The sequence below is a fragment of the Sylvia atricapilla genome, chromosome 8 (genome assembly GCF_009819655.1).
Source record: "Sylvia atricapilla isolate bSylAtr1 chromosome 8, bSylAtr1.pri, whole genome shotgun sequence".
In the NCBI taxonomy this organism is placed as follows: domain Eukaryota; kingdom Metazoa; phylum Chordata; class Aves; order Passeriformes; family Sylviidae; genus Sylvia; species Sylvia atricapilla.
The window spans coordinates 4,783,360-4,927,538 of NC_089147.1; the positions used below are offsets into that span (position 1 = coordinate 4,783,360).

The following is a 144,179-nucleotide window of genomic DNA, read 5'->3' on the forward strand; positions in this document are numbered from 1 at the left end:
CCCATCTATCCCAACCAACCCTTCTTCATTGCAAGCTGTTCCCACCTTTGCAGAGGCTGATCTTCTGTCCTGTTCCAGTATGAGGTGTAAACCACCAGCTCTGAGAGAATTCCACGTGCTCTGATGTCTCTATTTATTCTCTTTGATTTTATGATGGAACTGGTGGGGGAAGAAGAAGTACTCACATTGCTGCTTTACTGTTATTTGCTGGAATTTCCCCTGAGGCTCCTCAGCCACACTTCAGGCTCATCCAGGAAGAGATTGTCTTTTCTTGATCAAAACAGGATTTAACCCAGGAGGACTGGAAGGGGAAAATACAGCTCAGACTTAAATGTAAGCTTTGTAGTGGGGTAATAAGTTAGGTATTTCAGTAAGAGCCAAATAATTTGTCATGAGTGATCAAATTTAATCCCAGTATATACATTATTGGGTACACTTACCAAAACACACTGCACAGATATGATAGTTTCCTGTATATTGAAGACATGCTACCTTAGATATTTGTAGAAAAAATTTAGTTTGAGGTCATTTTCCATTATGGCACAAATACTGCCAATTTAAGACAAAATGTTTTATGTTCCTTCCTTTCATGTGATTGATACTACACATAAAGCATTGCAAACCTCTGCTGAGGCACTGAGCATACTATAACACACCAGCTATTCCCATAGGAAAGAGAAGAAAGGGGAGGTGTTCAGAACTTTACTCCTCTCTCTTTACTCTTCTCTTTACTCTTCTGTTGATGTAATAGTGCAAAACCGTTCCCAATTTCTTCATATTCCAACAATGTGACAGTAACGACTGACCCAAGACAGCCTTTCAGCTTTTGCTTTCTCACAAATTCTGGAAGAGCAAATACCATGATCTGTGGGGGGGCAAACCATAACCCATCATGAGAATTAATAAACAAGTAATGATTTTCAAGTGCACAACTTGATGGGAAGGACGTTGCTTAGTAACATCAGCAGCTGGATCTGCTGTAGAACCGTGATGTCGCTTGGCAACGGAAAGCTGAGCTGGATTTTTGTGAGAGCTGTGAAATGGTATTTTCGTGCCCTTCCCCCAAGAAAACCAGAAACTGCCTATGGAGAGCACATCACTGAGCCCACGTAGGACTGAGGTTCAGAGGGCAGCAGAGGATGCAGCCCAGCTTTGGCTGATGTGCCCCACTTGATGAACAAGTGTGAAAGAAAAGAAACCGGGACGCTGAGTTACCTGCCACTAAGACATGAAAGCATGATTTAAAAAACAGGTTATGAAAGTTAAAACTTATTCTCCCATTTCTGGCTAATTTTCAATCAGGATGACAACCTGGCCTGGAAAAATCCAATTGATGACATACTTCTATTGCTTCTAATCAGCCCCATGTGGCACTTTAGGGCACTCCTGAACCCTTCAGATGTTTAAGTTATGTTTTATGGCACAAAAGTACAGAAGAAGGCACATATTTCTTTGGAGATTAATGGATTTGCCCAAGGTTAAAAAGCTCACCAAGTGGCAGAACTAGGATGTCAGCCCTTGGCTTCCTTGGCATGCTCCAGTTACCAGACTTCTGCTGGAATTTGTTATTGGAACCTCCATCAGGAGGTGCCCTTCCTAAGGAAACATGGAGCTGCTAAATAATTTTGGTTTACTGTCTATCTAGTAATATTTTCCCAGCTGAAAAAAGAAAGTCTATCATTTCAGCTCTTAACAGAACTTTCCTAATACTATATAGTCCCAAGTAATAATAAATGAAAGTGGTTATGGGAATCTTAAGTGTGATTCTGATGTATTCTACTTATCCCTTAACTGCCTCTCTGGAAGACTTGGGTCTCAGATAATTTTGTGTTTTATCTGCTAGTCACATGAGGATGTCATGGCCACCTCAGGGTGCCTAAAATGGTGCTCAATGCCTGCATCTGTAGATCTCAATAATCTTTCCCTCGTGCATTGAGCATTAAATGTTTTCAGGTCACGTACATTTCCTTCTGCTGCACTGGTTGCAGATGTCAAAGTACTGCACAGGGCTTAGTCCTTAAAACTGATGCCAAAAGTTTTTCATAAAATATATATGATCCAAAAAAGACTATGCAAGTATTGGAACATTCTTCTTTCCAAACCACACTTATACCAGCAGTTTTTCACCAGATTCCATATGCAGCACTTCAGTCAGAGGCTGATTCAGATGAAATACAGAACTGTGCACTGGCTCTCTCTCCATGTCCACATGCCCATTCCAGTGATGGAGAGCTGGACACAGATTCCTATTTAAGTTCTGAACACCACCACCAGCTAATAGGGCCCAGGAGCTATAGGGGAGCCTGCCCTACATAGCTCACCTGCTCAACCTTAAGTTTGAGCTTTCATGTTTTTCCGATTCTGTGCTGCCCAGGGGTGCAGTTCTTAGCCTCATATTAAGTGTTAATACCCTCTCTTCACAGAGCAGGGAAACAAAACAAATCCTTTTCCTGCTGAAGACCAAGGAAAATGAGTACAGCTTTTGGGCCCAAAATCACAAAAAGTGGGGGTCTGAAGAGAAAAAACAAGATGGGACATCATCATCTGAAGCTGAAATTGGGCAATTAAACCCCAATATGCAAATGGATTAAAATTTATAAAAGTGTGAGATCTTGTCGTGCATTTTGTGACCCTTTTGGGTCCACCTTGGGTGTAGCCCTGGCCAGACTCTTGTCCTGCCCAAGATGTACCCTAAAAGCCTTTCAATAAATATCTACTTCATTCTCTTAGCTCTGTCAAATCTTTGTACAGTTTCAGGTCCCAAGGCATCAGATCTGTGCCTATCATTGTGCAGGACTGAAAAATATTTCCTTATTATTACTACTGGCCTTTTATAAACAGCTAATTATGATTTATGAACAATAAATTGTATTATGAGACATATATGACTGTGTAAATCAGGTCCATAGCCAATTTGACAAAGTTTACATGTGTTTTCACACTCTGAATACAAACAGTCATTCAGGCAAAGTGAGGAATTTCTGTTCCTAAATCTCTCAGCTGAGGCAGGAAGGACACGCCCTCTGACTTGGGGCAAAATTCTGGAAGTAGCAGTGGAAGGTCTGATGTGAGGGGAGGATTTTTTAGAACCTGCTCTTTGCTCCTCGAGCTGGTCTGCCTGCTCTGGTGTCCAGCCTCAGCACTGGGAATGGTGAGACACAACTCAGAGAGACAAAAATCCACATTATGTGAGACAGAGCATGAAGCAAGGTGAGATCAGTTGGCTTAACACATCTAGAGACACGTGTAGGGCCTGGGAAGAATGCAAGATGAATTATTTCTTGCCTCTTTTCAGATCCTTCCTTCTTCAAATTATTTTTCCTGCTTTCCCTTCTGAGTTTACCTGTTTCTTCTGTTCATGCATTCCCTTTTTTTCTCCTCCCTCTCTCCAAGAGAGTCAGTGGAAACACAAGGGAGAGCAGAGTTGCCACAGGGACTGGTTTTCTGAGAGCTGATGGGAAGAGGCAGATCTAAAGCTGCTCAGGGGTGAAAGAGTTCCTTCCTGCTTGTTCTGCTTTAGCTTTGGGGTCTGAAGCAGCTGCCAGCAGCTGTCTCTCCCTAACTCTGGATGGCAGCAGCATTTAATCTCCCACTTTGCTGGCCTGAGGTGTGTGTTGACATGTCAGGGTTGGCAGGTTGCAGCTGCTTTCTGGCCTTTGTGCTCACACACCCTCCATGCCCACACAAACATCCCAGGAGAGGAGGACTGGTTCCTGGGCTCCTGGAAAGCCTCCAGCACTCAGAGACTCTCCTTGGGCTGAGGGGAGGATGTTTATTGGTTTTCTTTCTGCTGACACCACACAGGTACATAGCCAGTACCACCCAGTCACACATATATACACATGCATATATTACATGTATATATAAATGAAGATATCTTATGCAGATTGTATCCTTCATCCTCAGTCAGAGGCCATTTAGCCTGAGGCTGTTTTTAATAATTTCATGATAGCTGTTAGATCACTGAGTGAGAATAAATTAGATAAAGACTCAGCTATTGAATATTTCAGTTGTCAATACTCTTACTCCAGAAATGCTGTGTTCTATCAGTAGGGAGAGCAGGCTGTGAAAATAAATCTCTCAGGAGAGCTGCACATCAAGACAACTTGTTAATAGCCAGACAGGGGTCAGATTTCATATTCTAGTCCAAGCAAGTGTATTAGGTTTTTGCAGGACTAACTCTGGGAACTGAGTCACTGACTTCTGAAACTGTAGTCAAGATAGTGCTCATAAGTTGTTTACAAAGATTCCCAAGTTTGGATGAAAAAATATTTACTTTGAAACTAAATTTGTTGAGTTTCTTCAGTCTTCTGCACCTTGAAAATAGCTAGGTTAAGTAAATACAACACTTAGATGTACTGTAAGCATTTAGTTGGATTACTTGTGCAAGTTCCTCACCGATTCACAAAGCAGGAGAACGCTGCTGACATTTTAGAAAAGCACAAATTGAGGCACAGGGGAGTTGAGTGATCAGGCTATTACCATGTTGTGTAATCCTGGGCTAAGCAGGAAAGTACAGCTGGTGTTCAGCCCTCAGAAGAATGATACAGAAGGAAGATGATTACTGGTTTGATTTGACATTACTGTTCTAAAAGAACAGATTAAATTTTACATTGAATATTCCCTGGATTATGGACTTTTCTAAGTATGATCTAACCCTGCATAAAAAGTCTCCATCACATTTCAAGGCTAATCAAGACCAAAATGCTTCCCCAGAGTTACTTGTAAGATTAGCCAAGAACAGTTTTGTGCAGAGTAATATCATCCTCAAAGGTATCATAAATAAATTTAAAAAACCCTCACAGTAAGGCTAAAATAATTTTATGTGCTTTTTTTCCAAAGGATAGTAATTGCATGCTAATAAGAATGCTTCCTTACAGACATTACCATAGTTTCATACCTGTTACCATGTTAAAACTAATGCAATGAATTAATGTTTAGACAGAATGTAAATGATAAACCTATTTTCCCCCTGATTCCTTTGATTCCACTAAGCAGAATTGCAAAACAAGGTTGAGAGAAGTCAGTGACAGCCAGTCTTCCATGTATTTATGACGACCTGGAGACAACAAATGGTGCCTGAGCTGCATTATCCCCTCTAGACCGTGTTTGATGTTTGCCTTTGTGGCAGTGGCTTTTTTAGAAGATGATCTAATGCTGTGCTGGTGGGAAGTGGTCCTGGTGATCCCTGGTGGTTGGTGGAGATAAAGTTACCTAAGCTGCTCACTGCTGTTACAGATGGCCCAACTCTTCATCCTTCTGACAGACCTAAACCTAATCAGCTTCACCTAATGACAGATTTAAACTCTTATAACTTATTGCCTTCTCCAGCTGGGTCTCCACTATTTATATTCATGTTCTCATTTTCCACTAATATGAACAAGATCCAGTTTCAGAAGTTCACTTTTAATTTACAGGTGTATTTTTTTCATTGGCATTTCATCATCAGTAAGGAATATGCTAGTTGCAGGCTTTACAGTACCTTAACTCAATCTCAGTTTTGGTTTGGGGAGGGTTCCCTGGAGACCAAGCTCACAAAATAGTTGTTATACATCATTATGCACTACACTGGCACTTTAAAGTAGGGACTGTAACATGAAATATATAAAATTTCTGCTTTAAACAGGAAACTGTGACAGTGTGTAGGCAACTAAGTACCAGTCACTAGTACCAAATCATGGATATTAACCATATTTTAAGTCAGTGAAGTGAACACAAAATAAGGCCTAACAATTGTTTGTCCAATTTAAAGTTCATGTGAATAAAGATTTTGGTTTCTTCTCGTACCCAAATGTGAGTCTTTTCCTCTTGTTTGAGTAAATTCATTAAGATTACTTGGTGGAGTCCTGTGCATCTAGAAAGGAGCAATATTCTTTGAAAAGTCTGATAGCCCATAGATTGACTCAAACCTCTTTAAACTTCACATGTAAGAACAGAATTTACCACAAAATGATATTATGAGACTGTACAATGTTTTAGTGCAAAAGGCTCAAGCATAGTTTCTGAAACTCTTGACATCTTTTTACCAGTAGAAACGATTTAATAGTGCCATGACTGAAATATTTGTTTTGGCCTGGTGAGTCTTCATGCAGGAACTAAATATTGCACGTAGGACAATTAAAAAATGTTGAGGCTCGTTTATTAGAATGCATGAATATTTCCATGGTCAGTGCTCCTGACATGTTTCACCCCTTGGTGTGAGCATTGTGTGATTTATGAGCCTACCAAAGAAACAGAAAAAAAACCCCCCACTTTATGTAGACCATGAATTTAAACCTCCTGCCCCTTGTATCATAGAGATTTTCATATGGGTTCAATAAAACAGTGCAATGCTCCAAAAGTGTGGCTAAAATCAGGTCTTTCTCATCAAGAAAGTGGTTAAGTATAATTTTTCAGTTTACAGTTGCAAGTTCCATGGAAACTGTGAGTAACAGGCAATGTAAAAAGCAGGCATGCAACTTCTCACAATAGATACTAATAATTACCCTATATTCAATAGTATCAATATGCTGTAGATATAAAACACAGACACAAAAATATAGGCAACAGATCAGACTGTTGTTAGAACTGACAGCTTTGCATAATGGAGCACACACATCCCTCTGAAGTGCTGGAGAATCCACGCTAAAAACACATATTAAAATCTAGGCAGATAAGGTCAAAACCTGCAGGTTTATGAAGATGTGCTGAAAAACTGGGATTTTGATACTCACTAACAGCTTCTTTGTACTTTTTCCCTCCCTTCCGTTCCTGCAGCAATTGTGTTTCTGGCTTTAACCAGGAGTTTCTCACTATGTCAGTTTGTCAATATCAAAAATTGTTTGTGCTTCAGAAGATCTAGAAGGATCCTCTCTGCCTTTTTTGGAGGGTTTGTGAAAACCTGACAGTGAACCTTCAGTGCACAGAAATGGTGCTGTTTGGCTGACACTTCACAGAATCACAGAAGACAGAGCTGAGGAACAAATCCTGCCCTATTTTAGTATCTCCCCAAAAGAGGTATTTTTTTACAGGTCTGCTGGAGGACCCGTAGAGTGATTCCCATTTTGGGAATGGGATAAAAAATTCTGAAATAATATTTACCAAAGAATTCCCTTGTCTCAGTTGGTCAGTTCCTCAGATCTATTCTGCAGAAACATTAATGATGCTGGTTCACTGATAAAGTTTTCTGGTTTATTTCATTGTTTCTAGGGAGATTATCTCATTATCCTGCTTTCTTGCTCACAATTCTACTGGTCTTGTTCCCTTCTAAAATATTCTAGAAAATATGGCAGCTGTTCATATCAAAACAGAACAAATAGCACTATATTAATCACATTATGTTTTGGTAGCAAGAAAAGAACTGTTTTCACTCAGTCAGGTTGCCATGAACCAGGAAATCTTTTCTGATTACTTATACTCAGAAAAGCAGATTTCATCTATGTAATAAAATAAATCATTCTTACCTTTTATTTATGCACAGACCCATTAAAGTCCTACAAAAGTCCCCGCAGCACACTACTGTTTACACATGAAGCAAACAAATATAAATATCTGAATCCATTTGCAGGGACTCAGAGCTGGCTGAAGCTTGGGTTTGCCCAAGAATAAAGAGAACTGGCTGGATCTTTTGCTTGCTGAGAAACCAGAGAAGTAAATGAGTCTGTCAAGTCCTAACTAGCATTTAATGACAAATTTAATTTGGCAAGAATATATAGTTCAGTATTTTGTCAAGCTTGCTGAGGCTTGTATATTCTGTATATGGATCTTGACCAACTGCTGTATTTTTGTAGGATCCTGCATTAAAGAGCTTCTAATGAAAACATACAAAACTTAAATCAAACTTTGTTTCACCATGTGATTTTTAGAACACGGTACTTAAAAAGGATTATGTCAAGAAAAAATAAAAACTATAATCTCTGATGGCTCAACTCTTATCCTGGCTGTCAGCAGTGCAGCTCTTCAAACCACTAGTTTCTGCAATTAAATGTGGAATCAATTAACTGCACTTAAGCCATTCATTTAGCATTAAGCCTAGATCACAGAAGGAGGGTAAAATATTACTCTTTTCAAACTTGTTGTGGACTTTATTGTTAAAACCCCAACTTTAATGTAACTTAGATCAGCTTAGATTGGTTTTTTCCCCAGACTAGGTTGCTTCCCACAGATTTTTCAACTGCTTGATGGAAACACTAACTGGATAATTCATGCATTTGCAAAGTGCCTACTGATCTCCTTAGGGCAGGATGTCATTGTTACAGGGCTCTGCTTTAGAGATGGAAAAATGACTGGATGTGATGCGGATACAGAGGGAGATGCAGACGTCAGGTTAATTAAAAGTAAGCCAACAAGGATTAGATAATCTACCCCTAGGCCCATCTGACTTTTCTGGTCAACTACCAGCACTTTTTCCTGTCCAAAATCCTCATAAAATAAGATTTATAGAGTACATGTATTAGCATTGAATTAAACTTTGAATCTATAATGAAAACATTTTGACATGAAGGGATGGATTTTTTTTCCAACTCCTATATGTATATTACAGGTTTTTAATCCATCTTTTTGGGCAGTGTAAAGGGAAAAAAGTCTACTTCTAGGTAGTGAGCAACTTGATCCTGAATAGTTGAATCACGAGGACAAAATTCAAGCTAAAAACACTATATTTTTAAGGCAATATTAGATTTTGTGGGAAATATCCGCTTTATAATACAGATAGAAGCATGCCTGTCATTGTTATCCTGTGCCAGTTGATAAGATTGTTAGTTTTGCCTGAAGATAAACCCATTTTTTCAAACTTGGAAAACAGTTTCCAACACACGATGATAATATAAACCCTGTTGAATAATAAAATCCAGAAATAACTGAAGTGACTAAGGACTTACACATTGACAACAGATTTCAATATCATGTCACCAACGTTAAAAAGCAGTAACAATCAAATTTTTGCTCATCTTATTTTGATTTAGTTGGTTCTCCTAGTGGTAAGACTGGAAGTGACTTCAACTACCTGAAGAACTGTAAGTTTTGGGTCACCAGAGACAATATTATACCTACAACTGCTCAGTGTTGTGTTTTATGGCCTGAAACAATGAAACAAACTTTGCTATGCATCAAAGACAAAACATCGTAGACAGTTCCCACTTAAGATCACCAAACATCTGCATAATCTGTCTAGTGAGCAGCCAGCTCACTTCATCCCTGAAATTCTGCATGAGAAACACATGTTCTTGTTGTTACATGGCAACTTCAAAACAACAAGCACTCCTTACTGACACAAACACTTAGAACTGTTTCTGAAAAAAAAAAAAAAAAAAAAAAAAAAAAAGAGCAAGTGGAAGAGAGCCACATTTAACAACTCCAGCATTTGCAAATAGTTATGACAGTCTGTAATGTTGTAACTTGTTTTTAAAACAGCTATTTTAGGACATGCACATTTAATGATCAGTCTCTTGGTCTTAGATACTGACTAAACAAGACATCATCCTGTAGACACACTATATAGGGTATGGGATTGTAAAACAAGTTATACAAGAGATCATGAAACTATAGAACCTCAAAGAAGACACTTTTTTTTCCTGGTACAGAGAAAATAATTCTTTTACTTGTCAGACATTCCCTTTGCCTTTTTGTAACATCTAAAACATAATTAGTAAACTGTTCTGAGTCTAGACATTTTAAAATGTAAAGAACTCATGAAAAATTACTTACCCAATTTTCCTCTAGCCTAAAAATGAAAATGCACCACTCTGTCTCTGATTTTTATAACCTTCTGCACTCCTTCTCTCCTAGCTGGTGTATGGATCCCCTTTCTCCCTGGATCACATGAAAGTGTTCTATTAATGTGAATTGGCTGATGTTTGAGAACACTATGCTGGAGAGCTATGAAGTGTAAGGAATCTGACCCAGGGAACTGTGGGGCTATGACACATCAGTTCTTCACAGGAATTCTCAGTTGCAGGATGGGAATGACACAGGACAGGTCCTGTACCCTGGGTGCAGCACGTTGGCACTGTCCTTGCTGCTGCTGGGATATGGATTGCTTAAGGCAGGACACAAGTTCCACGTTAAACCAATGAAACTGGAATTTTACCCTCTCTGTTTTTTTACTCCAGGACTGTAACTTCCACATATCAAGCTGTCCCTTTCACCTGAGCTGGCAAGCAAAGGTCGGGAAAATGGATCAATTTAGCACGTGACAAATGTAAATAACAACAGCGCTGCTGAAAGTGACAGCTGCCTCAAGAAAACCACTGCAGGTCAGCAGTGTTCTGCAAGTTTCCTAAGGAATGAATGCCAGGATGAACATTCAAAGCCTAGGAATGCTAGCAGATTACCTGGCAGGATGGAGAGAAGGAAAAAGAAATCTCCTGCCTCTGCTGCATTCTCCATCCCTTTGCTTGCGCTCAGTTTTCTCTTGCCCACAAGGGCAGAAAAGAGGGAAAATTGTCTCTTCCCACATGGGATGAGATGGAGCTTTGAGCCAGTGCTTTGAATGGAGTGGTTGGAGTTTAGAGTGTCACATGTGTGAGCCTTCCAGGGAACCAAGCCATGCCACTTCAGCAGAGACTTCTCTCAACCATAAACCCCCAAAGCACGTGTCACTGCAATAGGAAACCCACACCAATCACTGAAATGGCTTTTAAGTAGAGCATGTTTTCACTTACATGGTACTCTTGGAAAATTCTCCCTTGGAATACACAGTTCCAGAAAGGAAAAAAACAAACCACATTGCTTTCCTAATAGGTTGTGAGTTACAGGCCTTTAAACACAGAAATATAAATATATATATATAAATATTAATATTAATATATCCACATCAACACCAGATATGAAGAAATGATTGCTGGGATAGGATTAAACTTATCACAGAAGTGCTTAGGCTTAAGTCAGTTGTTTGCATGGTATTGGCAAAGTCTAAGAGGTGATAATTTCTAGAGGCTGCTATAAGAAATAGTGAATTTATGAATTTTCTGTTAATATAGAAATTATTAGCATATTATATTTTTTATGTAAAAAATTTGCCATGCAGTTATGCAAAATATGTGTACAGATCTGTAGAACACTAAATGGCTCTCTGCTTTTGCAAAAATCTGACATTGTCCCGCATTTGCTTTTAATTTGTTTGTTCCTCCATTCAAGATGTGCTGGATGGACCACCAAGGCTGCAGCTGTCTGGCTATTCTCCCCTCTGAGGCACTATTGATATATTTCCTACGACTTCTAGCAAAGATTTTATTTTATTTTATTTTATTTTATTTTATTTTATTCTTCTACACTGCTGTTTGATTGTAGGGAAAAAGTGGAAAGTTTTCAGCATTTTGGCCTCCAGCAACATGTTGTTGTTGTAGCAACCTGGTGTCAGTCTTTCACTTAATGAAACCTTTCAAATCCTTAAAAAGAAAGGGTTTCTGGTGCTAGTGAGGGTTTGATCCTACCAGGATTTTTTTCCTTGATATCCCAGCAAATTTGACCCTACTCTTTTTTTATGAGTTCTATTAATGATTGTTCTTTCATATTTCTCTGAAAACACCTTCTTAGACTGGCACAATGTGTATGGTGATGTGATGGGCTGTAACCTAATCCACACTGCTGAGGGAGTATCTTGTGCCAGATTTTCACCTCCCACAGGATTATCAGTAAATACAGAAATAAAAGCTGCTGCAAGAACCAGGTACACTAATTTACACTTCTGCATTACTAAAACAATATTTTATATTAGCTACACTCATTGAAAGAGTTTCCCCTCTTCTCTGTTTTCCTGCAGAGCTGGCAGCTGAATGCCAAATATCTCACATGCTTTATTTCTGATGTTTTTAATTAGCCCAGGCTCCATTTCAGATACCAGGATTAACTTTATATCAGGAACAGCCATCACTGGGAAACAGGTCCTGTGTTGCCATGTTTTTAGACAACTAATTTCTTGCTTTATCTCTTCATCCTGAACAGGAGCATTTATTTCTGTGTATTCAAGGTAAATGCAAAAAGGTTTATGCTTTAAAATCGTAAGGAGCACTCCTGGGCAGTGACTAAAAGTTCTCATTTAAAGACAAATCTTTTTCCATTAATGCCTGGGAAGATCTGCTAGCAAATCAGGGATATTCACATCAGGAGCCCGATTTCCAGAACTGGACAAGTGATTAGACTTGATAGTAAGTGAAACAGTGGTAAATCCACATTTTAAGGGCTCTAGATAAGAGCACTGGCATGCTGGGCAATTCCCAAGCTGAGATGGACTGTGAATCCTTCTTTAATTCACTGCTCAGCACCATAAATATACCACATTATTGCTCTGTATTTGGTGACAATGGAAACTGACTTTTGCTTGCTGAAGTACAGTGTGATCACGGTATATACAAATTGTACAACATTAGGAATTAGAGTTCAGCTGGACATCTGCTGCTAGACGCCAGAAACTCTACCTTCATTTCTGCACCCTGAGAGAAGCAAAAGAGGGAACGGTGAAATCTGCACACAGCGATATCTCCTATTAGATCTCAAATGTCCATTTTAGGATTCCTCTATGTGAGTCTTCTCACCTCCACGAGAATAAGGTTTTGTGTATATACATGGATGAGAACTGAATGAACATCAGACAAAAAATAGTCTCGGTGTGTAAAGACAACTGGAAAATCTTGCAGTCAACTGCACATAGGACATTTTTCTTCACTTACCATTTTCACTGTTGACTAGCAATTGACATAGATACTCAATAATCACTAGGAAAGCAGAGATCTGATTATCTAGACAAGCAGAACTCTCAAAACAAAAATGCAGGGCAATGTCTTGTAATGTTGCAGAATGTTGAGTTCCTATTAAGCATAGAGATGACAGTAAAAAATTCTAACTCACATTTGCTAAGCCTATATTTGCATCTTGAATATTTTTTACCATGTGTTTGTGTACAATGGGCCCCAGTTCTTGTTTGGATCCTCTCTTGAGCCTTTCTGTGTCAGCATCCAAAAGCAAATTACTCATATTGAATTTGCAATGCAAATTTGACAGCACTCTGTAAGTCACACAGAGAATAGAAAATTGTTCAAGAATTCAAATATAATTTATTAATGTTCAACTGAAGCGTTACATATTTTAAACATATATTTTGAAAGATAGCTTGCGCATAGTTACAGGCTGTAGTCCAGCTGAGTCACTGGTTTGGGGAAACTGAAGTAGATCCATGTCTATATACTGAGTCAAGCTGATCTATGAAGACATTTAAGGAAATACTCCCAAAAATACTTTAAAACCCCCCACACAATAATTAGAACAACACAATATTAATCAACAACGAAGGACTAAGTGTTCTGATTTATATTTTGCAGGGACCAGCAGGACCAGGAAAGCGACCTGCTCTCGGCGTTGGTGAGGCCACACCTCAAGCGGTACATTCACTGTGGGATCCTTCAGTATAAAAAGGACATTGAGGTGCTGGGGAGGTTCCAGAGAACTCCCCTGAGGAGTGGCTGAAGGAGCTGGGGGTCTTTAGTCCCAAGAGAAGGATGCTCTTTGATCGCTGCTCACAGCGCTGACCCGGAGCGTGCCGTGAGGTGGGAGCGGTCTCTGCTGGGCCTGCAGAGAGCACCAGAGCAAATGGCTTTAAGCTGAGACAGGGGACATTCAGGTTGAATGTCAGAGTATTTTTTTTTTTTCACTGTTTAGGTACTTAGGCATTAGGAATAGGTTCCCAGGGAGGTGGTGGAGTCACCATCCCTGGATGTGTTCAGGCGGAGCGGGGCGAAGGGCTTTAGGGGTGACAGTGAGAGCACTGGGCGGAGAGTTGGACCGGACGATCTTGAAGGTCGCTTCCAACCCTGATGATTCCATGATTCTAACTAGATGGTCTTTAAAAGTCCCTTCCAACCCGCACCGTTCTAGGCCCTATAATTTATTTCACTTGCCAGAGCACAGATCCCTGCTCAGTGACTAAGGCGGGCCTTTTCGCGGACACCTCCACGCACCGGAGGCGCTGGGACAAGCGCAGCGCGCCTTTCTCTCTCACTTCCCCCCGCTCCTCAGAGATGTCGGCTCCCTGCGCTCCCCTCCTCCCGGCCCGCGGGTCTCCGCGCCCGCAGCGCCCTCCCGAGGCGGCGGCGGAGCCTCGCCCGCAGCGGGGCGGCCTCCAGAGCCCCGCCCGCGCCGGGCTCCGCGCACCGCCGCCGCCGCTCACGGCGCTGGGCCCCGGGCAGCGACCCGCGGATCGGCTCTGAACGCCTTACGAGGAAGGAAGTGAGTGTTAAAGGAACGCTGAGAGAGCGGTAACCACCTCTCAAAGAGGCCCGACGCTGCTCGCTGTGGAACGGACCGCGCAGCCTGCAGAACCGCGGCGGAAAACGGCGCCGATAGGGAAGATCGCGATCGGGGAGTGCAGCGGATCAGCGAGCGGCGGCGGTGCCCGCAGACCGCCCCACGATCCCCAGACTAATTGCGCAGGCTCGGCTCGGTGCGTGCATCCCGGGAAGCTCTCCGCACACGGGCGGCGGGCTCCTCCCGGCCGCGGCCAGCGGGCCCGGCTGACGGGCTGACCCGCCATGTCGCACACCGGCGACGGCGGCGAGTCCTCCCCGGCCTCGCGGGGCCGCCGCTCGCGCCCGCCGCACGCCCGGGAGGACACGGCGGAGGCGGCGGGCGAGAGGCTCCGGCAGCTGAACATCGGCCAGGGCGACGACAGGGAGCACAACAGGATGATCCGGAGCCAGTATCGGGAGCTCATCTCCAGCGTGCAGCGTAAGGAGGCGGCGGGGGAAGCGCCGGGGCTGCGGGTGGAGGGTCCGGGCTGGCGGCCGAGGGGCCTCCGGGGATGGCGGCCGGCCCTGGGCGTGCGGGGAACTGTAGGAACGTTCCTGGCAACTCCTGAGTTCCTCGGGCAGCCGATGCTTTCTTTGGGTTTGTCTTTAGATTGCAATTGGACTCCCAGGAAGCATGGAATCGCAAAATCATGGGTTGGTTGGAAGGGATCTTTACGGGTATTCTCGTTCCAGCCGTGGCAGGGACACCTTCCGCTGTCCCGGGTTGCTCCGAGCCCTGTCCGGCCTGACCGTGGACATTCCAAGGATCGGTCAGCCGCAGCTTCTCTGGGCCTCAGCAACCTTACAGGGAAGAATTTCTTCCTGATTCTTAAACGTGGTCTCCTTCAGTGTGAGGCCATTGCCCCTTGTCCCGTGGAAAGTCCCTGTCCTGCATCCCCTGGGATAGCGAGGTTAGGAGGGATTTAGCTGCACTGACACACATGTGGTGCCTGCATTGGTGCAGGGGAACAGTCGGCTTTAGACCTGGAGATGCAGTGAAATCCTTTAATTTTGCTTTCATAGTATCTGAGCTTTAGTTTGAAACTGCAGGTATAGTTATGTTTCTTGGGCCTTCCAAAAAACGCTGTGTAGCTTTTAGCATCTCTCCCAGACAGGTGTGTGAGTCCTTCTCCTGTGTGCATTTGAGTGAGTTGTGCTGTTTTCCTCACAAAAATGTGGCCAGGGTTGTGTCAGTAGCACTGCCAAGTTCCACAGCATGTGGGATTAGTTTTTTTGTGAATACTTGATAAATTTCTGCAGTTGTTTCACAAGAAGCTACAGTGCAGTTTGTGGGTGATCCAGCTTGTTTATGGAAGTGACCAAGCAGACAGTTTTAGGGGCTGGTTTGTTTCCTTCGTGGAAATTTCACTCATTTCCCCAAGTCGAGCGTGTTTTGCCTATGAGGGAAGTGGTGAGTGATGTCTCCCTTGTGTAGACCTGAGAGCTTTTTGTTCTATTTTCTCTCCTTGGCCCAGTTAAGGAGTAATTGAGCTTTAGTAAGCACCTAGCCTCCAGTCAGCATCAAACAAACACAGTGTTTCTCAGTGCTTCTGCGTTTAAATAATTCAGGATTTCCTCTGTGTCCTTTCCCACAGAAAATCGAGAAGCCATGCTGAATTCCAAAAGCAACAGGCTGACAGAAGCTTTGGAAGAAGCCAATGCACTTTTTGATGGAGGTAAAACAAATTCTGTGGTCTTCAATTGATATGTTTGGCCAAGAGTGAGGTGGTGATGCCTTACAAAACAAAAGAGGGCAAGAGTGAAGTTGAGGTTCGAGTACTTAAACAGAATTTTTATATAACTTAAAATAGCTATGTTAAGTTGAAGATTGGTTGAGTAAGTTGATGTGAGAAAAAAAATATCATTGCAGTTTATTTGCTCTTAGAAATAACTCCTTGTTTTTTTTGATTCACTGGAACAATGTATATCAGTAATACACACAAAAATATCAGTGTAGAGGAGTTCATTTTGCTTGGAAAGGTAGAAAGCATGTCAATAAAAAATGCATTTGTTCAAGATCATGTGTTACTTTTCCATGGTTTGGGATTTTTTTCCTTTTTAAAAATGCAAATATCATTATAAGGATTATGTAAGTGTGTTAGGGATCATTGCAATAAAAGGATTTCCAAAACACTAAAGCTAAATAGTCCCTATGCTGACTCTGCTAATAATACTTGTGACAATTTCATATTAATCACCATCAAATCTTTTCTGTGACAGTTTGCCGTGCACGAGAGGCTGCACTGGATGCCCAGTTTCTAGTTTTAGCATCCAATATAGGAAAGGAGAAGGCAAATGAGTTACACTCAGAGATGTCAGCATTTGACTCAACAGCATTTGCAGAAGACTTGGTAAGTTCCAGGCTCTGAATTTGCCGTTTCTGCTGGAGGTTTGCCCTGTTTGTTACAGAACCATAAAGCCTCAGCTTGTCAGGCTGTACATGGCAGTTCTGGTGGAATTTAATGCTCTTCCTATGAATTTCTGTGATAAACTTTCTGGTTACTATTGTTACTTGTCTTAAACTACATATTAGCACTTGCAGTAGGGGAAAATCTGATTTAAAATGCCGACACCTCCCCCATTATTGCACTGCTGCTGCTTCATCACAGTTCAGTCAGTTTGTGCTTTAAGGTCTTGTGCTCTTTTCTCAGTCACTGTTCTGTTGTTTCTCAGCTAAGTAGTTTCTTTATCCTGTCCACTGGTTTCTGTATCTTTGGATAGAGTTCTTGAGGTTCTGTGTCACTGACATGAAATGGGACTTTGGGACACTTGAATGCTTTCAGACTGGACAGTTTGTCTCTTTGTGCTGTGACTGGGGGGAAGAGTCAGATCAGAACAGCTTTTAAGCAGGCTGTTGGCTTTTTTGCTCCTTGAAAATGCTCCCTTTATGTTACAGCAGATCAACAAGGAATCTTGAGTGTTTGCTCAAGTCCATAAAAAACATCAGTTTGAATTTTTTCCTGGGTTAGTGTGGACTGGTGGATGCAGGGATAGGCCAGAGAAGTTCTAGGATATTTCAGGGACTGGGCTTCCTTTGAGTGTGTGGTGTTCAAAAACTATGAGACATCTGAGCTCTAAAGTGCAATATAAGTAATGTTCTGCTACTTCGTACATCACTGAAAATGTGCTGGAATCCAAGCAGTTTTGTTTCCCTCTGGCTTTCATTGGTTGCTGAACACAAGGGTGAATTTGAGTGTTTATCAGGGAAGTCAAAGTTCTTAGGCAAACACCACAATACAGTGTTTCACCATTTATTTACCTCTAAGTGAATTTTTATTGCAGCTTTTTTTTTTTTGTAGCTGACCTTCATGGGTATAAATCGCACTGAAGAAACTGATGACTCTGAGGATGATTCAGGTGGTTTTTTACCTAGAGATGCCTGGAAGAGAATGGGAGAAGAAGCACTCAAGTACTTCAAAAGAGCACCTGTTTTTCACTACATGTAAGTTTCTTCAAGGAAATAATGTGTACTGCAGCTCAAAGTAATTGAGCTCAAGCTCGAGGCCTTAACTGATTCTTGTCTTTGATGCCTTGGCTTGAATTGAGTTTAATCTCAATTGTCAGCAGAGTGTTGACAAGGGATGAGGCTGTCAACATACTGAACAACTTTTGGGGCTGGTTCTTTGCAGACATCTCTAAATGTGGTGAAACTTTATCTTTAGGTATCAGTCATCACTTTGCACTTTCTTGAGGACATCCAGTGCTCAGTATAAATATTCCTAAGCATACAGTGTAATCCACATTTGCATGTATGTGTTCTTTGTGTTTTGGTTAGGCTGGGGTCTTTCAAGTCTGAGCCTCCTGTACCAAAGCAACGGATTGAGAGGCAGAAGAAAGCCAGCAGAGGAAAAGCAGAACAGGCAATGCCTGCTCAGGTTTGTAAAGTGTTATATTTATTAACCATTTGTACTGGCATGGTTACTACAAATGACAATGAATGTGTAGTATTTGTGACATCCCACCTGTAAGGGGAGGGGAGCATCCAAGATCCACAGATGCTTGTGCTGTGCTGTGCTTATCTCCAGGAGCCAGAACAAGGATGTTTTTGACTGCAATATTTCACTGAGTAGGAGGAAATAGGATTTACAGACCAATTTCATGTTCAGAAGTAGGGTTTACAAACTGATTTTTCAAGTGAGGAGCTTACTTGCTCTGTTGCCTGTTGCTTTGAAAGGAAACAAAAAAGAAACTTCTTTACATTAGCGTGGTTTCCATTTTTCTATAAAGTGTTTAACAGGGTGTGGCATTTGCACTGAAATGTGGTTAATGGCAGCCAGCTAATTAGCTCACATAACCACTGTTTTTTTGTGCTGTTTCCTTATTCTTTGTGTCCTTCACTGGCAGAAAAGCAACAGTCTGGGAATACTGATTTACAGCTGAAATTGCAGATACAATCCGTGTTGTTACAGGGAAGCTGAGGCTGTGATAATGTTAGAGTATAGGGGCAAATGGTTGATTGTTGACTTTTAAAAGGCAGCCTACTCAATCCAGATAGTGATAGAAAAGATTTGTTACAGTTTGTACTGGGAAGAAGAGGAGCTGGAGAGTTTGTGGGTTCCAAATGATCATCTTCATTAAACTCATACATTGTGGCACTGTGTAACCCAACTCCTCAGAGCTACTGAAAAGTAAGTGTACACCTGCACACGGGCTCAAAACATACAAACATACAAACCATGGCCTTTCAGATTGATACTGCAAGATGAGAATTAAAACTCTCTACAACTTCCTGAAGGGTTGTTATAGACAGCTGGAGGTCAGTCTCTTTCTCCAGGCAGCAACTGACAGAACAAGTGGACAGAGTCTCAGGCTGCGTCAAGGGAAATATAAGTTGGATATTAGGAATAAGTTTTCATGGAAAGAGTGGTTAAATACTGGAATAGTCTGCCTGGGGAGGTGGTGGAGTCACCATCCATGGACCTGTTTAAAAAAGACTGGATGTGGCACTCAGTGCTATGATCTAGTTGAGGTGTTAGGGCTGGGTTGGACTTGATGATCTTGAAAGTCTCTTCCAACCTCCACATTCTGTGATTCTGTGAAAACCTAAAACTCTTCTCAGTTGCCTCATGTTTGCATTAAGTATGTTTGTTATGTTGCATGCAAGGAGAAGAAAATCGACTTTTACATTAAACATTCAAAAGAGGCCTGTTGGGGTCAAAGAGAGCCTCCGGCTAAGGTCATGGGCAGAAATCCCTGGTCAGGGTGAGAGAAATCTCACCCACAAGGCCTCAAGGCAGCTCCCAGTGTAGATTAGACTGGAAAATTCTCTGTTCCCCTTGTTACCATTGGTTACTTTATGCTGTAATAATTTGCATATTCCTAATCCTCTCTCCCCAGTAGTTTCTGTGCCCTCAGACTCCGCCCTGTTGTGCCATATAGAAGTTACTGTAACCCCCTGCCCTCACCCTTTTTGGTGCACCCCATCCTGAGTTCAGTTAGATGTTGTTTTAATCCTTAATAAAGTGGCTCGTTTTCTGATCACCAGATCATGTCTCTCATTTATATCTCCACCAAAAGGACTTTGGCACCCGAAATCCCGTGGTGACACCCGGCCTTCCTGTCGGGGCCTGGGCTCTCACAGAGGCTCTTTGCATATTCTGGTAATTCAACAACAGTTATTTGAGGTGAATCCCTGTTTCTTTTTCCCTAGTTAAAAAAAATGGAGGAGTCTCATCAAGAAGCTACAGAAAAAGAAGTAGAGAGGATCTTGAGAATACTGCAGACTCATTTTGAGAACGATCGTAAGTATGATTAAATTGAGCATTAACTGGAGAAAATGTATATTCTGTGTCCTGTACAGCTGGGAGTGGTAAAACTACAGAGACAAAATGAGCTGAAGTCAGCAAATAGAAATCTTTGTTGAAGCACATGTAGCAACTACGTATTTTTTATGAACACTAATCAGCTGATGTTTAAAGTAAATGTAAATCCTTTCTCCCAATTAAAGCTTGTCATTTGTAGATGGCAGTCAAGTAGTCAAATATATGGATCTTTGTGGGGGAAAAGGTGGAAGAAAATAATACATTTTATAGAACGTAGGGGGTTTGCAGGCAACTGGGAATTCAGCATTGCAACTAAATTGACAAACATCCCTTTAGCTTTTGAAAGGTGTACTGGCTCTCTTGAGTTTGTGTTTACATCTGTTAGCTCTCCGTATCCCACCTGTTTGTTTATTTTAACAAAGCCATTTTTGCATCCCCAGCTAATACACCCATTTCCTTCTTTGATTTTGTCATTGATCCGAACTCGTTTGCACGCACTGTGGAAAACATGTTTCATGTGTCCTTCCTTATCAGGGTAAGGCGTGACATCTTTTTAAAATATCACTTTAGATACCAGAATTAGAAATATTATCCTGTTTTTTTTGTCTGGCTTTGATACTGAAGAATTAGGATTTAAATGTGAGGAATACTAATTTATTTTCTATAAACAGACTGTGGTATTTTGGTAATTGAATGAAAAAAGAAACAGAGTTGACTGACTTCCTTTTTTTGTACTGCAGTTTACCAACAAAACAGTAATGATATTTTTGCAGTCAATATGTTTATCAGAAAGGATCCTGGCTCACATTTTAGATGTAGAAAAATTCTCATAGAGTATAGAACAGTAACTGAAGCTGTAGAAAACTAGGTTAGTTTACACATAGGAAGGTGTTATATTCTTTTGGAATCCATGGATTTGTACTTCAAAACTATGCTTAGTTTGTCTAATAAATAAAATTAATTCTGGAAAAGACAAAAACTGCCAAGGGTATTTTGACTAATTCAGGTTTTCTGTTGTATAGAAATGTTATTATGAAGGGTTAGCTCAAAGAATATTTAGAGAATAATAACGATTTTAATTGTTAGTTAAGCAAAATTGTATAATCCAACAGTTACATATTGTGCTATATGGGGCTACCTTCTTTATGCATAAGTGCTGTATTAAACTGGTTTTTTCCTAATACGATATGCCAGTGAAGATTCTTTATCAATATATGTACCTGTTCATGATTATGTAATAAGTAAAATATGAAATTTCAGTGCATTATCCTAACTGGAGAACTCCTAACTTATGAACCTTTAAATCTCACCATTTTAGGATGGTCTTGCAAGAATAAAGCTGGATGAAGATGACTTGCCAATAATAGGTAAAATCTAGCTTTAAATACTCTAATTGGTTTTTGTAATAACGTTACATGCTACACATTCACAAAGTTTTTGGTATATTTTTAACCATATTTTTAAGGGATATGCAGTGAATGTAATTGAAGGCAGGACGAGATTTATGAGAAGCTGAAAGGATTGAGTCTTTTGTCAATGTATGGAAAAAGACCATTATGCTGATTTGTATAAATTAATTCTATTACTAGAAATCAAAGGTTATTACCTTTCAGGTTATATTTTTGGTAATAAGTACATGAACATTGTTACACTTGGCTGGAGAAGGGTATTTTTGGGTGTGAGAACTTTCTTGTCTCAGAGTTGGGAACTGCTGCAGCTTCGAAACAGTTGGAAGGGAAACGCCATTCTTCATATGAGGTTGGCTTTCATTCCCACTGGATATCAGTGAGATTAGGACTTTGGTGGGATTTCGTAAGGAATTAAATACTTAGGTCCTTCTATAAAAAGTTAGTTTCTAGATTTTTGAGATGTGAGACTAAGGAAGTATCTCCAGCAGTCCATGGTACAGGCTGCTGATAGAGACTAACTGGGTGTGATTTTTGTGGAGCTTTTGTGTTCCTGGTGGAAACTGACTTTACTTTTACAAGTGTAAATGCTGAAAATGCTGTGTTTTGATCAGAGCCCACAAAACCCAGCGGGGCAGGGGAGGAGGACTGCAGGGCTGGAGCACGGAACCAGGTCATCATAAGGCTGGACCAGAGAGAATGGAAGGTACCGCCGAGAGCACTTCATACTTTGGAGCAGCTCTTTTTTATTGAAGCCTCTGAGAGCTGTGCTCTTACCTGCTCTGTGTACACTGTTCTGTGTACAGCAACACTGCATTTGACCTTATGGATGCCAGAACAGTCACATACCTAAGGGATGTTTGTAGCTGCAAGAAAACGGAGAACTGGGGTAGTGATTCCATCTTTGATTCCTGAAGTGCTTTTAAGCTGTGCACTGACTTGTCCTTACTGTTTTACACAAAGCTTGGGTAAATATGGAATCTGTTTCTTCCCTTCTCTCCAAGACTTGTCTCTGAAGGAGAAGGTCTCCATGCAATTTCCTCACTGTAATAGATCTTAGACAAAAAGCAGTTTTGAGCACACATACAGCTCTTCTCTTTTGTCCCTCACTCAGAATGTGCAGGAGAAATGTAGTAATTTGAAACAGTGCCTTAGTATCAGAAACTTGTTTGCTTGCCTGGTGGTAATTAAAGTGAAATAGTTCAGCTCTGCTGACTGACACGTTGCTGTCATCTCTAACCAGGACATCATAGAAACATTTGAGATCACAGAAGCCATGATTCCCCCTCTTTCCCAGAGCACTGAGGAGGAAACGGAGACAGAGTAAACTATTCAAGTAAGTTCTTGGAACAAATCCAGCTCAGTAAATTTTTTATGCACCTGGAATAACTTCAGGGAAACTATGGGTGACTTCCAAATGCAGAGGAGCTGTAAGCAGGGTGACACTAACATCTGGAATTGCTGTGTTCTTGTCCTCTTCATGAAACAATATGTAATCTAGCCTTGTATGCAATGATTAACTGGGGAAAAAAAACTTTATTTTTGAGTTTGATGGTCAATTAAGTGATGAGTTATTTTTTGCAACGTTCTACTCAGAGTGCAGTGTTGGAAAGAATCACAGCTTAGTTTTTCTGATTTGTTTTTTAACTTCCTGACAGCTGATGTAGTTACTAAAGTAATCTGAAGGACTTAGGGGGAACCAGGCTGTTTCCCTTCTGCTTCCATAAAATTCTTCCAGTAATAGGACTGAAGTCCTCACTTGTCACAGTTGTTTGGTCAGTTCCAGATCTTAATGCATATTGTCTTACTGTCTTCTCTTTTTTTTTTCTTTCCCCTTAGGTGCCTTTAAGAAAATACCTCAAAACAGTTGTTTTATACATCTGTATTATTAAATGCTGTATAAGTTTATATGTATATGTTGTTAAAAAAATTAAATTTATTTTTTCTGGAACATCTCAATGCTTTATGTGATCTGCTTTGTTTACAACCATGGAATGGGTTTGGTCAGAAGGGACCTTAAATATCATCCAGTTCTACCCTCTGCCATGGGCAGGGACACCTTCCACTGTCCCAGGCTGCCCCAAGCCCCAGTGTCCAACCTGGCCTTGGGCACTGCCAGGGATCCAGGGGCAGCCACAGCTGCTCTGGGCACCCTGAAGAAGTTTAGACTTGTAAAAAAGTTGTTTATATATTAGGGCTCAGTTTGCTGTTCATAGAAAGTTTACTAGCACTCATGAACTTAGTAAAAAGCAAGTATTGTGTTCTTTCCTCGTCTCACCTCAGCAGCAGGCAGCGGAGTTCCCATGGTTAAACATCCCTGCTGGGATAATCTTGCTATCCTACATGATTTTGGGTGCTGCAGGAGGATTCTGCTCTTCTTCTTGTACTGGAAATAAAGATTTGAGTTTGGAAATTCTGTCTCAATTACAGATAGCAGTTCCCCCTTCCATTATTCTGAACTCCTCCTGTATTTGTTGAGTAACTTGGGGATTGTCCAGGCCAGCTCTATAGGGCCACAACATTATTTTATTAAGAGTCCATGAAGTCTCGTTCCATTTTCAGAAAAGGCTCTTTGGATGGGCTCAGGATTTCTTCCATCCTTTTATCCTGCTGTAGCAGCTGAGGGAGGTACACAGGGATGCATCCATTCCCCCCGGAAGGCCAGTGTGCGGGCTGAGAAGCTGCTCAGGCCGTGAGGGTGTGCGGGGACACAGTGCGAGGAGCGGCAGCGATGTTCCACCGCCGATCCGCCCGCGGGGGAGGCTGGGCCGGGCACAGCGGCGGGCGGGGGCGCTGCGGGGCCGCCGGCGCCATGCCCGCCGCCGTGGTGGAGTACAAGGGATGGAAGGAGGGCTACGGCTGCGGCTACTGCGGCGCCACGCGGGGCAAGGTGTCGGCGGGTGAGCGGAGCCGGGGGCTGGGATGGGATGGGACGGCCGGGCCGGGCCGCGGGGCTCCTCGGGCGGCGCCGGCGCTGCCGCCCCGCCGCGCTGCCCGTGCGAAACATGGCGGCCCCGCCACTTCCGGTGCGCGCCGCCCGCGCGCCGCCCGCTGCAAAGATGGCGGCGGGCGCCGCTTCCGGGCGGCCCGGGGCGCTGACCTGAGGCGGGCGGGCACCGCGGGGATGGCGGCGGGCGGCGGCTCCCCCAGCATCGTCGAGTTCTTCGGCGGGGAGGATGGCTACCGCTGCGGCTACTGCAGGAGTGACACCGGCAACCTCTCGCACGGTGCGGGCGGGACGGGCCGGGAGCGGAGCCGCGGGCGGGCCGCCCGGGGCTGGCCGAGAAGCGGCGATGCGGGCGCGGGGCCGGGGAGGGCGGCGGGCGGCGAGGACCGGCGGAGGCTCGGCAGCGCAGTGCCCGCCGCCCAGCCGGGAGCTCGGAAGGGCTCCTATGGCCCGGTGCTCGCGAACGAGTGTGACACAGCTAAGCAGCAATTCTGCGCTGTTTTCCTTGTGTGTTTCAGGTGGGAGGTGCAGAGGGGAACTTAGCGCTGGTACGGCCGGGGAAATACGGTTGATTGCATCCCAGGATTTGTGTTGGGTTTCGGGTTGTTACATTTTCTGTGGCTAGTGAAATCAGTTATTACGATATTTAGCAACATGTCAAATCCGTGGAAGACATCTATGCATAGGTGGCCATTGGTTACTCCGATATGCAGTAACCACAGAGTCACAGAATGGTTTGGGTTGGGAGGGACCTTAACTATCATTAACTATCATCCAGTGCCACCTCTCCATGGCAGGGACACCTCCCACTGCCCCCGGCTGCTCCGAGCCAAACTTGGCCTGGGACACTGCCAGGCTCCAGGGGCAGCTACAGCTGCTCTGGGAAACCCATTCTAGTTCCTCACCACCCTCACAGGGAACAATTCCTTCCTAAGATCCCATCCATCCCTGGCCTCAGGCAGTGGGAGCCATTCCCTGTGTCCTGTCCCTCCAGCCCTTGTCCCCAGTCCCTCTCCAGCTCTCCTGGAGCCCTTTAGGCTCTGGAAGGGGCTCTGAGGTGTCCCTGGAGCTTCTCCTCTCCAGGTGAGCATCCCCAGCTCTCCCAGCCTGGCTCAGAGCAGAGGGGCTGCTCCCACCGCTGCAGAACTTGTCACATTTTAAAGGCAAACCGTGGTCAGTCAAGTGTGTTGCTGTGTTATTTCAGGTATGTGGGCACATTCGATGACAGTTCAAGATTACCAGGATCTCATAGACAGAGGATGGCGAAGGTACGTTGGAAAAGAAAACACAAAGCCGTATTGTCAGTTGAGCTAAAAGTTAGGATCCACATTTAAATCTGTAGAAACACTTATATAATATCCATGAGTAATTTTTTTCCAGTGCTCTGTGACCTTTTGTAACGTGATGCTGTTAAACAGAAAAATATTCAGTAATTTTAGAAGGATAATACGGTCAGCAAAGAATTGAAGAACTTGCTCTTTGACTTTTCATCATGAAATGTTTTGATGTGATTTTAATAAAAAAGCTTCTTCATTTCTTTTGGAGTATAAACAACAACAAAAAAATCAATGCATATTTATTACTCTTTTCAGAAGTGGAAAATACGTCTACAAACCTATCATGAATCAAACATGTTGTCCTCAATACACAATAAGGTAAGAAACTCAAAATACACTTTTGTAAGGGATTTGACCACTTCAAATATGTTCCACCATTTGTGTTTACTGCTTGAAATACATCATACTTGAGAAGTTTTATCTACTTTTATTGATATTTTGAACAGCAAATATTTATACTCTAGTGTTTGTGCATAGGGACATCAGCAGCTCTGGGATATTTTCCTGTAAGGAACTTTGTCTGTAACCCACAAACACTGCTTTAGCAGCCTAAACAAGAGGCTTACAGTTGTATTGCAGTAATTCTAGAGATGCACATAAAAAAATGTGCCATAAGGACTGATATAATTTTAATAAGTGGTTCCTTACCCTTTTTTTCTTGAAACAAAATTTCACAAAAGAAATGTTCTTTTTCTTCTCTTTTAGGTGCCAGGCTTTGCATTTTCAGGCTTCCAAGTCTCACAAGAAGGTTCTGAAGAAAATGTTGAAATTTATTTCCAGAGGAGATGTTTCGAAAGTAGCGAATGAAGGTAAGAAACTCTGAGTGTTTGGAAACCAGTACTGATGTGATAAGAGGATTTAAATACCTGCTGGAGTGGTCAAATGGGCTTTGAATTCTGTGTGTAGACCCCTGGCTGGGCTGTATCTTGAGCACTTCGGTAGCCCAGAGACCAAATTGTTCAGATGGCTTGGGTTGTTGAAGAAAAGTTTTCCTTACTTTTTCTGTAGACCAGTTTATTTTCCTGGGCATGTCCTCACTTTCTAGCTAGGTGCTGTAGAGAACTAGATGGTGTTTTTACTTTTCTCATGAGACTGGTAATCTGGAGAGGACTAACTCTAGAGCAGCTGGTGGCAGAGAAAAGGAAGAGCAACTCAAGAGGGTTTTTCCAGGTGATTGAACAGTCACCCTCCATTTATCCAGCACCAAACCCACCAATTCTTCGTGGTGGTGAAACTTGTCTTGCTTCTGAATCATTGTAATTTGCCTCTTTTGTGTGTGTGGTATGCTAGGTTTGTTCATTGTTATTTGTTTGAGGCTATAGCATGAAATAGCTGACTGTCCAATTTTAGTGGAGAAAATAAAATTGTTCTTATAAATGAGTTGATATTCATAATTCGGGGTCATAAAAGAAACTTCGTTTTCAGACTGTTGCAATAGTCACTTTATCTGTGGGAAAACACTTGTAAAATTTGAAACCAGTTAATTTAGTACTGATTTTAATTGTGGAGAGTGTGAGTTGTGGTTGTGCAGAGAGAAATTCACTCATGCAGATTTTTATTACTGACAGAAGAGCCAATGGATTCCCACATTGAGGATGTGGCCACGTGTGATTTTCCATACAAAAGCGAGTCTCAGGTCAGTCAGTCTGAACTGACTCCCTTGGCTGTGGATCACACTGAGAGGGTGGAGAATGAAGATAAGGACTCAGGAGAAACAAAAGAAGAGGGGAATGTGCAGAAGGTGGAATCGGATTCTGGCCAGATCTGTACAGACAAAGACACACCAGTCCCGGCAGAACCGTGTCATTCAGCTAAAGCTGTTCATGCACCACCTAAGCCAGGTAATTTCTGGTAGTAATTGGAACGTGGTGTTATCATTTCACATCTTCTTGAAATCCTTTCTTTTCATCTTGCTTAGTAAATTAATAATTGTTTTATTCCCTGTCTTCCTCCCAATTTATGGAATTACAGTGTAAAAATTGAGAGGCGCTGAGTGTTACTTGTAATGTTGTAATTTATATTTTGTTTTGTTAAAAAGTTATATTTATGTTTTTATCCTCACCTTAAGCTGTGGTTGCCCCATCCCTGAAGTGTCCAAGGCTGGGTTGGATGGGGTTTGGAGCCACCTGGGGCAGTGGAAGGTGTCCTTTTAAAGGTCTTTTCCAGCCCAAACCATTCTGTGATTCAGTGTGACTCTGCCTTCTCTTGGGATGTGGGTGATTTCTGGAAGGAAGTTGGTAAGGGGTGGGTGGATTATTGCCAGGATAATTTGTTTAGGGTAGAATTGCTGGCAGCCACTTTGTAGCCCAGAGGCTACAAGTAAGGCAACCTTGTCTTACAGATAATTTTTCTCCCATTTTCTGTAGCCTGTTCTGGAAAATAAAGGGAATTTCCTTAATTGTGGTTTATTGCTACATGGTAAGGAAAATCCTAGTGGAAACTTGTGGCTTTAGAGTTTCTGCCTATGTTGGGACATCCTACTAATTCCTGATTTCACTCACCGGTTGCATGTTGTGCCAGTATTGAGGAGAAGAAAGTACTTTTTTCTCTTTCTATAGCATGGCTGATGTCAAGTGAAATAATATTTTTTCCTTAATAACCACTTTTCCCTATTGGATGTGATTTTCACCAGTTTAATAAGCAATATTTGCGTCTAGATAAAAGGAAAATTTTCAGGAATTCTCAATCAGAGAATCAGTAGTGTTGCATAGAAATACTAGAGAATTTTTAAAACTGTATTTTATATTTTGATCTTCTACAAACCTTTACAGCCCTTATATAGTTTGTTATTTATGTGATTTTTACTGTGCAAATTCTCTTGTTTTAAATAATAAATTAAAAACTTTGGCCAATGTAAGCTTAGTATTGGAAAGAAATGAAGTGGCTGTTGACAGCAGGTGGCAGACTTGGGTAAAGAATAGGAGTATAAAAACCTGCCAGTGCTTTGGAAAAGGTGAGGTAAGGTCTTCAGTTAGATTATTAATAGCTTTGGGTCAGATTTTTAGCACTGGAAATGCAGATAAGTAACACTGTAATGCATTTCAGAAAAAAAAAAAAAAGATTTAATTTTACAGAGCAGAAATATTCATTAGTGTGCTTCTTTTTGGTGTTTCTAAAGATAGGAGTGAATAAGTGATCAGAAAGCCTATTTAATTTTTTTTTTTTTTTTTTAATGCTAGCTGGTGTCACAGGTCAAGTATAGTTTAAAATTTTCCAGATAGAAAGATGTTTAGTTTTTATCTTGGAAAATGTAGACTTGGTTAGTAATAAGATTGTTTAATTGCAATTTTATTCCTTTATAAACAAAACAGGTCATTGTCCTCTGGGAATAATGGTCTGTTTCTGCACAGTTTCAGATAGAAAAGAAGGTTTGCTTATATCTGTGTAGGCACAGTCACTGCTCGAAGAAGTTTTTCTTGCTAATTTACAGCTCACAGAAGATGCAAGACATGAAACAGATCCTGATACAGATGACGTACTCATTCTTCAAATGTATCCTGAGAGTTTTAAATAAACTCTTCCTGTGATTTGTTTGCCTGAGGACAGGTCACACAGTGTCTGTAATTCCCTCATGCCTTTGCACTTGTTTAGGTTTACAGCTCACAGTTCTTGTGTTAGTAAGAAACAAATGGGTCAACATGGGAAATAGTGCATAGGTTTGACTTCTCTTTTTAGCGAATACCATTTCATAAGTAGAATTCTGTAAATGGCTGATCTGTTAAAGACAGAGGTAAACTGTAAAAAAGTGAATTTATTAATTAAAACAGACAATCTGAACATAATTTTAAGCAGAGATGCAAACTTCTGTGGCCTTTTACTCTTCCATTTCATGACCACAGTAGCACTGGCAGAATTTCTACATCCTGCCTATGGATTCCAAGTGAGGGGAAAAAAAAAAAAAAAAAAAAAAAAAAAAAAGCTTTATTTTGAGGTGTGTGTCTTTACAGGAGTCTGTGGTGTAGCCACATGGGGTTTGAATGCAGAAGAACGATTCTCTGTGATTTTATGGTTGTATTTTTGTCCTTCAGTATTTCAAGTTTTGTAATACACCCTTGGCTTTGGGGTGAAATGGTCAAGGTGGTTCCAGATTAGAGAGCTGCAGTAAATAGCTGTGGAAGAGTCACTGCATTAGTGTGGCATCAGGTGGTGGTGGCTGTAAATGTGAAAGGCCATGTTGAGTTCAGACCACAGTCTGCAGGAAAATGGTGATTTTAGCCATTTCTTTCCAGTGAGGAAGTAAGAGCTGCTCATTTGCTGTCAGATGTGGTGTTTGACTGTTTGCCTGTGCCCTTGTAGGGAAAGGGGCTGATCTGAGCAAGCCCCTGTGTCGGAAAGCAAAGGACATCAGGAAAGAGAGAAAACTACAGAAGCTCCTGCAGAACCAGATGGGCACAGTAGAAGGCTCTCAACTCCAAGGAGATCAAGCTTTCCTCTTGCAAAACTCTAAATCTAAACCAAACCAGCCTAAAAACATTGAAGACTTTATTCTTGTCCCTCTGCCTGATGATGCCCAACACAAATTAGAGGTAATGTCTTGTTCACTGCTCTTGGAGGCAGATGAAGGAAAGGTCTTGTTAAGGAGTTTTTAAAAAGCTTTGGTCTGTATTTATGGCTTTATGGAGTAGTTATGGCTTAAATCTTGAAATATATGTGGTACTGAATGATGTGTATTTATATATTTACATATAGATATGCATCATAGTGGTGCAGATATATATATATTTATACAAATTACACACCTATGGTGCAGCTTCACTCTTTTTAACCACAGGAGGGTACTCTTGCACTGCAATCAGTCCTAGCAGAGCCCAGTTCAATTATTAAAATAACTTGCAAAATTAGTTTCATACAATGTGACTGGAAAATGAAAAACTTTGAATTAACCAAGTGTTAAATAATGAGAGAAATTCAGTGTTTGGGTCTGCAGTATATAAATACTTAAACTGTTTAAGCTAATGGACCTTGACAAGGAAGTAGTAGCTTCATGAAATTAATCAGATAACAAGATACTTGCTCTTTACACACATCATTGGTGTGTGTTGATGTCTTTGAAAGCTGTAAAAATGGCAGTAAAAGATTTGCTTAATACACTGGTTACCACTACGTCTACTAGAGACAGTAATCTGGAAGGCTTTTGGACTTTCTAATATTTGTTAATCATAAAACCATTTTTCTTGTTATTTTTTTTTTCGTGAGATGGAAAACTAACGAAATGTTTTCCTGATCATTTTCAATGATGGTACTGGAAATGAAAGTATTTACTGACTAGAAGGCACGAAATTGATCCATCTCCCCAAATCCTTCACATTTCCTGAGGAGTTGTTTAACTGAATCATGATGGCTTTGTCTGAACATCTTCATTTAGAAGATGCAGGGAGAATTACAAGGATTAAAAAAAATTGCTCCTTGTGAAAATAGAACCATTCTGAAAATTAGATAGTTTTTGAAATTAATATGACCTTAATTATTTTTGAAAAGACATGCACTTCTCCCTGTGTGGTAGCATTCTTTTGCTTAGGGAGCAATCAGTTTTGATAAGAAGAATGTCTAATTTATAGATTATTTTTTAAAATTATTTTTGTGTGTTTGAGGGTGATGCTGTGAAGACTGGTAACTCCCTATTGTGGTTAACTCATAACTGAGTGTGGAAACTCTGCTTCATTTTCTTCTTTCAATTTTAAAAATCCCTGGAAATCCCTTTGGGATTATTGCCATAGAAACATGTTTTTTGGATGGAGAGCAGAGATTTGAGTCTTCCAAGCCTTTCAAGTATTTTTCAGTGTAGTGTGAGGCTATGAGAGATTATTTTAAGTAGCACAGAAAATCTCTTTAAAATGATGATTTTCATTCCCTTTGTTGGTATTATTTCCTGAAAATTGTGTAGTTTTTCTCTAGGCATTTTAGTTAATTTGCAGTTTGAAAACCTGTGTTATTCAGTGTAAATATGAAAGCCTTCAGTTGCATAAATTGAGCTGGAGAATTAGAAGGCTATTATATAATAGTAATTAATTTGTGGTGGCACTTGTGCAGGAGGGTAAAATTGCTGTGTTGTTTGTGTTATGTATAAATGTACAGCTCTTGCATGATATTTTAATAATAAATGTGTTTAACTTCTTCTGAAGGTGAGGGTGGTGAGATCATCTCCACCAAGTTCCCAGTTCAAAGCCACATTTCAGGAGTCTTACCAGGTCTATAAACGTTACCAGATGCTTATTCACAAGGACCCACCTGACAAACCAACCATTAATCAGGTCAGAAGGCCAAATTGAATTTTATGCAAAGCTTCCCCTGCATTTCACACATTCCTGTTTCTAGGAGAAACAAGTGTGGATTTTATATCCATTGGATATTCAGGAGCTTGTAAAGTACTGTATCCAATAAAATCAACATCCTGAAAGTGCAAACTCTTGATACCTCTTTGTGAGTGCCACAGATATTTGGGTTTAGTTGCAGGCAGAAAAGTTATGGTTGTGTTGGGTAAGAAATGGACAGGGTGAGGCTCTTGGAGATAGAGATGGGCCTTAAAAATACAAATGTCATAAAAACTAAATCCAGCTGGACACTCAGCCTCATAACTGGCCTCCTTGGCTTTGGTTTGAATGTTTCCATCAGAAGGACACAATGATCAGGGCCAAGATGTGAGCAAAAGTTTATCACGCACACAAATTACTGGTTTGAGGTTCACCAGAGTGAAATAATTCTTTTCACTTTCAATTTAAGGCTTTAAAAAGTAACCTGTGCACTCCATCGAAATTTACACATTGTTGCTGCTTGAATAGGTGCAGTGTAATGAACACTGCAGTGAAAAGGTGGAGTGTAAGATGTGAGAACTGTCAGATGTGTTACACCTCTGTTCTAGAAGGAAAAAAAAATCATGAGTTGGAAGAAACAGCCTTTGTAGCAAGAACAAGTAATTGTTGAGCCAGGGCAATCAATGAGCAATGTGCCCTTAAAAATAAAACATTTTAAGAAGTCCTTGAGACTGATATTTTATATCAGGAAAAATAGGAAGTTGTCTCATTATTATGTTTAAGGTGGAAAAACTGACTTCAGAGGCTTTGAAGTGGATAGGAGGAGATCTTTCACTAGCCTGACCTTCAGAAGCAGATTATCTGATGCTAATGCACTCAAAACAGAATGCTTGTATTTCCCTTGCTCTGAAGGTGAGGTTAGTACCTGTCTCCTTTGAGGACCCCCAGTTCAAATCATCCTTCAACCAATCTGCCACTTTATTTGCCAAGTATCAGATGTCTGTTCACAAGGACACACCTTCTGACTGTGGGGAGAACGAGGTACAGTTCACTGCATGCACCTTTCTGCAAACAGCTGCTTCAGATGCACAAATAAATGGTGGGAAATGCTGTCTCTTAGAGCTAATCCAAATATTAAATTATTGAAGTTATGGCCATTGCTGAGGTCTTTTGGTGACAAAATCAACTTCTGCCTTCAAGTGCTTTAGTACCTTTTCTATGTTTCTCCCTAATTTTTCGTGTTCTTGCTTAATTTAACAGGTGAAGGTTTTAAAAATCTCATTTTTTATTCCCATTCCATTGCCAAGCACGGTGCTCAACTGGAACTCCCCTTTATAGCAGGAATAGTGCAAAAATATTTCACCAGCTGATTCTCTGAGGCTTGATAAGAATATGTTGCATATGGATAAACTCTGCTCTTAGAAGGGTGTTTACAGAGGATAATCCTAATCTAATGAATTAAAAATAATTAAAAATAATTAAAAATAATTAAAAATACTCATGGGGTTCTGAGCAAGCAGCAGTTCTCCATTTCTCTGGCAGGTGGCACAGCCTCCTCACTGGCAGAATTAATGAAAATGCTACCTCAGATCTCTCATTTCTATCTACTGCAGATGTACAGCTTTATTATTGGTCAACTAGTCAGGATTTTCTGTTGCTGAGAGTGAGCTACCTGCAGCAGTGAAACCTTGAAACCTTGTAAACTGGGGCTGTTTTCCAGGTAGAATTGTAAAACCACATCATAATTTTTGGCTTTAGTTCAAAAGAGTGTAAGGGGAGCTTTTTTTTTTTTAGATGTCTGTAATGCTACTCTGGAAAGCCATAAAATCCATTTCACTTTGTTTAGTAAAATAATAGCTCTCATAACAGTAAGTAGTAGTCTCTGCCCTTTTTATAATTGCTGGCATAAGTGGGTTTAATTATAATAATGTAAAAATTGGAGGCATGCCAAGAGAGACTGAGCTATTTACTAGATTTGTACCAAGCATTACCTGGTCAGATTGGAGACTTGATTTTTTTTCTGCTATGTTGGAAGGATTTCAGCCTAGAAAGATGTGTTAGGGACACTCAGGTTTCCACCACCTGAAGGTGTAAAGGCTGTCCTGGGCATTGCTGTTGAACAGGGAGGAGATGGATTTCTGTTCACTGCTAGTAGTGTAACAGATTTTTATCCTCTTTTTCCTGATTACTTGCCATAGGGGTTTCCCTGCTTTGCCTTTATCTCCTCTCTTTGGCCTCATGTTAGTGCAGGCTTAGATAATTCCAGGGGAAACATAAAACCTTCTCTGAAGCATTTACTGAATGTAAAAATTTGATCTGATGCTGATGGGTTCGAATTTACGTTCTTTTTCAGCCTTGGTAAATCGTATTTTGTGTCCATGAGACTGCCTGGCCAAGAAGGTTTTTTTTTTTTTCACAATTAATAAGAAAAATAATAAATGCTAATACACCTTTGTTGTAGTAATTCATGCACAGATATATAGATAAATATGGATTTGGAGTCTATTTTTTAAACTGAGTAACTTTTAGTAGCCTTTGGTTATATTTCTGGGAGAAAATGTGTAGATTAATATATGGAAGGATGATTTTAGAATAAGAAGAATGAACTTGTCTCTTGTATAATCCCAAGATTTGGCTCTTTGGATGATCCAATTCCACTGGATTTATGGGAGCTGTGTAATGGCTGGTCTGTGTTTTGATAAGGGCATCCTTATCTGCAAATGCTTTAAGTCTTGCTCAGGAGCAGAAATCCCTGTTTCTGGGTGAGAAATGCAGGGAGGACCTTGCAGAACACAAATCACCTGGGAGATGCTCTGGTCCAGCTCCGCCCCAGCTTCAGGATGATTTATAAATCACCTGGAGATAGATATTTCAGAACATTTTGCCACCTGAATCTCTTGTGTTTTAGATGAAGCAATAAGACAGATGAAATTATAGATACAGGTGTGGAACTGTGGAGGTCTGGATCAAAGATTTTACATGACAAAACATTTTTTTTTGCCTTTTCACCCCAAGAAGGAAACTTTTTGATCCCAGTGAAATAATCAGTGGCTAATTTGGATAGAACAGAGGATGTCTTTAGCAGTTCTTAATGAAGGATCTTCTCATCAGAGGCATCACATTTCTGACCCGGTCAGAAAATCCTCAAGTCTTTTTGCAGCAGTCTTTGTCTTTAAGAAACACAGCTGAAGTGTGACTGAACCAAGCTATGTGGCAGCTACACAAGCTAGAAAACATTTCCATAAAAGATCATAAAAATTCTGCAGTAGTTTCCAGAGAGAGCAAGAGTGAACAGTTTATTGATGTTTAGACCTCCTGGAGCAAATTTTTTTAAACTTTTTATTTAACTTTTCACAAGGGTTTCATAATGACAAACTTGTAGAAAAACAGTATCTGTCTGTTCCCTCTGTGAAAGTAGCTGGACTCTCTCTTTGCTTTGTGCTTAGCTAAATATTTGTCTTGGAAGAAAAGAATTTCGGGACACACAAAAGATACACTGTTTGAAAAGGTGCAAAAAATTACTGAAATATGTAGAGTGAGGTTTTTCTTTCACCCTCCCCCTCTTTTTTTTTTTTTTTTTTTAATTGCTTCCCAGGAATCCACTTGAACTAATAGAGAAAAGTGAGTGAGAAGTCTGGGAAATGCCAAGGAGCACATTCTGATCAGTTCCAAGCTGGTATCAGCAGCCAGTTGCAAACTTTTAGGTCTCTCTAACCTAGTTTCCTCTCTCATATTCCAGTGAGAGAGTACTAAAAATCAATAGCCTTTGTGGTTATTTTTAGCCTTTTCTACATTATTATACAGCTCCTGGAAGCCGTGGCAGAACATCTCACGGCAGTGAACTTGGATTTCACATCCTGGTAGCTCTGACTCAAAGACTTAGAATTGAATATTTCTATGTCAGCCTAAAAATGCCTTTTGTGTGGCCTTTGGGACTGCAGTGCTGTGGATTCATGGATTTTATCATGAAATGTCTGTAAGACCCCCAAAAATTAGGCATCCAGACAATTGAGTGAGTTGTCCACAGTCATCATTTTAGCTCAGATTCTTTTCGCATCTCAGTTTATCTCATTCTTCCTGATTCCACCACTGCATTTTCTATGGAAATCCATATAAAATTAAATAATCTTTATCGTAAGACTGATAAACCTCCAGTATACTGACAGAAGGTTTCTTCTGAGCAAGAAAGCCACAGTCACTTTTGTCACTCCATGAAGGAATTGAAATTGTAACTGAAATGTATCAGCAATTATTCCATTAGTCCCATTCTTGCCCTGAAAACTACATTTGAGACATGCATTTAAACTTTAAATCCCTCTTTCCTTTGTGAACTTTAAATCCTTCTCTCTAAGTTTTGAAGGCTCTTTCTTCACCTTGAGGTCTGTGGATCTCTCTGAAACTCTGTTGATTTAGCATGCCTGTGTTTTTGTAAGCAATTGTTGAAAATGCTAAATAGCTACAAATGCTATATGCTGTATTATTTATATGCTCTGTGCTACATTACATATGCTATATTTTATATGCTACAAAACACCTCTGGGACAAGCCTTTGATTCCTCTGCTGAACTCTAGTTTATTGCCCAGTTCAGGGGTGATTTGGCACCATCTTTTCCTGTAAAAATGCTAGATTTTGTCCCATTCTCCTGATTTATACAGAAAGTTAAAGAATTTTGTTCATTTTTTCTCAGGAGGGGTTGTTAGCAGCTTCTCCTCACCTTTCTGAAAGTTTGAATCATTTTGACTTTTTCACTGCACAGCTTTATGGTAAAGACTGATTCTAATCTGTTTTGGGTAAGGAAGATTATTTCAATTCAAATATGGCAGCACAAGATGATGCACTGGATTTGCAGGTTTTATTATTTGTCATCATTATTTTTTATTTTACTATGAGCCTGGCACTTCTGTGAAAAATAAAGCAAAAAAACCCTCACGACCAAATTCCCTGGTTTATTTTAATCCCATTCAGGGACTGGATTTTAAAAAACAAAAAAAAGCAATGGCCAGATCCCCATATCTATTTCTCACCCTTCTGCATCCCAAGAAAAAGGACAAACACTCTGTTTTCCTTGACAGTGAACTGCAAATATGAGCAAACTCTTAATACTGTCAAAGGGAAAATGATAAATCAATGCTTTTTTTTTTTTTTTTTTTTTTTAATATCTCAGATAATTGATAAATCAGGATGGTTCCTGCTGATGATACCTGGAATGTTTCTTCTTGTGACATCAGGAACCTTCTCTTCCAGAACTCCCTGAGCTGCCTGGTGAAACCCACTCCAGTTTAGCACCTGAATCTCTTCCCTCCCTGTGTAAAAGGGAGCAGGTGTTAACACTCTACTTCATAACCTCTTTTTAAAGCTGTGCACGTGCTCTTACTCCAGCAAGAAGCTTTGGGTTGAACCAAACCTGCTTTTTTATTTTTCTGCCTTTTTTTCTCCCTTTGATTTCATGCTCCTGTGATGTGTTTCTTCTCTTAGGTTTATTAATTGTGTTTAAACTTACGCGGTGTTGTTGAGATGATTCTTTCTGGCAGCTGTAATTAGTTTGCACCAAAGAAAAAACGTTGTGGATTTCTTAGGTATTATAAAGCTTTTAAAAGTTTATGTAAATCAGTTGGAAATTAAAATTAGAGAAGCATGGCTTTGTGAAAGGAATTTGAGTTGTGCTTGTGTGACATACTGAGTTATTTTACGTGCAACATCAGCTTCTGGCTGTATTTCTTTCATGGTTTATTGAATATTTTTTAATTGAGTTCCTAATAACCTTGCACTGTTAAATGAGTTTGTTAATTTAGAAATTGAATCTGGTGGTTTCTTCTTTTTACATAAATGTATAGACTAGTTTAAGAAAAATATGTAACCTGTGAACCAGGTACCATCAGGTGAAATCATTTATAACAAGACTTGAAGTATTTTTTTCCCCTTAAGATTGTGATACAAATTCAGGTGCAGCAAAGATTTTTTTTCCTAGCATCTGTAACAGCAGCAGAAGTTATGTTTAAGTACACTTAAAAAGTCCCCCTTCACCCTCAGAGCCAAGAGATTGGGCAGCAGGGCCTGGAGAATTGATTAAACTATTTGAAAAGTGTCCTGGGCTCAGATTTCTCACCATAGTGTTTAGTTTGCACTATACAGCTAAAGTTACAGATTAGGAACTATTGGGGGTCTTCTGACATGAAAATTAATGATACATGGTTTATTTTTTTCTGAAACGTGCACGTTCTAAAACCACTGGCTGTAGGGATGGATGCACTCAAACTGTAGGAATTTGTAACTCTGTGTGTTTATTTCAGCAAAATAACTCAATAATTCTAAATTTTAATTATGTTTTTCTTCTTTAAATGTTATTGATGTTTTTTTTCCTTTTTCACCAAACCAAAAAAAGTTCTACAATTAAATTAAGATACCACAGTCATTTGTGCTTCCAAACTCTTGAGTACTTTAGAGTGATAGTGACTGGATTGGAAATGGTAAATTAGAGGAAACACACAATCCCCTGCCTTCAGCATCACAATATAGAAATTCAGCGTTCTTCCATAAACTCCATGTCCAAAGGTTTCTCATCAATCCATAGATCAGCACGACAAGATGAGGCAGCAGCAAATACTGCTGGCACTTTTTATTGTTGCCTGCCTTCCTCTCCTCCCCTTCCCTGGGAGAAATGGGATGGCTGACAAGCAATCACCCCATTTTTTTTGTATTCACCTTTAATTAATCTCAGAACTCAATGGAAATCTTGACAACAGTCAGGTTTCTGTAGGTGTCTATATGTATTCTTTTTATCTAACTTTTAATTAAAATTTACTATTTGCAGTGTGGGAATTGCTGACTTTTTGAATCACCCAGCCATTACAAGAGGGGGAATTAAACTGTGTATTAAAGCAGTTATTTAACAAGGGAATGTTTAGGGTTAAACATACCAGAGCTCTGCAACGTGTTTAATGTGGACTCCACCAATAAGGAAGTATTTGTATCAAATAAGTAAATGATAGTGAGTAAATAAGTACTGTATTTTATTACTCTAGGAATCCTGGACAAACTCCAGATCATTAAAACATTGCCTTTTTGGGTAATTATTGGCAGCACATCATTTTATATTGAGTCAAAAATCCAGGTTTGAAATGCTTGCACTTTCAGGAGGTTGATTTTCTTTCTTTTCTTTTCTTTTCCCTTCCTCTTCTTTAAACTTAGAATGAGCTTGCTTCTTAATTTTGAATGTAAATTAATTAATTTCTGTTAAGAGGTAGGAGGGCCCCAGCCCCCTTGCTTTGGTGATTTGGGAGGTATCAATGGAACAGTGGGAAAAGACTCCCTGTTGCAAGGAGTCACAGAGGAGGGTAATGTGTAATTTAAAATCAGAGACACAGAAACAGACCTGTATTACAGGGTGATAATTCTCTCACATCACGTTTTTTAAAACCATCTCATGTTTCATAGAAAAGAAAGTCCTTTGCATAGTTAATTATTATAACCATTTGTACTTCTAACCAGAATGTGAGAGTTGAAAGGTTTAAATGAAATTTCCATGAACCAAGTCTGATGATGCTTTTTCAAAGATACGGATTTGAAAGAGTGTATTTGACTATTAATGTATCCTAACACATTGCTGATAGTTTTCTTTCTTTTTCTTTGCATATTTGGGCTGTTTTCTTGGGCCCATGTTACTGCTGAATCCACCTCCATCAGTTCACACGATTCCTCTGTGATTCCCCTCTGGAGGTATGTATTCATTCAGCATGGGAGTTTTGAAATAAAATGTATTTAATTTATTTTGCTTAATGAATGTATGAGTGTTTTCTGTGCTCTCTGTAGACAGCCAGCCATCGTTAGAGGTGGTGAGGATGGCTGGCACAGAATTCCTGTCTCCACCAACTGGTAAAGGAATATTCTGCTGTGTTTCCAAAGGAGCCTGAGGACTCCTTTGCTGGGTAATAAGCTACCACTGAATTTCATAGCACTGCATCAAAAAATAGAAGCACAAAAGGCCGTGTCTTTCATGGGTTTTGATTTATTTCTATGAAAAGATAAAACTGTATTACTAAATAACTTGCTGAACTTGTATTTGACTACAATCTGAGGTAAAAGTTGAGGAGAGATGCTGTTCCTTCATTTCAAGTGAGCAAACTGATTCCTTGCAGTGTCTTTCTTGTTAGTCTTAAAGGGTTTGGGACGGCGTGACTGTAATGAAATTGTCAGGTTATAGTAATTACACTGGTAATTTGATATGTCGCAGTTTGAGTGAATCCATGTGTGGAGAGTTTGTTGCTTTTCTCTGCTGAGTCCACTGGCCTTTGCATTCCTGAAAGCTGAAGAGTAATAGAGCTCATTAGACTTTATAGGAAAAGGGCTTTTATCACCTCGTCAACTCGTGCAGCAGACTGCCATTATATTCTTAATTTTGTATGGCTACGTAGATGCTGATGCACACTACCCTGCCAGGTTTATACCCATATTGTTTCTTACAGACACTTTTTATTGACATTTCGGAGCTTGAATTAAATTTTGTGTGGCACCACTACAGATGTCTTCAATTAGATGAAGTTAAATAAAAGGGGTTATATATCAGAGGCCAAGGGATTCTTGAAATTCTTTATTCTGAAACAGTTGCCACAAGCAAATCTAGCAGTGTGTAGTCTGTTTACTCTTTTGAACAAAAATAATTTAAAATAAAATCTAAACCTTACATGTTTTCAATTTGTCATTGTTGGAGTTTTTAATGTTATCAATAACTGCAAATAGTATGAACACCTAAACTCTTCCTGTCTTTTTTAGTTCCTCATTTTATTATTCAGTTTAGTTTCTGTTTGGCTATGGCAGAAAAAAAATGAATGCTTTAAAGAAAAGATACAGTATGAAGTAGCAAAAAACTAGACAGTTTCCTAGCAGTAAACAGCATAATGTAAAGTGAATTGTTTAAAGTGGTTTTGTATTCATCTTTTCATTTTAGAGGCTGTGTTTAACCGTTTGCCCTTTTACCAGTTCACACAGGCAGATGTGGAAGGGTGGTAATGGTTCAGCACAGCCAGAACACTGTGAGCTGGGGCCCAGCTCTTGCCAGGGTGGGAGGATTCCTGGAAGAAAGTTCCAAGGGAAATCCAGACTGTTCAGGGTGATTCCTTACTTTTGGTGCTCAGTGAGTGAGGGGGATGTGGTGGGCCAGTTGTGTCAGCAGCACTGATGGTCACCTCAGTGTTTGTCCTGCCCAAGTTGCTCCACCTTGTCCTGAAACAGCAGCTGGAAGGAGCCTCAGCACTCAGGTGGGGGCTGTGGTGTTAGGCAGTCAAGGGGTAATTTTGTTTTGTTCTCAAATTATTCTCTAATTGCTGCTTAAACTTTTTTTTTTTTTTCATATTGACTGATGTTAAACATTAAACTGACAATTTTTAAAAACTGTTGTCAAAGTAATTTCTTTGAAAGAGCTGGTGATTTATACCCATTGTTTGGGGTGTGCCTACAGCAATATGTTTTCCAGCATGCATTTATGCTCCATGGGTTTATGAACATTTGGTATCTCCTCTGCCTTTTTGGTCACTCAGTATTATGGGATCTTTCTAGAGCTGTTTACATTCAGTTCGTTTTTGACCATCTTGAATACTTTAAAATTATCTCCTTGGTTTGCTGCAGCATCATTCAGTCTTCACTGATTCACCAGCCAGGCTGGAGAATGTAATAGATCCAGCGGGATGGAAAGTGATCTGTTTTCTGTTATGCAAATGATCATTTGTTCTCCTGTTAACCATGCTGAGATACTTTTAGATTCTAAAGAACAGAGAGATGTTTGTGAATTTCGATCTTTGCTCTTGAAAAAACCCATCAGCCTCCGCTTCTCATTATTTTCTTTATTGATAGGTTTTAATTTTTAGGAGATCTGATAAGTGAGATCATTACAACCCTGTAATTCTCAGGATCACCATCTTAGAAGGTGATATTTGAGTCACATTTGATGCAGTGTAGCTCCAATTCTAGACTTTTCCAATCAGGCACAGAACGTGGCTCTGTAAAGAGTGTCCTACTAATCCCTGATGGAAGTAGGACAGAGTTCTAGAAAGGAAATGTGTTGCTAACCAAGACATAGAAATCTACCATATGGCAGGTTTGTGTGTGTGCCATTGGGAAAGGAACTGCTGGAATTAATCACTTTGCTTATTTGGCAAATAATTTCCACTGCAGTGGAGAAGTCAAGGGTTTCCTGGCTTTTTTTTTTCCTCCTTTGATAGCATGAATTTAATATCTTCCTCTTCCCTCCATGCACAGCAGAGGGTATAAAAAAGTAGAAAATAAGAAATTTCATGAAACCTCCCGGAGAAAAATAATCATGCATTGTACAGGCAGGACACATTCTTGGTAATTATAATAAGCAGAATATCTGTTAGTATTAAAATAAAAGACTGACCAGTGTGCTTTGAAGGAGTTCAAGTGCTCTCACCATTATTCAATTATAAGCAGTTCAATTATAAGCAGTTAGTACCTTGAGGTACTAATCAGGCAATATATAATGCCAGTTCTGTTAAATATTTAAATTTTAATAATGGGTTATTAAATGTGAGCAATCAAATGTGTTCATGGAATCATTAGCTAGCAGGATACGAAGCCAGAGTTAACACGTAATGGAATATGTTGTATTTTTCTCAGCATGTCAGTGTAAACACTGGAGAGAAAATTGTGATTTCCAGTTTGTCCTGGATATTTTCAATATCATCAGATTATAATAATTCATTGTGTTGAAACAGGACTATAAACTGGTAATTTTAAATACTTTGGTCCTTCTGGATTGATTCCAGAGTTCGAGTATAATTTGGGGTAGATAAGATAAGCCCTTTCTGGTGGGGCTTGCTCCCCTGATGCCACTGGTGTATTTTACATCACCCTTGACAGACACGGTCCCAGTGGAGATGTCAGTGGTGTGAAATGGTGGAGCCTGCTTCAGGAAAATGTTTCATATTCTAGACCTGTTTCAGGTCAAATTGCCTGGATAGTGCACAGGAAATCGAGTTAAAGGAGCCAAGTATTCATTGAGAAATGGGAGAAAATGTAATACTGACAAGCATTACAAAGGATTACATTGTATGAGAATTTCTGAAGGTGGAGGGAAATCTCACTCTTTTAAAAATGTTATTTGCTTAATGTAACAGAGATCCCTGACTGATTTGCCTGAAATCAGTGCTGTGCTCATTATGTTTGCTCCAGAACATAGACTCTCTTATGTTCATGACATTTCACAGTAATTGCATTAGTGAAATAACTGCAGATTGTACTTTACCAAAAGTTTTAACTGATGTTAACTTCAGTTTGCAGAGGTCTGGTGACCAAATCCATTATCTGCTCTTTGGAGGTTTGGGGTCAGACACAGACACAAAACTTTAACTTCAGAAGACTTTGCTTTGAGTGAAAATCTTTTCCATAGTGGCTTAGACTGTCTTCTTTAACATTCATTAAATCCTATACGATGAATTTTTGACAAAGAAAGAAAAATCTGGTTTAACTGGAACTTATTTAAGCAAGTCTGTGTTCTATTACCAACCACATTTCCCCATGACTTTGAGATGTTTCACTTTTCTGTCACTGACTGCACTCTGAGAAGAGAACTTAACCTGTGTTGAGAAATACTTAGAGAACATCTTTTACTTGACTTGTGTCCCTGCCTAAAAATGTCACCCCCCTGACCATGGGATTTCGTTTGGATCTGTTGAAAAGCTGATGATACTGAATGAAACCATAACTGTTGGATAAGTGGGCTTTACCTGAACAAGAGAAACCCAGTTTAATATGCTATATCTGAGTTTCATGTTCTCACATACTGCAGATGGAGCTCTCAAATGTTTCATCATTTCACATTTAGAATATTTGTAGCTCCACAGTTAGTTTTATGGTATATAAACTATATAAAAATCCAAATGTATTGTTATGTGGCCTTTATTTTGGGCCTTGCTGGTTGGGTAAGCCATGAAATGATTTTTGTTCTTGTGATTGATTTCTTTTGACGCATGTGGTACCAATTAGAGTAACTTCTCTTGCCTATCATCTCTTCAGTCTGGGCTACTGTATCAAAATACTTGATTAAACCCACCTTCTGCTGTTGTAATGCAAAACAGTTGGTAATAGCAGGCAATATTGTCAGATTTATTGAGTGAGAAGCAGCTTTCTGAAGACCTGGCAATGCAGTGAAAAACATGACTAGATGGATAATTAAGTTGAGCACAGTGGAATTCAGGATTAAAGTAAACTTGACGTGGGAGAAAATGGCATGCCAGAGTTGGTTGTGTAATACAGTTTAAATTAGGGAGATCATTTTCTTCTTAACTTCCAAGCATCAGTTTCTGGCTCGAGGTGCTTTACCCCATCCAGAGTCAAACTGGAGTGCACACCCGAAACCACAGCACACAACAATAGCCAGTTCCTTGGTGTTCTTGCAGGATTTGCTCTGACAAAGAAGAGGTTCTGCAGATTTTGTTGCCGCACAGTTTCACGTCCTTGGATAAAAGGCATTTTGTTTTTTACAGAGAGTAAACATCGCATAAAGAATAAGCTGCTCAGGCTTTTTTATAAATGATCTTCTGAAAGTAAATTTAATGGTCACTTTGAGGAACTCAGTTTCTGTGGCTAAAGTGTGTCCAGTGCTTGGGGACGTGGAGGAGAGGATCTGGAGGGTCCTTGCTGTGACAGGGAATGTTGGAGGTGCCAGGTTTGCATGTAATAATTCATTAATAGCTTGATGGATCCCATTGGTTTGTCAGTACCATAAGTTCTGGATGGCTATTTCAGATTCATGTTTGGGATGTGTGCTATGTGGGTTACACCTTCGTGAGTACAGCGAAGGGCACAAAAGATCCAGTACAAAACATTGTTTTCCCTGCCTTCCAAACACCTTTTTTTCCTTTTTCTAAATACAGATGGCCAGCAACATTTTTTACAGTATTTACTTGCATGTTGAAATTCTCTTTAAAGTTGATTTCATACTTAAAGTATGTCAGGGAGTTAAGCCCTCTCTTGTTCTTGCTTAGGCAGAGCATGCTCCAGATGGACCAGAATGTGGCTATGGCTCCTTCCACCAGCAGTACTGGCTGGATGGGAAGATAATTGCTGTTGGTGTCATTGATATCCTGCCCTACTGTGTGTCCTCAGTCTATCTCTACTACGACCCAGACTTCTCTTTCTTATCTTTGGGAGTCTACTCTGCCTTACGGTAAGAGGACGGTTTTGTTATCTTCTTGGATGGGATAGTAGGAATTGATACTTGTTTCTAAATTTGGGGGTTTGTTTTTAGTCTGAATATACACTAGTAACACTGCCTTTAGCAAAGTATTTGTGAGGTTGGTTGCCTTCCAAGTAAATTTTTAATTGTCATCCTTGACTAGGGATGTGTCTTTCTAGTTAGCTAATTTACAGGTTAAAAAAACACGCAAAAACAAAATGCCTGATTTTTATTGCCCCTGAAAATAATTTAGTATTGCTTGGTTTCAGCAGGAAAAGCTCCTTTTTTTTTTGTCTGAATAGAAATAATTTTTCCTTTGACCTTTTTCTTAGCCCAGTCACCGAATGAAATTAATCACTTTTATAGTTTAATGCACATTGAGATCATAAATAACAGAGTACCTAAAAAGTGTTGTCTTCTGAATTTGTGCTCTCCTGCTGTACTAGCACTAAGTATGTTTTTCAGGTATGTTAATCTCATTATCTTTCTCTTCAGAAAGCCTGATGGAGAGAGTAATCCTATGAATTTTAAAGCCTTAAATTAACTACCCAACATGGCCTTGCAAAACAGTAGGAATTGTGGGTATTGCTTTTCACTGTGAATAAAACTTGTATGTGAAATTACAAGTTACTGCTTTTCTTCCATAGGCAATTTTATGATTCCATTGTTATTATAAGTGAAAAAAAAAAAACCAAACCCTAAATGAGTGGAAATACTTGTGTAACTCTATTTTTTTTCTTACCTTTTTTTTGCTTCTCTGTTTATATGAAATCAGTTGGCCATGGACAAATGTGGTGTTCCCAGGGAGGTGCTCATGAAGCAGCTGGGTTTGAGCCTCATGCCAGACATGTCTATTTACAAGTCTGAGAAGCTGTAGCATGAATCTTTTTCACCTGCTGAGATTTGCACTGCACCTTGTCAGGTGCAAAAGAGGAGCTCTGGAATTGTGAGATCCAGATTTCTCCTTTCTCCAGGGCCTCCTGTTGATAGGCACCTTCTCAGCTCTTCTCAGTGTCACCCTCCAGGGTGGGTAAATGGCATGACTTGAACTGTGTGAGGCACAAACACCACTTTTAGAAACCTCTTACCCCAGTTAGTTCATAAACCTTTGCTGGAACTAATAAACCACGTGCAATTTAATACCTCAATGTGAATTTGATTGGATTTTGATTAGGATATGACAATTTTATAGAATTAATCAGAATTGGCAAATGTGGAAAAACGTTGACACTCCCATGACTTAGAATTGATCTTTTTTTTCCTCTTAATTGTCTAGATTTTTAGCATTGTGCCATTACAAATGTTAGATACTTGTAAACAGACTAATTTTTTTCCTTGCAAGATGAACATATAAAATACTAAGTCCTCCTGAGAATGATTTTTTACTTTTTTGTACAGATCACATTACTTTGTGTAATAATAGACTGACATAATCCATGCTTATGAATTCTTTAAATTATTTTAAATTTCCTACATAATAAATTTCCAGCTTTGTCGCTGCACCATGCGTGCATGGCTCAACTTGTGAAAAAGCAGCTTGTAAATTCTGCAGCATTTAAGGCAATAAAAACAAGTTCCCAACAGTCCTGGAGGGAGCCAATCTCGTTCTTCTTTCAAAAAAGAGGGAAAAAAAAAATTTGAGTTAGGGAGGACTTAGGAAGTTGCAAAGGAATCTGATACCTTCAAAGCTGTTGGCAATTTTACTCCGAGGAGGTTGGACTGCATTGCTGTCACTTCCACTTCATGCCACTCTGAGAATTGTTGCTGCTGAGCTGCAGAAAGGATGGGATTTGAGGTTCATTTGGAATATGTAGGCATGTAAGTAGAGAACGAGGGGAGAAGCTGCTTGGACGTGCCAGTCTTGCCAAAGGAAAGAAAAGAATCAAGAAATACTGAGTAATACTAATTGAATTTTAAGGGATAAATTACCTCCAGTGTTTGTAGATGCTTCCTATATCAATGTACTCTCATCTTTGATCAGAGAACAGATTGTGTTGGAAGAGACCTTTTAAAGATCATCTATTCCAAATCCCCTGCAGTGAGCAGGGGCATCTCCTTGTGCCTTTGACACAGAAAGTGAGAACCAGCATCCATTTTTTATCAAATTTCTTACAGAAGTGATCTGCACAGATAAAAATGCTGCAAAAATTATCATTATAGAGGAAGCACTGGCTGAGTCTTTGTAGTAACAGTGCTTTCCTTGTGCCAGAAAAATAACTTTTTTTGGAATACATTGACATTTTTCTTTCAGAAAAAATGAGAAAATCATACCAACTAACATGGGATGGGTAAAAATACCTTTTGTTGCATAAAGATGGATGTTTTTACATGCAAATAGCTGGAGCATAAATTATAGAACAAACAAGAGCCTTATCCTTGAAGCTTATTTTTTCAAAAACACTCTGTTTTCCTGAGCCGTGTTAACCAATAGAATTCCAGAATACCAGCAGGTTTCTGTAGAATTCCAGTGTACATGAATATTGACAAGAATCATATTAAACAGAGGGTCTTAGTCATTTTATTTAGATTTCAAATCAGGCAGTTGACAGACAGAAACACAAAAATGAAAGTATTTTTAAGCCTGACATGGTGTTGTGCATTTTGGTGGTTTGTTTGTTAGGTTACCAAGTAATAATTTTCAGTTTATTATGTTTGGGATTTTTAAAAACATTAGTTTGGAGTTTATGGTCCTCATTTTTATTTTATGGAAGTCTAGTCCTTGATGCAGATTAAGAGCCAGGTAGCTGTACAATATTTCAATATGAAGAGGTAACATGAATTAATATATTTTAAGAATTGTATTCAAATGTAATTAGTCTTTCTTTCCCCTCACAGGGAAATTGCTTTTACTAGACAGCTTCATGAAAAAGCTCCTGATCTCTGTTTTTATTATATGGGTTTCTACATTCATTCATGCCCCAAAATGAGATACAAGGTAAAGTGTGTTTTCACTTACTCCCTTTGTGTGCTGTTATTCAAAGCTTTTGACAGTGTTCACAGTAACATAATGTTTCGTAATTGTCATTTTGGATTTTCATGTAGACTTTGTATGGTTAAATTTGAATGCTGGTTACTATTTAACTTGGCTTAGGGATTTTTTTTTTTCTATTTAGCTGCATGTGCTATTTATTACATCTTGGCCTAAGAGCAGTTTTCAAGGCTGTCAGATAGTAGTTTGTCATTTGGTTACCTGGCTATCTCGTGTTTACAGTACCTCTTCCAATACACTAAAATTCTCCCTTTTTGAGGCTGACAAATTTGTAACTGTTACTTAGTGACTCCAGACAGTGATAAGTTATCTTTTGGGGCTTGGCTGGGTTTTACTCTTTATTTTTTTGTTGGAGCCTGGGGACTTTCTCTGCCCATGAAACCAGTGAGAAATTTGGTGAGCAGAGATTTTGAGCCAGAGCAGATTTTGAGAGGATCAGGAGAACCCACAGAACATTTCCAGTAACCATTCTGGCTGCTTTGTAACCTCATTGTCTTCAGCTTTGTTCAGACCTCAGTGCCTAAGAGTGCCTCTGTTGAGGTTTTAGGTCTTGTGAACGTGGCACCTTTTCGAATTAAATGTATCTCTGCTTTTGGATATTATTATGATACAATTTCAGAGTACTGAGCATTCATAGCAATTTGTTGAACACTTACACATAATCATTTTTATCTGTTAACAACGTAGAAAGATAAAAAATTCAGAAAATCTAGAGAAAGAGGCGAAGTGTTTTCATTTCCTTTTTCCCCCCTCTCCAAATGTGAGGTGCTTTTCAAGTAGATGGAAATTGTGAGGCTCATTAAAGTGATTGTTGTGAAGGAATTTCATCTTGATCATGGCCTACACTACAGGTGACCATGGTGATTGAGTCTTTTGAAATGAACAAATCCCTCTTGTTTTGTTAGATAATGTGAGTGTGTGTATGTGTCCCCTTTGCCAACTTGAATTTTCATGTCCATCTGCCGACCAAACAAAGATTAAGTTTGATGGAAGAAGATGGGTGAGTTGGAAAGAACTGCCCTCTGTCATCTGAACCATCTTAAAGGCTGTCACATCACCAGCTTGAACAGAAGGTTTTGATTATTTCCTTTACTCTTTGGAGATATTTAAAAGTTTGGGGTGATTTGTTTATGTTGAGACACTTCAGCCTAACATCCCTTGTCTCTTCTACAACCTGCGTGGTTCAAGACTTGTAAAAGGAATGGATATCATTTACCAGGGCACTCAAGAAACAAATCTGGCAATAATGGTAAAAAAAAAATCCCATTTCTGAAAGATATCATGGCTAAGAAACTTTAGGTTCAGCTGCTTGTAGTGCTTTACTAAAAAAATGGGCTTTGTGTGGATTAAATACAAAATAAATACATTAAATACATGGATTAAATAAAGCTCATGCATGAGGTGTTAATTGAGCTACTCTACATTTGTATTATTTATTATAATTTTTGTTGAGCATGTTTTGCAATTTGAAAATGATTGCATCAAGAATACAACGCTGCCACAATGCTTCTAGAGTTCATTCTTAAATAATGGAAATTGATTAAATTGTAGTGGGAGTATTTTACTTTTTGTTTCCTTTACAAAAGCTCTTTTTCTTCCCTTGCTTAGAATTATTGACTATTTGATATGACTGTGATTTGGTAGAATATACATTTTAGTCTTCCAGATACCTACATATGTCAATGTGTAAGGTAATTAAAGCTGGGCTTGGGGAGGATAAGAAGAAAAGCCAGTAGATGTGTGATTAGAACACACATAATGCTCTCTGCTGGGGCAGCAGTAATCTAATAAATTAACTGCAAGGGCCTTTGTTCTATTTTATATTTCTTTTCCTGGATGCATTTGTTTCAGAAGTAAGCAAAAGTAATGGAATTGAAAATCAGGTTGACATTAATTCTGTAGTTCCACTTTTCCCTCCCTGAAATAGAACACCAGAACCAACTCATCAACCTAAGCTCTGAAATGCATCTGGATAATGCTGCTGCTCTTGTGAGGTGATTGGGAGTGGTGAAGTAGGGTGGGGAAGTACTGATTTGGCAGATTAAGTAATTTCAGTAATGCCTGGTTGGCTTAGAGGCATTTCATGTCGAAGACTTTGCTTTATTGCAGTTTAATTGAGATGTTAGAGGCTCCCTTCTCTTAATTGCTGTGGAAGAGTGACAGGCTGTGGGTGATGTCAAACTGGTGTCAGGTGGGGAAATTAAATGTAGGGGAGAAAGAGGAGGAGCTGGAAAGCTACTCACTGGGTTTCTAGCCTTTTTCTTGTAATCTTCTTTGCAAATGATTTGTCCTGGGGTGTTCAGAAATGGAGCTGAGCACAGGAGCACTTCTGAGTATGAGAAGTGTCTTATGAGAACACAGGTACTTGTTTACAGTGAAGGCACAGGAGTTGGGGAGCAGTTACTGGGGGTCTGTGGCCATTTCATCTGAAGGATTCTCTTTCCACAACTGGTACAGTTTGGTGTGTGAGTGGGGTGTAATCCAGAGGAAGATTGGAGGCCTGAAAGTCCTGGAAGCAGATCCCAGAGCTGGGATTCCTCTGAACACAGAATTGGAGAATTCAGGATTCTCAGGCAGGAAGATGAATAGTTAGAGTATCAACTAACCCATGGATCAGACATAATTACAGAGGTTTTAAAATAAAGCTCCTTTTTGACTCACTTTTCCCATTCCTTTGTTCCCCAGCAGCCAACATTGATTGCAATGTGATTTTGGAACAGTAGAGTCCCAGTGAAAAATTACTTTAAGATAGGGGAAAGGACTCCATTGCAATATTAGGATATCTTTTAGCTCCCAGCCTCTCTCAGATTTATTCCCATGTATGAGTTAATATTTACAAACTGGTAAAATAAAATCTACATGAAATTGAGACAAAAGGATTCCTGTAGTCCTATTATGTTAATATGGAAAAATCCAGTGAAAAACCCTAAGCAGTGGCTTTGTTCCATTTTTTTCTGGGTAGGTTAGGGTAATACAAGATTTGAATTGTTCTCTAAAGAAATTCATGACCTTGTGGGAAATCTTCTCGGGCTCTGTTAGATGTGGTAGTTCTCACATTGGAAAATAGTCTCCTGGAAAATTTTCCTGCAGTCATGTGATGCAAAGTCTTTTTCCTAATGCAGTTTGGAGTGTGTGATAAAGTTTTAAGCATTAGAGACTATTTTACTTGAAAATGAGGTTGGTTTCAGGGTTGCTTCTCATGTGTTGAAGTCCTGTCTGTGTATTTGTTAATGTTTTCAGTTAAATGCAGCAATTTACAAACATATTTATGGAATAACAGAAATAAAAAGAAGCACCTCTAGTAAACAGCTGTATCAGAAAAATGTTTGAGAGGACCTTGGATTTTCTTCCTGGGTTGATATTCTGTCTGATATTTTGATTGATATTTATGTCAGATATTTGACTGATATTTTTTCCTGCATCCCTCAAGTGAAAAATTTCACTCCATGGCTCAGTGTTACCAAATTCATATTTTCTTATCCCTGCTGAACTCTTTAACGTCCTTTCTGTTCTTTCCATTGCAGTCTTTTGACACTAATTTTGAATCTTGTGGTGGGTGACATTAAATAGATTTTGAGGTTGTGTTTCTGGTATAAATAATAAGCATATTTGCTGTATTAACCATTTGGCCTCTGCTGACCTTAAATCCTTTTCTCCTGTAAGTTCTTGCGTTGGGAAGGATTTGTTGGTGACGTTTTCTGCGTGAGTTTCCTTAATTCTGGTTTTTGTGAGGCTTTTTCATTGTCAGTATTTGGATGCAAACCCTGCAGTTGAACCATGGGTCAATCCTTGTTTTGGTCAAGGATGTGCCTCCCCTGGAGGCCACCCCACTGATGCTGGTAAATGACTCTGAGAGCCCTTTGAAGTGCACAGCAGATTTAATGTCTTCGTGCTGTGCTATCTCTGTGTGCCATTTTAAGACCATTCTATGATGTGAAGAGGTGTTTTGACTGAAACCTTTATCCAGACTTGTATGCAGGCCAAAGTAAATGGAATTATTTCAAACAGTCTCCTTTGGTATCAAGTCATGGCCAGACTTCAGATAGATGGAATACTAGAAAGGGCTCTGAAATGTCAGAAAAGAAACAAAAGGCTGATTCAACTGTGATTAATCATTCTTAAACTAAATACCTCGGACTGACTGTGGTCACAAGCAGTGCCCCTGGAATTTTATGGCACTTGAGAGCCAATTTCTTTGGCTGCTTTCAGGAATTTCAGCATCACTCCTCATGCAGCAGTGAAATGCATCCAGTGGTAGCCTGCATGTCCACGTCCACAAGATCCACAGGAGTCTGGCTCATCATCCCCTGTCCAGACTCTTTCACCATGTCTCACGATGGAATTTAGTTAATGTTTTCAGTAAGCTTGGATTTGCTGTGTAAAGTGAAATTTGTGAGGGAAGGAGATTTAATGTGATGTGCCTCTGTGATTTGCACATTTGCTAAATGTGTCACCAGTTCCACACAAGAAGAGCTGGTGTTTTTATACCTTCATGTGTCATCTTTTTATTCAGCTTCATTTTCTCATTGGGATTATTGCTATTTACCTTAAAATGGGAAAATACTATTGGCTGGGAGGAGTTTGGAGGACTGGAGTTGCCCTGAAACTAGTGGCTTTTTTAGGATTAATTTTGTAAGTTTATAGGAATAAGTCTGCATTGCAATTAGTACAGAACAACTTTTTATATAAACAGGTCATAAAGAGACGACTAAATATCCTGAAAATTCAGTATTTGTTATAGAGTGCCAAGGTGCTGCTTGCAGCACCATTTGATAATAAAGAAGTGAAGTATCTGCATTGTAAAACCATTATTTACTCTAAGAAAGCAAGAAAAATTTTCACAACACAGTGGTTTTGCTTTTTTTGGCAAGACTGTTAAAAACAAACAGCAAATAATAAAGACAAAAGCATATAGTAGTAAAGTCCTGAGAATGGTAAATTGTACAAGTGGGGAGGTAATCCCTGCTTTTAGGTGTGTTTTATTAACATCATTTTTATGCTCCTCCTGCCTTCTTTCTATTTGCTCCTTGGACTTCCCTGGGATCCTCTTCTACGTGAGCATCAGCAGCTAAAATTGAACATTGATTTCTAAATTCTGAATTCTATGAACTATTCTATTCCACTCTGAATTCTATTGGAGTTCTGGGAATTAAAACCCAAAGGGATTTTGGGAAGTTTTTAGCGTGACCAAGACTTCCAAAAGGATTTTGCATGATTGACTTGATGTACAGGTGTTCAATGCTTCTGAAAATCAAGCTGCTTTAATGTTCCTTCAAGGTGTATCTGGTGCAAAAAGTCCTTATCTCTCTATGTGTATTTTATCATGTTTTATCTGATTTTTGGGTGTGAGAAAGCAGATGCTCTATTCAGGACTGCAAAGTCCCTTACAGCTTTTTTTAAAACCCTTTTTTCCTTTTGTTTCTTCCTTCCATAAAAGCTTTTTCCTTTCACCTTTTCTTATCTGAAAGCCTGCGCCAAATAAATGGAACTTTATATGATGGGATAAACAACTATGAGAATTTGGGATAGAATAATAACACCATGGGTGAAAAATTATTAGTTCTTCAGTTCCTGATGTCATGCTAGTAATAAATATTTAAAAGCTTTTCTGCTTCACTTTTAACAGCCTCTTACAAAGTGTTTGAGGCCACTTTCTAGGTTGGTTTTTTTTCTTTAAGACACTTGTAGAGTGTTTGTGAAAACCACATTATTATGAGCATCAGCACACAGGAATAAAGAGATTGTCCATTCTGGACAGCAACAGCCATAACTGAATGCTGACAAGGGATTTCCACTGAAAATGTAAATATTTAAAGCAGAATATCAGTTTCCATGTATATTTCCATGTTTTCATAGCAGGTAAAGATAATAAATGCAATTACTCAATTGCTTCTTTATTTTTTTCCTAAGCTGTTGGTTTTTTACTGTGTATAATTGGTAAATTATTACTGCTTTTCCTTAGTACAGATGTTGAGGCTGTGCTGAATTTTACACAGCATTTTTCTGCAATCCCATTTTTCTTCTAGAAACAGACACAGACCCCAGCCATGTCTTTTTGTTCAACTTTATTTCTTCTGGTAAAATATTTTCAATGGGGACTTTCTTTTTTTGTCAATTAGAATTCCCTTGGGAGAAAAGTGAACACATCCCTGGCGATTTATTTTTCCAATCTTAGAATTGTTTATGTTCCTAGTGTTAGAAATGCATGTTTCTTTTTATTTGTTTATGGAGTTTAAGATGACTGAAGTTTGTAGCAGAAATGAAGTGAAAATAATATGTATGTTTATGTTTGATTGTATTATTTCTAGGTTTTTATTAGGACAGATGATATTTGTTCTGTAGGTTTCAAATGACCTCTGAAGTCAACAAGTCTCTTTTTCATTATTGCACCTTGAGAAAATAAACTTGGTTTGGATCAAGTTATTTTCATGTCGTCCTTAAAAAACCCAACCATATTCTGTATATTCAGGATTCCCAGTCCAAATGTTGTGAAGAATAAACATAGAAATGTGATTAATGTGGCATTAACTGCCTACATTAGCACATCAACAGGGATGTGTTCTACACCTTTTACTTGTTACAAGAATCTTGTTAATTTGGGATGATTTCACTATATATTTATATTTTTAATAAATGTGATTTTGCTGATTTGTGTAAGATTTAAGTGAGCTAAAATCCTACCTTAAGACCACAAGAGTAAAAAGCACAATTTGTTAAATTGTTGGTCGGTTCTGTGCTAGTGGATGTTTTCAGACTTACTGGAGGTAACTTGCCTGTCTCTGTCAAAAGGAACTGCTAAAAAGATTTATTCAGGATCATGTTAATAAACCTGAGGCAAACCATCTTCTGAATGATGGTAGCTGGTGCAAATTTATCATGTCTAATTCATGACACAGTATAGTCATAAATTCCCTGCTCATTTCTGACTTACACTAAATCTTAGTTGAGGGCTCATTTGGGGACTCCATAGCAACCACTGGCAGTTAAAGTGAGAACTGTAAATTGTGAAATGCAGAGACAAAAGAGCTGTGGATTTTGTTTGGGTACCTTTCATGTGTTTTGGGTTTTCTGGGGATTTTTTTTGTCTTCTTTTTTTTTTTTAAGGGAGAATAATATATTTCACAATTCATGTCTTTAATTCTTTCCTTCATGTGAGAAATGAGGTCAAAATTCCCATTTGAGAATTTTCCAGTTATAGTCCTACAAACCCATTAGTCCTTGTTAGTAAGTGTAAGAATGCATGGAATTAAGAGTATTCTTAAAGTTTTGATCAAGCAAATGAATTGCTTGATCAACTTTACTTGAGTTTTGTTGCTTTAATAATTTTGGATGGTCCTCAAACACTACTTAACACCCTGTACTTCTGAATTTCATCTTTGTAACTGTCTCTGTGGAAATTCCCAAAAGTGAGTTAATTTGAATGTTCAAAAATGGATGCTGTGCAGTGCTGGGATGGAAAAGGTGAAAACATATTTATGAAGATAATTCTCTTCACTTTTCGTGACACTGTTCCCAGCCAGGTCAGTTCAGATGTTGGACAAAATATTAAAGTTCCTGTGCCCTACAGAAAAGTCAAATCTGTCACCAAAGTCTGAGTCACTGAAAATGGTTCATTTTATCTGTGCACCACATTTATTGAAGGTGGCAACGCTTGGAGTGTTGGATTTCTCATTTAACTCCAGATCCAGCTGCTCTTATTTTTGCTGTTTTGCTGATTATATTAGCTCTAATTAGGCAATATTGTCAAGTGGAATTTATTTGGTCTGAAAGCCTGGAACTCCTGCTTTTCCTGGCTCTGCCATATTTCTCTTGTGGCCTTTACAGTAGGAGGTGGCTGACAAGCCAGTTAATCTACACAAGAGATGTTTTCTCTCCAGTTTTCCAGGAAAGGTTTAATGGGAGATACTTTAATGAGGTCTGGTTTAACTAAGACCTCATTAATTTTACAGAGGTATCACAGTACACTCCTGTGAAGTGTTACATGTAATCTAGATGACAATTCATTATTGTGAGTGATTGTTTTCTTTGTCTGAGTTTATTTAGCTGCCGACTGTACCGAGTCTCCAAGTAAAAGTATAATTAATGAACAGAATATATTAATGGGGTTCTATTATTTGTCCTCAGCCCTGATGTTAAACACGGTCTAGTTTGCAGGAATTTCAACATCAGTGCTTGGATGGGAATGAGAGTCCCAGAATCCTGTAGAGGTGATTTGGAGCCACGAGGGAAAAGTGGAATCATGGATTGTGTAGTCCAGCCCTTTACTGCAGTACAGTTTCATTTATAATTTATAATTATAACCTGTAGGATGTGAGCCAAGGGCCTCCCTTGACACACTCATGCACATCTCTGCCTTGGTATATTAGCATATATATTCTTATATATTCTTGTTCTTTAGTGGTCATCCCACTGAAATGCTTCTTAATGTCTCACCTAAGCTTTTCTTCCAAAAGAATAAGATTATTATTTCTTTGTTGTTGTGTTTAATTTTACAGGGTTTTTTGCAACACACTTTTTTTTAAACTTGATGGTTACCAACATGTCTCTTTATGGGCTTCTCTAAAGACCCCAATCAGCCACCCACCAAAACCACCCCTCAATTCCTTGTCCAAGTCTCATATTTTTAAGCTTTTTGTAATTTTTTTTAATGAAGATTTTTATCAACCAATGTATTTTTGTCCTAGAGAATGGTGGCTAAAATTAGGCTCTCAGATGCTGAGGTCAGCTCATAGCATTTGTTTATATAACATAAATTACTGCCTTCATTGTGCTAAAGAAGATAGTAACCTCTGGAGGCCAGGAGAAAGGCTGGAAAGGAGGAGAAGAAATGGGAATTGTGCAACTCCAAAGTTTTCAGAATGGGCTAAATTGAGACGTGGGTTGAGTTATTTTTAGTGTCAAGGTTCGTGACTATGTGACTAAGAAAGAAAATGTGTCTATGCTGTTGAATTTCTCTGCTGTCCATTCTGCTTTAGCTAAGTCTGTGTTAAAACTTGCATTTTTCTTCCTTTCAGGAGAGAATATTGCATGAAATGAGTTGACAGGGCATAAAAGATTTTATGGTTTTTCCTTCCAGCGCTTATGGAGATTTGCTGGAAGAATTTTATCTTCCTTATTGTAGTAAATTATTATTTATAGTATTTATAGTATTAAAAAAAGTATATCAAAGTAAAAAAATGAACATTTAAAATCTAGAGCAAAGCAATGATAGTACTGGGTTGCAGATGATGGTAATTAATTGTGTTTTCCCACCACCAGCACATCCCTTGTAGGGGAGCAGATTATTTCATGTTATCCTGTGGTAGCCTCGCTGTTATTTAGATGCAGCTAATTTAAAAACAGATCTGTATTCTCATTAATTGGTGTTAGGGGCAGTTTGTGGAGCTTTGCAGGCTCTTGGGTGGTGCTGAGTTTTCCCCAAAGATCCTGGAGGGCTCTGAGAGGCTGCACAGAGCAGGGCCTCAAGCAGGAGGGTCAGTGAAGAAGTGAAATATTTTTATATTTCTTCTATATAGCTTCTTTAAAGTTTTTTATTATTATTACTATTTAATTAAATCAGTTCCCAAAGGCTTTCAAAGGTTGCATTATTGTGGAGACCTGGGAGCTTGATGAGTTGTTGTCTTTTTGAGTGCAAATTAAAAAATAAAACCAAAAATCAACAACCCCAAAGCCCCTCTTGGTGTTTTCAGACACTGCCCCTAGGTTTCTGCTTGGCTGTGAGAATTAACCACTGCCAAAAACTTTATTTTGTTTAGTTGGTCTCAGCTGAAGAACTGAACTGTTTGAAAAGGACTGACTGAAACTGTTCTGAGTAGTTATTTGCTGTGTTAGATGTGTTGGATAATTTGGGGATTCTTACTAGAAAGGTTTCAAGGGAGTAGAGTGTCCTTTTTAATAGCATAGGATTTTGCTATGTTTGCTTCCTCCTCTTTTCTCGTTCAGAATAAAAGTATAACAAATAACACTGAGATGGGATGACAAAAAAAGGGTGTGAAAACGACTCCATTGTTAATTAATTGAAGAAGAATGGGTCTGTGGAGCCAAAGTACATGGGAGCCAAAATCTATCTTTGTCCCAACTCAAATGCACTGTTGTTCTGTGAATGGACAGAAGACAAGATGAGCTTTTTGTTCCACTGATCTATTGATTTTATTTATTTATTTCAGCTGTTAGGGCTAGTGTTCTCAAGGGGTGCTTAGTGATCGTGTGGGCAGCATATCCATGATTTCTTTAATGATATTTTTTCTTATGTTCTTTCTATTTTAGTCTTTACCAGTTGATATTATGTGGCTTGTTAATTGTTTTTAACTGTCTTCCATTCAGGGGAAAGGGAGGAAGGTGGAGAGATGCTACAGTAGATTTTTAGAGGCAGAAATGTTTAGGGACATTTTTGGCTGCTATCCTTTAGATGTGCAGTTCTCAGTTAAAATTGATTCAAACTGATCAAAGCTTTAGTCATTTAAACTTATATTATGCCAATAAATATTGACATAATGCATGTTAAACATACAAGTGTTGATAACACTTTGCTGTCTATTTTAGAAGTGTAATAAAAGTGCAGAGAAGTGCATGAACTGCAAGATATGCATGTATGAAGGTACAGGGTGCAGCTTTATTGATTTTAAAATAATGCAGGGTGATTGCCTGGGCAATTTTTAGTTCTTTTTAAATCTGAAAAGTAAAAGTGCTTGACTTCTGTAAGTGCAGTTCTAATTTAATTCTCCCCTAATCCTATATTTGGGTGGTGGTTAATACATCCTTGAATTGCCAGAATGATCAGAACTTACACAACGTATAGTATAATTATACTAATTCCAACCCATTTGCCTCCAAACTTTTTTTTTTTTAATGTGAAGGTGTTTATAAAGCAAACTTTCCAAACATCTGGCATTAAGAGAAAACTGAAGTGTTGATGTTTCAGCTCAAAGACTTTGGGGATGCATAATGTTAAACAGTCTGTTTTCCTAAACATGCAAGTAGACATTTGTGTACCTTAAATGGCAGTAGTTCAGATGGAAGCATTATGGGGAACGTGTTCTGCCCAGCTAAGAAACGTGTTGGGCAGTTTTACAGGGCCACGAGCTTGATGGATGCAAAGCTGCACAAGGAATGGCTGCTACAAAACCTCCCAGTATAATTTCATTTTGTTCAGCTTTGTATGGCAAAAAATGAACTAACTTGACAAGAATTCTAGGATTAGAAGTTTAATATTTTGTTTATAATTATTGAGACAGAGTTTAATAACATAAGGAGGAGTTTGAAAACAAGTCAATGTCAAAAAGAACATGTTGAAAGGATACAATTATTTTTACTGTATTGTGCCCTGAGGCAGTTATTATTTCCTGCAAAACAGCTTAACAAAGACTTCAGTACATTTCTATCTAGCCATATTTTCAGTGCCTTATTCCTACATTTGTTTAGTGTCCCTATTCTTGGATTCTTTCATCAATTTCTTGTATCTAGCATGGTCTCAGAGGGAGTGCATTGAAGCCCTGGGGCTTTCTCAGTTCAGTAGTTTTTCTGACAACTGATGTAGCTACAGCCTGGTTTTCAGTTTGGAGTGTTAAGGAAGAGAAGAGAGAAAGAGAAGAAAAGCAAGTATGTCCTGAGATCTGGGGAGACCTCAGAGCCCTCTCCAGTTCCTAAAGGGGCTCCAGGAGAACTGGAGAGGAGCTTTGGACCAGGGATGGAGGGACAGGACACAGGGAATGACTTCCCACTGCCAGAGGGCAGGGATGGATGGGATATTGGGAAGAAATCCTGTACTGAGATTGTCCAGATGTGGCTGCCCCATCTCTGGGATTCCAGGCGAGGTTGGATGAAGTTTGGAGCAACCTGGGATAGAGGAAGGGCAGGGGATGGAAGGAGCTGAGCTTTGAGGCCCCTTCCAACCCAAACCATTCCGTGGCTCTGTGATTCCAGGATGATGGGAAGCTGGTTGGGGCTGTGGTGGCAGTTCACATTCTGCTTCTTGCAGCACTGGGGCTGTTTCCTCTCACAGATGTTTGGGCTGGAGGTGGTTGTGGTCCCACTTCCCCTCCCACTTTTCCAGTCTGGGACACCACGAGCCATCTCTTCTGGAGTGGCAAAACTGTCACATTATTGACACCCCAGGCTTTTGTCTGTTCTGAGCCTGGTGCAGGGATGGCTTCAGCCCAGCCCTGTGGTTGGAGCTCCAAGTGCTGGGGTGGTCCCAAGGTGGTGGGATGCTCTCCTGCTGAGAAGGGACTCCTGGGAGAACACAGAGGTTTTGTTTACCAATTCCCCTCTCCCAGCAAACAAAGCAGGCTTGGTTAACAAACACTCGACAAACAAAAGGGACCTAAAATTAGAACGCTTGTTTCATGAATGAAAACTTACTATGCAAATAAACATTTTTAGGGACAATAGGAGAAACTTCTGTTAAAGCACACGTGTTTTGGTGGTCCGGAGTTTTTGTACAGATTCTCGTTGATCCTTTGTGCAGATAGCTGTTGCTTTGGTTGCTGTTAAGGTTTAAGTTCTAACACATGCTTGGAACACTGGTAAAGCGAGCCTTTGTATTTATTTATTCAGTTTTTAATCTGCAGATGTAAGGGAGACAAGCGGGTTTAAGTTTTTTGGCAGAGGTGCATTACTCTGTGCTTGTAATACAAATTGTAAACGCTGAAAGACTGAGATTTGTCATTGCCTTTTTTCCTCCAATTTTTATCCAAATGATGTGCTTGTGGAGACACTGCTGTGAATATCACAGTATTATTTAGTCAGGATGCTACAAAAATGAAGGTTTTACTAATAATTTGCTATGCTGTAGTCTCTCTTTGTCCTACAATTTTACTTTTTTTTCCTCTCCTAAAATTACTGTTAATGTCTATTTTCCTGTATGTGCCCCTGTTTTGGAGGTTGTTTCTTCAGTGCTGGGCTGTGTGCATTTCAGTGTTGAGTGACTAAAGATAAATTACTTGTCTTTTACTCTGTTTTTCATTGCTGGGCTTAAATAAACTTGTCTAGTGTACCATGTATTGGTAGAAAGCCTTGAAGTTAAAAATCTTGTACTGTTCTGAGTTACTGACTTCAGAATATTATTTCTTGTTCTTAGATGTATGAAAGCAGCTAGAAATGAGAAAAGCTGGACTGACAGATTTTTAAGTGACCTTGTTTTTCAACATGATCTAATTGTGTAAAGTTTGAAAACCCCACATAGCATATCTTAATCTAAAGCCAACATCATGCAACTGAATTCTTAATTAGGAGTATATTTCAAGTTGTGAATATCAGTGTTTCACAATTTGCAGAGCTGTCAATTAGTCTGTTATTTATTATGTCTTGAAATATTCCACCGGCTGAGTCGGTAGCTGGGCATGAGAAGCATGAAATTATTTATTCAGTATAAGGCTACCCTCACCCAGACTTCCTTGGGAAGGTCTTATTTTCTTGCCCTCAGAGTCTGGATGGATTTTTGGCAAGTTCTGTGTGGTTTTGGCTGGGCTTTTTAAAACCCTGATGGAGGCTGAAGCAGGACTTTGGGGAAGTCCAGGACGGGAATGGTGTTCCCAGTGGTCTGGGCAGCGCCACAGGGAGAGCTGAGCTGGAAAAGGGGCTCGGAGGGGGATGAAAAGTTGAGTTTTGGAGCTGGGAGAAGAAGGGAAGGTTTGGGGCTCCAGGCAAAACTCTCTGAGAAGTCATTGGAGAGATGCTGGGAAAGCTGGGGAAAAGCTTGGCCAATGATGGAAAATGAGCTTGGAAATAAGCACAGAACACAACATCTCTGGAAATAGACGTGCAGGCAAAGAAGGGTCAAAAATGTCAAAATCCCAGAGAATCTGGGCAGGATGAAAAGCAGGCTTCCATGTGCCCTGTTGGTGCACAGTTCTGGACAGTTTTATCCAGGAGCTGGGAATGTGCAGTTGGATGAAGCTGCAAGATCAGTGTGTATGTTGTGCGTGGATAAAATGAGTAAATGGAGACTTCATAGATACCTGAAAAGTAAAAATACAGAATATACCTGCTTTCTTTCCTCTTGTGTTGTCCTTTGGAATTGTTGCTTAAAAGGCTGACAAAAGTCAGGTGGAGTTGAAGTGAGTTTTATGTCACAAAATAATTTCTTGTTGTTATCATAAAAGATTAAGGAACTAATTTACATTGGTTCACTGTTTGGCACATTGTAACCACAGCCAATGTTTTTAGTAAATGAAAATAAAAGATTGTGCACGCTGCCCTCACACCCATTTCTATCATGCTGGTGCTTTAATTCTGTTGAATTTTAATTTTTCTGCTTCCCTGCTGTGCAGTGGTACAGAAAAAAAAATGAAACGTTATCACTTTCATTTAAATTCTCTAAATTTAATTTTGTTTATCTATTTTTTCTATTAAGTAAACATTGTGTGTGGTGTTTTTACTTTGATAACTACATAGCAGAAGCCTCTTTGACAGGGAATTAATTTAGTTTTCCTGTGGCATAAGTCCATAAGCTACAGATGAAAGCTGTTCTTTTAGATGTGACTCCAGGTCATGATGTATTAATGAATGTTTAAAGCTATTTGATATCAGTGTGACAATTTTGTGCCTCTAAGGGTAAAGCGTGGGTATGATCCATTACGTTGTGCATATTTTTCCTGTGATTATTTCACCTTACATTAAATACAAGAAAACAAACTTTAACACTTAATTTCGTACATTTAATTTAATGAACTCAAAAAATCCTGTCAGTTTATGGCAGCCCTTCAAGAGAAAGATATGGGATCCACATGATTGAAACACTCATTTCTTTTTCTTGTTATTTTTTGGGTTTTTTTTTTCTTCTTCTTTTGCTTCTCCCAGCTGCCAAAATAAACTCCTTTTGAGATAGACCTGAGTCAACAGAGCTGGTGTGTCTCTAATGAAGCATTCTTCTTGAGGCCCCCACTTGGTTTTTATCTTTTTGTCATAGTTCTTTTTAATCTCCCTTCCCAAGTTTAATGCTAGGGTCTCCTTAAGAATTTCTGCTGCAGATTCAAAGTAAACAAGGTCCATTTCAGTAATCATATGATTTTTATTCCCCCCAAACTCTTTGATTTTTATGATAAAAAGGCAATTCATATTATTTCTTTTTCTGTCATATACTTTAAAAATATCAAGTTGAAAAAGTTGGCTAAAATTCAAGAAAGCTAATAGCCTTCAAATATACAAGCTTAACTCTTCTTTATTATTGTTTTCCACTTAAGTTTCTCAAATTGTGCTGCTTTTTTTTTTTAGCATTCTTGAGTAGCCTCTCTACAGATAAGACAGATTCTGGTTTCCATCTCCAGAACAATCTGTGTGGTAGTATCTTTAATTAGCCTGTTCCCAACTGAATTTTAGATGGCAATTTCCAATAAATGTTAACTGCTTTTATATATGTTTTTAAATGTAAAAAATTATTTAATGTATTTTATTTACAGTCACAAAATCATTTTTTCCTGTAAAATGTTTTGAGCACACAACCCTTTGAGTTCATAGGGGATCTCAGTCTCTAAATGTGCACAAATACACCTTGGATTAGAAACATTCCTTGGAATCTCAGTCTCGTGTGGATGTTTCTGTTCTGCCAGTTTAGTGTCACTGATGCTAAATGTTAGTCCATGAGAGAGATAAAATCTCAGTATCTGAAACTATGGAAAGTTTTCATATTCCAAACAATATTATTAATATTCTAATGATCTTAAAATTCTGGTGGCAGTCTCTGGAATTCCACCCAGTAGAGTTTTCCTGTAAGTGCCATCTCATATGAGCCTCATTTTTTTTTTTTTTTCTGTGTACATCAAACACAAAGTTTTTGTAACAACATTGAAAGCTAAATTTCGTTTCAATAATCTGTTTTAATAAAAAGCCATTGTGTACAGCACAGATTAGCAGATATAAACAAGGGGAAAAAAAAGAGAAAGGAACCTTGGGAAATGTAAAGAAGGCAAAATAAACACATCATAGTTTGGTGATGTAAAATTATTTAGAAAATATGCTTTAAAAGTGGCCCTAACTTTATGTAAGCTCCATACTTGTAGTATTTCTCTTTGCTTCTCATTTTCAAGAGTTGTCTTCGAACTTGTCTGTGATTTGGATATTATTATTTCAGCTTTGGATAAACACTCACCCTAGGGCAGCCCAGAATCCATAAATTTGCTGTTTCTGTCATCAAATTCTGGAGCCAGGGTACAATAGCAGTGTCAGGGTAAATAATGCACTTTATTGGTCTTGAAGGGACCGTTCTGGAATGTTTGTGCTGTTGGCTCTGCAGTGTGAAACACCATCTCCAGGGAAAATGCAGCCAGGTGGGTTTAATCTGAACTGTGACTGCTACTGAAATCTTAAGAATCACAAATGTAGAATTTGTGTGTGTATATCTATCCATCTTTCTTACTGAGAGTAAGAGGAATAGAGTGGGACTAGGCACAGATATTTAACGTCCTGTGTCTCTGTTAAGAAATGTTACAGTACACTGGACACCCACTGGTTTGAGTCAATCTCTAAATGCAAAGAGTAGGAATATAAAAGATTGACAACTGCCCCCTGCCAATCTTTAAATTAAATTTTCATAAGTATTCATTTGAATATATGTGTGTCTGTCTAGTCCTGAGATTTTTATGATGTAATTCCTGGACATCCAGATTTTCTTTTTTCTCTTTTGTGCAAGCCTTATCAGTGGATTTATTCCAGACATAGTGGCTTTGATACTGGGATTTTAAGAGAGTGGCTTTAGTTGCCTAGAACAAAAGGAAAACTCTCACTTTAACTGGTCTTTATAAATGAGAAAGGACAAACTCTTAGCAAGAAATCTTGGAAGAAAAGAGCAAAGCTTGAAAGTGGCTGTGAGAGGATGCCCAGAGCTGTGTCTTATCTCCAGCTCTGGGCAGTTGCATCCCAAGCTGATAAGGAAGAGATGATGCAGCAGCCCTCTGGACCATGCTAATTACTGCTCACTTTTAAACTTGAAAGCAGAATTATCTCATTGATTAATACGGTGGTGTTAGAGAGGAGAGCTGTTAGAGTGTGGGCATGGATGTGCTTTATCTCAAGCAGCACTTTGTTGGCTTCTTGTGGATCCTGTGGATGGTGTGCTTGAATATTAATGTGCCGCAGGTCGGAGCCTGGAGCTCAGCATAAACACCCGGAGCCTCCCTTGGCATGTCCTACCCAGTGAGTGGAGGGAAAGATAATACTGGCATAAAAAAGGAGGAAGAAAAGCTGCACAGATTTGGAGACTTCAGGGAAAAGAGGAAAAAAAAATCAAAACCTGTCCCAAATGTTCTCTTTTTGCCTCAGTGGAAAGCAATTTTTTCTCTGGCAGCCCATGAGCCTTTTCAGACACCTGTTGGCTGTTTCCCAGTATCAAAAACAAGCATGAAAATGTTGGATGTTTCAGATAATTTCTAGGAAGGAGGACAAGGGGAAAGCAGCTATTTGGAGTGTACACTAAGCTATGAAGATAGCAAAATTCCAACAGTTCAGGGGATTGTGAGGAACAGCACTTGTTGGGGAAACAAAGAAACAGTAAAAGTTTCTGAAGGTATTTTGAGGGGAAGGGGGAGTATTGCTTTAAAAGTACTTCTTTGCAGAGCACCTTAGGCAAATAAAGAGCTGAGATTTACCTTCAATCTCAGAGAAATTGAAGATAAACTTAATTTAATTGCACTTTTGTGATGGGTTAGGAGCATGTAGGCAGTTAATGGCCAAATAATTACGTGGTAATTGTAGGATACTGAATGTGAAACTCGGCTGCCTGCCTTTTTTGACTTTTACTTATCTTAATCTGTTTTATGCTTACCTGAGATGTTTTATTTACCTGAGGGACACTATGAAAACCGTCTGAAATTCTATTTTTTTTATATTTAGTGAAGTACAGCCAAGTATGACTATATAGTCAATAATTGTAGGAAATTATTTTGTTTGACATGCAGAAAGAAATGTCAGAAATATTTTTACATTGGTTATTTCTTTTAATAGATTATATGGGCTTGGAAAATAAACAAAAAAGAAGTACAAGTTGGCAAATTATATACAAATTTGCTTTGGACAGTCAGTTTAAACATCATTGAGGAGCATTTAAAAAGACAGTTAAAAATTATAGTGACATAATTAACTGATCTAGATAAATGTTGGAACCAGATGACCTTTAAGGTCCTTTCCAGCCCAAACCATTCTATGATTCCATATTTCTGTTGGAAACACAACATTAAAAGATATTTACATTTCACTTACGGGAAACCAAAGACTATGGGAGAAGGTGGGTGTTTGCTTTAGTTTCCATGTTTGAGGTGCCTTGGGAAGCACCTTACAGCTCCCTGGCTGCCTGTAAAATTCCCATTACACAGATTTGGTGATGATGTAACTAGATGAGAATGAATATATCTTTCTGAAGAGCAAGGACTGGCACTTCATGTGCTCAAGTTCTGTGAGCTGCAAAATAAATTCTGGCTGTTATTTGGAACATCTTTTAAGGATTACAACACATTATTCTTTAATGAAACAGAAAGGTGGCTAAGCTCACAAGAATGCACCTCTGGGATCTTAAAAATGTGGATCCATAATGATTTCAAAGTTTGCAGCTTGGACAAAATTGGCTTGTTTGATGCTGGCACTGGAGTTTCAGGCAGCTTGGTTAAATCCAACTTATTAATTTAGTTGCCCAATGCTGTAACTCCTCTTTGGTATATATTTTCTTGTAAGCTCAATGCTTTCTGAAGATAAAGGTGAAGTCTTCAGCCATCTCTCATGGATAAAGAGAGCTGCTTGCTTCTTTCTGTGCCTATTCCTTACAGGATTTTTGTTTACTTAAAAAGACGTTTAAAACAGTGACTAAGAGGTGGGGGTGAATTTGTGGAGGTAGTTTTGGGGCAAGGGAAGAGGATTTTGTTGTTTTTCTGGAATCTTTTAGGCCTTGCACAGCTGGATGCCATGTGAGAGGCTGGAGTCAGAGGGGTTGGGATGTGCAGCTCTTTGTCCAGGCTGGCACAGCCCACCTGGTAGAACACAGCAGGTCAAGTTACCAGCCAAGGGCTGTCCTGGGGATCCTTCCACTCTTATTTCTGTTTCTGGAATGAAATCAGGGAGCAGGGGTCTGCTGCAGCACTGAGCTGGGGGATTCCAGCAGGAATTGTTGTCTGTCAGGGAAAAGGCTGGATGCTCCTGCAGGGGCAGCACTGCCCAGCTCTAACAGGTCACTGCTGAGGATTTGGGGTTGCTTTTTGTTTGTGTAGCCAGAGCACTTCTTTTTAGGCAGCTGGCTGGGAATGAAGATGAAGTCGGTCTTAATTCACTTTTAATAAAAGATCAATGGCTTTATTGTGAAAAAATAGAATACAGATGTAAACTGTACCTGATAAAAGAATTAAACGTGAGTTTAACCTTCCTGTTTTGTTTTTTCAGTGCTACTGGTACTTGACCTTCATTTTTGAGACTATTGTCTTTCTTCGTAGTTTTACTTTTTAAGTTTTACTTAGACTACAAAAACAAACTCTGCTGGTGTTTTTCATCTCAAGTGCTTAGCAAATCCCTCAGATTTTGCAAAATATTTAAAAAGTAATCTCCAGACTAAAGTCTCATTAAAGCCTTTGCCCTTCCTGTGGAACAAAAGTTCAGAGAAGTTCTGGCTGATTGTAATTGGAAAACTGTAAAACAAAAACCATTGTTTCAAGTATTAATTTAGGCTTGGCAGTCTCTCTGTAAAATTAATTTCCAGAAGCTTCCAATTAAAATGCAGCATGTCTAATTGTATAAGGGAAAGCACCTTGAAGACTCTGTCTTTTATATCACATAGGAGGAAAAAATGCCACAAACATTAGTGACAATAAGACATCTTGCAGGAATTTTTTGTTAGTAAGCAGTCACATTTATGTTGCAATAAGTTGACTTGGTAGAAGGAACCATGTGCTCAATAATTTCTTTGCCATATTAATTGTCAGTATTGCTTTTTAGTCAAGCCATTTGATAGATTAGTCAGATTTTTTTTTTTTTGCATGTTTATCTAATCTTTTTGTATCTTTAATCCAATTTATATCTTTAATCTAATTTGTACCTTTGTTACGCATTGGGTTGTTATAGTCCTTGAACAATGCAATTGAAATGGTTTTCCCCCTTGGCTCTTTCCCCTGTTTCAAAGAAGAAAAAGCAAAATTGGGAAAAGGACAGGTTAACCAGGATGGTTAAAAGTATGGAATAGCTGTAATGAATTTGTAAAGTATTTAATTCCCTTCAATCTGATGGAGATATCACAGAATGGTTTGGATTGGAAAGGACCTTGGAGATCATCCAGTCCCATCCCCTGCCATGGCTCTGTTTTGAGTCTCAAAAAGTAGACTTTTTTCAGGTTTTTTATTTCCAAAAACATTTCATAAAAGCAAATTTTGTGTCTTGGATATTTCTTGGCAAAATTTAGATGCAGAGAGAGGAATATATGCAGTTGTTTTATATTGACAGGGTTCATTTCATCAGCAGGTGGTATTGAGTTTGAGAAGCTGAAACTTGAGACAAGTGCTTAGGGATGGTCTGGAAAATGATACTTTTTGTTGAAAGTCTTGTAGTTAAATAACCATCCCAAGATGGTTTGGACAACTCAAACAGTTCTGCTGTGCAGGAGCTTGTATATGATGAGATAAAAGAAAGCAAAATGTTTTCAGTTGTGAACTCTTACTGTAGACAGAATCACTTCTGAAAGGAATGCTGATTTAATCTGAAGCCAAAGAGAAATTATTTTCAAAATAAGTTTTGCAAATCTGATTGAGTTCTACTGTAATAAATCCCTCTGCAGCACTTCCTTTTAGGAGATCCCCTTTCTATTTTGGATTTATGTTGGGTGTATACTGCAAATCAATATTTAGAATAAGAAGGAATATAAATAGTATGCTCAGAGGTGATTTATTTAGATGATGTAATCATTTTAGAATGAGTAATGAAATTTGAACATTTTTCTTGAAGCTCATGCTCATGTACAGGAAGCAAACTCTGTGTGGGTTCTCAGGTTTAGGTGTTTTTGCAGTCCAGGAATAAAGGGAGAGAGGAAAAAGGTAGGAGGTGGATTTGTAGTGGTCTACTTTCAAATAAATAAATATATTGGTTTTGAATAAAAGGAAATATGAGGTTTAAGTATTCCGGAGGAAGGAAGTAAATTGAGAGTAAATGCTTATGGAAAGGGTGGGGGGAGGCAAAAGTCCTTAGAAATAATTTAATTTTATTTAATTCAATCCTGTGGGTTCCCTTTTGAATCCTCTCAATATAGACACAGTGCAGATGCTGTTCGCTGGGGACTCACCTGGGTACATCCTGTGTTCCCCCTTCCCCTGTGGAATGACTCATGGGATGTGGGTTTGACCAGCAGTGGAAATCAAATATCTTTACAGGAGAACTATCATCCTTCTGCTGTGTTTGGGAACACCTCTGGGAAGGGAGGCTATCAAAGGGAATCAAGGGCTTCTTTCATTTTTGCCTCTGATTCCACTGAGTGTCCTGGGTCAGTGGTGTGTCATCCCCACAGCCTCCTGTGCCTTCAGGGGAGGCTCCTATTTATTAACAAGCTCCTAAATTTTCGGGTAAGAAAATATCTGAAGAAAGTCACCTCAGAACTATTTTTTTCCTTTCCTCTCCAAATTATGGTATTTTGATGCCCAAAATAAATATTGAATCTACAGAGGTGGGTTGGATAATCAATTTTTTCCTGTTACTGTGCTGCTAAAGAAGTGTTTTGGGTTTTTTTTTTTTTAATTATAACCAAGCCAGTAATGCTGCAATGCAGTTAATTTTATGCATCCCATTTCATGATAGACTGTAATGCTACAGAAATGAGTGGGAGATTTAGAATTGGGCTGCGTAGTGATTTTCATGTGTGGGATTCACAAATGTGATAAATTTCAAGATATAGGAGCAGGATCTTCTAGGGAAGCTGAGTGCCTAGGCAGTCTTAGAGCCATGAGTTAAACTCATGCTGCTAGGAAAGATTAATTTGCCACTTGTATTTTCTGTGTTTAAGCAACAGCTCTGAAAGACAGTTCCTTGGCTATTTCTGCCTTCTTGGCCAGTTGAGAAAATGTCTTTAAATCAACAAGTAATTATGTTCTAATTTTTTTCAAATATGACTGAAAAAGCATTTTTTTTTTCGCAAGTCCTTAAACTGTTTCATCTGAGTGATGATGATTAAAAGTTCTTTAAGCATTACCTTCACATAGCTTTCAACTATTTCTGTTTAGAGAGCATAACATTTCAAAGTGGTTTATTTAAAAATGTCACTTCCATTCTCTGGCTTTAGAGGATTTTTCTAGGGCCTTGAGGTTTAAGTTTCTGAATGGAATTGGAGGAATATTGTTTTAATTTAATATAAAAATTTGTCTTTAATTTAAAAAATACCAACAAAACCAACAGTAGTAGTTACAAGTCAATCCTGGATGTTTTTCAAATGAGATAATCAGTTATACAGACCTTTTCAGAAATCCACCTCAGGTATTTGACAAGGCTCAGCATGAAACTTGGTTATTTTTATCATTTTTGCACAGACACTGATGACTTTTTATCAGAGATAATTCTTGTATTTCCTCCTCAACAATTTAATGTTGATGGGGAATATGGTTTTAAAAAGTTAATTTTTCTTTAAATACCATGAAGAGTTGAACAGTAAGAGTATAAAAAGAATTGGGAATTTCTGGTGATTGTCCAAAACTGGCTGTTACTGCCTAGGGGTGGCCCTGAAGGAATGTCTTCACTTCCAGGCTGCAGTCACAGGAATTTTGTTCTCTCCTTCCCCAAACCCTACTCAGCCTCATGGAAGGCTTCTTTGCCTTTTGCAGAGCAGATACTGGGCAGTAAATCAACTTCATCTCAAGACGATAATCTTAATTATCCACTTAATGTAATTGATGTGAAGAACTCTTAATGGCATCAAGTGCAGGGTGACTTCTGATAATGCCCAGTCTTTTAATTTTTAATTTGTATCCTTAAACTTTTTCATTCTCTTTACTGTATGGCTGTATTTTCAAGCTGAGGTGTGTAACGAATTTGCAAGGTAAAAATGAATTTGCTATTGCCACCATATGGCTCTGAATGTTGAGAGTGTATGAATTGCATGAGTAATGGCTCAAAAGATAGAATTTTGACTTAAGTTATAGGCCGCTGAATAATCTTATTTTAAATCAAATGAAGATCTGATTAGGGGAGGTTATTATTGCTGAGGTGGTGATTTTCTGTGTAGCTGGAGGGAAAATAATTAAGGCTGGTTAGTTTCTGGGAATGTCTGCAAAGAATATCTTCTTAATAAATCAACGAAAAAATAGTAGAATTTCACTAATCATTACCTGTAAGCTAATCCAGGAAAAGCTCCATGAATTAAAGTGTTACTATTTAAGTAGCAATGAACAAAATGCTCCATCACTAATGTAATAAAAATAGCCTCCTGCTTACTGTTCAGTGGGGTTTTTCTATTAGATTTTATTTTTCTTTTTGGTCTCCATTATTTGCTAGAATTACCAACACTTGAGATGAGCTGCTTTTGGAGGTGCTGAGTTTTTTAGTGTTGGCCCCAGCTCAGCAGAACTCCTGAGGATAATTTAAATGCAGAGTTCCAGTAAGCAAAGCCAAAACTTTCCTAGTTCATCTTGGATATCGTGGAAGTGTGTTATGTTAATTTTGCATTTTCATCACGTGCCAAGGTTGAGTTTGTGCTCCTGAGATGGTGCTGAAATGCCTAAAGCCTGTGATTTCACTGAGCACTCATTTGGTGTAGATTAGATTAAAAACTATACCTTGCTCTTCGGAAAATCAAGTTGTAGCCAGAGTTCTTGTGCAAGTGATATGACTATTTCTCTTTTTGTTTTTGTTTTGTTTTTTTTTTTTTTTTTCCCCATCTTTTCCCCTTGCCAGGGTCAGTACAGGCCCTCTGACCTGCTGTGTCCAGAGACCTACGTGTGGACACCCATTGAGCAATGCCTGCCCCTGCTCGAGCACAGCAAATACTCCCGCTTCAACCAGGATGGAAAAGCAGGTGAGGCCACGAGGAATGAAATATCTGTCATTTGTCTGCCTGTTTCCAGTGTATCAGAATCATCTGCTGCTGAAGCAGCATGAAAATCTCACCTGTAAAGGATGAAAAGTGTACAGTTCACAGCTCCTGCAGCAAACATTAGTAAATAGGGAATTCTATCCTTTAAGCAATGCACATTTTAAGTGCATTCTGTCCTGTAGACTCCAAGTAACTCAAAATTAACACACATTGCTGCCTTTCAGATTATTTTCAAATGATACTTGCTGTTCTGGGCATGAAGAAAACCAATAAAATAATTGTTCCTCACATTCTTGTTGGATGTATGAATAAAGGAAATAAATTGGAATCAGTACAGGAAAGTGGAAAGGCTGGTGATGCTTAAAGGCATCAGGTGCTTTTGTTAAGAAACAGAGTGACAGATTTGGTTTAACAATCAATTAAACATTCAGTTTAACAGTCAGTGGATGTGAAGAGCACAATAAACAGCAGAAGCACCTCAAAGCTCTTGATGTAATGTGACATAGTTTTGCCCATTGTGTAAAGTAGGTACTTAGTGATTTACCAGCATTGACTGAAATAGTTACTGACCAGAGCACAATACAGTGATGCTACTGTAAAACAAGGCAATTAAAGGGAAAAAAACTCATAAATTTGCTTTAGTTACTGACTCTGTGGGCCAATGGCAGGCCCCAAGGGAGCTGTGTTAGACCATGCTTGGTGTGATGCTTGGGGGAAAAAAGAATAACTTAACTTTTGTTATTAATTGTAACTTGTTGCATATCCTGTTTTTGAAGTTTTCTTTCTCCTGTGAGTAACAATTGAGTGTGGCTGTGATATTAGTGAGCTCAAGAGCACGTAACACTGTGGTCTGTTTCTAGACACCAAAACACAGATTTACCTGTCTGAGTCCCAGTAGCCTTCAGCAGCTATGTCTTTCTTTTTACATTTTTTTCTTTTTAACTTTTTTTTTTTCAGTTTGATTATTTTACTTTTTACTGTAGTTTAGTAGGGTTCTCTAGGCAGTTCATTATTCAAAGGGCAGGATGCAGATAAATTAAAGGAATTTGAAAAGACTGCTTAAGTAGGACTGTGAAGTTCTGGGAATGCTGTTGGGTTCCTTGCTTTTCCTCACCCTCTGCCTGTTGGTTGCTCAACAGGAACACTAATAATAATAATTGTAAGAACTACAATAACAACATTTGAATAAATCCATCATTGTTAGATTGGTGAGGGGAAATTGGGAAAAAAAAATTACAAAAGTAGGAGGAAGAAGGGAGTGATTTTGGAGGTCAGTGGTGTTTGAGATACTTCTGGTATTCAGAAAGGAGAGAGTGCCAAACTGGAGCCTGTGAAGGTGTTAACCCCGTGCAAGCAGAGGGGCAGCATCTTGTGGATGGTGTGAAATCCCTGTGGCATAGCAGGCGTTTGGAAACCACGGGAAACAAAGCTTTGCATCATTATCAGCACAGAATATCTCGCTCCAGACCCTGCTGGAGCTGTGACTTGTGTCCTGTGGTTTGAGGAAATTAAAACATTGCTGCACGTCGAGATGCTCTGGGCCTGCTGGGAGCTCGTGGGCTCTGGGGGTTTGGGTTTTTGCTTGGAGGAAACCATTTCTCAGCACTGAAATCAGTTCCCTTCCTCATCCTTTACTCTCTCCAACAGTCACTAATACGAGTTTAATGAAGTTACAGCGAATTTTAAAAAGAGCAATACAAATGATGGTGTGCTTTATTCCTCTTGAATCAGCTTTCTGTAGCACTGTCTGTAATTATGTTGGTGAAGTAGGGCCTGATTTATCAGGAGTGGGACTTCCAGCATTGAAACCAAGAGCAACAAGCAGATCCAGTAAACACCTGGGAGAAATGGTGTGACTTTCATTGCTGCCTGGGGCAGTGAAACAGTCACTAGCAATGGTCATCTTCTGTTGCTGTCTGTAATGCCAGAAAACTTGGGAAATATTGTCTGATACTAATTGGTTCGTAATTAGTATGAGACATAATTCATGTGTTCATCATTTTATGGAATTTTTTAATTCCTCCTTTAAAAAAATCATAAAAAATTAGGTAATAAATGTACCAGTTGCAGGTTCAGGAGAGTGTGTATTGTGTGCTTTGATCTTTCAAGCCTCTATAATATGAAAAGTATTTATACACATTGCATTGCACAGCTCCTAAATAAGATTTACTTTTACTTTTCTGGAATAAAAATAAAAAGATATTCATAAAAAGGGGTGCTTTTTTTGAAGTATAAGAAAAATATTAATTGATATAACTCATGCCTTGGAACAGATTCTTCATTTTTGTTGTCTGTTCACTTTGAAAAATTTAGAAGACGTGGCATCATCTTATAAATGAGAGAGATTTATGAAGATTCTGATATTAATAACCAGTGGACAGGCGTTTATTGAGAACTAAGTAAGTAGTTTGTGAGGTGGTGCACTAATTGGGGATTTGGATACTGATGCAATCTGGAAATTGAGATAGTGCTGAACTTCATTTAACAGCCATTAGCTGTAAATACAGATGGAGATATGCTAAAGAAGGAAGTTAATTAAAAGGTTGCTCTGCAGTTAGTGGCTTTGATAACACATCAAACTGATGAGCAGAAGTCAGTCACATGATAGCATTTGCTGAAATATTCCTGGGCACACCCATTGACTTCCTCCCAAAACTGCTCCTCAGGGTTTTACTTCATTGTTGCCTTCCCTAAGAGCTTTACCCATGAAACAAGAACAGTGTAGAAAGAACTATAAATCATTTATTTGGTATCCTGGCAATATTTTTGTCCTTCTACTTTCTATTTTCTAGACTAACTCAGTGTCATGTTTTCTCTCTTTCTAATATATGTTGAGATTTTCAGTTTGTTGCTCCTGGGAGAAGTCTGTGAAAAATATCTTGGTGAAGTAAAAAAAATCTACTTTTGGGATGGTAATTAAATTAGTGGGAACCTTCAAATCTTTCTTCCCGTCAGTGCTGGACTGTCAAGACATTTAAAAAGCCACTTCAGATGAGGGCAGATACAATCCCAGTCTGAGAGTAGCGGCTTCAAAGCCTTCATAGTTAAACGACTCTGTCACATAATGGGGGCTGTACTTGGTGCCAGCCATGGTGAACATAGGGCTGTTGCCCAGGTGAAAAAGCTTTATCCAAAGTTTTAGGCATGGCCCACAGCAATCCCAGTGGTGGAAGCTGCTTCCCACCTTCCTGTGTCTGCTGATGGTGTGTGAGCAGAGCTTGGAGAGCTGCACTTCAAAAGGACTTCAGTGCTTTTTCTGTCTTAACCATTTCGTTTGCTGAAGTTGATGAATTGGCTAAGCTCATACACATCTGTTCAACTTCCTGCAGATCTAATAACAGAGTGAAATCAAAATGGCATCGAATGGAATACATTAATTAAAATGAAAGTATTTTCTTCAGCACATTAGAAAAAAAAAATTGCACATAACAGAGGCATAACAGAGGCTTCTCTGCCTTTGTGTGTTCTTGGAGATAAGACTGCTCCAGAGGGTATGGTTAACACAAACCATGATGGATGCAAAAGGGTGGGATAAAGGGAGAGAGAGGCACTTCTGGGTTTCCTGGTCCATTATAGTCGTAGACTAAATTATAGTCTATTAATAGACTAAATAGTATTAGACTAAACTGACCTTTTTTGTAAACATCACAGTGAAGGAGAGTTTCAAAGAGAGGGATCTAAGGAAGTTTCTTGGTTGTCTTTCGGAGTTCATGGAGAAATCTTTTGCAGAGTGAGAGTTGTAGAAGAAATTAAGAATATGGAGACACAAAGCAGTTTCTTTCAGAATATGAATTTCTCTGGGATAGGATCCTGTAGTGAGAGGTAGAACTGAGATTGCTGCCTGCAGGTGCTAGGAATGGAGTGAAGCAGAGTGAAGGAGGTTTTAGAAGTGTGATCAAGGTGTGGGTAGCTGGCCGAGACATGGAGAGAAGATGGAAAGAATTTTGCAGTAGTTCACAGAGGTAGAACAATGAGAAGAAGGGCTTGACAAGAGCTAGAAACAAGTGATGGTAGGATTCAAACTTGAGCACGTTGATAAGATACTGTAGAGGTGAATAAGGGAGTCTGTTATTCAGATACAAGATCTAAAGAGATTACAAAGCCAAATGATTCAACAACCACCTTCCACTCCTTGCTGCAGACCAGACTCTGCATCTGCCACCTCTGCATAACACCAAAATCTTCTTTCTTCTTCCAGCAGAGTGGAAGTCCTTAGAAGAACTCAGGCTTTAGGCTGTTTGCAGCTGGTGTGAGCCAAAGTGACGATAGGCAGTGGAATCCAGAGGAGAGGATTTGTCTGTTCTGTGCTTTCCAGTGATCAGGCTGTGGCTGCACAAAGGACAGATGCTGACATCCAAAAAGCCTTTGAAATTGCCTCGTGTTCACGTGCAAGCCTTAACTATCAGAATAAAACAAAACTTAAACCCAAACCAACACTAAAATCAGTGCCTGAGCTCCCCTTCTTGGGAAAAAGTCCTGGAACATCACACATAACAATGGAGAGGTCAGAAAATCCTCGCTTCACACTCACAAGAATCACTCTATAGAAAACCCTTTCCATGTAAAACCTCCTGAGTTCATATCAGATCACTCGTTTTTGAGTTAGTGAACTAAAGAAAATTACTTCAGATTTCCAGTCTTTCTCTGTACTAATCTTACAACTTTAATTGCATGTTTTTACTAGATTTTTAAAGCTTTTAGCTGAAAAATCTGTTTCTTTAGAAATACATCTTTCTATATATTTTCTTCTATTCTGCTGCTCACAGTAAGCTAGAGTAGTAAAATGCAAATAAAACCCCATTATTTAACAACGTCTGAATCCTCTCAGTAGTGATTGCATTATGTATCTTAATGCTTCTTGCAAGCAACTGTTATTAGTTCTGGTAAATAAAACTTAAATAAAACCAGAACTCGGCAGGCAGTTATGCAAAACTGTTTATTTTAAATATATGGTTTTGTGCATAATGCTTCCACTGGAAAAAGAATTTGTCACAACTGTTTCAATAACTATAATTTCTAGTGCTGTGTTTTTAAAACATTTTATTTTATGTGCAATTTTTCGTGCACTTAGTTATTGAAGAGTATTTCAAACAAATTTTATATTTATTGTGTATGTGAACACAAGTCAGCACAAATTTTGTTGACTTTTTTTTTTCCTTTTCAGTACAGGGACTGTCTAATTTTACAATGCATTTAAAAATTTTAGTCTATTAACGTGATACTGGTCTTGTTCCTTCTCTTAACAGCAAAGCCATGATCACATATTTGTGTCCTGCAAGTGAACTGTGGTTGCCATTTGGTCACGTCTCAGAGTTCAGGTCCCTGGCAAAGGGCTGTATCCATGTAGGATGGATGTAGGCAGAGGGATTAATGCAAAGACAGGAGATGTTAATGTTTATAAGGGTGGTGGGATGCAGATTAATGTTTACAAGGATAAATGCATTGAACTTCTTGAGATGGTGAAAATGTGGTCGCAAAACTATCACAGATGGAAAACATTAAACCAATTGTTTAGAGCTCTGCAATCATCTGATTTGGGAGAAATTGCTGCTTTGCTCTAAAACAACTGCTGCTTATAATTTTTTTTCTAAATAGTGTTGTGTATTTCAGAGAGTTGGGAAACAGCTTAAATAAACTCTGAGAGATCACAAACTAAAACTTTCCACTATTATCACAGCGATAGGTAGTAAATTTGAATTCTGTAACCGAGAAAAAGACAGACATCCCAGATCTTTCTAGCAGTTCTTTCTAGAACAGACACATCTTATCTTAGAAACTTACGAGTTTCTATCTGTTTCTAATTAAATTAATGAACACTTAGAGCCATCAGAATGCATCTTTCTAAATCCAGAGTGATCCTTGAGTGTACAAGATGTTTAAACAATGAAGATAATGCCAATGAGGTGTAGCCAGGCACATTTTCCACTCACTTTTTCCTGTGTTTGGATTAAATTGAAATGACTGACATGGGGTTTTAGCCTCATGGGCAGTGCTTCTGTAATACAAAGGAAATATTATTCTCTTAATTTGTGAGTCTTGAGCAACTGCCACAGCATAAATTGGTATGTGAGTTGGAAAATGCAAACTTGGATAAATATTTGTGATTTAAAAGTTTGGATTTATTGATATTCTAAATATATCTGCTTTTAACATATATGTATAGTAGACTCAACCAGTGCCCCTAGAGCAGCACAATTGCCTAGGTGTGGGTCACAATTGACTTCTGGTGTAGGTCATGAAACCTTTGGCTTGGGCTGCAAAATTCTCAAAAATGTGTTAATCCAAGATGACCATCATAGAGATTGTGAAACACATGAATATATTTTGAAATTACTTTTTTTTTAGAGGCCTTTCTGTGAAAAAATAAGACATCTTGGCATATTTCACTTCTCTTTGCACTGCAAAGATGATTCTTAGATGGGTTTATGCTCAAGATGTTGTTGCACCTTTTGAACATTGTGATATTAGATTCTCCAGCAGAATAATTCCGCCTTTTTTTTTTTCTTTTCTTTTTTTGGGGTGTAAATTCAGGGGAATATGGGAAAGGACAAGGATTGCCAAATCCTGTAGAAATAATTTTCCATATGCAGAAGGTGTTAGGAGCACAAGAGCAGGAATTAAAAGTTCAGTAATGTGGGACAAGTAGAGCAATCATGCAGATTTATTTCGTGCTGAGGACAATGAGCGTGTGGGACTGCTTTCCAAATGTGATAAAAGTTAGCAGTTGTAATTAGGCCCAGGCACAGAGCAGCCATGGAAGGGACACCACAGGCATGTGCTGAGCCACACTCCAACATCCACTAGGGAAAACCTGTGCCAGGGTCAGACCTTCTGGAATGATCCTCATTCACTCCCTGCTCTGGTGACATCATCCCAGCCCCTCACGTGGAATGTAATTGGTTCCATGTTTTAATTAATTTAGCCAGCAAATTGACTGCTGTAATCTGATTTATTTAGCTGATAAGCTACTGCCAGTTGCTTCAATTTTTCCTATTTCATGGAAATGTTTGCATTTGTAATTCTCAGTCAGAGACTCTCATCTCTGGTTTTTCTCCTCCTCACATATCACTCTTAATGAGGACTTTGCCTTTCTTTTTGAAAGATCCTCTCGCTGCTTTCTGCCACGTTCACTTATATTCAGTTCAAATATTCTAATGAATAGTATTTAACTCTTTTGTTCCTTTAGATTTTTTCCCTCTTTTCTTCCCATTGTTTCGGAGCTCGAACTCCTTAAAAGCATAATCTCTAACTTTTGTCTTTTGTCCTGGCTTTTCCTCGAATGGTATCATGGAATGGTCTGGGTTGGAAGAGACCTTAAATCCCATCCAGTGCCACCCCTGCCATGGACAGGGACACCTCCCACTGTCCCAGGCTGCTCCAAGCCTCATCCAGCCTGTCCTTGGGCACTGCCAGGGATCCAGGGGCAGCCACAGCTGCTCTGGGCACCCTGTGCCAGCCCTGCCCACCCTCACAGAGGAGAATTCCTTCCCAATATCCCATCTACATCCACCCCTCCTGCAGCTTTAATCCATTCCCTCTTGTCCTATCATCTCCACCATCATCACCACCCCTGATCTTTCCCCGGCGTGGGCAGGGATTGTTTCCAGGTAAGGCAGAAGCCGTGAATCACAGCTGAGCCCCCGAGCTGCTGTGAGTTGCTGCACTGGCAGGAAATGTTTTCCAGTGGCCCGAGCTGATGTTTAGCCCAGGAATAACGGGAGTCCCAGCACAATGAGTTATTGTTCCTGTGGCACAGCGGGGCGAGCGCGTTCCGCCGCGCCATCCCGCTGCCGCTCCTGTGGAGCTCCACGTCGTAAACCAGTTGTAGGAGTTCAGGCACAAAGCCCAAAAGTTTGGGTTGGAAGATGCCTTCAGGATTTCCCCTCATTGGAACTCCCTGTCTTTGCCCGTTTTAAGGATCCCTATACCTGCAAAAGTGTTAATTCCCCTGTTTTAAGGCTCATTGGTAACGTTTTGATAAAGGTGCATTTTTCTACTTACAAACATGTTCTTTTTGAACAGTGGTTTCAAAAGTTCCTATTTTTTCTTAGAGTAACTGCAAAGATTTGGCTGATTGGGAGTATCCTGAGCATTTTACTGTACTTCCTTTGTGACTTGTGCTTTCTGGTTTTAATTAAGAATTCTTTTCATTGAATTTTTGTGTGTTGTTGTTTATGCTTCATTTTAACTGTACTCTTACTTTGGTTTGAGTTAGTATTTTTGTACCCCAAGGCATAGGGGTCTTTAATATTCCTTAATGTACAAGTCTAGTTTGAAAGAAGCAACATGAGAAAAAGCACATTTCAGCTCACTCTTTTATATAAATATGGCTATTAATGGGTATTGCTGACTGACCCTTTTGTTTTTGAGGATGACATCCTATACTTTGCTGGTGAACAAAAGAAATTATGCTTTAAATTGAGTAAGAAATTAGCTTAAATTCAAAGGTCAGAAAGATTTGGCTTCTGGCTGTGGTGGAATAATTTTCGATTTCCAGTAATTAATATCTCCTATGTTTCAGTCATAGAATTTGAAAAGTTAATGTGTTTCTTCCTTTTGCAGTTTCTTTGTTTTAAAATCATTGATTATTAACTGTGACAAGGCCGTGTAAACCAGATGCAGCTTTTCTTTTAAAAAAAATTCAACAAGGCTGTAGTGTTTCTCATATAAATTAACATCGCCACAGTGTAACCAGCAAGGGATGGTGCTTTTCATCATTTTTACACCTAGTTTGAAAGCTTGAGTATCATGAAACTTATAATCTCCCTGTAAATTCAATTTTAATTTTTTTTTTCTTTGATTGTAAAAATGGGAACATTCTGTTCCTCTTTAAAAACTATGCAAATCCTAAGTGCTGCAAAATTCAAGATTAAAACCCACAAGCAACATGAAACAAAATCAAAGCCCCAGCACAATCCATGGGCTGGAAATGCAGCAGCTGTCAAGTGTTTATCTTCATACTTTCTGTTCTGTGGATTTAATGCTTAGAGGTAAAAATAATTAAATTGAGATTCCATTTATAAGCAAAATGGAATTTTAACTTATAGTGTGAGTTTCCTTCAGTGTCTGCTTTCAAAGTGAATCACGGGTTTCAGTTATTTAAACATGGGTTTAAATATTTTAATTTTTTTGAGTTAGAGTTGGTTTTTTGCTCTTTTCCTTTTCCTTTCCTCCACTGTTTTATTCTGCTGTGATGAGGGGGAAAAAAAAAGGATCCAGGTTCTCTATGTAGTATGCAGAATTACAAAGTGATGATGGCCAAAACTTTCACTATTCCAGGGAGTTGAAGGAACATTTAAAGAAAATTAAAGTTATGATCAGAAACAGAATTATTTCCGAGCTTAGCAGGAGTACCACATTTCTTTTTGTGAGGTAGAAATGCCAGTCCTCAGTTAGGCTTCGTACTAATTCTGAGTCCATTCAGTACAGAAAATATAGGAAATATTTTCCTGTGACTAATGTGGGTTGTTCTGGAAATCGACAGTTGTCCTTTCTCCTGTTTAGAGAAGAGGAAAGTCAATACATTTGTCAGTTCACTTTTAATTATTTCTTCACCTGTTTTTCTGTAAGTGGTAAAGAGCACTTTGAAGGAAAGTTAGATTGCTTCCATCTCTAAATTATACCCCTGAGAAATTGTGTCGTGTTTGTGAGGAGTGTGTCCAAGGGGAAGAGGTGCCATGGCTCTAAAGAGGAGCAGCACAGGCTGCTGCAGCTCAGGCTGCCCTTCCACATCACTGCTGACCAAAACCAGCTTGGCCCAACTCAGCCACCACCAAAAAGCTGATTTAGTAATAGTTTGCTACAGAAACTTTGAGCCATCACCCCTTTTTTCAGTGTGGGGTTGACTCTCAGGGTCTTGCAGAGCTCACTCTCCACTCCAAGTCCCCCTTGTCCAGCTTTGCACGTGCTTACCCAGCTTTCTGACCAGATGGAGCTGCTTTTCACTTCAGCTTATATTAGGGAGTAATAACAAAGGTTAATGCATGTGAAGAATAAAAATTTTTGGATGTGGGCTTCCCCAAATAACCTTAGAAAAAATGCTAATCCATCCCTGAGCTGTAAGAAAAAGATCCTGACCATGAAATTTTGGATTTCTTTAAAAACCAAACTGCTGTTCAGCTTTCTATTGCTGTGAATAAAGAAGATGAAATCACTCCTCCTTATTTCATGCTGGTATTTCAGCAGGAATGCTTCTCAGCATTTGAAAATGATGTTTTGGCTTGGGAAATTCCTAAAAACTCTTCTTCTAGTTTTAGGAGGAAGTTGATTTGGGTTTTGCAAAGAAATCAGGACTGGATTTCACAGGACCTTGTCGGGCTTCCTGCTCCTCACGTTCCTCCTCATCCCTGGAGTGTGGGAGCCTTTTTTGGGGCTGAGGGCAGGCTGAGGCTGCCTTCGAGCACTTTGGGTGAAGGTGGATGTGTGAGCTGGGTCAGGAGCTCAGGGCAGTGCCTGCCAGGACACCCCATTGCATGGAGAGGCTTGGGATCACTCCTGCTCCTTGCTTTGTTTTCTGCTGGTACTTAGCAACATATCTGATAGGCTTTGTGTTTTCAGAAAGGAAATCCTCCATGTGTGGATTCCATTTAACAGTGCTACGGGGCTGGGAACAGAACATTTTAACACCTCTCTGCAGCCTTTATGGGGTCACAGTGGCAAGGTTGAGTTAGAAGTGAAAGCTCTTCTATATTCAAATTTCAATAGGCAACTGCAGCATAAATAATTCGCTGCTTTAGGAGTATAGGGGAGAAAAAAAAAAGAAGTGAGAATTTTTCAACAAGAATTTTAGCTCTGAGACTTACAGGATAATATTTCTATTTTCAGTTGGCAGCTGCAGTTGCTCAGTTTCCTAAAATTACAGGAACTTTCAGTCTACATAATGGATTGTTCTGTGTTTTGTGTATCTGCCATCCAGACTATATTGATAGATGTAACTGAATTAAGGGATGAAACCTTGTATATTTTTTATGTCAAATGGCAGTGCCTCTTCTGTAGACTACAATAAATCAACAGCTCAGGAGGTGAAGAATGAGAAAGTGTAAGGAGGAAAAAATAAGCACTTTTAAAAAACTTGTTAGTGGTAACATTACTGTATTCAGTAATTACAGTGACTAAAATTGCCCTAATATACTGTTGCACTATCTGATCAATCAGAGTCTTTCCAGAAAGGGAAGTCATTAAATAAAATTTCTTCACTAAAGCTTGGAAATAAAAGGAATTTTTTTTCTTATTTTTGGCAAAAAACTTTTTTAAATAAAGCATTTGGTCTCGTTTTGAGTTATGATTGCTGCTGTATCCCAGCATCAGCCACACAGGGAAGGCCTGTTAGAATTCAGTTGGCATCATCTTGAGTAGAAAGCAATTTTACCATGTGCCACTCAATAGGAAAAGATACTTAGTTTTTCTTACTGAGAGAGAAACTTCTTTGCTAAAGTGTGCCAGAGCCCAATCTGCTTTTATTTTCCATTAAATTATCTTAAATTTATTCTGCTTTTATTTAAAAAGTGTTTAAAGGGAATAGTTTCCTGGATTCCCATGATGTTGCCTCCAGACCAGCAGCAACTGAAAAGTAGCTGAGTTTTGACTTTCAGATTTGTTATGATGGTGACACAAGTTCCTATTTGCCATCTCTAAAAGCTTAACTGTGTACATGAGATTATTTTACTTTATACTTAACATCTCAGGAAAAGGTTTCTTTTACAGGTGGAGTTTAAATTACACAGATTTAGGTACTTCTACAGAAGGTTATTTTTGTTATTAAAGCTTTAATTTTGAGGGCAGTCAGTGGAAGAACAGGTAATCATTGTAGAAATTTGGAATGTTATTTTTCATTGCAACGAGGCAACGAGTAAAAGTGGAGGAAGGGCCCAAGTGCTGAGCAGCAAGAACAGAGTTCAGCTGAGCCAGGAAGGCTGCAGTGAAACCAAAGGTACAGTAGCTTTAGTCTCTCAAAGAAATCAAATCTGGGGCCAGCATCACTGCAAGGCAGAAGATGAACTCACCCACAGTATCAGGCTCTGGGAGTATTTGAAGTCAGTGAGTATCAAACAGTGAGGAGGGAACAGCTCTCAAGTGCTTTTGGCACGGAGCTGGGAGGGCTCAGCTTGGCCTAAATCCATCCCAGGGCACAGACTGGGAGTCAGTCTAGAGGTGCAGTAAATATAAACTTTCCAGTTTAAGAAGTTAAAATAACTTTACACTTGTGTCACCTCCAGAAGCTAAACTTGCACATTTTTTCCTTGGTGAACTCTCGGGGAGGAGGAGGAGGATGTAACAGAAGAGGCAGAAGGACTGGTAGTAAAACCAACCTATTGGGATATCAGGGAGGTGTTGGCCACACATCAAAACCCTGATGGATTTCAAAGAGGGAGAGAAAGCCATAAAGTATTTTTGACTTGGTGTTTATCTAAAGCAATTGCCAACAATAATTAGTGGGGAGCACAATCGTAGCAAGTACTACTCAGATTTTCTTCCTTCAAACCATGTTTTCCCAGTTAAGTCTTAAGAAACACATTGTGCTTTCATGTCAGGAATCAAAACACAGATAAAAGTAATGAAGTCATTCCAAGCTTGGTAAGGCAGCCTTCATTAAGTTTCACATACTAAATTCAGGCAATCAGCAGAAAAAAAGTTTAGAGGCCATTTCTGTGGATGAACAGGGGCGGGTCCTTCAGAATGTCTTGCACAGAAAGGAGTTTCATGGCCTCCTTTAAAACATAAAGAAGCATTAATTAAAAGCAGAAAGAAGGTCCAAAAGGAAGTCTTCATATAGCTCATGTCCCAAAATACTGACATTCCGGTAAGCATCTCTATTATTACTGGAATTTATATGGTTCTCTTGTCAGACTCATGTTTAAGATTCTGGGTTGACTCTTCTTGGTGACTTTTTGAACCTAAAGTTCAGAAAAGTCCCAAGATCTCTTTTCCCATTAGTTAGTAATAATTTTACTAATTTATCCTGCAGTGACCTCAGATATGTGGCATGTTTTCTGAGTTTCTTTAAAGAGTTTTCTAACACTGTAGTGCAAATTTTTCTGACACACAGCAGCCATATAACATTATGGTTCAGCAGTAGAAGCATCAATGGGATTCATAAAAGTAAGGAAGTTTTAACTTGTTCAACGACACTCTTATGTGTATGATTCTGGATAAATTAAGTCACAAGGGGTCTGTATGTGAAGGAAATAAGGTTTAACTGTGGTGTGTGTATCTTTGAAGAGGAACTGTGTTATACTCACCCTGGGAGTGCTTGCACTGCTCACCCTGTTGATCTACAGAGCTCAGGGTTCACACTTGAGTAAGACATGTAACCCTTAGAATGGAACTCAGAAACCAGTATAACTGAGGGAAAAAAAAGATTGGGACTGGAGGGCCAGGGAGTCTCACCTGGGAAGATGGTTTATTACCTGGTGCTTGTCTGAGGAAGCAGCCTGGAGGCTTCTTGCTGGTTTTAATACATTTGTCCCAGTTGGTGTGGTGGGTTTTGGAAAGGGCTCTGTAATGACAACTCTCTCCTGGTCAGTTTTGTTTGAGTCTTTCCCTGATAATAGAGTTTGACTTTTGGCTCCAGAAGCACTGACTGAATGTGAATTTTAAAATCCAGCAGTAGAGGTGTTTTCAGGAATGCCATCCATCACCATGAACAATGTGGGATGCACAATTTACCTTTCCACAGTTCCTTTGCAGGCTGGGTTCTGTCCCCAGCCATGATTCAGGAACTCTGCGCAGCTCAGCTCAGCTTTCATCTGCAGATGACTTCCCTCACCTCACGTGGTTTTCATTAGGCATATTGAAGTTAGAGGAATAAATTAGGGTGATGTGGACACTGTAACTAACCGGGTTCTGTGTTGTCTGGTTGCCTCTGCAGTGGATGAAGGTCGCCTGAAGGAGCTGGGCAGAGTGAGAGTGCTCCACAAGAGAACCGTGATGCCTTACAGCGTCTACAAGAAGAGGAGGAAGGGGCCCAGTGACGAGGCCAGTGTCCAGCAGTATGCAAGCCTGGTGGGACAGACCTGCTCAGAGAGAATGCTGCTGTTCAGGAGCTGAAAGCCCACGAGATGGCATTTCAATGGCCCTACATTTCATTGCACTGCCCCTGGGTGATCTGTACCATAGTCGTGTGCTGCTGTGCCCACTGGGAGAGGCTGAAGCACAGGTGTATAGCCAGGCTGGTGTCAAGACATGGTACTGTGTGTAAAGGCCAACTCCAGTCAATCCTACAGTACAGCAAGGCTTTAGCAATATAAGTTTAGAAAAACACGCTTGCAGTATATTTTAATTAAGTAGTTCTAGCCTTTCTATGCATTATGAATAATTCTAGGTATCTAAGCAAAATGAAAAACAGGTGTCTTTTTTTTTTTTTTTCTTTTGTAGAGAAGGAGTTTGTCTACATCTAGATTAAGAACCATTAAATTACAGATGTTTTCAAATAGCACCTTGGATATCTGTCGTTAAACATTGCTGTGAAATTTGTGCTCTCATTTGTATGCTCCTAAAACCTTGCAAAAGAACTGAAACGTGCTATTACTTTCCAGCATGATACAATTTTATTTCAGCAGTACGTTTAAAAAAACAGGAAGAAATTATTTTCACTGCACATTCTTCATTTGTTTAAAGCAGTAAGTCAGTGTCAGAGGTCCTAGTGAGTGTAGGAGTTCGTGGTAGGTTCTCAGTGGCAGGGGATGCAGTGCTTTGGAAAACTTTCCCCTTCAGAGAAGAAGCAGAACAGTTGCACTATAAATATACCAAAGATATGCAGCCAAGTGGCACAGTGGTTTTTGGTATAAGCCTTATCCTTTGTCTAACAAGAGTGGGTATTTCAATGCACATGGCTAATGTGAAATAGAGCTCGGGAGGTTTATCCTGCAGCTCTCAGTGCACATTTCACAACTATGCTAACAAAAACAAGACATAAGGTACCACTGCTGGGGTCTGTTGCTGGTGCTTTTTTTCTGCAGAATTCTACAGGAAGACTTAAATACCATATTCCAGCTTTTTTTACTGACTGTTTTGTTTCTGGTGCAGCAGCTCACAGGTTAACACATTTAATAACATTTTAGTAAATACTTCTGTTGGAAACACAGGAAGTTGTGGTCCTTTATGAAAGCACTTTATTATCTCATATATGAACATTGTCTGTGTCCCTATTAAGTCATATAAGTTGGAGGAATTTGGGGAAATAACACTGTTGTATAATTCAGTAATGTATTACAACACTGTAACTTTACCAATGCATTTGTGTTTCTTATCTTCTTGGATAACAGGGGCTTGTATTTACCTTGAATCAACTTGGAGTTTCCTGTTAGCCTTTGAACAAAGATTCTTATTCAAGGATATGCGGGTGGTTTTCCCCCAGAAAGGAAACAAATTCAGTTTTACCCTAGGAGAGTTACATCTCCTATCATTCATGGATTCATTGATTTAATTTTAAACACTTGGCCAATATTATTAATCATTAGTTTTATGTGGAGCAGACGTAAGAACTTGGGGAATCGAGTGCAATGAAGATTTAACTTTGGTTTTCCATATCTTTTTTGATACGAAATTAGTGTATATTGTAATATTATTGACAGTACAGCTTCAATAGCAACTTTCAAAAGTCATTTTATGTTTTATTAATTGGGCTGCATAGTATTGATCTACTCCCAATCTGCAGCAGAAATGGTCATTCACGTCAGCATCATATCTGGTGTGTGTTTATCTGTTGCCTGGTGCTGAGAAGTTTCTTTGCACTTCTGGTTTGTCCATGCCTTACTTCTCCTTCCATGGGGAGAACCACTAAATAATCCTCATGAAGATTATTATGAAGAATTCCTTCCTTTCTGTGGAGAAAATACTTACACCACTCTGTCAAATAGCATAATGTTTTCTGCCTACACAGTGTGCTGAGAAGTGGTGATGCCCATATGGCTTGCAACCAAAATAAATGAGAAAACCTTTTTATGTGATATAAAATCAGTTAACAGGCACTGAGGAATTTCACTATGAATTGCAAAAATCTTTAAGGTTATCAAAGCCATTTAATGACAGCCTCGCTGAGCTCCTGGAGGAGTTAAAGTTTCTGTTAAATTTCACGGGAGCAGACTTAATGTCCCCACTGAGAGTTCCTGGAGAGCTCCCTCTCTTTGTGCCCGTATTTGTTACTGATATGCCTTGGATTAGACTTTTATCTGATGCTCTGTTTCTCTTGGGGGAGCTTTTAAGGACTGCAGTTAAAGGAAAATAAGAGAAGTATAAACCTGAAAACTGAGCACAGCTTGAAGCTGTCCTTAGTGTGAGCACTGGAGGTAAATGACCATTTCCTGTGAGTCTGAAATGGTGCTTTCACTTTGTGACCTCCACTGGGACTGCAGCACCATGGCACTCTGGGCTCCTGGCTCGTACTCAACTCAAATATGGATTTATATTAAAAAGTAAAACCAGGCGACACTGAGATTAACTCAAAAACCGAGTTCATCTCCTGTGGTTTGCTGAGATCTGACTCACTCTGGTGTTATTTTAGAAGGAAACTGGTGCAGTATTTTTGAGGGCTGATACCTCTACCCCTGTTTTTGGAAGGGGGACAGAGGCTGAGGATGAAGTTCTGTAAATTTTGCCTGTTATTTGGTGGAGCTGAAAATTCACCACTATTACAATATTATTTAATATATTGTCATTGACGATTATTGAATTTAGACATATTTAACTTAGCACAAACTATTTTATAAAAGTTTTTTTGAGGGTTTTTTTTTTGTGTAGCTGGTTTGTGAGAGTCCATCTCCAGTGTAAGGTTGCCTTGTTCTGTCATCTGTTGATAAATGAGCATAAAATGGTGGTAAGAAACTGCAGAGTTGTGAGCAGTGCTAAAAAAAATGCCATTTTTTTTGTTTTAATTGGAAAGAAATGGGAAGCTTACACATGTCCAGCATCGACACGTGTCAGTAAATTCAAGAACCTGCATGTTGAGTTTGTAATTGCTTTTTAGCAGGCCTGTTTCACTTGCAAGTGTAGAAAATAAAGTTATTTCCAGTCTCTGTGAATGATTATAAGACATAATAGCTCTGAATGTGATTTCTGCATTAGTTTGTAGGAATTTTTTTATCCTGGAGATTGACCAAGTGTCCAGTGAGCAGCAAAATCAAAAAATCCATCAAAGGGTAGCAGTGATTAGAAGGGAGACCTGCAAGTTTATAATCATGTTCAAAACACATTACCTGTCTTGGAACTTCTAGTTCCAGCCATTCAGGTTAATTAAGAGATTGCATGAAATATAATTGATACTTCTTTTCTGAATAGAATAAAATAAAATAAAGAGACTTTTCACAAATGGACACTAGACAGGACTAGCTATTTATTTGAGTTCAGCTTGGTTGAACAAAAACCTGTCTCTGAATTAAGGGGCCAAACCAGCCACACAGAAATTTGGGTTGTGTGGATAAAGATAACCAAACATTGCATCATTTTCTGATTGAATGAGGCAGAATTCCAGCTAATTCTGGATTCCTGAACAAGGCTTCTCTCAAAGCCCAGCACCAGCATGGCTTGAAATGTTGGTGGGACTTTTTCTGTTCCATTGCTCCTGTGGAGTCCACATCCATCAATCTTTTTTGGGGTTCTGTGAATTTCTTTGCCAGGTGATCACTCTGAAGCTCCAGCCTGATCAGCCACATGTTTCTGAATTCCTCCTCACCCTGGTTGTCCCAGACAATCCTCCAAACATGTATTGTGTGCTGTCCTGATCACTCTCCATCTCCACTCAAGCCTTAATGTCCCTCCTCATTCCTTCTGTCCCAGCCCTGCTCCAGGAACAGTCTGCATTTGGAAGGGGGGAGGCAATTTTCAGGGTAAAAATCATCCCTTTTCAGGGAATCATCATTTCCCAAAGCACTGTAGCCACATCCTGTACCAATATATTTATAAAAGCTGCACCTTCAGTCACACAGACTGAGTGTAAAATGCTGAATTACTTTTGCACTTGCCAAATGATTTGGGGTTTTTAAAGTCAGTCAAAAGTGGTGGATTGTAGGAGCAGATGTACAATAGTAACTCACCCTAAATGTAACTAATTGTGGTCAGTGGGTTTCTAAATAAAAGTGTTCTAGAAATTAATCTACTATATGCATTTTATGGTACATTTAATGCTCATCTCGTAAGAGCTTTGTTTTCTAAGAGCATTAAAATAAGAATGGAAATTAATTAAATTAACGTATAAACCTAAGTACAGCATAGATTAATCCTCTCTGTATTAATACAGAGCCATCTTAACTCTGAAAATGGCCTTGCTGCTCATGTCAGACAAGTAGCAGCTCAGAAGCTTTCTGGCTGTGTTCTTCATGGTTATGTTTTACTGTTTTGATGTTTATTCATTTCCTTATTATAACTATTCCCATCAGATTTTTGTGCTTCCCATCAGTTATTTCCACTTCACTTTTGACACATAATACTTGTGTCTGCCAAAAGTCCTGCTGAGAGATTGCTATCAGGACAAAAGAAAGTGTTGGAAAGTCTGTTAAGTAGTGAGAAGAGAGCGGAGTCCACAGGGACAGTCAGTCTGCAACCTTTGTGCTGCAGAAAAAGCAGGATTTATTTATAATTTAGTCCACTGCAGGCTTAAACAAATGTGTCAGATTTCATTCATTTCCCTTTGTCTGTGACATCTGATTGTCATTGTCCAGGAGGAATCAATGGGCCATTGTAGAACAGAAAAATAAATGAAGGGCAGTGCACTGCATTTGTGGCAGAAAGCTTGAGTTAAGGAATGAAATCACGTTAATTCTGTTGGAATTCTCACTCCATGTCTGCACAGGAGCAGGAAAGTGGAGGCTGGATGGGACTTTCAGGAAGTCTTTGTTGCATTTCTCCTGTCTCCTCCAGGCTGGAGCAGAGCAAGGACACATCCACCACCCCGAGAGGATCCCTCACTGTGTGCATTCATCTCTAACAAAACTCCTTGGACTGATGCTGTGCAGTAAATACTGAAACACTGAAAGTTTTTAATACCCTTTATCTGATGTTCATCCTTTTGGTCGCAGGTGTCTCCGCTTTGGTTGGTCCTGCCTGTGCAGGGCCATCACTGAGGTTCCTCTTGGCAGCACCACCAGGCTTTTTTGGGGACTGTTGCCAATTCAACCTGCTGTGTTTTTTCTAAATTAACAAATCCCAATTATCTTTCCAAAATTTGTGTTTTAAAGATAATTTATTTAGCTTTCTTAAGTGTTGTCCCACCGATCCACTTTTTTAGTGCTTGCCCTAGTGCCAGCTGCTCCAGCAATCAAAGCAAGAATTATTTCAGTGTTTTACACTGGCAAATAAATGTTACTTTTTCAAAATTACAGTCACTATTCTAACTGGTTTTTCTGTTTGACACAGATCCCTCTTTGCTGTTTATTTACCACACTTCAGTGAAATACGGTGGAGATCCAACCCTCACTGTCCCAGCAAACAGTTTTTCTCTCCTTAACTGCTCTGAACCTGCAACCACCAGATGGCATTTCCAGCCTGTGCAGGTCGTTGTAGTATCAAAGTTATTTCTTGCCTGAGTATCCAAATTTTCTGAGTCTCTTCATCTCACTCTGAGTTTAATTTTTTACTCTGCTTTTAATTGGGGTTTATCAGAAAAAAAAAAATTAAATTGTCAGGTGGGGTTGACAGAGTTCAGTGGTGTTTTATTTGAATGAGGCACAAACTCGTTAAAAATCAGGATTAAAAGCTGTTTCAAGACAAATAACCTTGATTTTATGACACTGAATTTATAAGTTTTACTACTAGTAAATTACTGAAATCAGGATCCATAGGACAATTACAGAGGGGTCAGCTGGCAGATTTACCTGTCCCCAAATGCTTTTGGTGCTGCTCCTTTCCATGTTCCAACCAAACCATGAGCATTCATAATGTCTGATGTGCATTGTTTGTCTGCCCTCTCCATATCCCTCTTTCATTCTAAAACTCATTTTGATACCAGGATTTCTTTCTCACATGTGCAAGAGTAAAATGATGTCAAAATAAGGTTTCTAATAGTGAAAGAAGAGGTCAGGAGACTGCAACACTTCATTGCCAAGGGCACTGCAACCCATTTGTTTTGTGACTATATTTGTCTCTGCTGCTCAAGGTGAAAGTAAAGACACATCAGCTGAAAAAGCAAGCTTCCCAATTATAAATTAATTAGTATTTTTCATACAAATGCAGTATTGCAGAGCCCAGAAACCTGGAGGAGGCCTGCCAGCAGCAGCTGCTGCGTGTGCCCTCAAACTGAGATTGTCCTCATCCCTGAAATTTTTGCAGTCCATGAAATCCCAGATGTATTGAACATTCTCCTTCCTAAGCTGGCTGTGGAAAAGGGAGTGAAAAACTGCTTTTCCTGAGCAGGGACATCTGCCATGAGGCCAGGCTGCTCAAAGCCCCATCCAGCCTGGCTTTGGATCATTCCTGCCACTCGTCACTTCAAATCAACCCAGGTGATCCTCTCAAACCTCCCGTGTTCAGGAAGTTTTCATCCTGAATTCATCCAGTTTAATGGGATGGAGATATTCCAGGAATCCAGTGCAGTATGATGAAACTGGAGCTTCAGCATCTTCAACATCTTCTTGTGTCAGATTTTAGTATGTTAAATCTATGTTTTTCTTTCATTAAAATCTCATTCAGAGCTTAATTAGTTTAATTATTGCCTTTTTATTTTAAAATAAAAATAGCTAGTATTTACATTGTGGGGGAAAAGCAGAAGAATTAAATAGAAAAAAAGAGTTTTGCTAAAATTAGAAATGGACATTCCTGAAAAGACAGAACTCTCCTCAAAAAACCCCAATCAGTCCAAAGGACTGAAGTTGTCAAAATACACCTCCCATATGCAGAGAGGAATGCACTTTGTGTCCCTGAACATCCTGATGCTTTTAAACAGCTGCTTCTCCCTCCACACGTCTTTTGTGTTTCTTTTTTTTGTCATTGTGCCCTCCATTTTTCTTCTGCACATACCAGCATCTTTCAGTTCTTTAGACTTCTTAGAAAGGGAGACATTTCTCTGTGACAGGAGTTCAGGAGGACGTTCAGCCAAGTGCTGTGTGCTGTTCATCGTTGCCTTGCAGAGTGACCTGGGAGAGCAGGAACACGTTGACATTTACAGTGGATAATCTATTGATTCCTGGGACAAAAACAAAGGCAATCAGCAGGAGGGCTGTAATTGTTTCATTAAGCCCCATGAGCAGCCCTCTGTACATTGATCCAAAATGCCTCAGAGCTGCAGCTTCTCAATGTCATAACTCTCCCTCCCCACGGGCACCTTATTTTTTAATTTGCTGCTTCTCGAAAGGGCTTTGAAGTCTCCCAACATCCCAGAGTCACTGAACTGCTCTCCCTGAGTGTCACCCTGTGCCAGGTAAGAGATTAAAATCCAGGCTGCTGGGTGGGAGTGGTTTCCTCCCCTTCTGTATTTGTTGAGGCCTTTAGAAGTGACTCCACTTTCCTTAAAAGTGAGGTCAGGGAAGTCAAATATGTTCATATCTGCCCTTTGCCGAGCTCCTCATGAATGGGCTCCACTGAGCATGTTCATTTTTTCTTACTCTGCATCAAGCAGACGTGAAATTGTGGCTTTAAAAGCCGGCAATCCATCCTCATTAGAAGCCCTGCAGTCACTGGTGATGTGTAGGAATAGCTGGGTACTTAATAAAAAGTTCAATTCTGACATTAATAGTTGGGTATTTAATAAGAAGTTTGACATACGAAGAAAGCGGTCCCCCAGTTCCAGCCAACATCTGGGATTCTTCCCAAACCTCTCTGTACCAATGTTCATTATTGCATTTTATAGTAAGTAAAATCAGGTTTACAATCTCCTGAACCCTCTGGTGGTACTAAAAATACAGCTAATAATTGTCTATACATCTTGTTTTTATTGGAAATAGAAATCCTCTGGATCGAGACGTAGCCATGTACTATAGCCAGACTGTAAACACTTGTCCTCCAAAAAAATGTTGAAGTTGGGGTGGAACATGAATTTATAAGCTCAATGGTTTGTCTTAATTTGTGTTACCTCTGACATCACAGGCTCAGCAGAATAACCACATCTCTCATGATTTCACCCCTTTCTCTGAGGGTTTTCGCCCGTGGCCTTGTCCCTTTTCCTGCTGCACACCTGCACTGGTCCCTTTGGTGTGTCAGGTCCATCAAGATCTCACTCTTGGCACGCTGCTCAACAATTCCACCTATGGAAATGTGTGTGTGGAAAGATGGTATCTGGCCATGAGATGCATTATCTGAGATTTCACAATGTTCTCACCGAGTTAATCCTCCTGTTTTTCAAGGGCTGTGGCAGTAAGGAGGGCCATAAATTACCTGCAGTATTGTTTTTGTTGTTGAATTGAACTGAGAAAAATGGAAGGCTTTTTACGTGCCAACTATTTACTTAGCTGCCTGCAGTTCTGTGCAAGTCTCCTGTTTTGGGTGGCGAGGTTTTTCACAGCTAAGTGTGGTTGTGTTTGAAACAGAAAATGGTAAAATCCAGAGCTGTTAGAGTTGGTACAAACCTTCACCAAGTTTCTGATGACTTGTAGCTTGGAATATTTGACACACATGTTCCAACTTTGCATTCCCAACATTTGTTAAACCAACAAGTCTGTCACAGACACGAGAGCTACCATCAGGAAACTTGTTTGACAGTTTAAACAGGCAGCATCTGTGTTTCCTACATTTCATAGTACACAAATAAGGACGAGGATTGCCCGTAGCTCAATTAATTCAAGATGTTGTCGCATGGTGGAACTCTGTTTTGGAGATGTTAAAAAAAAAATCTAATTGAAAAAAGGGATTTTTTTTTTGCCCTCATATTTGGCTGAGTTTCATCAATATCGCCTCCTCAGTGGAATAAGGCTGAGGGCAGTTGGCTTGAATTTGGAGAATTATGATAAATTGGTGGCCATCAGGGCTGTCCTCCTGCTCTTCCAGCTACATCCCTGTTAGAAGCTGATTTGGGATTTTCAAATTTCAAAGCAGTGTAAGAGATCTGGGGGCCACTTAAGCTTCTTTTTAAAAAGCACTGAAACTGTCACCATTACCAACAAAAGGAGCAGTTGCCTTGCAGGGCTTGGGCTCAGCAGAACACATAAACAGATGCTTAAGGCAAAGCCCACGAGGAATGTTTTGATGAGGTGGACTCCACCAGAGCCAGGACACCACAGTGTGGTCCAGCCTCGCAGCAGAGGATGTAAAACATTACAACATTTTGGTTATAATTAAAAGGGCCCTGTTCTGGCATCTGCTTCCAGATCTGTGCTGCTACGAAGGACTAATATAAAACAAAACTAACATAAAATCTGCTCTTCTGTGACAAAGTGCCTTCAACTGGCCTAAAAATTGGCTGGATGGGAGAGGTGGGAACGTTTTCCCAGGAGCTGTAAGCGCGGATCGAGTTGCGATAGCGGCGCTGAATGATACCTGAGCCTGTGATTTCATCTCTTGGCTGCAGGGAGGCTCTTTGCAGGGTAGGAGATCATTCCACGTGTTGTGTCTGAGCCTCTGGCTCTTGCCTCTGCTGACAGGAGGCACTTCTGCCTGCAGGAGCAGGTCTCACACGGGCTCAGCTGTGCCATGGCGTGCTGCTGCAGTGGCTGGTGAATTAGCCCACAAATAAAAATTAGCCCAGTGTTGTGTCAGTGTCTGTACTCAGAAATCCTTCCCCACACATCTTTCTGCCTTTTTGAGCATGCAGCGAAAATCGTGCACATAATACTTGAAAATTTATGTGTTGACCTGAGTATTATCTCTGGGGAGGACTCCTTGGGTCAGTCAAAGTGAATTAAAACCAAATGTGTCTGTTTTTCATGTTTACTCTTTCCATAAACACAGCACATATGCAGTGTGCAGCTGCTATCCTGGAAGGTTTTCTTGCCCTGGTGTTTGGGGGATCTGTGCTTTGAGAGCACGTCGTATTGATAGTGCTCTAGAAGGGAGAAGTGATGGTGGACCACTTCACAAATCATTTATCAAACTGGAGTAATTTCAAGTAAGGTAAGATGAAGTCAGGGCTAAGACAGTCAGTGCACAGAGCATTTCAGTAAATAAAAGTAACAGAAGTCAATGCCTTTCCCCTCTGCTTAGATCAACTCCAGACAAAACAAGATTGAAAGGTACAGAACATTTCCTTGGGGGAAGATTACCGTTTATTCTTATTGATTAGGGCTCTCAGGCTGTGACCTCAAGCACTCCTCACAGTTCCTGCTCCCTGCTTTGGTCACTCCTCACTGCTGGTTGCTCTGATGAAACAGCTTGGATTCCCCTTTGGCAGTGGGGGCTCCTCGGAGCTCTGGTGATGCTCCATTTTGCTGTGCTCAGGCCAAGCCTGACACCAGGAATGTGCTGAGCCACTTAATCCTTCAGATGCACCATTCCTCCTCCTGAAAAAACAGGGGATGATGTTTAATCAGCCCCACCAGGAACTCTGACGTCCTCAGGCAAGGACATGGAGGGGCTGGAGCGTGTCCAGGGGAGGGAATGGAGATGGGGAAGGATCTGGAGCTCCAGAAGGAGCTGATGGAGGTGGAAAGGGGCTGAGCCTGGAGCAAAGGAGCTCAGTGGGGACCTGGTGGCTCTGCACAGGAGGGGACAGCTGTGCTCCCAGGGAACAGGGACAGGAGGAGAGGGAACGGCCTCAGGCTGGGCCAGGGGAGGCTCAAATTGGATTTTAGGGAAAAAACTCTTCACAGAAAGGGTTGTCCAGCCCTGGCACAGCTGCCCAAGGCAGTGGTGGAGTCCCCATCCCTGGAGGGGTTTAAAAGCCATGTGGATGTGGCTCTTGGGGATGTGGTTTTGTGGTGGCCTTGGCAGTGCTGGGTTGTTGGATGGACTCTATGATTCAAGAGGGCTTTTCCAACCTTAGTGATTCTGTGATTCCATGAAGGGATTGTAAGTTCAAAGAACCACTGTGGGTGCTGCAGGTTGGGGTAAAGCCCAGGAAGGAGCTGCTCTATCAAGGTGAGACTATAGCAGATGAGATGAAACTCCAGGACAAATGGCAAGAGAATTTTTATGAATGAAAACCACAGTTGAGTGGAAATGTTTGTGTAACAGAGGAGCTGAACCAGCTGACCTCTAAAAGTTCTCCCTTCCCACCTCAATTATTCTCCAGTTCAATGACTGAAATTCTGAGATGAACTCTTCCTGTCCCATCCCTGGCTTGGGCTCAGGGGGAACACGTGATGGGAGCCACCAACCTGAGGGGGAAGAGCACACAGTGAAACCCTTTCCTGGTTGAATAGGCTTGCAGAATGTCAACCAATTTCCCCAGCAGCCAGGACCTTTTGGCTCATTCTACATCCTTTTATTGCCGTTGCCATAGTGAAAGACACTAATTCACCTTTGTGGGAAACTTAATAAAAATCAGTCCATGGATCATTAGAAATGCTTGTGGTGAATTTTAGAGACGGGCTTTTCACAATCTGTTAATCCACTGGCTGAAGAGTTGGTTATCCCATTCTCTTGTGTGGGATCTTTACAGGGCACAGAGTTGCTCTACTGGCTTTGACTGCAGTTGTCTGGAAATAGGCAAAAAAAAAAAAGAAAAAAAAAAAGAAAAAAAAAAAACCTCACAGCTACTGTGTGGTTTAATTTAAATGCCAAAATTACCTTGGGGGCGGCTGTTTGCTCTTCAGAGAATGGAGCTGCCTTGGAAACCCCTGCAAAGCACTGAGAACACTAAACTGGGCTGGCATGAATCAGAAATTGTCATTTAGGGGCTGAATCAGAGGGTCTGCTCCACAGACACTGACAATGTGTTTGGGCCATTGGGAGAGTTAACAGCGTGGCAGATTGTGCAGAGCCAGATTTTGAGTGACACCCAGGGCCAGCCTACCTGGGTTACAAACACAGAGCACACTCTGCTCCCCCTGATTTGGGTTTGGAGGTGTGTGGGTGCTGATTATAACACCTTGTTCTCTGAAAAGGCAGGAAGCAGGCAAGGGGCAGACACAAACCAGTGTGAGCACCGGGATGTCTGCCCAGAAGGGTTTTGCTGGTGTCCAGAGGCATTCCCACAGCCCCGGGTTTGCTCACAAACTGAACTTTTCACAGAATCACAGAATCACAGAATCAGAGAATCACAGAATCACAGAATTACAGAATGTGGAGGTTGGAAGAGACCTTCAAGATCATGGAGTCCAACCCAGCCCTAACACCTCAACTAGATCATGGCACTGAGTGCCACATCCAGTCTCCTTTTAGACACATCCAGGGACAGTGACTCCACCACCTCTCTGGGCAGAGCATTCCAGTATTTAATCATTCTTTCAGTGAAAAACTTCTTCCTAATATCCAGCCTGTATTTCCCTTGGTGCAGCCTGAGGCTGTGTCCTCTCCTTCTGTCAGTGCCTGGAGAAAGAGCCCAACCCCAGCTGAGCACAGCCACCCTTCAGGGGGTTGTAGAGAGTGCTACGGTCACCTCTGAGTCTCCTTTTCTCCAGGATAACCATCCCAGCTCCCTCAGCCGTTCCCACATCCAAACTCGGCTCCATCACCCGCAGCCAGGCTCGGATCCCTGCTCAGAGGCTTTTCCTGCCCCCCCAAAACCCCAACCCCAAACCATGGCAGGGGATGCCCCTTGGCACGGGGTGGCTGAGCCGCAGCCAGCCCTGGCCCTCGGCGGGGATCCCTGCATTGTGCCGGGGATGGATGGTGGGCACGGATTGTGCTCTCAATGGGATTATCCCGGGGAAGGGGCGAAAGGCTGTGGGAAAACCCGCCTGTGTCATATTTCCCCCATCCTGCCCGTCGCCTGTCGCAGCTGAACGTCGCCACCCGGCCCACAATGGGGTTAAAAAAAGAGTTAAGGGAGACTGTCGTGGCAGCTCGATTTTTTTTTTTCTTTTTTTTTGAATTATGTATTCATGGATCTGCATAATAGCCTTTCAGATGGGATATTGTTGTTCGAGGCACGATCTGGGAGCTTTGGGAGGGGCGGCTTGAGGGGAGAGAGGGATGGAGAAGCACAGAGGCTGAGAAACGTGGAAAACTTAATCAAAGGGCAGTGACAAATGGTATGAAATGAGATTTTTCTCCAGTGCTTACACTGTGCCTACGGCACAAGTTTTCACTTGGAAATGCTGACTGCTCTCCCAGCCTGATAACACTTGTGTTTTCTCTCTGGGAGCTCAGAGAGGGAATGCAGCCGAGCTGTAAATGCAGATCCCTGCGCTGCTCATCCCTGCTCACCCAGGAACTTCTGGATTTTCCTGTCTCTAGCATAGGTGATGATGAGCAATGGGTTTTCCCTGGTTTGATTAATGCGAGGCTGCAGCCATCAGACAGGCAGGAGAGGAAGAGATTTTTGGAAAGGGATGAGGATGGGAAATAGCCAAGGGAGCAGGGTCATTGTCCAGCTTTAGGAGAGCCCCAATACAAAGTTCCCAATCCAGCCTTAGTGACACAGTGACCTTTTCTCCACAGCTGGAAGAGGAGGCCAGTGATGGGCAGGAGCAGTGGGAGGAACCCTCTTTCCTGCTTCCTTGCTGGGCACAACACAACACTGGGCTCCAAACACATTTTCTTCTGAGCAAAAATGATTTTTTTCTATTATTTACACCCTCCTCACCCCAAATTATATAGAAAATATAACAGAAAAAATATTTTCTATGCTGAAGAGTGCATTCCAAAATGCAAGAGACTCTAATCATGGTGTTGATGCCTTAAGCTTTAGTTTTCGTATTTTCAAATTCTGTTCTGCTTAGAAATGTAGTTCTGAGCCTCCTATTAAGTGCCAGTCAGCTCTCTGCACAGAGCACAGACACAAAACAAATCCTTCTCCTGCTGCACACCAAGGACAACTTTCAGCCCAAAAGCACAAACAAGGGTGGACTGAAGGGAGGAACAAGGATGAAACCTCACAACCTGGAGCTGGAATTGGACAATTAAACCCCAATATGCAAGTGGACCAAAACTTATGAAAATGCAAGACTTCATGACCATTTGTCCATTTTGTGACCATTTTTGGTAGACCTTGGGTGTAGCCCTGGTCAGGCCCTGTCCTACACAAAATAAATCCTGGAGGCCTTTCAATAAATCCCTATTTTATTCTCTGGCTCTGTCCAGTCTCTGTTTCAGCCTTCCCAAGACATCACTCTAGTAGACCCTCCTCAAAGCCTTTGAGACCCTTGTTCAGTGTGCCAAATGTGCTCCTCGACTGGGAGAACACACCCCCTTTATTCCACAGCCCTGGAAAAGTGAAGAATTTCCTTTCTGCTCCAAGTGGATGTACAATCTGCAGGAATGTGCCCAAATAAACTCGCCGATTTGGCACGGCCAGCACAAAATTCATTAGTTAAACATACATTATAATGTCCCCAATCAGCTCGATGTGGCCTGTGCTGCTGCTGCTGAACAAACGTGCACATTGTCAGCTGTGACAGCCTTTGGAATTTGGCCCAAAGCTGCAGTGGCCTAAAGCACAGGGATTTTCCATAGCATCTATTTTTAGTAATTATATAGAGCCTGCTTAGAGTAATACCTGGACTCCTCTTGATGTTCAATGTATTTATTCTCCCTGTGAGGTCGGCAGGAATGAACACAAGCCAGTTCAGCTGCGCTGTGGCTCTTTTTTCTGCTGATTAGCTGGAAACTGGGGAGGTTTGTGCCTCTTTACAGGGGAGGCCCAGCCACAAAGCACAACAAGCTCGAGGCCTTTTAATGCATTAGGTGCAATTAAAGGTATTTCCAAAAATGTCAGGTGGCCACCTGCTATTGGTAGAACGTGGACAATATGTTTTTCTCACTTCTTGTGTTTTTCTTGACGTTTTGTATGTGAAATACCGCATTTATGTAGATGTAAACACAGTCCATTTTACATAACACTGTTTTCATTTCCCAGAACTTATGAGCCAAGGAAGGTGATGCACTTGCTTTAAGCGAGTTGTGAAGGCATTTTTTGGGAGTGGATTGAAGGTGATTTCTTGTGTTGTTCTTTATTCTCTCCTGGAGATCTGGCTGTGCTGGAGTGCCCAGTTTGCTGGGTGGGCTTCGCTCCCATTGTGTAGCTCCACTCTCCATGGAGCTGCAGCTCACTCTGTGTCTTCTGAACTCCTTCCTTCTGTGCCACCTGGGCTGCGTTTTTCTCTCCTGCCCCTCATCTTTTGGCCAGCCCTGACTGGTTTTTGTGGGTTGGTACCTGTCCCCTGTGATGTGACTCATGTTCCAGCTGCTTCCCCTGTGCCATGGAGTGCTTGAACAGGCTCCATCCCAACAAACAGGTTTTTCCTGGGGCTGTGTTTTTCAAAGCTGCCCAGACTCGTCCTCCTGTCAGCTGTGGTGCCCTTTGCACATCCACTTTCTGCTTCTTACATTTGCCAGCAGGCAAATCCTCTGGCTCCCCTCAGGTTTGAGTGTCAGCTCTCCCAGCTACTGGGCTTGCTGTAAAATCCTCTCAGATGACACCTGGGCTTGTTGAGCTGCTCCCTTCCTGTGCCTCTCATGGCACTCAGTGAATTGTGGCCTGTCCCACAGTGAGTTTTACTGTCCTATTGCTCAGTGGGAAGTGCTGTTGGGCTGCTGGATCCCCCCTGAGATGTGCAGACATGGGAATAGGTGGCCAGCCCCTGGCTGTTTGCATGGCAGCCTCTCCCTGCTCTCCCAGCCCCTGGAGAACGCTCCCTGAGCACATCCCTGTTTTCCTCCTCTGCTCCCACAACCTTGGAGATGTGTCTCCTGTTTGCTTTGGCTGCATCCCACGTGTTTGCTGCACTTGGGAGCAGCCTGTTTGTCCTTGCTGGTGCTTGCCCCTCCTTCCTTGCCCCCAGCAGAGTCTGTGGCTGCCTTTGCTCTGCCCTGGAGCTGCTGCTCAGAGCTGTTCTCCTGGAACTGCTGGTGCCAGTGAGCTCACTGTGAGCCACCTGCAGGGCAGGCACCTCCAGGGTCTCTGTGTCTGCCCAGCTCTGCCCAGCAGAGCCACCTCTCTCTTCAGTGCTGGTTTCTCCATGAAATGATGCTCCAAGGGCTGGGAACCCCTCTGCTCTGGGAGAGCTGGGGATGTTCAGCTGGAGAAGGCTCCAGGGAGACCTCAGAGCCTCTTCTGGTGCCTAAAGGGGCTCCAGGAGAGCTGCAGAGGGACTGGGGACAAGGGATGGAGTGATAGGACACAGGGAATGGCTTCCCAGTGCCAGAGGACAGGGATGGATGGAAGCTTGGGCAGGAATTGTTCCCTGGGAGGGTGGGCAGGGCTGGCACAGGGTGCCCAGAGCAGCTGTGGCTGCCCCTGGATCCCTGGCAGTGCCCAAGGCCAGGCTGGACATTGGGGATTGGAGCAGCCTGGGACAGTGGGAGGTGTCCCTGCCATGGCAGGGCTTGGAACTGGATGGGTTTTAAGGTCCTTTCCAATCCAAACCAGTTTATGATTCATTCTATGAAATGTCTCTGACAATGGCTCTCTGAAAAGGTCCTTCTCCAGACCTTTTCTCCAACTCTGGGCATTTCAACTGGAATATGATGCTCATGTTCCTTCTGTGTCCATCCCACAACCCTCCACCCCATCTCCCCACACTTTGCTCCCACTGATGGCTGCTGGCACTCACTCCTGCTGTGTCACCCAGATGCCACTGCCGTGCAGAGGCTTTGCTCTCAGCCTGGGACAGTGTCTCTTAAAAATGTCCTCTGTTTAAGACAGTTTGTTCCTGTGTCCTCCAAATGCTCCCACCCCTGTCTGACAAACTGTTTTGTCTTCCAAATTAAACAGAGAGCCCAGCAAGTTTTGCTCTGCAGTGAAAGCATGCATCCCTTCCTTTTCTTCCTGATTTTTCTGTAGGATGTGTGAAAAGAGTGAAATCTCTACAGCTTCTTTCTGTTTGAGATTGCAGAAGTCCCTGAACACTTTTATTAGGTGTTCTAGAGCTCATTAATCCTGGCAATAGCACATCATCCACTTCTTTTTTCTTTTCCCTCATGAGAATAGAAAGAAATTTTACTTTCCTTTTCTCCTCTTTATTTCTCTCCTGGTAAGCTGTGAAGTGAGACTCCGTTCTTGCTTCCATTGCTTGCACAAGTGTTTTTCCTCAGGAAACTCCAGTTCCTTGGCAGTCTGAGTCCACGTGGCTGAGTCCAAACTTGTTTTCTTTATGAGATGCAATAGTCAGAGCCTTTGCTATCCTCATGTGTCTGTGACCCCTCAGATGTGGGACAGATGTGGGAGGGAAGTCCACGTTCACTGACCATACACACTGACCAGGAGAGCCAGGGCTCCAACACACCACCCAACCTCCCTGTGTCAGCAGGGATTTGGGAACAAGCTCCATCGTTCCAGAGGGTTGTCCTGTTCCATCATTCCAGAGGGATGTCCTGCTCCATCATTCCAGAGGGATGTCCTGTTTCATCTTTCCAGTGGGATGTCCTGTTCCATCATTCCAGAGGGATGTCCTGCTCCATCAGCCCCATGGGATGTCCTGTTTCATCTTTCCAGAGGGATGTCCTGCTCCATCAGCCCCATGGGATGTCCTGCTCCATCATTCCAGAGGGATGTCCTGCTCTGTCATTCCAGTGAGATGTCCTGCTCCATCAGCCCCATGGGAATCCTATTCCATCATTCCAGAGGGATGTCACATTCCAGTGTGACCACGAGCAGCAGCTGAGGATTTTGGCCGCTCTGTGACCACCGTGGCCAACTCCCCCACGGGAGATGCTCCAGCTCCCTCAAGGACAGGGAGTCTGCTTTACCTGAGGCTTGTGCAGCACCTGGGGGCTGTAGCTCAGCTGTAGCCCTCAGGTGAGTCAATAACTAAAGACCTGTACCCAGGCAGAGCAGCCTAAGTGATGCCAGGGTCAATCCTCCCACTCGAGGTGTTAATGACAGATTACGAGCCTTCGTGATCTTCAAAGACTGCTCTGAATGATTCTCCTGCGTTTTCCTTTCTATGGAGAGATCCCCTGATCCCCTGGAGATTCCAATCAGCCTGAACAAAGAGTTCCAGGTTTTCTGGAAAACCCTTAGGATTTACTGCTGTGACATGATTAACATTCTTGAGGTAATTTTAAATTAAATGAAGGAAACCACGGCATCGAACTGCAGCATTTCCAAGTAATTTTGGTAATGGAATATCATGTCTAGATGTCTGTGACATGTTTGATTTCTTTTAGGCTGGGTTTCTAATTTTATTTAACCAGTGCATGAAGCCTTACAGTCAGAGATGTGCACTTTTGGAAAATCATGAATACCTCCTTGGCAATACTTGAGAGGAAAAATTTAGGTAGGTTCTAGGGCATAGGCCAACAAGCCTGTCACCTTGGATGTAGAAAATGAGGTCACAAAGAATTATTTTTCTGCTGCTTTTAAACAGAATGATGGATAAGATGTTATGCAGAATAGCAAGTTGGTTTTGTAATCTGTGTTTCCTGTTTATTGACTATTGAACCACTCGTAAATGATTTAAGGGAAGAAAGGAAATATGAAATGGGAATAATAAGTTAATGGGAAAAATATGTAAAAATACTGGACTTGCAGTGATTTTTCTAGGCACTGTTCTCATGGACAAAGTGCTTTTACATGAAATAATTGAATGCTACATTTCTGGTATGCAATAGCATATGAATCAAGTAGTCTGATTGCATTGATTTTAATTTAGCTTGTGCTGCCCCTGAATGACAGTCCCAACATAAATTTTGCATTGCAACTGCTTTGGAAAGTAGTACTTGATTGCTCTTGACTGAAAAAAAGCCCCGGGTTGCATTGGAAAAGCAATGCTTCAAAGAAAGTGGTCCTTTTCCCAGGAGGTCATAAAGAATTAATTGTAGCAAAATGCAATGTGGGATTTTATTCAAATTAATAGGTCAGAAAGCAGGAATATGTTGTCTTTGTGAAGCAAAGTTTTTTCACACAGTTGCACACTTGCATTTCTCCACAGCCCTGGGTCTGGTATGTAAGGAGTGCAGAGGCTTCTTAAGGCTCTGCTTTAAAATGGACTGTTGAGAGTTAATGTATAAACCCACTGGGATCTAGATAAGACTCTGGGGATCTTCAATAATGGAGAAAATGAGGTGGACAGAAAAAGTAAACACTTGCTCCTTTAAGAGTGCTAATGTACCTTTAGAAGCCCAAACTCTGCAATCCTTATAGAATTGAACAAATACTTTTTTTCTTTTTCCCCTTTTTTTCCTCCCCTGCTAAGTGAATTGAAAGCTTTCTATATAAGCAGCTTTGCTTGGTGTTGACTTAAAGCCACCTCAGGGGTTTGGCACCTGAGATTGTCCCCTTGGAGCTGCCCTGGGTTTCGATGGACACTCAAAGAGTAGATCTGCTCCAGGAGAGCAGGATGGGCTGGACATGTGTCCTCTGCCACCCCACAGCTCCATTTTCCTCATCCTCCACAACTATCCTGGCCCACAGTCACCAGTTTAAAATTACCTTGATGAGTTTCTCAACAGTTACCTGATTCCCAGAGGTGTTTTTTGTAACTGTTCTTCCCCAGTTCCTGCCCCGTGAGGATGCTTTCACTGCAGGGAGGTGATTCTCACAGCCTGTTTTTGGTTTTTTTGGACAGAAAACTCACAGGTTTTCTGTCCTGCCTTGTAAACAGATTCGGGTGGTTTTATTAAAGCAAACAATGCAGATGGAGGCAGTTTAAAAAAAAAAAAATGAAGTGAGCAGGACACCTCATGAGTCATGCAGTGAGAACTGACTTTGTTAGAGAAATGTTTTAGAGCGCTGCAACATCGAGTGTTTCATGCCATGCAGTGCAAATTCACTTATCTTTGTGTGCCTGGGCAGCTGGGACTGTGTGGATCTGACTGTAAATCTGGTCTTACACTGAGACACATTCACACTCATCCTCAAGGCTCAGAGCAGGATCTAGAAAAGCAGGCAGTGGTCAGAAATGAATGGGATCTGCACTCCTAAATCAGTCAGACACCTAAAATATCTTGGTTTTGCTTTTTCTTTCTTTTTTCTTTTTTTTTTTTCAAATCGGGCCAACATCAGGTCACCTCACCTGTCCAGTTTTTCCTCCCAGTGACTGTGCTTATCCTAAGCCTGAATTTGGCCTCTTTGTAACGTGACTTTCACATTACAACTTCCTACCTAAGCCCTGGTCTGCCCTGTGATGCCACATCACACATGGGCTTGAAAAGTAACTTATAAGAGCAGGTTGTGGAAGGTGGCTATAGGAACAATCCTATGCATTTCCCTGCCCATATTCCTTGCTCCATTCCTTTCCTTTAATGTGGGATTTGGCCTTACATCTTCCTCAAACACCGTTCTGTAAACCTCTGCGGTATTTCAGAAAGCATCAGGGTTTGCTGACACTCCTCAAATCCTTTGGTTCCAGCTTTTGAAGGCGGGAAGGATCACAGGTAGTTTGTTTTCTTCTTGGAAATGTTAATGAGAACGGATTAAAAAAAAAAAAAAAAAAAGAAAAAAGAGCGGATTTTAGCGCCAACGTGTTTTTCATTTAATTGAAGACATTGTTTCAGGGGATGTTCTTAACTGCTGCTTTAAAAGTAAGCCAAAACCTGCCAGAATGGCAACTGAATAATGCCTGTAGAGAGGTAAGAGAGCTGCTGGATATAAATAAGAGTTTAATCAGACCTGATGGCCACGCAGAACCGCCCGAATTATTCCTCTCGGGACTTTTCATCTGGCGCAGCCACGGCCACGAATCCCTGCAGATACACTATTTGCAAACTGAATCAGCAGCAACAGGGTTGGTTTTGGGTTTTTTTCTCATGACCTGTTGTGCAGCTTTCCCCTCCTGAAGATGCCTTGTGCTGAGGCATCTGCGGGCGGCTCCGGCTGCGGCACCAAGGGTCAGGGACTGCACTTGTGTCCCTCTGGATTTCACACTGGTGCCTGGAAATGTCACCACACATCCCTGCCTTCAAGCCTCACCGAATGCCTCCTTTTTCTCCTCTGTTCATGGGGGGTTTGATTGCCGTGTACATCAAAAGCAGGATATCCCCCAAATACCGTCCTCGGGATGTGTGCCAAGGGATCCAGGCAGGGAAGTGTCCAAAGGAGGTACAGAGGAGACAGGGGAAAAAAGGAAACTGGTACGGACAAGCAGCTGTTAAAGCACCTTGTATTTCTTTTTTTTATTATTATTATTTTTTTTTTTATTTTTTGGAGGGGTTGTTTTGGTGTTTTTGGTTTTGGTTTTGTTTTTTTTTTTTTTTAATTCTCTGCATCTCCGCTCTCCAATGTCTGCAGAATCTTCCCTGTCCTGGAGCACGGTGCTTTTCAGGAGCAGGAAAGGCAAATACACACAACTGCCTCTGACTCGTGGTCTGTGCCCTTCCATCCCCAGAAAAATGGGTGATCTTTAAGGCCCTTTCCAAACAAACCCTTTTGTGATGCTCTGCACAGGGTTGCAGCTTTAATGGTGCTTTTTGCAGGGTTTTATGCAAAGGTGCCAAATGCCCATTCCCTAAAAATACTGCGTCTCTCCACCTCCTGCAGCTTCTGCTCTTTGCCAGTAATAAAGAATTACTTGATGAACAAATCAGGTCAAATTCAAACCATGTTAAGAACTAGGATTATGGAGGGAATACTTTTGTGAAAAATTGCTGTAGCTTTGTGGAGTACAATCTCACAGACAAATAAACTTAATTTTTTTCATCAAAGGGCACTAATGCTACCCATCCTGAAAATTCAAACTCTCAAAATTTTATGTTGTTTCTTCCTCTTCACCTCCTTTTCTGTCTGGATTTCTTTTGCACTTGTTTTACACACCTACTATAAGATGAAGCTCTGTTTTGTTTGTTTCTGGTAAGGTTTTTCTACTGGAAAAAAAAAAAAAAAAAAAAAAAAAAAGGTGACTGCATTCCTGTAGTATGAGAAGCTCCCAGGATGTTTGCAAAGACTTTTCCCTTCCAGCTTTGCTGCAATGGAGATCTCAGACAGAAATGCTGATTTAAAAAGTTTGGCATCTCATGGAGGAGTCAGGAAACTTTTTAGGCTGATTATAGAGATATGTCTTCAAAGGAAATTAGGAATTCAGAGAAGACTTCACTGGGGCTGCACATCAAGGTGAAGAATGCATTTGAATTAGTAAATGATGAGGAAATTATTCAAACCCCTCAGAGGTCGCCTAGATAGGACAGTCTGGGGGAAAAATAATGGCAGTGACTTGAAACCTTTCCAGAGAGACTTGCAGACATGAAAATTGACTTCTGCTCACATCCTGCATCCAAACCCTGCCCAGGATGCCTTGGAAATGCTTTGCCTGGAGGATGCCACCAACTCTCCAGGGAACTGGCAAAGAGCAGGGGTAGCTGAGTAGGTCCAAAAAGGGGTAATTTGCATCATGGAATGGCAGGAGCTCCCCAAAATTTTAGCTCAGCCCAAGTAAATCTCAGTTTTGACTCTGCCCCTTCTTTAATTTTATGATCCTTCTCACCCCAGCCTTGCTGTGCCACAACAGCTCTGAGCTACAGCCTCTCTGAGCAACAATCCCTGAGTTTCTTTTGGGTGTGTGGACAAAAAACAAAAAAGCCTGTGTACAAGCTGCATCTTCAGGCTGCAATCCTGAAAATCCTTAATCATGTTAAATGCATGAGTAGTGTCCTTCAGGGAAATGCTGCTGCTTCTGTGCTGCAGGTTAAACCCTGGCACAAAGATATTCAATATTAGGGCTCCTGGTGATTTTCTTGTACACATATGCCAGTGTGGCAATTTCAAGTGGCTGTCTGTAAACTGAAAGATTAAAAGTGAAGGAAATGGGGAGAGGCAGAAGTGTTTTCAAGTTTCTCTCAGATGGAGGAAGGCACGAGGAGACAGGACTTTTGTCAGGGCTGTTTAAGCAGCTGGAAAAAACGCCATTTGTCAAGAGTTTCGATAGTCTAGTCTAGACAAGACGAGTGCCTGCTTCCAAATCCTGACAAATTAATGTGTGCTGCAGCTTGGAAATATAATTCAGATCCTGACAGAGATTTCTGTTGTAAATACACACACATATGCAGTAGCATATGCACCCACAGAGGGAAAATTCCATTTATTTTACCTTGTGGATTTGTCCTCACGGTTTATAAGGTGGTTGTCTGTCACTAGGACCACAAATGTAGCAGGATGTTTGCAAATTCCCAATTCAAGTTAGTGAAAAGCCTCTTTTCCCCCCTTGGCACCAGCTAAAAACCCCACCAGCTGTCATTCAGGGCTGGATTGCAGGGGTGAGCTGGGACAGCTCACTGGGCTGTGTGAACAGGCAGATGTAGTGGAGATCGTCTTCATAAAGGTGATCAAAGCCAAATTTAAATAATATTTCTGGTGTATTTTGGGTTTTTTTCCCTTGCTACTTTTGCATGTTGGATGCCCCTGCCCCTTGTCCCCCCTCCTCTTGATGAGAGTGTGATGGACACTCTGATGAAGGTTCTACTTCACTGGGATACAACCCTGGCTGCCCAACCAGTACATCATAATTTATCAGGTCATCAGCATCCAATGCCTGCACTAAAGAACCTGATCCCATTTGCCTCTGAGGATATGAATTGTCTGTTTATTGTCTCAGAAAAAAGACTTGTACTCTTTTATAGCTGTAATAAAGCATTGTCTTTATTTAAATTTTTTATTTAATTTTTATTTAAATTTCATTGTCTGCAAGGGGTAATGGCCCTTCCTTCTACCTGTGACTGAGACGATTTGGATTTTCAGCTCCAGCATTCCCTGCTGCTGTCTCTCAAAGTGTTGTGAGCTGTTCCATTAAAAGCTCTTCCCCTGTTTTCCCCCAGATTTCCCCTGCTAAGGTTGTTCCTCTTTACTGGTCCTTGCACTTCCAGCATCTGGGAGCAGTGTACGGAGCAGATGTTCCTGTAATTTATTTATATTTAGGGAAAGCCTGGTGTAGGTTGTGCAGGGCTGAATTCCCCTCTGGATGGCTGTTTCCCTGATGTGTCAGCACAGTGTTTTCAGAGCTTTAGTGTTTCCTGTAGTAAAGACTTGATTCACTGTTGTGTCATGCCATGAATCCCCTGGTAGCCCTCGAAATGGTATTTTTAGTTTCAAACAAGGGTTCTGCGAGGCTCAGAAAACTTCTATTTCTCTTTCCCTGAACACCTCTTTATATCTTTGTCTTTTGGATCTTTTTCTGCTCATGGGAGACCAAGGTCAATACTCTTCAAAATAAAATTGGATGGCATAATTACTGTTCCGGCTCAGTTAAGAGCTTGAATGTTTCCATATTAATGTCTGTCATTCTCTTCTTTTGAATGACAGTGCTCCTGACTGGGAGCTGCCAAGAACAGTTTGAACATTAAAGATGCATGAGTAAAAACACTGTATTTTGTTAAGCCAGTCCATTTGAATGTCTTAGAAATATGTGTTCATATCACATCAAAACTGCCAGCAATGGCAGGGCTTTTCCTTTGCAGAAAGGGGGCCTTGTAAATGGGTGTATTCATTGGAGTTAAAATTAGCCTTCTGTGGTGTTGACTTGCAGCCAGCTTTTCCCACAGGGCAATTTATTTAAGGAAAAAAATAAGCCTTAAAATAGTAATGTACATATGACATATTCTGTGAACTCGGGAGTCCATTTGGACTGAAGCTTTCTTTGTATTTCTTTCATCCACGGTGCCTTAAAGGAACAGCATGGCAGTCAACAAATGTCCCTTGAAAATGCACAGACAATGCAACGTTTCCCTCCAATTTGAGCTCCTACAGGTGTCTTCTATGGGGCTATAGATACAGAAGGGGAATTAAATTCTTGCTTGAACCACTGATCTGGGAGAGTTTGCCCATATTTGGACCATGAAGGTACCCTTTGTTCTCCCACTACTTTGCTTGGATTTTAAAATTAAAACAGGATTCAGATGGAGGTCGCTGTATTTTTTTTTTTTTTTTTTAAGAGAAAAATACTAAACTCTGTGAATTGACCAGAACTTTTTTGCATCACTTAGCAAGTGAGCTGGAATTTGTGTTGCACACTGTGGCATCCTGGTTTGGTCCCCTCCAGGGCCAGAAGTGCCATGTCCCCACGGAGCTGCCTGCTTGGGTAACAGTGAGTTTTCTTCCTGCCTTTTGGCTAGGGGAAGAAATAAATCTTGGCCTTTGTCCCAGGAAGGCATTATTCACTTCCCCCTCTCTCTTCTGCTCTGTCCTGGCACAGCTCCATGGTGCCCTGCAGTGTGGGCTCAGGAACATGGGGTCTTCCATAAGGAGTCAGTGTGAAACCTCTGATGGAAAACAAAGCTTCCCTGATTCAATTAAATATAGGAAGGGAGAGGAGGTGTTGACTTTCACAGGGAATTAGGATCCACTTACTGAGTCCTCTACCCTCTGCTTTGCCAAGGGGTCCTTCATGCAGGTCACAGGTGGATGGTTATTTTGATTTCTCTCAGGAAGGTCTTGTGGGTATTGGTGGAAAAAGTTACTCACGGTTCAGGTGCTATTTTCCTACGGATAATTTGTCCATCCTACTGAGCACTTTGAGGGGTTGAAATACCAATTCTTGTATCTCTTGGCAGTATCTGCTCAGTGCAAAATTTGTTATCCTCAAAAGCTTTCTACTCACTGTCTGTCCCAGTTGGTGTTGCTGTACCTGCAGGGCAATTACAAGTAAAAGGAGCCTCCACACATGCATATTTTGTTATTTGATTTCATGGGGAGTAAAATGTATCAAATAAGGTTAGTTCTCAACTCTTGTTTTTTGTTTTTTTTGGGTTTTTGCTCACATCCTTGTCTGCTTCCCTGCTACAGCAGGTTTCCCTGAGCAAAGTACAGCCAAGGTGGAGCCTTAAAGATGATCATAAATCAACCCAGATACAATAGCTCTGCTTCTGACACCTCCTGTAAGCCCCTTGTGAATTCCACTGGGTTAATTTGCAATGTACTATAGCTTAAAAATCCGCATTTGGAGGGCAACGTTGCTCAAGAGTTATTCACAAAGACCAGTCACCCAGAAACAAACACACATCAAAGGAAAATCTTTACACAGGACCTATGTTAGTATCAATTATAAAGTGAATGCACGACGCTTTTTTTTAATCAAGGAAACTTCATGAACTTTGTGAGGGCATGGGAAGGCAGTACAAGAGCTGCCAGTGCCAAATCTCCTTCCAGGAATGGTCATGATCATGAGGTTACAGTAATAGATGTCTTCTGACCTCTGGTCTCCGTTTGGGTCAGCAGAAATACCTTCAATTCTCTACCTCCCATCTCTTTATATTTTATTAGCATCCAATTAAAGGGAGCCAAGAAGTGTGAGACCCAGCATGTTTTATTTCCCAGCATGCAAACCCCACCTTATCTAAGATATTTATGTTTATGTGGTAGACTACACCTAAATTCTGTTTGTTTTATTTGAGGCTTCAGTAGATCAAGACCCTCTAAAGCCAAGCAGCCAAGGAGAAACACAGATTGTGTGTATGAAGGTGTACAAAAGGAGTAGGATCAATAAATGAAGATGCAATTAGTGTCCCTTACAAGGCTACTGAAATCTGTGATTGTTTTTTCCTGTCAGATTTTGTCTGGGTTTTGAAGGGTTTACTCCGGAAAACGAACTTCTTTACTTCTCATTGAATTCAATTAATGGCAGTGAATAAATATGAATCCATGAATAAAGCTTTGTCCACTCCTTTATTTTTAAACTTTTGTCTGTGGCAAGGTCTCTGCGTCTTGAGTAGAGAAAACCAACCACTGCCTCTTTTTTTTTCATTTTTTTGCTGCAGGGTATGACAGCTAAACTAACATTTCTGCCTGCCAGCATCTCTTGGAGCGTGAAATGAATCAAGGGCAAGAAAGAATAGCACAAAGTCTGAAAAGCAAGATTTTTAGGTGTGCAGAAAGACCTGTTTCTGTTTGCCTTTGCTCAAGGCTCGTGGGGAGGGCTCTGAAAGCTCCCCCTGGCCTGTTTGCTTTGGCACATTCAGCAAGAAGATTGTGGAGCATCTCCCACTAGGCTTGGACTCTTCTGGGCAGGCAGGCTTGGGGGAAGAAAATTTGGAGATGCTGAAGGTTAAGCTTGGATTTAGCCAGCTGGTTGACTTTAAATGTATTATTTTTATTTTTTTTTTCACGTATTGGTTGAAGAAAATGGTTTTTGATCAGCTCCTCGGGCCAGGGCTGGATGTCAGCCTATGTGGGAGCAGGGCTGGAGCCTGCGTGGCGGCCGTGTCTCCTCTCCTGGCACTTCCAGCAGAGGCAGAAAAGCCTTTCCCTTGCACACACAACCCCCTGCCTCCCCGGTGCCAGTAAAAATAAGAGAACTGCATGGCTTGAATAGCAGACCTCCCTCAAAATAACTCTGTGGTCATGAGCTGAGGGCAGAAATCGCTCCTTCCCCGCAGCCCGTGTGAGATGAATGGTTTGCGTGATTGCTTCTTTCCCCTTCCCCCGTTTTTAAAAGAGGGTTCAGGGTTTTTGAGTGGTTTTCCTTCAAGGAAGTGCATGAGAGCGATTAAATACATATTTCTCTTGGAAATATCACCAGAGCCTTCTTTCCCTTGTGCTGCAGAAAAGAAGTATATTAAAATATTTTCGCCGAGGGGAACTTCATCGCCGTGTTTTATTGGGTTATTTTGCTCAGTGTTATCTCTATTCTTTGTCACTTTTAGATGAAGTGATTCCTCTGGCAGCAAATATTTTCTCCTAATCACGCAACCCAGCCTGGGAATTTTCCTGATTTACTCCACAACACGCTTCAGCAGATGGAGGAATGGGGAAAACTGAGGAATGCTGAGGCGCTTTTGCTCCCTCCCACTTTCTGGCACCCGAGATGAAAGCTCTTTTTCTCACCACCAACCCCTGACCCCTTCTCTTTCTGGTAGCTCGGCATCCTCTAGATGGCCCTTAGGCACAGCTTACGTGGGATGTGAGCAGGGAGAGCAAGAATGGAGTTTCCTGCTGGGAAGGTCTTACGGATTCTGTGAAATCCCGGAGAGATTCGGGGAAATCTGCATTATAATGCGGTGTTTGGGGCAGGTCTGAGCGCTGAGCGGGCGCACAAAAGGTAACGGAAACTAAATGTGTCAGGCATCATCTTTCTAATCCAACGCGGGGCTGTTTAATCTCTTTCAAAAGATGTCTTAAGGACTCCCAGTGTCTTCATTGAGCGCTGGGCTTTCACTGCTGCCCTTCTGGGGGCCGGGCTATGGGATGCTGGGGCTGTGAGTGCTCCACATCCCCCGGCCTGAGGCTTAATTAACACATAGAGGCTTCAGCCCGGGCAGGAGGGCATGGCAGTGGGTCCGGAGGAAGAGCCTGTAATCCTATAAACTGCTCCTTGAAGGGGCAGGAGGAGAGAGAACCGGGAATTCCTGCTCTTTCCCTCTCCAACAGGAGGAATAGAAAAGCCCTGAGATGTAACTCAGGGCAGGGAAATGCCGGCTCATTGCAGCTTCTGAACTCCTCCACCTGGATCCTCCTGGGCTCACAAGGCCATTCCATCTCTGCTTTGCCTCCTGCGCAGCCCCCTGGCTCAGACCTCGAGCTCTAGACTCAAAATCCGGTTCCTGCTTTCTGCCCATGCAAATGTCATTCCCCTAAGGCAGCTCTGGAAAGCTGAACGCTGTGGGAAAGTTCAGCAGTGCTCGGAATTGGTGGTGGTGGGGGAAAAATCTGTGTTGAATATTAATAAAGTCTTGTTGCCCCAAAAGCTGCAGCTCCACGGTTTCATGGAGTTTGTTGCGTTATCATGGAATGACAGGATGGTTTGGGTTGGGAAGGACCTTTCAAAAGTCACCTTGTTCCACCCCTGCCATGGGCTGGGACACCTTCAACTACCCCAGATTGCTCCAAGCCCCATCCAGCCTGGCCCTGGACACTTTCAGGGATGGGGCAGCTTCTGTGAGCAAACTCAAGTTTTCTTAAATGTTGTGTAATGTTGGAACAAGGAGAAAAGTCTGGATTCTTGTAAGACTTAATGTGCCATTAACCACGTAGTAAAGTAAGAGTAATATGCCAGGAAGAAAATGGTTGCATTGGGCAAGAAAATAATGGATGAGAAATGGAGCTTTCATCAATATTGATCTTTGCCTGCTCGTGTAGTTTCACAATAGTAACTTTTAGCTACTTTGAGCAGCATAAAGCATGAAAGTAGAGTATCAACATAAGGACCATGGGGGCAGGTAATGAGAACATGAGTAAATCAAACAGTCTTTCTTTTCTCAGTACTCATAGATCATCTTTATTGCAAAGTTCTGAGTGAGCTTAGGAAGAAAATCTGAACACTGAAGACGTTAAAAATCAGGAAACAGGACAGCACTCAGAGAAATGCACACATCCTGCACTGAGCAGTGTTCTGCACACAGAGCTGCCTGCACTGCTCGTGACTCAGGTGAGCTACACCGTGACTGTATAAAACACTGCTGGCTTTGCAAAGACACAAAAGAAAGGGAGAGGTAGGAGAAAAAAGCAGAATCCCTTTCTTTTAATCCACCTTCCAATGTTTGGCTTAGCTACAGAGTAACAACAAAAGAACAGTGTGTAGTTATGGACTGAACACTGAAACTTGTATTTAAAGGTCTGTGGAGAGAAGAGAAGCCTAACACCTGTGCAACCAGTCAAGTTCTGTCTGTCCTCGTTGGCACTGGGATTTTTTTCAGTTTTCCAAACTCTGCCTGATAGGTTTGCAGCAGTTCCTGGGACAGATGAGCTGAGTTTTTCCAGGGTGTTCATCACCACCACCACCACTCCATGCAGAGAAAGTGGCATTTCAGGTGGTCCCAGTACGAAATGCTGGAAGGATTTCAGGGATGTCAGTCACCCTGTGGGCTTTGGTCTTCCAAAAACCCAGCTGGAGCCATAAGTAGGCTTTTAAAGTGTTGCTTAGGGTGATGCTGTGGTGGTGGATACAGCAGGAATGCACAGCTGGAAGAGACTGAAGCTGTTCCTGTCTGAACCAGCTTGTCAATAAAGCCATATATCAATAGCTGTTTACAGATTGGCATCCTGGGGCAAATTCTGGATTTTATTTTGTCAATGCGTTGGCACTGGTCTTCACCACTCGAGGGCAGAGGCCCCAGGGTTTCCTAGCAGGGTTTTTAATTACCTTAATATATTTTTAGTTGATGACAGGCAACTGCAGCACACAACATATTGCCCTTCTATAGCTCCTCTGGCATTTTCTGGCGGTATTGTGTGGTTGGAGCTGGTGGAAAGGATTCAATTGCAGAACAAAATGTGAAAATACATTGGATTTTTTTTTTTTAAATTCCAGACTTCCATGAAAATGCAGCTATCTCTTCATTTATTTGTTTTTAAATAGCTCTTTCATGTGTTGGGACAAAGGGACATTGTATTAATCGTGAAGTGTGAAATGTTTTTCTTGTTTGCTTGGGACAACAACTGGGAATACATGGATTTGCCTATTCACGCTTTATTGTTATGGCAACATTTTTTTTCACGAAGTGTTTGAAAGCCAGTGCTATGAAAGGAATAAAGTTGGCTATAAAGCTGGAGGAGTTTCATGCTTTTGTTTTAAGCTTGTGTGTGTGAGCTTTGTCAAAATTGTGAGTCTTTCATCCGTGGTGTCTGCCTGCTTCAAGGGTTCTTTTCTTGTTCAAATATCCTTTAGTAAAACCCATTTGACTGAAAGGCTGTGCAAACACGAGCTGGCTATGATAAGGGTTCTACATGAAATCTTTAACATGCTTTGTCAGCATGAGGTTTTTTCAGCTGTGGTGCCCCAGTAAATATTCCCCCCCTTCCCCAAACAAAGCTCATTTTCTTGAAGTGCATTTCTCATTTATAATTGCTGCAATTTTGTGATGGATTTATGACAATAAGCCTTTATGCCTTAGGTGAAATGTTAATCCACCCTGGATTAGAAAAATAGTGCATTACTTCAATAGTTACTTGAAAAACATTACCCCAGTCAAGGCTGTGCTACTAAAACCAGCAGCACCAGAACAATCAGGTCCCAGCCATGCCTGAGATCTATTTTCTATGTTTCTCCCTGCTAAATGAGCTGCCTGTCCAGCTTTCTTTAGCACCACTAAAAGGCGTGGTAAGGAACTTCATCTTGTGTCTTTGCTAGAGGAGGACGCATTAATAACTTAATCAGAGTCAAAATACAACAAATTTCTTTCAAATGTGGTTGTCACATGGGAGCACATCACAGCATGGGCAGGAGCTGAGGACAGGAGGGTTCATCTAAACCCTGTCCCAGGTCTCTAACATCCAAGAGAGTTTGTGAAAAAAGAGCTGCTTGTTCTGTAATAAACTGTTCATATCATGCACCACACAAACCTGTTTTCTCTATCTGGCTTGGTTCTGAAATGGGTTTGTAGGAGGAAAAAGGAACAAAACTTGTCTTTGAAAACCCTTTTGTTTCACTGTTCATTCCTGTGTTGCTGCTTTAAAGCCTGAGCTTTTCCAGCTCCTATTCATCCCTGCTCACCTTTGCTTTTCTTGGTAAAAGTCTACATTGGCACACGGCTCTTAGGCAGGAAAAATGGAGACATTTTGCCACATGCCTCTGCTAAGCACAACTAATAACACTCTGGATATTTTCCACTCCACCCAAGCTGCATAATTGTTCATCGTATGAAATGAAGTTAATTCTGTGTAATGTTTTGATGAGTAATTTTAATCAGGGCTGTGAAGAAACTGCTCTCAGGTCTGGAAATGTAAGTGCTTCCTGTAGTAAACAAATCTTGTGGTTTTAGCATTTCACTTAATTTGGTTTTTCAGATGACAGAACACGTTCCTTCTCTTTCCCTATGGTCTCCAAGGCTTAGGAGCAATTTTGTAGCCCAAGTTAAATTTGTTCCTCCCTTAAACCAGTTAAAGGGGAGAGAGAAAATGTAGTTCTCACCTTTTTCTTTGACAAGGAAAGTCTTGACCTTGACTTCTTTGCTTTTACCTGTCCTTCAAAGAGCAAGAGTGTGGTTCTGCTGTGATGGCCCCTGACAATGAGCAGCTTCTTTGCAGTGTGGCCACTGGACCAGTGTCCTGCTGGAAGAGCACTGGGGAAATGGGTGAGTGTGAGTGGATCTGGCACATTTCAGCACACGGCAGTGACAGCAGGCACCTGGAGCCAAATGGATCCACCAAGGATATCTCCTGACTTGTGGCAGGAGCTGTCAGGATCAACTTGGTCTATGGGTTTTAAACAATGTTTATTGCATGTCTTAAACTCCTGCGTGTTTTCAGGGCTCCTGGATACACCAACGTTTGCTCCAGTCCAGCCTTTGAAAGCAGAAAGAAGCTGCAAAAGGAGTCATAAAAATACTTTTTTTGCCTTGTAGTGCACAAGGAGTTGTCTGTATTGGGAATGGAAGAGCCTGATCTGATTCTTGGGCTGTCCCAGATAATATGTGGCTAAAAAGGCCAAGGTACTTAGTTGTTCAGAGCAAGTACAAAACAGAAATTCAAACCTGAAATTTTCAGTTGCTATGTACGTTATCCACAGGCAAATTAAATATAGCACAACTCTTGCAAGAATATATAAAGGAAAAGAAATCCCTGGATTGGCTGGCTGTTTATTTATTATAGCAATCTTGCACTTTCAAACTCCCCTTCCCTGCAGGCTCCTGTGTGCTGCCAGGCAATGGATCATTGTGGATATATCGTGTATTTGTGTGAACACCCAACACTGGTCACTCTTGGGAGCAGATTTCCTGAGAAAATGGGAATGCTTGTGAGTCAGGAATTCACATTTTAAAAATGCCCTCTGATATTTCCATGTGATTCCTTGGTTTTATGAATTTTCCATTAATAATCTGGTTTCCCCAGAACGTTTCCAGCAAGGAAGCACAAACAGGGAAGCTGTGGTCATTTTAATATATATGTAAATAGTGGTGTGATGCAGAGGATATTAACATTTAGCAGTACTCTACCATTTGCTATTGGTAAGCACCATTTCACACTGCAGTTGGAAGTTTAAGGTAATGGTCCCATGAGCTATCCTGTCTCCCTCTTTTATTAAATTCTTTGTCATGGATTCGTCCTTTGCCAAACACATCACCTGCTCTTTCAAAACTGAGAATCTCCAGATGTTAATTTTTTACTAAAGCAGATTCAATGTTCCCCCTGAAAAATACCATGGCAAACAAAAGATGCATGCTGTTACAGAAATGACAGGCTTCTTTTCTTGGCAGGTATTCAGCAGGCTGAGAGTGCAGGGAGTGCCTGCTGAAGTTCACGATTCCTGAAGTGCAAGAAATGTCTTTTAATTCCACACTGCAGCAAACAGGGGTGTGCAGCTTTCTCTGCTCTGCAGCATCTGTGGTGCAGGCTCAAACCTGATGAGGGTGAGAAACCATCCTACCCCTCTCTACAGACAGTTCAAGATGATATTGAATTAAAATTCCTCACGCCTTAAATGTATTTCAGCCTTCATTTGCTAAGAAAGCTTTAAAGGACTTCAGTTTAAAGCACTTCGCTGTAGCAATCATTGTCCCCATTAGAGCAGCATCTGCCACGTGGTGATGACCTGGCTGTTGCATCTCCCTCCATGTGGGAGGAAGAATCCCTCTGCTCCTCTTTTACAGAGAAGACCTAAAAAGCAGAATTAAATGCCTTGTGCAGAGTCTCAATGGGGCAGAGATTAATTCTGAACTTTGGTCTTACCAGACCCTCACCAGCATCGTAATTCCTTTCCTTTGTTCCAAAGGTTTCTGCTACATCAGCCCGGATGAACAGCATCATCCTGAGAGTGTGTGTGCACTGGCTTCTGCTTGGCCCAGGAAATGCTCCTGCCTCTTGGAGAGGGTTTCCCAAAGGATTGCTGCCCATGCAGTGCTGGTACAGATTCATGTCATATCCAAAGCACTTGTCAAATGCTCACCATGAGAATTTGGGATTTGGAGCTTGCAAAAAGAGAGATTGGTCTGAAAGGGAGCCCAAGGCATGAACGCTGCCAAGGTGAGTTGTGTGTACAACAAGTATTTAACAGAAGTGTAAAATATTGATTTTTCTGTGGCCTGGATGATTTCACAAATCATTTTGGCACTGTATTTTGTTCCCTAAGCTGTTTAAGGAGATACTGCATATCCATGTAAAAAACCTCACAGCTCAGCCTCTCCTTGCCCGTCACTGCAGACACACACCTGAGCTGTATCCACCTCCTCTCACAAGCATTGTCCAATACTGCCCTTCCCTGGGTGTTAACCTGATTTATTTGTTGCTCCTTGAAAGACTGGTTTCTTCATTCAGCCCATGTCTTTTATCACCAGGTTTCTCCTTGGCTCTCTTGATAACGCAGTTACAGCAAAACAGAGGATTCGATAATATTTTAATATATTGAGTTTTTAAACATTAAAGATCTCAGCTTCCATTTCCTGCAGACAGAACAGGTTTTGATTCTGGCTGCACTGAGGGGTTTTAGGTTTGGTGAACATTCGGGATGGACATGAACTGAACCCTTTTATCTTCTTTCCCTTTGTAAGTAACCTTCAGAGGCAGTCTGGCTGGAGGACATAAGTCTGGCTGCTTCCTTTCTGTGCAGAGACACTGGATCAACACCTGTGACACACAGCTAGGGATGGATTCCACATCTTGCAGCACTCACTCCCCTGCAGACACGGGGACAGAACAGATTGTGGGCTTCTGCTGCAGCCATCCAATAACCCACCATCTGTTTTCCATTTTTAATTTAGACACAAGCAATAGACCTGAATCAAAACCCGCGGTTCCAGACCCCGTGGGGATTGATAGGAATTCTTCTGAGTTTAATAATTAAATAAACAACAACAACAACAGCAAAAAATAGAAAAAGAAAAAGTAAATGATTTAATCTCTCAGCAGAGATCCACGGAGCTGTGCACGTGCCTGCAGACTCATTACCTCATTCACTCCAGCCCCCGCGCTGTCAGGGCTCGTTCCTTGTCACATCTCAAGCCTCTACCAAAATTTCTGCAGGGCAGGGGCTGTGTGTGTTTGTCTGGTCATGTATCTGTGGGAATAACGTCAAGTGCTAATGGTATTAACAGCAAGTGTGAAAGGCAGTTTGGAAACCGGAGTTAATTTTGAAATTTGGCTCTTCAGCTCACCGTGAGTAACCAGGCAGAGAGCAGGGAGAAAGAAGAAGCCTGTCATTAAATGTAATTAAAATTAGGATTTGAAATGAGAATTGTCATCCAAGTCATAATGGCTATCAAGGAAAAGGCTAGTGAAATCATCAGCCGTGGGCCAGCTCAGTGTGGCCACCTGGACACCTCCTTGCCTTTGGGCTACAAACAGAGGTGATGTGACCATGTGGGCATGGCACAGGGAGGGATGTGGCACAGGGCTTGGGCACAAAAGGAGGAGAGGCTGTGCTGGGCTGCAGCGCTGTCTCTGGAGCCTGGTTTGGGATAAATCCATCCTGCCAGGGGGAAGCAGTGACTCAGAGGGACCACTCCTCCTCCCCATTCCTGTCCTGACGTGGTTCTCCCGCCACAGCCTCAGTCATCACCTTCTCCTCTCCAGCTCTGATGATGCATTCCCAGCCTGCTGGCTGCCCAGGAGAGGTGTCTACCTGGAAAAGGGAAGGAGCATTGATATGAGAGAACAATATTATCAAAATGCAGGATTCGTAGGTGAGGCTTTCCAGGGATTGTCTCAAGCTCCTGAGGATTGAAGAGTCATGAGGGTTAAGCTCTAAAAAGGAGCTAGATCCCAAAAGACCTTTGTGTGAAGTGGTGATGTCAACAGCAGAAAGAGAAAAGGGAAAAGTCTATTCTCCTGGTGTTTGCCGCTTTGAGACAAAAACAGCTGCCCATGGCAGGGGTCTGGAACTGGATGGGCTTTAATTTCCCACCCAGTCCAAACCACTCTGTGGTTCTATGAATATATGAGGGCTTCATTGGTAATGTCAGAGGGTTGGAAAGCATTTATGGAGAGAGCAGGTGAATCTCTGCACAAGGAAGGCAGTGGCTGGGCCAGTCCCCAAACATCAGGCATTTCCTGACCGTGCTGAGTTTGTGGCACCCAGCCTTTTTTCTGTTTCAAGTCTGTTGGAGCCAAATGCCACCTTGAGGATTTTCAGCAGCATCTCAGACACTGGAGGAGACCTTGCAGAGGACAGTGCATGGCTGTAGGGACCTCTGCCTGGTGCTCCCAATCTCCCTGGGGTAGCACAGGGCAGAAGCTGTATTCCCATGGAGTGGAGCTGGGTTTGCTGCAGTGGAGTCTGATGGTGGGAGAGATCTGGTGGAGCTGCATGGCTGGCTGCTGCCACAGAGATGAGAGATGTTTCCTCCCCTTTTGGCACAATGAAGGGTTTGATCTGGTTTGGTTTCCCCTGACGTGGTGAACAAGCTGACAGCACTTGTGCAGGGTGAGTGCCAGCAGAGGAGAGGAGAGGAGCAGCAGGGCTGCTGAGAGTCACAAGGGTGTTATGTGGGACTGGGGCAGGCTTCCCTCTAGGTCTTACTTATGTTTTAAAAACTTGGATGTGGCCTTGGAGTTGGTTAGAAAGAGCTTCTACCTTCCTCCACCTCCAGCCCTGCCCATGAGACAGTGTCTGAGCTGCTGAGTTAAGGAAGCATGGCCATCCCAGAGCCTCTGGGGTTATCCCCTCCCAGGAAAACAAGCATGTGGCTCTCTGCAGGGTGAGAGAGCATCTGGGCACTGCATTCAGGCCTGGACCTCTGAATGGAAAGACTGAGCTCTGCAGAGCACTGAGAAAAGCTCCTCACAGTTTTCTGCCCAGAAGCTGTCTCCTCTGCCAACCTTCAGCTGTGCCCAGCCTTCCCAGAATATCCTCCAAAGCCATCCTGCTTTCTGCTCCCCACTGCAAGGAGCTCAGAATTAGGATTAGAAGAGGTGGGTGTTGTCCTGGCCCAGTTTTGGAAAGGCTGGTTAACAGGAGTTCAGCGCTGAAAATACCTGCCATGGAGATGACCCTGCAGAGCTCACCCAATGTGAAGGAAACAGTTTTTGCCTGAGTCTCCCAAGCCAGGAACAAAAAGTGATTTTATAGTTTTTAAATAAATGTTTCAGCTTCTGCCTGACTGTTGCAACCTTCCTGTTATTTGCTGCATCACTGTTCATCCTCACTGGGGAGGGACAGGGAGGGCAGCCCTGCCATTTAATCACTTGCCTTCACTGCTCACTTGTGGTTAATTCTTGCTCCTCAGCACTGGCAAGTGGAATGCAGTAGTGCTGCTTTGCATTACCGCCCCGGAGCTGAGAACCAGGCCAATATCATCAAAATTCAAGGCATTCCTTTCCCAAACCCACTTTACATGGAAAAGTACCCTTAACTCTCTCTAGCCCCGAATACCAGGCTTGAGGGCCTCTTTACCTGCCAATGATGCTGGGCGAGCTTTCAGCCCAGATAAATCACAGGCAGCTGGGGAATGGGTGGAGGCTCTTGTTTCACCACTTGAAAGGCAACTTCTAAAAGCTGGTTGGAATTCAGCCTTTAATTTTGCCCCCACAGATTTGAGCCCGTGATCAGATGTGAGCTGGGATCTGCAGATCCCATCTGCTGCAGCACCAACACCACCTCTTGCTCACTGCCTGCCTCATCCAAGAGAACAGTTAGGTAATTAAAGGTCTGGATGTGTTCAGCTTTTCCCACCACTAGTTATGGGCAGAGCATTAAAAGGTTTTGGGTCCTCCCCACAAATTCTGGGTGAGCAGATTCCTGCCCTCTTTACTCCTGGATATTCCTTTGGGATCCCTGTAGTTTTCCCATTTATTACATTCTGCTTTCTTAAATAAAGTCATCTGATATGCTGCTCCAAATGAAATTATCATTACTCTTATTGTTGTTATTATCATTATACAAAACCCCTAAACCCACACACTTCCAAAAGCGAGACTTCATTTAGTGAGGGATCTTTAAAATGTATTTATTTTATTTTCCAAGTCCAAACTTCAGGAAAATTTTGTATGCAGCATCCATGGCTCGGGGCTGTGCCTGTGGGCAGCCAGAGCCTCCACATTGCTTCCAGGGGAATATTGCTCCACACAGCCCAGCAGAAAATTGTTATTTTTACTGGCATTTGTGCTGCAGCAGAATTTGGAAGAAGGCATGGAGGAGCTTTATGGCATGGTCTGCTTGTTCTTGTTGTCACTGGTGGAAAAAAAAAACAGATAAATTTTAAAACTGCGGCCTCTGTTCTCTGCATAACGATAGGGGAAATGGTGCTCTGGTCTGCTGCTGTACTTGAAACGTCACTGCACATCTTGAAGAAAATGTCGGGGAAGTAAAATGAAAAAATAAAATTTTTAAAAAAATTTTCTTTCCTAAATATATGTAATAGGTATGGAAGGAGAAGGTATATTTTTGCTGGGTTACTCTTTGAAGAAATCAGATATTTGTGTTTACTGCTGGATCCCATCATAGTAAATGTACTTCATTCACAGAATGATGGATTTCACTCATAGAGTGCACACAAAGTGCAATGGAGCAAAATGATTTTGCTTACTTTGAATTACGTGACTCTCACAATTGCTATTTTATTTTACTAAGAAAAAATTAAGTCTCTGCACAGAAGCACCTGATGCTTCATCAGGCTTTGGATGTCCCCCTCCCTGTCCTGTGGGACTGTGATCTCAGTGATCTGACTGACTCCCAGCTGGAAGCGAATGTTGTCTGGGAGTGATCCCAATGCCCAAACACACCCACCATGGCTGGTGGCAGAGGAGCCAACCCATGCCAGGAAAGCATCACTTTCAGTCAGGGATGGGAGAGGAGATGCATTTTGCTCTGGGGCTGTGCTCTCAGCAGTGCTTCTCAGTCTAGACCATGATTAATGCTGTGTCCAGTCTAAACATTTAGATTTATTTAATATAACTGGGCACTGAGCTTGCTATTTTTTTTTTTTTTTTTTTGGGGGGGGTGGGGTGGGGGGGTGGGGGGGGTGTTTGTTGGGCTGGGGTTTTTTTTATTTTATTTTTGGTTTTGTTTTAGTTTTTGTTTCCTGACTCATTTGAATGTATCAGACAAAGTCTTTTTCCTCCCCTGGAAAAACTTTGTAAATTTGTTATCATGATTCCATCTTGGTCTGCTTCTGGTTCTCCTCTCCACCTTGCCGTTGTTCTGCATCCTGTGTACATTTGACATAATCACATTTGTATTTCTACGTCTTGAGATTCACTTTCTTCTTTCCATCCTTTTGCTTTCATTGCCTTGCCTTGTTGCAATTTAAAACCTGTGGGGCAGAAATTTTACTTCTACAAAAACTCATCCACGGTGATAAGCAAACCACGGTGCAGAAGGCACATTGTGTATTCTCATGGGCTACTGGTCTGTTCACAAGGAAAAGTTCTTTTTTGCAGATGAATGCAGAGCATGGAAATTGAGTGGAATTTGTATTTCATAGAATTATTTAGATTGGAAAAGGCCTTGTTAAGCGCCATATAATATTTATTCCACATTTGCTGGCCTGGAGCACTAAGCAACTGAGGGCTGTTACCTCTCCCAGCAGTGGATGTGGTGGGGACTTTGTGAGGCTGTGCAGGCTCCTTCAAGATGCAAGACCTTGTCTTAGGAACATCCTGGTTTATTATTTATTTAAAGGAGGTTTTCATGACACTGCAATTTCTAACCCAGCATGGCGAGACCGTAAAAATAACAGCGGGTCTGTTTGGGAGGACGTGTTTTATTTGGCACGTTTTGGAGAAGAGCAGTACAAAGGAAGAAAATAAAGTTGCAATGTTTATGGCAGCTGGGCTCTCTGTCCGTTGGTAACCACTCACCACAAATAACTGCTTGCTGCTGCCCACACGTGATATTTTAAGGCCAGAGCTCTTAAAAAGAAGCTCTTAAACATCAGCAATATTTAGTGCCGTGCAGCCACACATAATGACTGCAGTGTTTTTTATGAAAATGAAACTCATCACGTTCTGGGCTTTGCTTTAAGACCTCACATCAATCACTCAACCCCAAGCCGTGCCTCACACCTTTTCAATTCCCAGAGTCTTGCTCTTTCCGTTACGTTGCTCTTAACGTCTCTTTTTTCTGCCTTCTTCCTTGCTGCCTGGTCCTTGAGGAAATATCCTCTCTCCAAAGCTGTTTGCTGAACAATCCTCCTACTGATCTGCAGGAGAGAGGAAAACCTGATCAGGTCCAGAAGGCAGATGCAATTAGAGCACAGTTATTGACTGTTACAATAAAAACAAACAGAAGTAGTACAGCGATCAAGCAGCACGTAAGGCAAGTAAAGGAAAAAAATATTTTTGCCCACCACGAAATTAATGGTGAGACTCACTTCCACAGGATATTGTGAAGGACAGAAATAGAAGTTATTTTTTAAAATTAACTAAGAAAATGAATGAAGGCTGGATTAATCACTTGTTATGAAATGCAATGACTCAGGTGAAAAAAGCTGCTGAGAAAACTCCCAGACAGCTGGTAGGAGCTGGGAGGACCAGGAGCCACTGCTGGTCCTGTGGGATGGATCTGACTCAGCCACTCTTACGTGCTTTTCAATCATGCCACCATTCAGGCATAATTGAAAAAACAATTACAAAACATAATTACAAACTGCTACAGACTGCATAAACGCAGTTAATTCAAGGTATGGATTTGCCTTACTGATGAAATGACCCAGTTCTTCAACCTTTTCATCTCTCAGTTTCTTCTTTTCTGCCTAATACTACCTTTCTTCTGCTCTGGTAATGGTAAGGTTTGTTTTGCTGCTCCTCAGGGCTATGCCTGTGGCTTTCTGTCTGTAAAGTTGTCTCATGCAACTAAAAGCAAAGCAATTTATTCACTTGCTTTTGCTTTCTCCAATTCCTTGACAACCCCAAATACTCTGGCTCTCCCTTGCCCCTTAGTCTCCTCCTCTCTCATAGTGGACAATGAACACTGCAGAAAATCTTTCCACCCAGCAGGAAAGGTTGATAGGACATTTCCAAAATGCTTGGTCCCTTATCACAGACCCTCCTGGTGAAACTGAGGCTCAACCAGCATCAAGACCACTGCTGAGTGTCTGAAGACTCTTCCCACCTCTCTATTTTAACTCAAAGCCCCCACCCTCTGGTTGTTTCGAGTTAGGGTTTTGGCCTGAGATCACTAAATGACAGGGAGTGATGTGAGGATATGCATTGCAAACAGAGCACAGAGCTGTTGGTTGGCTAGCATCACTTTATCTCTTGTGGCTGGGGCAGTGCAGGCAGCTGAATCCCTTGCACTGAGACAGCACCTTCCTCTTTAAGGTTATGATATCATGAAGGAAATGCAAGATAAGCCACAGCTTCAGCACCCTCCTTTATCTGGTCCCTTCCCATCCGAGATGCTGCTGCACAGAGACACTGCTGAGCTTTGTTTGGTGCCCTGCCGAGGATGCTGGGCAGCAGGACAATGCCCAGTGCCACAAGTCACCAGCTGTCCCACAGCAAATGCACCCACAGTAAACAACCAGGGACAATGGGGACTCTGGAGAGGGGGAGTGGGTTTGTACCAGGGCTGGTGACTGTAGCTGAAGGGACAAAGGGACAATTCAGCTCTTTGGGACGGCGTACGGCGGCACGGCGCAGAGAGAATGAGTGAGGAGAGATTAGCAAGGCTTGGCTTGTGCAGGCTGGCACATGAGAACATCATTGCTTCTGTCATTTGATGCCGGGTGAAGAATGCAGAAAGTGCTTTTAGCCAGCTAAAGTTAGCATTTGATGCTGGTAAAGGTTATTTTATGGTGTTTTCTGCTCCACTCCCTTTTTCCGTCCCTTGCAGTCTGGTGGAAGATCACTCTACTCCTTTCATCTGATATTCTTGGTTATCAGACAGCACGAGGATGGTGGAATTCCTGCCACACCAGCACCAGTGCTGGCTCAGTTTACTGTTAGCTGGCAATTCCTCAGGGATCAAGACACCCAGAATCTTCCAGGGTGGCTCACCTTGGGCAGGCTTTGGAAATATCAAAAACTGAATGCCTGGCCTAAAGCATCCAGAAGGAGGAAAGGTAGCTCATACCTGAAGAAGAAAATGGTCTGATGAGGATTTATACTGTAAAGAACTGCATAGCTCTGCACAGCACACTCTGAGAAACACAGCAAGAGACACCTGGGCTTGAAGATGTTGGTTTGTGCACTCCATGACACGCTCCGTAAAACCAGAATCTGAGTGTAAACAGTAGCAGATAAAGGTTTTTTTTTAAATGGCCCTTTGCCACGAAGGAATGGAGCTGGGCAAGCAAACAAGCAAAGGCAGTGAGAGAATGAAGGTGCCTTAACTCACAGTGCATTTGTTTACTTGCTTTGGTGTGAGACGCAGGTGTGAGCTCGGTCTTTGTTTCTTTCTGCAGGCTGGAAGGGAACCTGCCTGCTCCTTTCCATGCAGGCAGCATAACTCTAGAACCAAAGAATATTCTTTAGCCACCTTTTTAATGAAGGGACACATGCCTTTTGGAAAAAAAAGAAGTCCAAGGACAAGCTGAAGTTGAATAAATAAAACCTGCAAGCTGTTACACGCAAGGCTCTAAGGATGGTTTTCATTTATTCACCTCACCTCCCCCTGAAATAACCTACACTGAATGTTCATGGATTACTCTCTCCAGTTTTGCTTCCTGGCATAGATCTTTGCACATTTTCACCTCTCAGGTGTTGCAAATCCCCACGGGCTCTCCCTGAGTGCAGACTCTGTACATGCTCTCATCTTGGTTCTGTTTGTCTTTCCTATTTTAAACTTTGTAAGCATTTTTTTCATATGCACCTTTTGATTTTAGACCCTTTAAAATGCAAGTTTAATGGAATCACAGAGAATTTGGGAGAGGACAAAGTGTAAGAGCAGTAGTGAGGGTGGTTGAGTGAGCCCAGGTTGGAACTGCTGGATACAGAGCAACAATTTTTGGGGAATAGCGGCCACATCCAGCCTTATGAAAAGGAGTCAGATTTTCAGAACTAAAGACAACTGTGGGGAAGCCCCTCCTGGAGCTTGTGGAGGAGGTGTACGTGCAGGAGCAGGAGGCAGGCACCCAGGCCAGCTGTGTAACCTGAACACCTTTCCCGTGGGATGGATAACAGGGAGAAAAGCAGCCCTTGGAGAAAGTAACCTGGGTGGACCGACAGCGTTGTCTGGTGTGTGAGGATGCAGAGGCTGGAGAGCAGGGACGGGAGGAGAGGGAGAAAGAGGAAGAAGAGCAGGCAGCTGCTCTGTGGATGCTCCATGTATTTGGCTAATGATGGTAATAAAACAGGATTAGCTGCTGGCCCTGGATTGATGGCCACGGCAATTGCCAGACACTCTGCTTCCCTTCTGTGAGCAAAGGAAGGTGGCTGCATGAGGGAATTGCTTTTAAAAGCTCATTAGCTGGGTGTTAAGTCTCATCAAACAGTTAACATTTCAAACAAGTACAACCCGGGTATAATTGCAGCCTCTCTAAATTTGTTTGCCCCATTAATACCTGCCACTATCAATTATTTAATTCCTCCTCAAGGAATTAAAAACAAGCGTGTTTGAACTCTTGTTTCAAACTGAGCCTTACATGGATTTATTTGTTTCTGACCAGAAGATGTGTTTCCTGCTCCATGAGCCCTGTAATCTGAAGGTCAGAAATTAAGTGGGAGACAATGAGGATGGTGAGCTTTGGTTTGATGCTGTAAAATCCATGGGAAATTTTTAAGCAGAGGGCAAACCCAGATTTGAGAAGATTGGGGTTTGGAGGACGTGGTTTGGGTCTCTCAGATGTGCCAAGGAGTTCCCACCAAAGCAAACGGAGCCTGAGTCATGCAGGAGACTTCTGCTGATGTTTATTCCAGCAACGGGAGAACCATAGCAGCAGGAAAACAAACTTTGGGAGAGAGGACAGATAAATGAGACATTCCTGGGCAGCGGGAGTGAGTTCCACTGGGATGCCAGAGGGGAGGGAGGGTCGCCTTCCCTGGAGCACTGGGGGAGTGCAAAAGGGGTGAATTGTCCCTGCCAGGCTGATAAGGAAAATAATAACCAGGGAAAGTCTTTATTAGTGCTGACCCAAACATTTTTGCCATTTCTTACCTCGGAATGTTCGCTTTTATTACTGTTGATTCTCTTTATTTCTGGCTGCTGCGTCTCTGCTGAAAGTTTTGTGGCACAGATGGCTCCCTGGTAATTTCTGCGTGTGTCCTCCAGGACAGCTATTTAAATTTTCCATTTTTTAAAAGTGACACCTGTTGTATGTGGGTATTAATTGCAGAGGGCAGTCAAGTGGGCTGGCAGGTGAAATCCCTCCTCTTGATCTCCCCGTGCTTATCTTTAATGCTTTTAAGCATGGAGACTCCAAATAATTAATTAAGGTGGCATTTCTGTGGTCAAAGGGAGAGCTTTACTTTGGCTCCCAGTTCCCCCCAGCTGCTCAGCTGCCACGTGAGCAGGCATTTCTGTGCAGTGCATATGTGGCACTCTGTGCTCCTGGAGACCGAGAAGAAGGGGTTTATTTTGGAAACTGCTAATGGCTTTGTTTGCACGTTTATTCCCTTTGCTGAGAGAGGCTGCAGAATGTTCCTGTGACCTTTTGTGTTTCTGTGATAGGAAGCTGTTTTGGAGGAAAGCAGATCTGATGCTTTGGGCACCCAGGGGCCTTTGGAAAGGCCTCCAAACCATCCAGGCAGAGGGAGGCAGGATGCTGATTGCAGCTGGAATCCATAGGCTGGGTAACGTTTGCTAGGGTAAATATTTGGAATGTAGGCGTAGGAATTTAGAGGGAAAGAGGTTAATGTGTATACTTCTCCAAGGCACTGGGGTTGCTGGTTTTGAGAGTCCAGTTCTGGAGGCATCTCCAGCCATGCCAGGGTTGCTTCCAGTTTATTTCCTGTAGAACAGAGGGATGTACATGGAGGAGAATGTGCCTTCCTCCCGTCTTCAGTCAGGAACCTTGCAAAACTATCAGACACCATCTAGAAAAGGGAAATAGCAAATCACCCCTGAAGACAGAGCAGCAGCATTCTCAGTGTTCTTCTGTCTCCAGAGCACCTCTTCAATATTGCTGCAAAATAATTCAAGTATCAATTTTTTATATAAGAAGCAAACTGTAAATTGTTCTTGCTCCTTTTTTTGGCACTAGAGCTGCAAACAACGAGGCATGTCATCTTGCCTTTATAAATTAACCCTCCAAAAGTGGCTCTAATTTACTTTCAAGTTTTGGTAATATTGATTTCCATATATGTTCCCATATTCTAGTAGTAAAAAAAAAAAATCTACTTGCATGAATCCTAATTTATGACGAGTAAAACTGAATTATGAAGACATCCATGGTGAAAGTATGACGTGCTTTTTTATTATTATTCTTGGTTAAATAAGCAGCTTGGAACTGGTCATTTAAAGAAGAAAAACAATGCTGGTTGCTTTTTCTGTGGCCTTTTCAGCTCGTGCATGTAATAATATATAAAATGAGGCATATTTCCATAGCTGCCATTCTGGAGTGAACAAAGCTTGTTATTAGCTTGTCTAGCCTGGTTTGTTTGATTTGAACTTCAGTCAGGGGATGAGTGCGTGCTTGACATTTCTTCTGCACTAAAATGTCTAAAGCAATGCCAGCCTGGGCTCCATCATGGGAAACGAGTAAAATCCATTCAGTATGTTCATGAGCAACTATTCTGACTTTTAATATACTTACAAAGTATATAACCACTTCTGGCTGCTTATGCAGCCAAATGTTTTTGATGTTTAAAAGAAAAAAAAAAACAAACCAACCAACCTAGTGTAGGTTTTCTTAGATATGGAAAAAGTACCAGCAAAATCCATATTTGTTTTATGTGGCTGAGCCAGTTTATATTGCCCATGCTGAGGATTATATGCCCTTAAACAGGAGAGGAATTTTGTCCACAGCTGTTGTGGGGAGCTTTTATTATAAAAGACGACACAGAAAAAGTGAAGAATTTTCTTAATGAGTGTGTTAGTGATGAGAATAGAAGACAGAACTGAGATTTTAGCTCAGTTCCTTGGGCCCAGGAAGTACTTTAAGTACATCCCTGACCTGATCCCTGTTGAGCAAATAAAGTGAGTATATCTTTGAGGTTATTGGTTTCAATGGGGCTTACACATGTGTTCAATAACTCTGTACAATAAAAGCATTGCTGAATTCAGGCTCCAGGTTTGTTTTTAAGGTCAAGAACAATGGCATTTGTCCAGCTTGTCCTGAGAGCTACAGATAAAACCACTGTGGGTGTTCAAAGTAGTGTTCTCCAGGCTTAGAAATGTCCAAGAAATAGACAAATGTGTTTCTCCCTCTCAGGTTTCCTGGAGATGTCTGATTTGGCTGATGGCTTGCCATCAATATCATCAGATAATCCCAGAATTAAAACATTGCTAAGGCTGGAAAAAGTCTCCAAGGTCAGTGAGGCCAATATTAACTGAGGATGTCCAAGGCCACCACTGACCCATGTCCCCAGGTGCCACATCCACATGTTTAAATCTTCCAGGGATGATGACTCCACCACTGCCCTGGGCAGCCTGTGCCAATGCTTGACCACCCTTTAGAGAAGAAACTTTTTCTAATATCCCATCTAAACTACTCTGGCACAACTTGAGGCTATTTCTTCTTGTCCTGTCCTGTTGTTTGTTACTTGGGAGAAGAAACTGATCCCCAGTGATATTCACCATTTTAGATATTGCTGTGCAAGCTCCAGGCATCCCTTTAAATGTATGGCATAATTTATGCCTCTCTAAGTAAGCCCAAAACTTTTTTTTTTCCTATTTTTTTTTCCACAGCAGTTAATTAACCTAAATGATGAAATAAATGACAGTGAGTATGACCAGAGATCAGTGTGCAGAAGTGTCTTCTACCACACACCTTCATGCTGGCTCTGTTGGAATCTTGTCAGGGCTCCTTCCCACAAGATGTGTCCAAACAGGAGGCATCCAAGGTCTGCCCTTTTCCAGCAGCAGGGAGCAGTTTCAGAGCTCCTCCTTTGGGTTCATGCCACCTAAACATGGATTATGTTGGTTTTTTGTTTTTTTGGTTTTTTTTGTAAATACAGCATGCATGCAGCCTGCTTGACCTCAGTAAATACTGCATGAGCATGTGTGTAAACTTGAGGCCAGCACACAGTTGGTGACTTGGAGAGGCTGCTCTGGCAGCAGGGAGGTGCCATCAATCACAGCCTGCTTTTAGGGTGTCAGCCCTTGCAAGCAGAGCAGGCTCTGTTAGTCAGGAAAAACTCCAGATGAGGAGGAGCTTACTGGTGGCAAAGCAGCACTGCTGTGTGATGTGATTCACCTCTGGCACTGTAATATGTGCACAATAACAACAAATCCATGCCTTTCCCCAAATTACTCACTGCTGGGTTTGTTTTTTTTTTTTTTTTTTTTTTTTTTGCTGGTGGTTACCAGTTTCATTTGAATCTTCCTAACAAGATTGAGCCCCAAATAGTTCCAAACTGCCCCCTGGTCAGTTTGCTATGGAGAAAAGACTGAACTCTCCATTCACAAATTCTGTGAATTTGTGTTTCCTTTATGAAATCTCTACTTTGGGAGGTCCATGGTGTCTTTATAATCTCTGTTTCCAAATCTTCATATAAAGGTCAGGGTTGGCACCTGGGAGTTGTTTTCCGTAACACTTCACATCAGACTGTGGAACTAACATTTTACTATTTATTGTTTTGGTCTCTGAGAGAAACATAATTTTTTATTTTTTCTTAAGATTAACCCAATCACCCAAACCAGACATTATTGTGATAGTTCCTGTCAGAACATTTTCACTAGTGGCTCAGTAGTGTTAAAGATGGAGATGAGGCAAGACAATATGGCTTCAACAAAGCTAATTGGAAAAATTCCCATGCACTTCAGCAGAATCAGGATTTAATCCCTGCTATTGTACAGTTAAGAAAAGCTACATGAGAGAGAAGTTTTTTTAAAAAATTATTAGAGAACAGTTATGATCTAGCATGTCAAATGTATTTAATTAGAAGAATTTTCCAGTACCTCTAGAGATTTAAGGACATGCAGTGGGACCTTTTCTGTTTGGAAAATACTTCGCCCATTGTGGGCACTAGGAGAGGAAAAAAAATCGAAATAATCTGTATCCAATTGCAGTTAGAAATGTAATACAATGGGATAGGGCTGAGACCCACAGGGAAGCAGTGGCAGCACTCCCACTGACCTTAATGGGAGCTGGACCACATCCCACACGGCCTCGGAGACGTTTGTGGGGGGAAAAAATGTCTACTGCAAAGCTGAAAGATGAGAACGAAGAAACGCATGGATTTCAAAACTCTGTGGCTCAAGTGGGGCCAGAGCCAGAAGCTGCTGAAGCAAACACAGAGTCAACGGTCAGGCAGGCTTGGTTTGACTCCTTCTGTTGGCTCTTTTGTTTTGCAGAAAGTTTCGTCGGTTCGTTGGTTCCCACTCTTAGAAAATACCTGTTCATCAGCAGATAAACATGTCAGCAAATTCTCTGTATAACTGATACACTGGGTTTTATCCAAAATCACAGCTTTTATCCAAAATCACAGGTTTTATCCAAAATAACAGTGTGTTTTCACGAATGAAGTCCAGCAGGAGCTGGTGACCTCCACTCTCAGCAGTCCCACTCTCAGAGGTGAAGGTCTCCCGTGGGATCACCTGTGGGCAAGGGCTGGGAAAAAGCTGGCAAAAAGTGGTAAAAACCCCCAGTGGTGGGGTTTCTGTTGTTGCAAGTTGAGACAGATAATGGTGGTAATAGTTCTGCTGTCTCACTGGCTTTGAAGACAGCAGGAAAATGATGAGGAGGTAGAATTTTCTAGAGGTAGCATATTTTCTGGGCTTGAAACACAGCTGAGGAAAGGCTTAATGGTGAAAAGACATTTCCTTCATGTAGAGGAAAAAGAACACCCAAAGGACTGCAGAAAAGGAATGAAAATACCTTCAACTTCAACAGGGACAGCAAAAGCCAGAGAGCTCCCAAGCTGCTGTTGCTTCCTTGCCATTTTGTGAACTTACAGAAAGAGGTCTCCACCATGGCTCAGTTCACAGCAATCGGGTTTCTGATGTACAAATGTGGGGAGCCAAAGCAGGAAAAACACAAAGCCTCTTCTGGATACCAGGATGAGCTTTGCTCTGTGTCTCTCCAAGTGCATCAGTTCTCCAAACTACATGGAAAAGTTTCCAGTTTCCAGAACTTTCAGCAGAGCAGGGCTCACCAACACCAGCTTCGTAGGGAATTAGGAGGGTCCTCACTCCCAAAGAGCTCTCAGAGAGACAACACACAGGAGGAGAAGCCCAGCTCCTGAGCAAAGGGCTGCCTGTGCTTCCAGAAGAACTTGCTAGAAGCCACAATGCATCTTGGAAGGAGCGAGAATCATATTTCAGCCCTGGATTTTAGGCACACGTTGTGACAGCCCGCGGCAGACATGCCAGGAACTTCATTCCGTAAATCACATTTCTTGCAAAGGAGGCCTCTGTGCTCAGTAGTAGTAGCATTTGTTTCTTCTTTTTCTTGGCTGCTTTGCTTGGAAGTAGTGTAAAGACTTAACCCTGGTGAGAAGGACCTGCAGAGAAATAATGGAGTATGTGAGAGCTCCGGCTTTTGCCTTGTTAAATGAAACTTGGTCTATATAAACACCCTTGAAAAAACTCACTGGTAATGCTGCAAACATGGGATTCAGCACTGGCCTGTTTTCATTTAGCCTCTTGGCAGCATTTTTAACAAGAATATGTTTTTTTGTGACTTTCAAACCAGACACATCATGTTGGATGAACTATAATGGTAATAAAAGCATTGCAAATATCTCTATTTCTAACCCAGGTTTTGCTGGGTTTCTAAGGTTTTGCTGGAAGCATCTTACTGCTCAGAGGAGAAATAGAGCCTTCATGTACTGAATGTAAATTCCTTAGAATTGAGCATATTCCTGTCTTTACTCACACCCCAGCTCTACTCTTAGTGTTCTTTGGTTGACTCACTATCACCCCTCTTGCTAAGGGTGGCTTTTACTTTCATCCAGCTGTGTTGCAGAAACTTCAGAAGCTGCTGACCTGATGTACTTTGCCTTTTCCCTCTGAAGTATGTGATGTGTTTAATGCAACAGTGTTTTGTATACACAAAGGCTATCATCACCCCAAATTACCTGTTTGTAGACAAATGTTTCCTCAGTCAGTTGCTGAGGGTGAGGAAGATCTCTGCTGTCAGGTAAGGAAAGGCCTCCGTCTGGAGCAAAGTCTGCTTTGAACATTTCTGAATGAATGTTTTGCAAAGAAATGTGTATAGGGAGACATGGTGTTCAGCTTGATTATAGTGGTGACCCTAAAAAATGTAAAAAATGCTAGTGGAGACAGTAATCACAAGAAGGGTTTAATAAGCAAAGCACCCACTGATTTGTAGAGCAGACATGAGCAGCTTCAGTTCAAAGTTCCTGCTTCTACCTGAGATGCTGGACCCCATCATCAGCTCATCATAACCTTGTGTAGTCCTCTGTTTATCCATTATCAGCCTAAAGGTAGACAGGAATTTTCCCTCACCACCATCAAGAAAGTTACTCCAGAATCTCTCTCAATAGCTCAAAATGCCCTAACTTCCATGTGTTCTATATTTTCTTGTCATTGCCAGCTAGGAAAGTTTGGCATAACTGTCACTGTTGATCCTGAGCAGCACAACTCTATTCATTGTACCAGTGAATCCAGTCTTTTTTATTTTTCTTGTCCTGATCCCATTCTCCTTGAATAGACATTCCCATCTTCCTGTGTTTGGCATTCCTTTCTGGTCTTATGCTATCAACAAAATTCAACATGCTCCTATTTCCTGTGCCAAGAATATTAATGAAAATATCTAATATTTAACTAATATTACTATTAAGCTAATTACCTAATAACTCAGAGTTTGGGAACTCTCTTGTTCAACTCTATACTGATGTCCCTACTTTCAGTTTGAGATGACACCTCCAGCTTCCCTAAGAATTTCCTTCTGGCTCTCTGCTGAAAGAGTTGCTGGAAATGCTGAGCTCTGCCCATTCTTTTGCTCAAAAGTTGGGTGAAGACCAAAAAGCACATTTCTTTAAAATGTACTGGTCATAGAATCACGGGATGGTTTGGTTTGGAAGGGACCTTAAAGCTCCTCCCATTCCAGCTCCTGCCATGGGCAGGGACACCTTCCACTATCCCAGGCTGCTACAAGCCCCATCCAGCCTGGCTGGAACTCACAGGGATGAGACAGCCACAGCTCTCTGGGCATCCTGTGCTGGGGCCTCACCAACCTCATAGTAAATAATTTTTTCCTAATATCTCATCTAAACCTGCCCTCTGTCAATTTGAAGCCATTCCCTCTTGTCTTGTCACTACATGCCCTTGTAAAAAGGGAAAAAAAAAAACAAAACCAAACAAAACCAGCAAAACTCTTGAAGCTGGGACTGTCTCTGAGCCAAAATACGTCTTAGTAATAAAAAGTCGAGTGAGAAAATGAATTGTGCCCTCTGCAAGATCACTGAGTTTATAAGAATCACAGGTAATGGGATGTTCATCACCAAGAGCCCCCAGTACCTCATTGCTTTGACTGAACCATTCATGCTGTCCATGAAGGTATAGATTTGGTGTGTTGTCACATAGCTGCTGTTTACCAGTGCAGTTTAATTCCTTGAAGATGTGGCCTCTGCACTGAGGAGGCTTCCCTTCTTTGGAGCAGAGCTTCCTCAGGGAACGTTAATTGCAGCTCAATGCCTCCACCATTGACCACAGCAGAAATCATCGCCTCCAAACAGGTTCTGTGAAGAACCAGAGCCCCTGCTGTTCCCAGGTGTTTGCTCTTCCCCTTCTGTCCTCCTCCTGATGCCTGGGGAAGGCTGACCTGAAACAGAGACTGGATAGAGCCAGAGAATAAAGTAGATATTTATTGAAACGCCTCCAGGATCCACCTTGGGCAGGACAAGAGCCTGGCCAGGGCTACACCCAAGGTGGACCCAAAATGGTCACAAAATGGACAAATGGTCATGAGGTTTTACATTTATATAAGTTTTGGTCTATTTGCATATTGGAGTTTAATTGTCCAATTCCAGCTCCAGGCTGTGAGGTCCCATCCTTCTTGTCCCTCCCTCCAGCCCACCCTTGTTTGTGCCTTGGGGCTGAAAGTTGTCCTTGGTGTGCAGCAGGAGAAGGATTTGTTTTGTGTCCCTGCTCTATGCAGAGAGCTTACTGGTGCTTAATAAAAGGCTCAGAACTGCACCCCTGGGCAGCACAGAATCTGAAAAACACAAAAGCTCAAACTTAAGGCATCACTTCACCCAGCGAAGGGCCCACCACTGAACGGCGGCCCGCTGAGGGGTGTTTGAGCCTCGCCGGAGGAAGGAGCAGCAGCACTGTCATCGCGCAGGTCGTGTTTCCAGTGTGTGCGGTGCTCCAGAGGCGGGCAGCGAGTTACCCCAGAGCTCTGCCATGCCTTGGGGCTGCAGGCCAGCCTGTGAGGAGGAGCACGGCCCACACGCCGCCATGGCGCTCCCGGCACGGCCCGGCCTCGCTGCTGCTCCTTCTGCAGCCTCCCAAAGGCCGGTGGAAACCAACACCCAGGGCCTGCCTTGTCTGCCTTCGAACCTCCCGTGCCCACCACAGCGGGAATTCCTGCGCTGGGAGGTGCAGCAGGCACAGGAGCAGCCCGCTCGTGGTGTGTGCTCCTGCTGGTTTGTGGCTCCGCAGCCCAGGGAATTTTGCGCTTTGGGGTTGTGGGGACAGCAGCAGCCATGCCGTGGTGTTTCAGGTTTGTGTTGAGGTTGCCATTTCACGGATGACAGAATGTGCTGAGTTGGAAGGGACCCATCAGGAGCATTAAATCCAACGCCTGGCCCTTGCAGGACATCCCAACTATCCCACCCTGTGCCCAAGAGTGTTGTCCAAACACTGCCAGAGCTCTGTCAGGCTTGGTGCTCTGACCACTGCTCGTGTTCCAGTGCTCAGCCACCCTTTGGGTGAAAAACCTGTTACTGATACCCAACCTATCCCTAAACCTTTCCATAAACATCTAATTTTAATGATATTTGATGCCTGCTGTCGCTGCATGCTGAAAGCACAACTAACTATGCTTTAATTTTTTTTTTTCAAATGTTTAATTGGCCTAAATAAAAGACTGAACAACTGGCACTGATTTAGGTTACTCAAGAAATTCCTGTAAATATAGCGAATTTACACAACTTACTGGCTATTACATGCAGTTTCTCCCTGACAGTATGTGCATCACCCCATGCTTCTCTCTGTGACAAACCATCACTGCCAAAGGGTTCTGGTGTGGGGAAAGGGCTCTTTAATGAAGCAAAATTATAATGAGGTTTTGTGGCTGAAAGCTGAAGCTGAAGAATTCAGACCAGTAATAAGGTGTGCATTCTTGGCCACTGGAGAATTTAATATCTGAAACAATTTGCCTAGGGGTATGAAGAATTCTCTCTTTGAAAACTTAAATGAAGATGGGGTTATTTCTTTTTTTTTCTAAACAATCTGGTTCAACCAGAAGTTATGGTCTTAATGCTGGAGGTTCTGGTAGCAAGTACCTGACCCAGACAATGCAGGAGTTCAGATGAGACACTGCAAGTCTCCACTTGGGTGAAATAAAATGTTTTAAATGCTGTACTGAAGCATTGCTTGCCTTAATGCTTTAAGTCTTAGGTCAATCTCTTCTGCATGAAGAAGTGGGGGAAAAGTGAGAACAAATGGCATTTTCTGAATTTTTCTGTGATGAACTTTTACATCTGTATCTATTCCTCCAATAACTTCTCACTGACATTAAATAGAACTTGGCTTAAAGGGAATTGTCTCACCTTCAGAGAGCCTTCTGATCCCTTTTCTTGTCCTGGGGAATGGGTTACTGCTTGCCTGATGGAACACCACAGCTAAGGGATAATTCACCAGGAAATACCCCAGGCCAAGCAATGAACTGCACAGCAGCCCTCTTTCTACTCATTTTCCTGCAAAAACAATCCTTGTGTGCTTAGATATTTGAGGAATGCAAAATACAGTGGTGGTAGTGACTTCTGGAGTGACTAAGTATATTTTTCTTCTCTTCCCTTAGCATAGAGAGGAATTTTACAAAAGCCTGTATAGTGGGCAGGGCACAGACCTCCCTGGCTGGAGCAGGATTTCTCCTTCTCCTCCTGGCCTCTTGTAGAGGATCTGTGGCTGAACTGCAGTGACATCCAAACCACTGCTACCTGCCCAAGTGGCTCCTGAACCCATGAGGCCCTGCGGATGAGCAGGGGACAGTATGAACACGGAAAATTTCTGCATCCCTGGAAATACCTGGGCTGGCAGGAGTTGTCAGGACTGTCACAACAGCAGTGCTGAACAGTCAGCAAAAGGCTGTAATGAGAAGGAAAAAAAAAACAGGCAAGTAAGAAGAGGACCTTTGATACAATCCTATAGAAACCACCCCTATAACCCATGAGTAACCTACAAACTTGTCCAGCATTGTATCAATCTACTAAATTAATCCAGTGTTCATGATTTAGATGAACCCTTGTACTCGTTTCAGCTGTTTCTGTACAAGGATCACAAAATAAAATGAAAATAAAGCCCTATATGTGAGATCTACTTGACTTTTCTCTGTCTCTGTGATAGTGGTGGATGAATGCCTTCAGGGAATGTCAAGCTTAATTGTGTTGTCTGTGAATAAGGAGTCTTCTCTTAATACTCTGGAATTAGTAGGTAAACAAGAAAGTGGTTTTTTGGGACATAGATTTAGTGATTCCAGTATTTCCCATGATTTTACACTCAGATTTATTCAGCCACTGGGTTTGAGGAGCCCTCAGACCATGTCCCCACAGTGGCATCAGTCAGACTCCCTCTCTTGTGCTTCAGGAGCTCATTCTGATGAATATTGTTAGTTTTTTAACCTGTGAGCACCAGGTTAGAAGAGAACTGAAATACCAATTTACTTCATATGAAAAGCAGGCAATGTCCAAGGGATAAAATACTGGAAAATTACTCTTTCATTTGTCAACATGCTAAAGCCAGGATCCATCCTTTTGCTGGTGCTAAATTATCCTTCATTGTTTAAAACACAACTTCACAAATTATTGCTTTTTCAACCTTACTGCCCGGTAGTTATTGAAACAAACAGAAAAACTCATGTTTTCATTCAGTTTAATTCTCACTTTGGAGAAATTTATTTACTAGCGAGAATTTTACTTTCTGAAGCAAACCCAGTACTTTGCTGAAGAGTGTTTTGGGGAAAACTGCATATGTTCATCTCCCTTTGTTTACTGAAAATAGACAGAAAAATCTTCCTTACAGAGGTTCTCTTTACTGGTGATGAGGCACAAACCTGAAAAGCTCTGGTGGCTTGTGAGCTGGCAGCTGTGAAAGTTCTTATGTTCTACCTTTGTGGCTTTCATCAGCAGAGATGCACAGGGTGGCATTTTAAGATTGTAGCTCACCAGGAGAGTGGCAATAATACCCTCTAGATAGGCAAGGAGATGAGATTTATACAGGGAATTTCAAAGCCTGCAATTGAAAACTACATGTAGGTAAATTTTGCTGGGCAGGTATTTCTTTATTGGCCTGACAGACACATTTTACAATGCTTTGTGTTTGGCCAGTAAATTATTTAATGGAACAAACAGTTAATCTTCAGTCCCAGCCTTGACTCTGGCTCTGCTCTTGAAGCTCGTCTCACTCCAGAGCAAATGTTCCTGCTGACAAATTCACGGTGATTTTTCATGTTGTTGGCATGGTCTGGCACATTTCTTCCAGGAAAATAAATCTTGATATCAAATAGGGAATATTCACCTAAGGAGGAACTGAGTAAAGGTTAACTATTAGTTCTTTGGGTGTACCTTCCTTCAGGGGAAGAACCCCATCCTTCTGTTTAACTCCTGAAAGCTGCTATTGACTCTAAATAGAAAGAAAAACATTGAGAGCACACTGCAATCTCCTGACAAATATGTAAAATCCTGTCTATTTGTACTCACAGAGCAGAGCTGGAAACAAACAATGAATAAAGACCATCAATAAACTTCCAGTAGATGAGACAATGTGCAATGGCCCAGAATGGATGGGGATGAGATTTTTAGCAGGGCTGGTGGTGATCAGATAAGGGGGGATGGCTTTAAACTAAAAGAAGGTTGATATAAGGAAGAATTTTTTTACATTAAGTGTGTGAAACACTGACAGAGGTAGCCCAGAGAAGCTGCCCCATGCCTGTAAGTATCCAAGGCCAGGTTGGTTGGGGATGGAGTAGTCTGCTCTAGTGGAAGCTGTCCCTGCCCAAGGCTGAGGATTGAAATTAAATTCTCTTTAATGTCCCGTCCAACCCAAACTAGTTTAGGACTCTGTAATTCTATCAAGAATAAAGGAACGTGTGGCCCTGGGGTGCTCTGTAGCAATAATAAATTCAGTAATAAATTTCTAGGAGTGGACAGGTGTATAACTGAGCCTTACCCCAGTACAATGAGACCCTGGATGGAAAACTGCTCAAAGGGAGATTTGTCATATGGAAGCGGTACCCAGCCCTCACAAGGAAATAATTTCTACTGCTTATCTACAAGCTCTTCTGCAATGCTGGGTGAACTGAAGTCAAATATTACACTTTAAAAGACAATTACGTGTCTTTCACTTCCTCAAGCCCCTCTAAAGCCAAATAGTGCTATCTAATCTAAACCACCCCAGCTCTTCTCCATCCCCTCAGACACATGCTGTGCATTACACTGCTGTAGAAATCCACGGCAGTCTGCTTCAGCAATCCCTTTGAAGTCCTTGGAAGCTTATCTGTACTCCAGCAAGCAAGGGTGTGTTCTCCCAGCCAGCTTGCGGGCGACCATAAAGCAGAAATTTATCCCACAGGCCACAGGTGGCTCTCTGGGGATTTTTTTTTTCTCTGATTATAAAGAAATCTGTAGAAGTTACCCCAGAATAAAGGGCTTCTGAGGCTGTCAGTGCTGCTGAGTGGGAATGTGCTGCTGAGTGGGAATGGCATGGCCCACCAGGATTTAAACCTTCAGGAAAGCACTGAAAATGGTCACAGCTGCCTTGTGACAAAACTGAGCAGGCAAAAACAAAGTCAGGTTGGCAGTGGGCATCTGCCTGTCTCCGCTCCAAACCCCAGCAAATCCCCTGGGTGCACCCACACAGCTCCATTCCCACTCTCTAGAGGGTGTCTGAACCCCACTCCCCCTGCCTCATCACCATCCCCATCCCCTTTTCCTAGCAACTACAAATACTTAGCCTGAAAAAAAAACCTGGAAAATTGTTTTAATGCTACAGGAGAAAAGGACAAAGAAAACCCCAAAACTGACATTAATCCTGAGATGAAAATGGTTGAGCAAGTATTTATGTTGATTTAGGGCTGTTCTTGTTACATTCTTGAAACTGCTGAGGTTATCTTGTAATCCATCTGAATTGCAGCTTGCGGCATTTTGAGCTAATTTTCAATTGTGCTGCATTTAACTATTCTTTACCTCCTTCTGCCTCTCAGTATTTGTGGAGAAACTTTTATCAGGCTTAGGAAACCTAAGCCTATAGCCTCTGAGATGTCTCTGCATCAGAAAATGGAGACAGCATTTCTTAAAAAGACAAATTTCAGAGTCTGATGAGATTTTGGACTCTGTTGAGAGGCGACACTTTTGCAGGGCTGGGTTTTGGCAGGAGGGAGGGTTCACGGAGCAGCTCCCTTTCTGTTTATTTTCTGAATGTTTTGAGTGAATGCACGTCTCTATAGATGTTTAGAGAGCAGCAGCACTGGAGATGAGGTTTATTTATTCACAAGATATGTATCATGCAAACAGCTGCGCACTGCTTCTCCTCACTGCTCCGGCGATGAGGTTCAGCTCCCAGCCCACAGATCCCACAGGGAGAGGCAGCACAACCCCCCAGGAGTGGGGTCTGCAGTGCCTGGAGGTTCCTGCCTCTCCTCCAGCATCAGGCCTTTGGGCTTATCCCTTCCTGGAGCTCTGTGCTGCAGGCTGGAAAGGGGGAGGAAAACTGGACATGACCCACAGGCTGTGGCTGCCCCATCCCTGAAATGCTCAAGGCCAGGCTGGACAGGGTTTGAAGCAACCTGGGACAGTGGAAGGTGCCCATGGCAGGGGAAGCTGGACGAGCTGACCTTTAAAAGTTCTTCCAAGTCAAACCATTCCATGCTTCTAACATGGATACGAGGATTTTGGAAGACTTTTCCCTTCTTCTCCCACCATTCTGTCTTTTAACAGTAGAGCTCCAAATGGGTGGCAAATTTGTCAGAGTTTTGGATGCAAGGGCATTAGAAGGTATTTTCTGCTGAGGCAGTTTGGTGATCTCAGCATGCAAGAAAAGGAAGCCTCAGTACCAAAGCCAGCATTTAACATATCCAGTGACCAGACAGATTTTCCTGGAGTACAAAGCAACTGGATGTTTCTAAGCACGTGGGATCACAGCATGATTTTCCTCTGGGATTTTTTGCAAGTTGCTCCCTGAGGAAAGTGGGGGCTAACCCCATTTTTCACA

At 41.3% G+C, this 144,179-nt stretch overlaps 2 protein-coding genes across 6 annotated transcripts; both read left to right on the top strand.

The window, feature by feature from the left end:
• The first annotated feature begins 14,277 nt into the window (after nt 1-14,277).
• NSMCE4A (NSE4 homolog A, SMC5-SMC6 complex component) lies at nt 14,278-23,385 on the top strand. Its single transcript, XM_066323475.1, has 11 exons — nt 14,278-14,697; nt 15,854-15,934; nt 16,479-16,609; nt 17,558-17,700; nt 18,034-18,133; nt 19,909-19,999; nt 20,461-20,555; nt 21,339-21,387; nt 22,041-22,132; nt 22,670-22,762; nt 23,266-23,385. The coding sequence occupies exons 1-10, from the start codon at nt 14,502-14,504 to the stop codon at nt 22,751-22,753; spliced, it is 1,062 nt and encodes a 353-aa protein (XP_066179572.1). The 5' UTR covers nt 14,278-14,501; the 3' UTR covers nt 22,754-22,762; nt 23,266-23,385.
• Nucleotides 23,386-23,499: 114 nt separating this feature from the next.
• Nucleotides 23,500-89,148, top strand: ATE1 (arginyltransferase 1). 5 transcript variants are annotated; one of them, XM_066323470.1, is made up of 12 exons: nt 23,500-24,326; nt 25,578-25,641; nt 25,966-26,028; nt 26,416-26,519; nt 27,279-27,551; nt 30,007-30,236; nt 32,874-33,002; nt 39,646-39,678; nt 44,961-45,142; nt 47,987-48,086; nt 71,976-72,096; nt 85,982-89,148. In XM_066323470.1, the coding sequence occupies exons 1-12, from the start codon at nt 24,158-24,160 to the stop codon at nt 86,158-86,160; spliced, it is 1,647 nt and encodes a 548-aa protein (XP_066179567.1). In that variant the 5' UTR covers nt 23,500-24,157; the 3' UTR covers nt 86,161-89,148. The 5 variants fall into 5 exon arrangements, with proteins under 5 accessions (XP_066179567.1, XP_066179566.1, XP_066179571.1 ...); XM_066323469.1 differs by lacking the exon at nt 32,874-33,002 and adding an exon at nt 31,833-31,961 and having other exon boundaries at nt 23,502-24,326; XM_066323471.1 differs by lacking the exons at nt 23,500-24,326; nt 32,874-33,002 and adding exons at nt 24,462-24,653; nt 31,833-31,961.
• Nucleotides 89,149-144,179: the final 55,031 nt, after the last annotated feature.

Coding starts and splice junctions, on each gene's coding strand:
- NSMCE4A (XM_066323475.1), top strand. CDS start 14,502: ATGTCGCACACCGGCGACGGCGGCGAGTCCTCCCCGGCCTCGCGGGGC. Junction 16,610..17,557: donor CAGCATTTGCAGAAGACTTG/GTAAGTTCCAGG, acceptor TTTTTTTTGTAG/CTGACCTTCATGGGTATAAA. Junction 20,556..21,338: donor ATGTGTCCTTCCTTATCAGG/GTAAGGCGTGAC, acceptor TCACCATTTTAG/GATGGTCTTGCAAGAATAAA.
- ATE1 (XM_066323470.1), top strand. CDS start 24,158: ATGTTCCACCGCCGATCCGCCCGCGGGGGAGGCTGGGCCGGGCACAGC. Junction 26,520..27,278: donor TTCGAAAGTAGCGAATGAAG/GTAAGAAACTCT, acceptor TATTACTGACAG/AAGAGCCAATGGATTCCCAC. Junction 72,097..85,981: donor CAACCAGGATGGAAAAGCAG/GTGAGGCCACGA, acceptor TTGCCTCTGCAG/TGGATGAAGGTCGCCTGAAG.